General features: G+C 41.9%; 1 protein-coding gene and 1 long non-coding RNA gene across 3 annotated transcripts; one reads left to right on the forward strand and one right to left on the reverse strand.

The window, feature by feature from the left end:
* Positions 1–29,487: 29,487 nt before the first annotated feature.
* On the reverse strand, positions 29,488–112,794 carry SHB (SH2 domain containing adaptor protein B). Of its 2 annotated transcripts, XM_027816182.2 has the most exons (7): positions 111,895–112,794; positions 96,902–97,019; positions 71,999–72,214; positions 62,741–62,909; positions 54,723–54,842; positions 42,378–42,425; positions 29,488–32,200 (listed from the first exon to the last, which is right to left on the reverse strand). In XM_027816182.2, exons 1-7 carry the CDS (start codon positions 112,468–112,470, stop codon positions 32,017–32,019), a joined length of 1,431 nt encoding a protein of 476 aa, XP_027671983.2. In that variant the 5' UTR covers positions 112,471–112,794; the 3' UTR covers positions 29,488–32,016. The 2 variants fall into 2 exon arrangements, with proteins under 2 accessions (XP_027671983.2, XP_055555403.1); XM_055699428.1 differs by lacking the exon at positions 42,378–42,425 and having other exon boundaries at positions 111,895–112,791.
* Positions 62,513–71,984, forward strand: LOC129734746 (uncharacterized). Its single transcript, XR_008730291.1, has 3 exons — positions 62,513–62,625; positions 69,643–69,728; positions 70,514–71,984. It is a non-coding gene; the product is annotated as an uncharacterized LOC129734746 (long non-coding RNA).
* Positions 112,795–144,179: the final 31,385 nt, after the last annotated feature.

Here is a 144,179-nt window from a genome sequence, read left to right on the forward strand (position 1 = left end):
CTCCCTTTACTCTGAAAAAGATATGTCCTTTAACCTAGAAGGGTTTGCTAATTGGGGTTTCTCTTATATTATCATTCTATATGGTAAACTCACAGCACAGCAACTGTCAGGGTGGTGATTCATGACAGTGTCCTCATGAACAGCAAAGCTGTAATAAAACTGAACCCTGAACGCAGACATCTAACAATACCAGACCACTGGGAGAACTGTCTGTTGAGAAGGATCCTCAAAACTCCTGTTAACACAGCCTGAATTATCTAGAACACTATCTTTCCATACTTTAGTCTCTCAGGCACAAGTTCTGAAGGTCAGTTTCCTACAACATAAAAGCCAGACACATGTAAGATATTTATGTATACTTACATCCTGAGTTTTCATTCTTTTCCAATTATTAGCTTTTTATCCCACAAAAATTATGAAACAAATATATAGCATGTTCCCACATGCATGGTTTATAGTAGGGCACAGAAGGTACAGTGGAAACAAGGAAGCAACTGAAAAAACCTTAATTTGAAGCTGTATCTTGTACACCAACACTGACAGGGCCAGCCTGTGGATATTGTGTAGGCCAAGTCCTCCAGGACTCTTATAGCTTCCAGCAAAAAGTAGATGGGCTTGCTATTCGTATCAGCTGTTTTGCTCTATTTAGTCCAGATAACTCCCTTTTTTGGACATCATATCCCAGAATAAAAATGATGTTATTTAAGAATAAATATTTTCTGAAATTACATCTGTGCTGCCATGCTGCCCTGCTGCCCTGCTCCCCACCCCCACCTCCCCTTGCCCCGTACAATCCGGAATGGTAGACACTCTGTAATAACCAACTGAAAATAGTTTTCCATTAATAGCTGTGCCAGCTACTTTGCTCATTGACTCCTTTTAGTTAGCTGTTGTATTTAATATCAAAATGTTTCACCAGATCATGAAGATACTGCTAGTTAAAGAAATGTTGCTGTGCCTCAGTCTTGAACACAAATTACATGTAAGTGTGGAGTTAGTTAAGAAATTAGTTTGCATGGCTAGAATTTGGGACTTTAGAAACAGAGTAAAGACAACTTTTTGTCCTAACTTTAAAATACTGTCTTTTGAACATGAAGCTATCATGGATGGAATGACATATTTCACTTGTAAGAGAGAAACAGCAATATATTTATTGGTATAAAATGGAAATTTAGCAAAGTTTGATAATAAGCGTGACAGTATAACAGGATTTGATGGCAAGGTACACTTGATTATTTACTGCACGGAGGACAGGGTCACACAAAACTGCCAGGGAGATCCTCCCATTGAGTCATGAGGTTCAGAAAGGACCCCCTTGCACTCCAAACACCTTCTCAGAGGGAATTTTATGTGTGGCTAGGTCCAGACTCAGTCTCAGACTTGGTCAACAGTTTATATATAAAGAATTATATATGCACAATCAATCCTTAATACTACCTAGCTAAAATCTCAAGGTTTAGCATGCTATTAATTACTTACTGAGGATCTGTTGTGGCAAGGAATCTCTCAGCTTCGAGGAGTAACCTTGAGAGGCATCCCCACTCAAGGGGAGATCCTGGAGTGCATCCACTGCTGTGTAGGAGAGCTCAGTGGGCTCTGAGCTGTCTGCTACATTAAAATTACGTGGAAAATTGAACGCAAGACTTGACTCTTCAAATAGATACTGGGAGAGCAAAAAAAGCATATGATATTTTTCACTGTGTTTTATAGCTAAATATATTATTTTAGCAGGGATCAAAGACAATGCCACATGACATTTAACAGTCCTTAGTATTGATCTAAAAATCTTTGTAATGAATGACTCGTCAACAAATACCAACCTGGAAGAATACGAAATGCCAAATCTGGGAGACTGTTATAAATGGAGCCCTGAAAACTAATGACAATAAACACTGACATTGTTTGGAAACAAATTCATCCACTGCGAGTAAGATTGCTATTTTTATTAAAAAGGAAAATTTCAGTTTTAATAATGTTTCAGGTGCAGGAGATGATACCCTGAAACTCCTGATTTTTTTTATTTCTTTGTTAAGTATTTTTGGTGGATTTATTCTGTACTTTTCAGCCTGTGCTGAAGACATATTTGACTGGGTATTCTCCCAACCTGGCTTCTGAAGCATTTGAGTAACTCTCTGTATGACACAGAAAGTGTCTGAATATTCTACCTGTCTGTATTTCCTGGAGGAAACGTGATCCTCAAATCCTACAGAAAAGAATACCAGTAACAAAGGTGAACTAAAAAACTTCACCTTCCTCACCACCAGAAAGAGCTGACCCAGAGCAGCAAAGGCTACACCCCCCAGGACATGCTTCTGCTACAGAGGAAGCAGTGACCACTGAATCGTCAGGGTGGGCAATGGAGCCCAGGAAAGTCTCCTTGTGAAGGTTAAAAAAATTTCCCACATTTAGCCTAAGTTTCAGTGTATTGTAGTGCCCAGTCCTGCAATATTTTGATTTCAGGCAAAAAAATTATGCCCTTTATACTTTCACGGGAATTAGGAATGAAATAAAACCTCTTAAAACTGCATAGGATTCTGGTTTTGCTGGATTTCTTTCAGGCCTTAACCTATATTAGTCTTGACATTAGTGGCCATCCTTCTGAAGCACTGAATAATATTGAACAATTTATTCTAAGAAACATCTGTTTATTTCATGTTGCTACAAATATACTTCTACCTTTTTGGACAACATTACTAATGGAGATAATGATCACAGATGTTTCAAAAGGTGATGTTTTCTTAAGCATATTGTTGTGGAGCAGTGTGACCTGTTCTTCTCCCTTACAGTTTTACACATTTCAAGAACTAGCTTTCCCAGCAGCATGTCCTTATGCAGTGAAGTGCGTAGACATGGATCCACTCATCCCGAAGAGGCGTGATGTGACAACACAACTGGGAAAGAGTGAATTCATGGCAGTAAAGGGAAACAATTCAACAGACAACAGGCATTATAGGGAGTTTAAACAGTCATCTATTCTTTCTAATTCTTGTCTGACAGACTGAAAAGTTATTCTGTTGGCTTCCTTAGAACAATAAGAATTCCAGTGTGTATGACCATATTTGTAAAGTTGCTTTGAGTAGGACAAAGGAAAAGAGGAAGGGTACTGTGTGCATTTGTACTTGGCTAGAAAATTACCTTTTTCCAAAGGCTCTGTAGCGTATAATTATGACAATATCTTATTGCCATTTTATCAGTGAGAAAAATGCAGGAAACAGTAGGGAAAATGCTTATCCAATATTTACCCAGCAAGGCCAGACACAATAATGACATGTATCAGTCTTGTTGAAATTTTTTATAGTGGGCACCTTTCCAGGGCTACACCCTTCCCTTATCTCAAACCAAAAGATATCCTTAAGTACCAAACACTGAGATTTATAACAAAGCCACATTTCAGAACTGTCTCCTGACTCAGACAGCAAAATTATTTGCACATTTTCAACAGCGCAGCATCTATAACCACTTTCCCAGTGAGGTTTGGGGTGTGGTTTCCCAGAGAGGTTTGGCCTAGGGCCCAGAGCTCTTTTTTATTGGTTATATTTGAGAAGGGAACCTTTAGATGGCAGCAAGATGCCTTGGGAAAGGGAACCAGAGCAGGTATGGACAAATCTGAGCTGTACTAGAAGTCTGACAGTGGCTGTAGATGCTGCCTGCCTACTGAAGAGGTGGAGCTAAGCATACATCCCTGCCATCTCCAGCATCTGTTCCTGAGAAACACAGAAATAATAGCTATAGCCACAGATCTTGACATAACTTGTGCTAGATAAGGCTTGGACCATTTTGCATGGAGCCTACTCAGAAGTGAAATGAGGAAGGCAAAAAACTGGAGACTCCATTCCTCATCCCTTGCCTGTGAAGATAGTAGCATTGTGTGCTTTTACCTTTCTCATTCTCTTCCCCAACACACCAGGGGGGAGTAAGTGAGTTGCTGTGTGGGGCTCAGCTGTCTGCTGGTGTTAAACCATGAGATTGGTAAAGCACATCCCTGGGAAAAAAATGTGGGTTTGCCTCCTTCATTCCACGGGACAGTACTTGCTGCAGTGTGGCCTTACCCATGGGCCACAGTCCATTTCAGTGGTGTACCTGCTGCAGCGCAGACTCATGCATGGCCACAGACACATCAGAAAACATCTTTCTGTGTCCTATTGCTGCTTCCCCTCCTTCCCCAATAAGCAAAAAGTTTGTGGAAATATTTCTCCTTAAAACCAGATCTGTCATACATCAATTCTGAGCAAAGCACACCTTCATAACAGACAGGATTCTGTTTTCACTATTATAAACTCTCCACTTCAAAATGTATTTGACCAAAATATGTAGCTTCAATTCCAGAAGCAAGAACTTTGCAGCACATAATTAGGGTACAAAAAGTTGTAGGCATTTGCATAATTTTTAGCCACTTGAATGAAAAATTTGCAGCATTTTTGTTACACATCTGCTCAGATACTAGTGTAAATATGTGATCATAACAAGAAACACAGAAATATAGCTCTTTTGACTATGGCATGGTGTCTCCTTACAAAAGGTGTATAAACCTTCAAATTAATGATGTAGGAAACTAGAAGGAAAATTGGATGATCAAAACCACTGCTTAGGTGATAAGGCAGCAGCATTGTAGGAGTTTGATAGGTAGATGGACAGAATGGCAGAACTTTTAAGGTGTTTTGACATCTGCTAAATCATAGTTCCTATGTTCTCTCTATCCATAACTATCCATAGTTCTCTCCCATGCAAAATACAACTGTCTTCACAAGGAATTAACAATTTTTGGATGTGCCATAAAGATCAGGCACTTTACCAGAAGGCGACGGTCTTCTGCAGAAAGTACTGGTCTCATGGGCTGCCAATGCTGACTTCAGTCTGTCACTGAACTAGTGTATCTGATGAGATAGCTGCAGCACAGTCTCTAAATGTCATTAACATAGAGGAACAAGCCTGAAGCATGGATTCCAAGAATGTCCTCTTTCATTTCTAAAAGTTCCACTTCTCTGAACTGTTGAAGTCAGCTGTAAAGTTCCACCTCTATGCAGAAACAATTACCTCGCTGTTAAACCAAAAACCTTACAGCCATCAAGCCATTTGAATTAGATCTGAAATGATAGCACATACTCTGGAAACAGAACTTGCTTCCACTTAATTGGCACACACCATCCCTGTTATTTAAAAGCAAGGCTTTCTACTGCAGCACTGGTAAAAACAGACTGCCCATCCTGACTGTTGCATTTCTGCCACTGCTCTGTTGATTGAACTCCATTTATTTCATTCTGAAACCAGTGTTTCCTGTACTTTTCTAAAACTTACTCCTGCACAATTTTGGTTAAAAGCAGGAGCCAGTTATTTTTTTTCAAAGCTGTGCAGTTAATCGCACTGCAGTGCAATGGTAGTTGGAATGGCTAACTGCAGTTCTGAGGTCACACATGTATGAAGGGGATGTGGGAGGGAGGAAATGTTCTCAGTAAGAAATTAGGAAAAAGGCTGATCTGAATTGTAGTAGACCTAACTTTTAGCTTGAAGGTAATTAATGCTTATAAACACTCTGCCTGGTTTCAGAGGAAACGAATAGCTAACTTTTGCTTTTATATTCAGTGATGATAAGGATGATTCATTCTTGTCTGATGGACATTCTTCAAGGATGGTATAAGCAGGGCTGAGGCCATAGCCAACACTGGCATGAACACAACGATAAACACAGCCCAACACAATGCAATTCAACTCTCAAATGCCTGCTAGAAACACTATCCCAAATACATGCCTCCACTCTTGTATGCAACAGCCACTTTAAGGTTATCTGTTACATCAGAAAATTATCTCCAAACAACTGGCTCCTAAAAATGTTGTGAGCTGTGCTGGCTAGTCATGAAAAATCCTGATAAGGTAGAAGGCTCCTGAGGCTGGTTTATTGAAAGAATTTTTCTGCTACGGTTCATGTTTCTTGTCCTTGTGTTTACCAGTAGAAAGTATTCAAGACGAATGTCTAACACTAATCTTAGTTTCATTTCAGTGATAATAATATCAGCACACATAAACAGAATCCGTTAAAGCTGTTGTGGTTTAAACCTCAGCTAGCAACTAAGCACCACACAGCCACTTGCTCATTTCCCCCAGCAAAATGGGGGAATCAGGAGAGTAAACATGAGAAAACTTGTGGATTGAGATATAGACCGTTTAATAGGTAAAGCAAAAGCTGCTCACACAAACAAAGCAAAATGAGAAATTCATTCACTACTTCCCATCAGCAGCCATCTCCAGGAGAGCAGGGCTCCACCAAGTGTAACATTTACTTGGGAAGACAAAATGCCGTAACTCCAAACATTCCCCCTTCCTTCTTCTTTCCTCCAGCTTGTTATTCCTGAGCATGACATCATGTAGTGTGGAATATGCCTTTGGTCAGTTGGGGTCAGCTGTCCCAGCTGTGTCCCTTCCCAGCTTCTTGTACATCTCCAGTTTTCTCGCTGGTGTGGTGGAGTGAGAAACAGAAGATGCCTTGACTTAGTATAAGCACTGTTCAGCAATAACGAAAACATCCCTGAATTATCAACACTGTTTTCAGTGCATATCCAAAACATAGCCCCATATGAGATACTGGGAAGAAAATTAACACTATTCCAGTCAAAAGCAGCACATAACCCAAGCTTCTTCCTGAGTATGGCTTACTATTGGTATTGTGATTCTACTTACTACTAGAAAGGCCTGTTGTGAGTAACATTCCCTACTACCGGGAACGAGATTTCCTTCTAAGCCTTCCACAATTCTGGAAATTCCCTTTGTGAATTGCATTTTTCAAATAAATGTCAATTAATGTCTTCCGTAATACTAGTACCTTTGGACCAGTAGTGAATAACACCACCTGTAGATCTGACCAAACCAAATGAAAGGAAGAGAAGCATGTAATAGTGTGGCATTGTTTGTTAGGTTCAAGTTTTAAAACCAGTCGACATTTTGCAAACCTGTTCTCGGAAATGTCTAGGCTATGCTTGATTCATTGACAATCCTGGAGTAGTTTTGGCTTCGTTTGAAATTGGACTTTTGCTCTTGATTTTGGATTCCATTTACAATGGTTGCTGAAAAATGCAGTGCTGGTGGCTGCTGGAATGAAAAACCAAGCATCTTTAACCAACACAGTCCTAGTAGTCTCTGACAAAACTCATACCAGAATGCTTTTATGGCCAAATATTAGGAAATATTTTTTTTAAAGTATTCAGCATGTTTTAACTGAAGTAGAATATGTAGTAGTAGTCTACTAGACCAAACTTTATCATTATAGACTACATTATTTAAATGAAAGCTATATTCCTGTGGTATTCTATGCCAAAGTAGTCCTAATGTTCAAGATATTTAGTTTGCTTGTCCAAGAGGTTGTTACTGAAGTTTATGTTTACTCTTATTTCTCCTGTGACTGAAAATTTAGCTAAGTTCAGTTTCTAATTTTCTGTTTACCTTGCTAAAATCTCTACAGCACTTTGAGTAAGCTCAGCTTTCTCCAGTTCCTTATGGTAAGAAGAATCTTTGATGAAGTTTTAGAAATGACAGCACCGCAGATCAGGTTTGAATACCAAATCTTCTAGCATATTTCTGTATTTTAATTACCCATGCCTTCTGAAATGAGTTTCCTTCTGTTCCTTTCCTTAGTGGTCTTTCTGATGAATTTGCTATCTGGACTTTTGTTTTCAAAGAAACAGGATGTTCACCTTCTCACTTATCTCTGTTGCTAAGCTTTTAGCCCTACAGTATGAAAAAGAGCAGAAAACCCACAAAAGACACACCCTGCTGAGCCTTGGTCTGTCCCTATACCCAGGGAGGTGCCTGATGCCTGGCCTGGGGCTGTCCCGGGTGCCCCCTGTCCTGTGCTGCTCTGGGTTGAGGCAGTGGGACAGCCTGAGCTGGTGTGACAGTCCCTCTCCATCACCACTGGGGGTCCCACACTGCTCCCCACCCCAAGCAGCCTCTGACATAGCTGCATCTCTTAATGGTAATAAACCTGTAGCAGAGCAGTCATCGGTGTGGGCCATAAAAGGCCACTGGTTCTCCAAGGATTTTTGCAGAAGCTAATTTACAACACCTTTACAGCTCCAGAGTGAATAATGTCTCCCTCTAGACTATGTACCTAGGTTGGATGCACATCACTGAGCACAAGTTAGACTTGATCTTACTTCTTTCCCAAGTTCCAAAATAGCTTAGAATAGCGATGACTGTAGAAATAAGCTAAGAAAACACAGCAGCAAACTGTCTGAAAGCAGCAATCGCCTAAGTGATGTTACTAGCCTGGCAATAGGCTTGCTTTACTGCACAGTAGCACGGGATGAAGGTAGGAATTGTGAAAGGCAAGATGCTGACACCAGCACGGCTTGCTTAGAAGAATGAACAATATCTGAAACGATGAGCTTTTGCCTCAGAGTCAATGTGACCTGAAGACACAGTGAAAGCCAGCTCTTACCAGCTCAGAAGACCCTGTACCAATGATAAAACAATAGAAGATTTACCTTTCAAAATCCAGGCATTATGACCACAGCCAGAAATGCAATCAACCAGGATCCAGTGTAACACCCCCAAAACCTGCATGGGACATTGGTGTAGAGCAGTGAAGATCAGTGCACTAGGGACCATGAATTCACACCACCTGGACAGGACAAGCACGTACTGATCCTGCATGGGACAGGTACATACTAGTTATGTGAGCTTGTAGGAACTGATTACCTCACACCTTAACATGGATAATTTGATTGGTCTACACAAACTATATCATAATATAGATAAACCCTGCTTTCCTCTGTATCAGGGCCCTCCATGCATTAGGCTGGGACACCACTGTGCACATCACTAAAATGAGAGAATATATTCCCTTGGTAATTCTACGCTAAGCATCCTTGTCTCCCTCTCAGCTGGTGAAGAACTGACTTCTACAGAATAAACTGGGAGACTGCTTCACACATTTCACATTTCCAGAAGAGCGTGCACTACCTCATTCATGCTGTTTCTCATCTCAGTTCTTCTTCTTTTACATCCCTCTGGATGTGTACCTTGTATTTTAAATGAAATTATGTTGTACAGGTTATGTATGCTATTTGTCCGCTCTGGTTTTGTCTCTCTGTTCATGACTACAGCAAGGTTATTTCTCAGTCTCTGTATAATATGCAAGTACAGACATTCTGGCTCATTGGCAGCCTTCCCTGGCCAGTGATCATGTTCACTCACCCAGTTTGTCACTCACACACAGAGCTGAGATGTCATTTATTGTGTGTCTTTGCAGGGATGGGTGCTAGGTGGTACATCCACAAAACTAGCAACCCTCTTAACACATGGTAAAACATTTTATATATACTTGGAACAATTGTTTACAATTATGTTCAGTCACACTTAACTCTCACTGGTAGGATCATCTCCATTTAGAGGTACAGAGTTCTTTTTTTCCACAGGGTATGTTGGGGGGGGAGGGGGCTCTCTTAGTAGGGGGCTTTCTTTGCTGGGGCTGGATCTTCTAGTATGCTAATTAAGATGGTTCACACATAGATCAAGTAATTTTCTGTTAATGGTCTCATTAACCATTTGGTTCTCCTTGAGCTTATCTCTTTATGCCCCAGCTTGAAGTCTTTATCCATCCTTTTTCCCAAGGCCACCATCTGACAACTGTCTGTAACATCCTCTGTAATTCAGAATCTCTCCTGTTCTTCACTATAGACATTAATGTATTTTGTCTGAATTTTCAAGTTAAATATCAGACTGGGCTTCTATTAATCACATATCTGCAAGCTGGTCGACTACAATCATGCAAGATAATGACCATTCCCTTATTTCCTCTATGGGCCTATAAATAAGCAAAATTAGGAAAAGAGCAGTTAATCCACTGTAACAAAGTATTTTATGCAGTGACTAGTTTCCCATCTTATATACCTTCACAAAATAGCTCATACCTGTTGTAACCGTATGTAAATCTCAGCATTATTCAGTCAGAGTTTGTATCAATAGAAGGCTGAACCTCTGCCAGTCTGTTTTCTCCAGCAGCTGTAGAAATAAACTATTTCTGTCTGACCTGAACCCCCAAAACAGACATGTTCATTCACAACAATACTGGTGTGTGGACTCGAACTCTACAACTCGAGGGGAGTTATAAAGCAGGTACGTTTATTGCAGCGCTGGGTGCAAGGGGGATCGCTTCTCCGAACTTGCACACCGTTTCAACAAGCAGCTGGGTATTATTATACAAAGTCATGCATATACATAAGGTTTCCAAACATTCAGAATCTCCTCCCTCTGGCACCTCTTCAAGATGTACTTTTCACCTTCTTGGGCAGTTACCTGAAGTTCTTATTTATCTTTGCATACACTAGCAGTCTTTTTTTTTTTAGTTTCTGTTATTTTAAAACATCTGCCAGCTAAGGATGAGCCCTTCCTTATTGTTCACCCTAAACATGTCAAGGTAATATATGCTCACTGGGCTCATTTTAATCTGTATCAGCATGAACCCCGAGAAGGGGATCTACCCTCTTCGGGGTGGGGGCCATTGGAGTAGAAACTTGCTGATCTATTACTACCACAATTATTTTACCCTAATTTGTTTTCTTTTAGCAGCTATCACTTCCTCATCAGAAGGCTCCTTATTTACCTTCTTGTTGAGCTCATCTACACTGGTACTAACTGTCTCTTCTCGAATTGCTAAGTGCTAAGCTCCTGCCCTTCCCTTTCTCGAGTGTTAATGTTTCTGTTATTGATGCAGCTTCTGTCTGCAGCAGAGTTTTAGGTTTTTTCACTACATCGTTACAGAATCTCAGGTTTTAGGGCCAGAGTGGAGTAAGGTGCAGTGCATACTAACTTTCTGAAGAGAACCACAGGTGTCTTTCTAGAGAGGTTCTGGTTTTGATATGACAAAATATATAGAGCTCTTGATGCCTCCAGACAATGTGTCAAGCCTGGATAAGCCTATCATGGAATTCCATGGAAGAGAGTCTTCAATCCCCAAATGTACCATTAGGGGCTGATCCAAGCCCCATCAATGAGAAATTATTTGCATGAGATAAAGGTGACTCTCTTACTTCAGTCCTATTAAATATAATTTTATATAGTAAACTTTTGCATTGTCCTGGCTGAAACTTCCATCCAAACAGGATTTTGACAGGAATCATTAATTTCATAGAAAGCGTAAGCTTTATGGCTGCATTTTTTAAACAAATATTTGTATAAAAAAAAGTTTTCAGCCAAATTTTTTTAAGAGTTTTGAAGACCAACCTAAGGAAAACCATCTACTGTAGAGATTAAGATATGAGGCGAATTTCAGATGCAAAAAAATCACTCTCACCTCTTGCTCCTCCCCCCCTTCCCCCGACATTATGGTTATGTTGCTGCAACACAATGCACTGTCTCTGTCCTGCTCATGCTGATACCATCAGCCACATATTGGCACATAGATCAGCACTGCATCCTGCTTTGATGCACAGGAAAGCAACAAGAGTATCTGAGTGTTCCTGTGGCTAAAGAAAGTCTGCTAGATGGGATTCTTCAAAAGGTCTCACCCTTTCTCTCTTCTGTGACTGATCGTGTCACATGAGTGATGTACACAGAGGTTCACACTTTGAGGGAAAATAAATTTGAGAGATCTTCTGTTATGGTTAAAGGGAACTGCTGATAGAAATGTACTGCTGGAGTATGCTTTTACTCCCCCCACATATACACATTAATCCACATTTCTTCTTTCACCCGTGAGTGTCACAAGACCTTCATATTGTTTTCCAGACCCATTCACAATCTAACTCTGCATCTTACCCCACCCTTAAAACACAACAGGCTGCTTGGTAAGGTGGTACTGTTATTCCATGAATAGCCACAGAAAAGAGATGCTTTGAAGATATTCTTGGAGCAGTTTGCCATATACAAAAAGCTCAATGCATATTAAAAACCTTACCCATACCTGACTGTACCAGAGTTAGTGGTTAGAGGTGACATTGACACAGATCTGAGCTGCAGCAATTTAAACATCTATTCTTGGCAGGACTTCCTTCAGATCCCTTCAGCATGGCTTTGGATCAGCTTAGAGAAATAAGCAATGCACAGGAACAGCAACATAGTACTGATTTATCATTATAAAACTTCATTTATTAAACACAATGACTCTCAACTTTTCTTCATGTAATTTTCAGCAGTTTCTGTGCAAATTATTGTGGTGATTTGACCCTGGCTGGATGGCAGGAGCCCACCAAAGCTGCTCAGTCACTCCCCCTCCTCAGATGGACAGGGGAGAGAAAATACAATGACAGGCTTGTGAGTTAAGAACAGGGAGACATCACTCACCAATTACCACCATGGGCAAGACAGGCTTGGAGAAATTAATTTAATTTATTACCAATAAATCAGAGTAGGATATCAAGAAAATGAAAAAATAAATAAATCTTAAAACAGCTTCCCGCCACCCCTCCCTTCTTCCCAGGCTTAACTTCACTCCTGAATTCTGTTCTTCCTCCCCTTACAACGGTTCGGGGAGCCAGGCAATGGGGATTGCAGTCAGTTCATACGTTGCTCGTTCCTCCTCAGGGGGAGGAATCCACAGGCTCTTCCCCTGCTCCAGTGTGGGATCCCTCCCTGGGAGACAGCACGCCATGAAAGTCTCCAGTGTGGGTCCTTCCCACAGGTTGCAGTTCTTCATGAGCTGTGCCAGTGCTGGTTCTTTCCACAGGGTGCAGTCCTTCAGCAACAGCCTGCTCCAGCGTGGGTCCCCTACAGGGTCACATGTTCTGCCAGTAAACCTGCCTCAGTGTGGGCTCCTCTTTCCACGGGGTCCCAGGTCCTGCCAGGAGCCTGCTCCAGCGTTGGTTTCCCACCGGCTCACAGCTTTCTCTGGGCATCTGCTCTGGCATGGGGTCCTTCATGGGCCACAAGTGGGTATCTGCTCCACCATGGACCTCCATGGGCTGAGGGGCACAGCCTGCCTCACCGTGGGCTTCACCACGGGCTGCAGGGTAATCTCTGCTCTGGCACCTGGAGCACCTCCTCCCCTCCTTGCTCACTGACCTGGGTGTCTGCAGAGCTGCTGCTCTCACATAGTCTCACTCCTCTCTCCAGCTACAAGTTGCTGTTGTGCAGTGACTTCTGCCCCTTCTTAAATATGCTATCATAGAGGTGCTACCACCATTGCTGTTTGGCTTAGCTTTGGCCAGTGGCAGGCCTGTCTGGGAGCTGGCTGGCATTAGCTCTGTTGTACATGGGGGAAACTTTTGGTATCTTTTCACAGAAGCCACCCTTATACACCACCACCACCACCACCACACACACACACACACACTGCCAAAACCTTGCCATGTAAACCCAATACAGTTATGTGTAAGAAACTAATAGGCAAAATAACAACAAAAAATTCTGGAAACATTAACAGCTAGGTAGTAACATGATTTCTTTCTTAAAGTAACAAGTTGAAAACAATAAAAGACTCATTTTTACTGGCATGTGTGATTAAGTGATGATAAGAGTTATTGATGAATAAGGGTAGTATGGTTTGCAGTGACAATATTGAAGCTAGAGCCAATACAGTTTATACTGACTCCTGTGCTGTATGGGTTGGAGCCATGCAGTGGCTTGGAAAACTGGCAACAACATGACTGGCAAGTAGGAACAAAAGGAGTTTTAGGATGCTTACATTAGGAAAAATTATAAAAATTGGCTTTATGCTCTTCCTTTTGAGTAGGACGAGTATCCACTCACCAAAAAGCTAGCCTTAAGGAAGCGGACTGAACTCAAACCAAAGATAATTGGCTAGCTTGAATTAATATTGCTATGGGCCCTGATTCCACTTAAATGGAGCTGTTAGCCCACTAGGTGCATGCTTCTTTAGTACGTACTGGTACAGATGATTTACTTATGAACATATTCAGGTGTGGCTGCTAATCACTTGACATGCATGTGCCTGATGGTAAAATTCACAGATGGTAAAATTCCCTGGTCCGCTTGGCAAACTGATTGTGTTGGACCTCTCCCTTGAACACCCAAGGGGTGGTAGTATCTCCTTATTGGATTTGAAATGGTATTGGGCTTAGGGAAAGCTTTCCACTGCTGAGAGCAGATGGTCTTGACACAGTGGCAGGGCTTAATTGACAGTTTGGGGATACTCCTGTGCCCTCCAACATGCAATATGACAATGGCGTAGACTTTAAAAATAAAATTATCAAAGGATGGTATGAATGCCCTGGGGTCACCTGGGTATCCCAGCTGCCCTGTGGACCTCAAAGTAAATGGTAAGGTTGAGAAGTGGAATGGTCTTTTAAAATTAGACCAAAGGCAAAATTTATATACAAGAAAGCATGATAGTCTTACTTGAGATCATTTGATGCCTAAAAAACCATCACACACTCACTGGATACCCAGTGAAACGAGCTCATTTTCCAACTATCCAACCCCACAAAACCTTCAGAGACCCCGTTGCCAACTCATCATTTTTCTCAGGGTGACACTGTTCTTATTGGCCACTCTTCAGCAGGTAAAATATCTGTCACTTTACTCTCTCCCCAAGAAAAAGGCATATGGATAGCCATTTCCAAATGGGGACTCTCACTGTCACTGAGGCTTGGCTAATCTTCAAAACCAGGTAATCTCTTATCTCTTTCAGGTAACAAATTGTATCTGGGTGTATTCTTTGGCCTGGACAAGACTACAGTGCACAGAGGAATTCATAACCTTGCGATGATCATGACGTCTGTGGTACTGTGCTCATGCTTATTTGTGTCCTGTTTTTCCTTATGCCAAGAATGGAACAATAATGTGAATACAATTTCTCAAATAGGTGAAGTACAAGATTGTTGGCATTGCCTACGTCACCCTCAATCATTTTTTTGGGTGGTTAGCTGAACCTGTTTCTGAGTCATCGTGGTATCAACGTAAGTTGGCACACTTACTCTCCAACACTCCAAATTATCAACACCAATCTTCTAAAGCACATTCTTGTGATTGAGCCCCATGGTGCATTGACCCATCACAGTCCTTTCTAGCACCCAGCATGTGGCTTGAGACAACAGGACTTGTGAATTGAGCATGCTATAGTTATAGCAGTTATGAATTAACAGGATCCTGTGTCTGTGGAGTTTGCTTGCTGCACTGAATCCCTATTTTGCTGAGCTTTAGAACATGTTAATACAAACAATGGCCATGTGCTTGGCTTTGGCACTGATGCATTTACTGTGCTGTGGGGGCTGTCTTGTGGAGAGGATGAGAGAACACACCCCCCTCTTCTCATCTGAGGTGGATGTGGGTGGTTATATTGCACAGGCTCCCAAGGTCCTTGTTCACCCTTATGCGAGCTGTTTAATATTACTAACTAACATTGTTGGTTTTGTGGCAAAAATACCCAATTCTGGCTAGTCCTGGAGGCCCCATGTATCCTTGGCACAGACTACCTGAGTATAGTCTACTTCAGGACCCACAAGGGTACCAATGGGGTTTTGCTATAGCTACCATGAATACAGAGAAGATTAAACAGATGTCTATCTTGCCTGGCCTCTTGGAAGATCCCTCTGTTGTGGACTTACTATGGGTTCGTGAACAGCAGGTGCCAACCGCTGCCATGACAGTGCACCAGCAGTGATATTGCACCAGTTGAGATCCCCTGGTTCCCATCCATGAACTGATTCACCCACTGGAGAGCCACAGAGTGTCCAGAAAGACTCCGTCATCTTTTATATAGTCAGTACAAAAGTCTGATGGAGGGTGGAAGTTAACAGTAGACTATCGTGGCCTGAATGAAGTCACACCACTGCTGAGTGCTGCTGTACTTGATGTGCTAAAGCTCCAGTACAAACTGGAATAAAATGCAGACAAGTGAAATGCTACAAGTGATATTGCAAATGCATTTTTCTCAGTTCCTTTGGCACCAGAGTGCAACAGTGCTTTCATGTGAAAGAGTGTTCAATACACCAGGAATCAACTGCCCCAGTGGTGAAAGCACAGTCCTTACCATTTGTGATGGACTAACCCAAGCTGCACTGGAAAAGGGTGATCCCCCTGAATGTTTATCATACATTGATGACAACATCATGTGGGGCAACAGAGCAATGCAAAGTGGGAAGCAGTGTCTAAGGATTGGAGCCTGGGAATTAATGTCTAAGGAATTGAGTGGTGGGGTCTCTAGGGGCTGGTGAAGAAGCCAAGACACGTAGGTTCTTTTGGTGTTGAGAAAACTGTGTGGGCTAGCAATTAGAGCAGAGCAGAGGTAGTGAGCAGCAGGGCACCTGGGCTTCCCGGAAAGCAGCAGGATCTAGTGATTCCATCCCCAGCCTCTCCTCTCACAAGATGGGGATCTCCTCCCAGTCATGCCAGTGCTGATGGTCAAGGGTTATGTCTGCTTCCCTGGTGTTGCAGGTAGTTTTGCATCTACATCTTATAACTCAGCTGAACCTGGAGGTGTGAACAGCACTGCTGAACTCTGCCCCATGAGGAAGCTGTATCCCGAGGACAGAGACTCTGAGTGGGGTGATCCCCTAGTGTATCAGAGACCCCAGAGACCTAGAATGGTGCCAGTGGAAAATCTCCCTTCTCTCTTCCGGCACTCCCTGTCCAGGGGTTGTCACTACACAGCCCCCGAGTTGTGCCACATAGAGACATAAGGGCAGGGAACAGGATGATTTGGGGCTGTGGGAGACAGGACAGGGGGTCCATGAGAACAAGGGAAAAAGGACCACTGCCTGTGGAGGGGCTTCACTCCTGGAGGAGTTCCCTTACGCTCTGACCATGTATCAAACAGGGTCCCACCGTGGACCAAGCTGGGGGAAGCACAGTCCTCACAAGGTCGGGAAAGGTTGCATTCTCTCCAGTCACTTTCCTTGCAGCCCAGAAGTGTCCTGGCCCATCCCATCTGGGAGAGGATGCAGCCCTGCCATCTTCAGCCCTGGCAGGGTCCCAGGGTCTGCACTGTCTGACCGGCCCCATCAACACTACATGGGCTGGGAGAGGCCACAGCAAGCCAGGCTGCTCTGGTGAAGAAATAAATTAAAAGACAACATTTTCATCCTTGCATCAAAACATGCTTTTAAAAAAAAATCCAAAACTGAAGGCAAATTATTTGGCATTTAGCTTTGACCTTCTCCAATTTGTGGCAAAAAGAGGAGGAATGGGAAATTAAGATAAAGGAAAGAAAGGAGAAATGCAGCTGGAGTGCTTTTCAAAAAACCCCACAAAACCTGAAATGACCACAAACAGGCTAAACACAGCTTCTGCTTTCCTTGCTGCTGTTGAAATAACCAAAATGCTAGGACTCAGTAACAAGAAAACTCAATATGAAGAAAAAACTCTAGTATGATGAATGTTAAGTTAACATTAAGTTTAAATAAAGTAAGATAAAATTGCAATAGTCCCGCTATAATTTCTCTGGGCTTGGTTAAAGCATCGTTTCTTTAAAAGGAGAAAAACCTCGTTTTGCACATGAACCAGCCTGCATCTTCAGCCGCTGGGTGGCACAGGCTGTAAACTGAAGAAATGCAAACGGTGAAGGAGGGATGCACACAGGAGCAGGCAGCGGCCTCACATTGAAAAACAGTGTTACATATCTGCTATTAGAATTAGCAACCATATTTGATTATATTGAAACACATTTGATCTTATAGAGTTATTTTAATAGGAATATAAAATTATAAGGAATATAAAATTATAAGAAATATTTTAGTGGAGTTTGTGTTTGCACAACAACCGACAGCTACTATGAAATCCTCTGTACAGCCCTGTACCAAGGCCAAAAGAATAGGTCAGAATCACCTAGTAGGAATGATTAGAACTTAGATAACAGACTTAAGGTTCAAGATGATTGGATACAGTTTTTACGGGTAGACTAGGAGAATGCATTGAGATGTCAAAATGTAGAATTAATGGGAACTGGGGAGAGTCGACTGGAACAACGTGTAGATACCTGCCAAGAAACAGTTACCTTAAGTAAAAGGTAATTCCGGCAGGGGGAGATCGTGACCACCGACTCATGTACCACCTACCCAAATCGTACCCCAGACCCATTTCTAGATCTTTCTAATCTTTACTGTGCAGAATCGGATATGGGAGGAGAGTATGTTAATAATTTTTGGGAAATATTATGTTTATGCATGGATACCTAATGAATATGCATGAACAACTTCTATATATGGTGTATGATTTTGAAGCTCGGTGTGCATTCATCGTGAGAGGACTCGCTCACGCACCCAGCCGTTAATAAAGAAGTGTCTGCTTATCTACATCACATTGGTGTCGATAAGTTCTTCATTCCGAGATTTTGGTAACAACAGCAGCTCCGCAGCTTTGGTGATCCAGAATGACATCACAATGTGTGTTTTCAGGAAGCCTTTGGGCTTTGCAGAATCTTGAGAACTTTGCAGAATCTTGCGAAAATGAAGGGAACTAAAACTGCACCTAAGAACTCCACAAACCAGTCTGCAGCAGGTTCTGTCCTGCAGCTGAGATGGTTGTTCTGTGTGTTCCCGCTCTCTAGTAACACCTTCAGCACTGGAAGTTCATCCTGGAAATGACAACAATCAACCAAGCAAACAAAAAACCAATTCAGAATAAACAAGGAAAAAAGCAGTTGACCTTAATTTGCATGATTTCAGTTCAGTCTGATGCCACTGTAGAGACACTACTGTATAGACATTTATGTTAAAGTATCCTGTTAAGGGAAGGTTGCTGGCCTTATACAAATCTGTGCACGAAACTTAAGTCAAGCTGGCTCTCAAGTTATCAAAAACTGATGGATGAAAGTAATCAAGGAAGTCAATCTTGAGAAATAAAGAACAGATAATGCTAAGAACACCATTACATTAATTATGCAGAAAGACGTGAGAAAGTTCTGGCTGCAGGAGGAGACAAGCTGGTAAGGTGTTGCAGCCCACAGGAAATTAATTGAAAGTAGGACAAAGGTAACTGTGGCAGTGGGAGATCTCCACCTCCAACTCAGATAGTCCCCTTGAGAGAGGGCAAGCTTGGGTGGCATGTGTAGGTAGTAAAACCTTTAGCAGTGTCACCTGAGGCTGCACACTAGTCTGCATTAGAAGCGAGACATTTGTACCCAACCCTGTGTGTGAATGAAAATGAATATTTCATGTACTATGAATGTGCAAGTACTCTGCTGTGTATAATGTGTGGCATCAAGTAACTTGGTGAGCATGCTCAGAGGAAACATTCCCCCGTGCTCCCAGCACTGTAATAAAGAATATTTGCCTTCTAAAACTTCAGATCAGATCTTGGAGAGTTTTTCTTTGTGACCAACTTTACGGTATCAAGTCTTACATTTTATAAATATCCAAAGGTATGATTCCACTCTCATTTGCACAGAGCTGAACATGGAGAAATTGAAGCTAATGTAGTGAAATGAAAAAGGACAAGCACAGCTCAACAGGGACTCAATAGACACAAAAGGAGCCAAAATTCAAGTTTCAAGGTCAGCAGTTTTGTGCCGAGCCTCTCATCTGCTGAATGATTTCTTCTGCATTTGGAATTTAACCTGAAACAACCTTCGTGTACAAACACTGACAAAATATCATTAGCCATTTAATATAATTGCACAGCGAAGCTCTCTTTAAACAAGCAAACAAACAAGCAACCAAAGAAAATCCACCCAACCAAAACAACTTTTATCATTGTAATTCTGTTTTTCAATCTCATAAAATTAAACTTAGGAAATATTATAACAGTAAAAATAATACTGTACATAGTCCCTCCTGAGTAGCATTTCTCCCTTCCTAGTTTCCACCTCCCCAGAATCAGCAATATAAAAAAAAATAAAAGTCAAACAAATCAAACCCACCAATTTACTAGAATTGTTCTAGACTGAAGACACACAAAAATATTTTTTCTGGTGGCACCAGAAAAATTACAGTAATTTTCAGAAGACTTACCTGCAAACAGGAAGGAAGAACAAGCCAAGGTTGAAAGGATGCTTCTGCCCCCAGCTGCATGTTCGAGGGCTATTTCAAAGAAATGTATTATTCTTTACTGAAATGCAATCACATATCCAGGAAAGGCACCTCTACAAGTGACCTTTTTCAGGCTGCGATTACAACCCCATAAATAAATGAGAAGTGATTTCTGGGTTGGTGAAGTTGAACTGGAATCCAGCTCTAGAATTATAAGTTACAGCCTAGTAGATTCTGTGAGTTTAGATGGGCTCAAACCATTGAAAACAGAGAAGAAAAATAGCTGGCAGGAGAAGGGAAAAAAAATAGAGAACTGCTGAACTAGGTAAATGAGGACTAATGAGAACTGCCAGCACAGTGCTTTACTGCTCAGCAGAGTGCTCTCACCACTCATCCAGGGTTCCAACAGTGCGATGAAAATTGTGACATTTTCCTGCTCCCACAGGTGCCTTTTCAGACAGGATTCCCTGCTTTCATGGCGGAGGGCAGCCCTGCTACCCCACCATGGCAGAGGATTGCAGTGGTCAAGACGGACAGCGTGCACAGGTCTGTCGTACTTCTTGCTCTTTCACACCACTGTTTCTTCTACCTCTGCTACAGCAGCACATGATGTGTCCACATGTCACACTGCTGTGACAAGCAGCAAACCCAGGTGCCTTTTACCTCACTGTGTAGACACTGTTTCCTTCAGCTTTTCTCTGCCCTTCTGACTCTGGTTCTGATTTCTTTGACCACCCCAATTTGAGCAAGCACAGACTGTGCCAACTCTGCTAAATAATTCCTTTCTCACCACACAAAAAGGATAAGGATTAGGAACCAGCACAATTGGGAGGGCTGCAGTACTGAAATCTCTGACAGTGCACAAAGAACCCTTTGTTGAACATGGGTGGAAGATAGGGCATTGTGTTGAATTAAGAATGAGATTTCCCATCAGAAGTTCTTCCTTTCTGTTATGGCCTGATTAACTCTTCAAGTGCTACCAGGAAAGAAGTCGGGGAAGCACTAAGGCAAAATTGAAGTCTTTTGGGTTTAGAGTAAAAAAAACTCCTTGCCCTCTTCTCAAGGAACACATCCTTCAATACAGCCCGAATCCAGAAATTGCTTTGGACCACATTTTTGGGGGAGGCTCAATGTGGGATAGATTTCTTCCTTCCCTCTTTGCACAAACACAAGAATGCGAGCCTCAGATCTGTATAACGGTTTTCCTTTGGGGAAGCAAAGCTTAAATAAAACTTTAACTACATTCACCCCGTTTGCTTTTCCAAACAGGCTCAGATTTAGTGCAAAATATTTAATTCTGCAAATTAAGTGTAAATTTAGGTGTAAGTAAATAAATGTTTAATCCCATGTAGATAGGATGTAAGGCTCTTACAGAAAGGTGCTGTTGATCTGGCTAAGTACTACTTAGATGTTCTGTCTTCCAGTGTGTTGTTGTGGCTCCTCCAGAACTTCATATATATGTATGCTGGTACACTTTTAAAAGAAAAATATTATTTATTGCCTTGGCCTTGTTCATAAATCAGCATCTATTAAGGAGTGTTTTTTAAACTCAGGAAACTTGTGAATGTAGCAGGAATCCTTCAGAGCACAAAGCCTGAACACTCAGTAGAACAGTGGTGGTGTTCAGGCAACTAGAAGCATTTGCACGGCCCTCTTCATTCTGTAGTGATTAGCAGGAGCTGCATAAGTACTCTTAAAGCTGAAGTCAAGAGGAATTCCACACCTTACGGGTCTGAGCTTGGTAATTACATAGAGTTTTGCAGCCGAACGAGTGGACATCAACATCTCTCCCACACATAACAGTATAGTGCTATTTTGATCTGATGTCAGCATTCAGCTCAAATATTCAGAATCAATCATTCCAGTCTATGGGTGTTGCACAAACAGAAAACAGTAAGGGGAAGTCTAGGACAGACAACTAATTGCATAATAAATTATTGCAGTATTGAGCTTAGACACATCTGGAATACATTTGCCTTTGAAAAAAAAATCATGTATATGGCACCAACAATTTTCCTTCAGAAGAGAATATTCTTAGTTACTCCACTATAAGATGTAAGGATATTCTAGAACTGTGACAGTATCACAGTCCTGCCCTGTTCTTACTGTTTGGGATGTGGTCTCAAATTCAGATGGGGGTGGAAGGAGGTAGGCAGAAGATAAAAGATGCTTCATTCTCCACCTGCCATTATTCATGCAAATTTTTATTTCAGTTCCTTAGACTATGAATACTTTTTCAGATATTCTATGTATCATCATAAAAAATGAGGAAAAGGAGACATTTGTATGCAGTCATTTTAAGAACCAAATATTTGGGAATTAAAGAAACAAAGATGATCATACATATTGGGTTTAGGTAGCAAGGTTTTGGTAGAGCCTCTGCCTGGGACAGGAGGTAAAAAAACCAGGGCTGCTTAGATGTTAATGCCCACCTGTCACCCAACCCCAGGAGAGCAGGGGATTTTAGCAGGTGCTTCTTAGCTGTATAGCTCTTTCCTAAACTGCTTGAGCACCACACCCCAAAGACCCTTAATGCAGACAGCTGCCAGAGAAGGGTAAATGGGCTCTGCCCTGCTTCTGTAGAAGAGGTCCCCCTGCCTATGGGCCAGTCACTTTTTCCAACAGGGTGCAGAGCAGAAACTGTTCTATCTACTGCTCTTTGATCTGATGGGATTCAAGAGGACAGCACTGCTGGGATGGGGCCTAGTTCCTGCTCTCACATTTCCCTGTTTTGAACACACCCTCCTCCTGCCAGGGGTAGCTGATAGTTCTTTGCTTCATCCGTGGCTCCTCATGGGATTTTTTTGGGTGCTCAAATTGTGTTGAGCACACTAGTGGCTGCTATCAACACACATTACAATGCAGCCATGAAGCGAAGATTACGGTGCACAGTGTGTTGAACACGTTTAGAGCCACCCTTTTATGTGAAGTATGGAAAACAACGAGAGCAGTGGTGAGCAGCGGTGTCTGGTAGAAAGAAGCTCTGCTGTCCTCTTCCAGGGCATGAGAATAGCCAGTAAAACTTGAGCCCTCTCTCAGGGAAGGACACCATAACTGGCAGGTTCTATCTCCATCACTTTCACGTGGCCTCTACAGAAGCAGGGCCTAAGGCTGAAACAGGATGCAGGTGTGTTTTTCCAGACATGATTCTGAGTGAGCAAGTCAGCAAATCAGTCTCAGTCCAGTGGTAAAACAGCAGGTCTGTAGTGACATGGTAGGCCTGCAGTTAAGCCAGGAAGCCAAGGTCAGGATTAGCATGACAATCAAGGAGGTACAAAGGTGTAGATATTACAAAGCTGTGGTATGTAGCGCACGTGGGGGCCAGTAAAATCTCAGCTTAAAAGCAGCTTCCAAGTGAAAGAGGGGCATGCTCTCACTTTCAGCTTTCTTTGCTCCTATCAATTACAGAACATACCCTGGACTCTGAGAGTCAAACTTTTTAACCGAGCCTGTACTCAGCACCTTGAAATCAGAATAATTCAGTCGGTCATATGGTGACAGCATAGAATACAAATAAGGGAAGGGTCTGCTTAATTTGGTTAACAGAGGTGAAGAGCAGCCTAAATAGCAGCAAAGCTGGTGCAACTGATGGTTGGAGGATGTCTAAGGCATAACAACCATGACATTATTTTGTTTTCAGTTCTCAGAGAATTAAGGAATGTGGTTAGTAGAACTGCTACCTTGGACTTCTGGAGGGCAGACTCCGGCCTGGTTGACAGCTCCTTAGGAGGCAGTCCTGAAGGGCAAAGGAGAGCAGGCAGGCTAGACATTCTTCAAGAATGAACTCTTAAAGGAGCAGGAGCAGGCTGTCCCTAGGCACTGAAAGACGACCTGGTGGGGAAGACCAGCCTGGCTGAACAGTGAGCTTTGGCTGGAACTTGGGAAAAAAAGTTTATGACCTTGGGAAGAAGGGGCAGGCAATTCTGGAGGACTAAAGATGCTGTGTAGTTATGCAGGGGAGAAAATTAGAAGGGCCAAAGCCCAGCTAGGACTTAATTTGGTTACTGCGGTAAAAGACAATAAAAAATGCTTCTGTAACCACATCCGCTGAGCTGGAAAATGGTCAGGGAGCAGAATGATGTCATAATCCAACAGGAAACAGTTAGCAACCTGCTACACCACTTAGACACACAGAAGTCTATGGGCCAGATGATAATCCACACAAGGGTACTGAGGGAGCTGGTGAAAGTGCTCACCAAGCCACTTCCAATAATTTATCAGCAGTTCTGACTAACTGGGGAAGGTACCTGTTGACTGGAGGTTAGCAGATGTGATGCTTATCTATAAGGGCCAGGATCCAGGGAACTATAGGCGTGTCAGTCTGACCTCAGTGCTGGAGGTTATGAAGCAGATCATCTTGAGTGCCATCATTTGGTATGCACAGGACAACTAGGTCATCAGGTTCAGTCAGTGTAGGTTCACAAAAGGCAGGTCCTGCTTGACTAACCTGATGTTCTACGACAAGATGACCTGCTTAGTGGATGCGGGAAAGGCTGTGCATGTTGTTTACCTGGACTTTAGTAAAGCCTTTGACACTCTTTCCTACAGCATCCTCCTGGAGAAACTGGCTGCTCATGGCTTAGACAGGTGTGCTCTCTGCTAGATAAAAAACTGGCTGGATGGCTGGGCTGAAAGAGTTCTGGCGAATGGAGTCAAATCCAGATGGGGCCAGTTTTCTTTAATATCTTGGATCTTAGGATATTATCTTAAGATAATATCTTAATGGTCTGGATGAGGGGATTGAGTGCACCCTCAGTAAGTTTGCAGACGACACCAAGTTGGGAGGGAGTGTTGACCTGCCTGAGGGTAGAAAAGCTCTACAGCACAATATGGACAGGCTGCATTGATGGGCGGAGGCCAACTGTATGAGATTCAACAAGGCTAAGTGCTGCGTCCTGCACTTGCATCATAACCACCCCAAGCAATGCTACAGGCTGGAAAGATGCCCATCAGAAAAGGATCTGGGGGTGCTGATTGAAAAATGGCTGAATATGAGCAGGCTTTAATATCATCAGTGCTCCTTTGCCACACATTCCAGATTACATCATCTCCTGAGGTGATATGTAGGATATCTTGCACTTATCGACAATTTGGATAGGGCCCAGGGCTATTTCCTGTCTGCTTCCAGCTTCACTTGTTGGAAGTTTTGCTGTTGCTTGGGTCCCCACATAAACCAGTCTTGCTTACAGCACTGTTTATAGTGGTTTCACTAGTTGACTGTATCTGGGAATGTGCATTTTTCAGAATCCTACCATTGCAAGGGAATACTTGACAGTCCTTTTTGTTGGCAGCTTTGGGAAACATATTCTTTTCTACCACTTCACTGGATATATCGTCTTCATTCCACTCATTTTACCCCTAATAATTGTATTTCTGTAATGGACTTCAGACTTCTTGATGACACACTTTGCTTTCAGTAGGATTTTAATAACAGCTTAACATTTTTTCAAATATTTTTTCTTCTGTTTGACCCCAGAGTATGATGTCACCAGTGTACTGCTTGTATTCAAGCGCATTGCCCATCTCTAAGTTTTCTTGACCTAGTCCACAGCACATGGTGACACTGTGCATTCACCCCTGGGGTAGTTGATTCCAGGTGCACTGGATTGCTTCCAGGTGAAAGCAAACTGAAGTCTGTGCCCTTCCATTATGGGAATAGAGAAGAATGTTGGCTATATCACTGCTGGCACACCATTTTACTACTTCTGCCTCCAACTCTTACTGCAGCTAGAACATGTCTCTTAAACTAAACCCTGAAATTACTCCCCTATTCTTATCTACTTCCATGTAAAAAATTCAACCAAGTCCAGCCCAGGTCAAGTGCCACACTGCCCCAAAAAAACAAAGCTTGTTTTCAAACCCATGCTGTGACTGGCTCTGTGTAGTGCTCCACATGCCCCTCAAATGCTAAATGCTCCAAGCCCACTTGGACAAGCTGCTACCTGCTGCCACTTAAAACCAAATGGTAGTGATGAAGGTGGACAAGGCGCTGGTGGTACAAAAGGCATAAGTAAACACCCGCTCTCCATCAGACTGAGCAACAGAAGACAGGCTCTCCTAAAACCCCTACCACTCAATCTCCCCCACTGATCTTGTAGCACCAGAACACCGTCACTAGTTTCCAGTTATACCTTTCAGAGTTCCTGTGGTTAAATTAGAGAACAGTACAGGAGTGAGAGCTCCAGCCACCAGCAGCCTGAGGCGATGCAAAGCACCAGATTAAAAGTAGCAGCACCGTTCCTCTCCTTGTAGGCCAGGCACCCGGTCCCTGGGGTACCCCTCTTTTGTCTTCTCCCAGCTAAATCAGTGTCCCGGTTCTGGCTGGGAGTTAATTTTCTTCTTAGTAGCCAGTACAGTGCTGTGTTTTGGATTTAATATAAGAATAATGTTGATGGGACACTGATGTTTTAGTTATTGCTAAGTTGTGCTTACTCTAAGTCAAAGCCCTTTCAGTTTCCCATGCTCTGCCAGCGAGCAGGTGCACCAGAACCTGTGAGGAAGCACAGCCAGGACAGCTGACCTGAACTGGCCAAAGGCATATTCCATACTGTAGAAAGTTATGCTCAGTTTATAAACTGCAGGGAGTTGGCCAGGGCTGCCAATCGCTGCTCAGGGACTGGCTGGGCAGAGGTGGTGAGCAACTGCATTGTGCATCACTTGTGGGTCTTTTGTTTTTTTCTCCCTTGGGTTTTATCTCCCTTTCTCTCCCTCTCCTCTTCATTACAATTGTTATTGTTATAACTACTGTTATTATTATTATTACTAGTACCTTATTCCAATTGTTAAACTGTTCTTATTTCAACCCATGGGTTTCTGCTTCTCCTCCCCACCCCATGGGCAGGGCAGTGGGGGAGTGAGTGGCTGTATGGCTCTTAGTTGGATGGCTGGGGTTAAACCATGACAGCCAGCCTGATTCCTACTGCCAGCCCTCACACATCGTGTGTTCCAGCCCCCAGCCCATCCTAGAGGCCCTGCTGTAGACTTATTTCAGTTTGTTGGCAACTCTCCTGGTACCTGGAGGTACTCTAACCAGACACAGCATCCAGATGCAGCCTCCTCACCAGTGCTTTGTAGGGGAAATAATCACCTCGTCCCACCTGCTGGCTACACTTCCACTACACAGGCCTGACTGCAGTAGGTCTTCCTGACTGCAAACTCTGTTCAGCTCCCCGTTACACTTCTCCCACCTTCTTTCCAGTCTGCCTTTTGCGAGAGGTCAATATGTCCCAATGCAGGACTGCCCTTATGGAACTCCAGGAGGTTCATGCTGGCCCATTCCTTGTGCCAGTCGAGCTTACTCTGCATAACTATTTGCCTTGTTTATCAACTGCTAACAGTCATCTCCAAAACATGGACTGCCAGGTGGAGCCAGTCCTGGATGTCTGAGACACAGACATAGGAAAATAATTGAACTTACTCTTAAATAAACTCTTGGTCTACAAACCTTGTACACTTTGACCTTTAGCTGACAAGTAAACAATTCTTTTCTGGTGGAAAAATGGCTTGACTCAAAACAGGGGGGATGCTGATATCAATCCCACAAAATTAATTCTCTGAGTGGTGTGGTTGGCAGTAGGAACCTTGAGATTTTTCTGTGGCTTGATAGTGCTGCAGGCTATGCTGTAGTAATTGCATAAACCCCAGAAACAGAAGTCAATGACAGAAATGCAACATCAGTTTTACTTATAGGTAGGCACTGAGGGCCCTATGTGCTGCTCAGGTCAATACCAGGATGAAGGAATGCTCTGATAGTCTGGCATAGAACGCAACAATTTGTTTTTTCCTTTCTAATACTGCCAGTATCAACAATTAACCATTACCTGTATCTGATGCAACATCACAGCAACACCTGTCTCCAAACCAAACTTAGAAAGAAAATTGAGCCCTGCAAAGCTGCAATTTAGCTCTCTATGTCTTGGAACTGTCAGCAGCAGTAAATGCAATCCAGGGTCCCTGAAACACACTTGAGAAAGCGCGGCCAATGTTTGGTTTGATTTTGTCACTGAACTAACTGTAAGGTCCAGAGCACTGAGGTCGATGCAGCAACCATGAATTGTGGATACATGGTTCTCAGAGTAAACTCAAGGCCTGAGGCAGGCGATAACATGCTGCATAAAATAGGATTGCACATGGTCATCCCTTGCAACCTGTGTACATTCTTTTTCAGTGGGACTTCTTTTTGCTTCATTTCAGACCAACAACTTTGTTCAGCTGCTGCCATTTCCTCCCTTCCTTTCCTCTTCCCTTCTTACTGGGGACTCCAACAAGAAGTAATAAAAGGAAACAATTTGCAGTGTTATATGTGGGGTCACTGTAGATCATTAAAAAGGGAAGAATGTAAGAAAAATAGGAGACTCCACTGTTCATTCCCTTCTCCCCTTGCTCTCACCAGCAGTATAGACAGGTCTGTTTCATTTCTCTTTTGTTTTTTCCCCCAGTCCAAGGAGCTAGTGCAGCTGTTTGTTGGGAGGGGTTTATTTATTAATTAATTTAAACAAGTGTTAAGACTTTGCTCATTCTGTACGTTGGACCTGAGGACCACATGTATTAACTAACAGTAGCAGAGGACCAACTGAGTACCCTAGAGTGAAGGTTAGCAGTGCAGCACAGTAAATACGGATCAGAGTCTGGATGGAAGGTGGCATCTGCAGCCTCCACCAACATTATCACACAGTGTTTGTGTTGCCAATTTGAGCCATGACAGCAAAAGAAAGGTCAAATCCTGAACCTCATTGGGATGGCGAGTAGCAGCACATACATATTTCATCCTCCAAGCAGCAACCAGTTTTCCTCAGAGCATAGACTCAGGACATGTTCCCTAAGAAGCTGGAAATGTGTGGTTTGTACCTTCGCACTTAAGAGACCCCTGTACTTTGCATCCTGGCTCTAAAGACTTAATTTCAGGGTCAGAGAATAAACTATTATCAAGTACAGAACTCATGGTCATGACTGTACTTCCACAAACCTTCATGATTTTTTTGATTATGGAAGGAGCTGAGAGATGTAATCTGGTCACTAAAGCTCTCCTACACATCGTATGGATGTTCACAGCCTGGGGGGGTTCATCACTTTGTCAATAACTCATGAAAATAGAAGACTAAATAACACCTCTTATAAATTCTGCAAGAAGTGTTTCACCACTGTTACACTGTAAATAGCAATAACAGAATTCCTTGAGCACCTTAAGCAATTGGACAGCAATGTCATTCACACACACAACTGTGTTGTTTCAGCCCAACCCTTGCAAAGGTGCACATTGTCGAGAATTGCTCAGGGCAGAACCAAGCCATATGATTTTCCAGACTCCAAACCAGATTATAGCCTAATGGTAACTTTCACTGCACATTTAAGACACACAAACACAAGTTGTTCTGAAAGGCTGCCTCAGCAGTTAGCTGTTCAAGACAATCTGAGTACACATTGACAATTAGAGGAAGAAAAGGGAGAGGTTTAATTTTTTTTTAAAATAAACTTTTAATATGCTATATAGGCATGATCACTATGAGATCTTCCACCTATATGCAACACTACACACTGCAACACACTGCATTTTCACTATACATTAATAAGTCTGGGAAGAATATTCCTTCACTGGAAAAATATCATACAATCACTTAAATAAACAAGGACAACATTACAGTGCAAACAAAATCCTGGTTTTATTTATTCTGTAATTACTGAATACTTTCTAGAAGTCTTTTTAAAAAATAATCCCACAGAAAAAACCTTCCCACAGACAACCAAAATTTTCTGAGATTATTTCCTTTTGCTGAACCAAGAACCGTGATCTGACCCTTGAAGCTGTAATAATCTATATACACATTTGTATGATGCATATTGCCTGATTTGTAGGAAGCAAGTATTTTCCCAACGCACAATCTGCACACAGCAATAAAGTGGCACCTGTTGGCTTCAGTTGACTTTCAGTCAGGCTCATGACAAGAAAGATTCAGTAAAACAGTGATCCCCATAAACTAAAGACAATGTGCTTAAGAAAGCCTGGCAAGGCCTTGGTTAACGATGCTGTTGGTTTCTACTGGCAATTGCTGCTAGAGAAAGTAGAGGCTTACTTTTCCATTACAGAAGAAGAAAAACAGGCCATAGAACAGCAACAACAACGCCAGATTCTAAAAAATGCACTTCAACATGCAAAAGAAGAAATATACTATATTTCTGTCCCAAGGGCATGATGGAATTGCTGGAGCTCACATAGGCAGAGAATCAGACAACAGCAGATGCAATCTGATTCCTAATTTCTCTTGAGCTCTGCCACCTTCATGAACTCCTACTCTGGTGAGAGAAAAATATGCTAACTTAAAAATGCCTGTATGCTCTTGCCAAGTGGGTGATGTTCCCAAACGGGAAGTTTGGCTTCACTTGGAGAGGAATGTTGTCTCTTCATACTCCATTGTGCCACCCTTCTCTCAGAAAACCAGTATGAACCTATTCCAATGCAGCTTCAAATTCTGGGTGAGATAGTTTGACCTTCTATTGTTGCTGCACAGAATAACACTGAGCTCCTCACGTATGTGTGATCCACTTCTGTTTAAATTGTGTTAGATGGCATACAAAGAACAAGACAGGCTTAAAAGGAAGCAAAATGTTCATCACCAATGACATTCTATGGAACATCCTTGAGGTTCTTATCAGATTAGACAATACAATGCAGCACTAGTTTTACAGGCAGTAAGTGGTTATTCCGTTACAATTTTCAGATTTGCACTTCTTTCTAAGCATACATGAAATGGAATAGTAGTAGGTAAGAAAGCTGAATTAAATAACACACAATTTCACAGTCCTATTGCAGTCTGTAAAATACATAAACTGCATATAACCAGTTTGCTACTACAACAGCTGATGGGTTAATGCACAGCATTCTAGACATAGGTGAGAGATGGCAAAAAGTGAGGACTAGCAGGCTATTGATTCCCCAGTTCCAGTTTCTGCACAATTATATTTTTTTCACTTAACCCTTCCAATGAGCACAAAGAGCATGTAGAAAATCTCTCTCAAGTGGATGGGCACTGAGTTAGCAGGACTAAGGTACAGAGCAGCTTCTGCAGTGCTTCTGGCTGACAATGACTGAAATACAGCAGGAGGCTTCTGTTTGTGATGAAAATGAACACTGGGCAGAAGGTATATGTCAAATGACCATGTTTTAAGAATGTCTTCATACACCAGAAAAACAAATTCTACTCTGCTACATATGGCAGTCTCATTTATACAGCTGAAAAAGCCATCTTATGGAAAGGCGGTGTGACACACACTTGTTAGTTTGCTGCCTCAGTAGGACAATTGTTTGATCCAGATGAATGAGCAAGTGAAGAGTTTGCCTCCTAAAGCTTTATAAAAGCCTTTGACCACCCTCACGCATAAATACTAACCCACATATCAAAATAACTCATTCCAACTACTTAAAACATTATGGTGTAACTGCCCCAAACAGAATTAGCTGCCTGCATCCATGAATGAAACTTGCAAATGAAGACAGTAACCCTTAAGAGATTATTGTACCAAAAAAGGATAAAAATATACATCAAACTACTTTTTAATTATATCCCCTATTCATAAATAATTGACCATGATTTGCTCTCATAAAATTATTTTAAGACTGTGTGCCTAATAGGAGTTGAACATTTGACTACCCCAAGAAACTGCATTAAAAAAACCAAAACACACCAAGCTGAGTGACAGAGCCACAGGGACTTGCCACTAAGCAGCTCCTTCTCAGGTCCACCAAGAACACCCTAGGGTCCCTCAGAGTCAGGTTACCCTTTCACATGGAAAGGTTTCTCAGGGTAGCAAGAGAATTAAAGTTGCTGGTGTTTTACTGCTGAGAAGAACTTGTTGATTCTTCTCAAAACTTGGAGGAGGAACTTTTGTTGGGAAGTACTTTTAATTCACAGAGAAGCTCTGGGAATTAAATCTGTTCTCCTTGCACTAAAGTAAGATTTCTTTCTCTTATGTAGAAGTTCTAGAGGCAAGCTGCAGCATAAGAGTACCATACACAGTCCCATCCCCAACTCTGCAGAGTGCACACATTCTTAAGACTAAAGGCTGACACTTCCCATCACAGACTCAAGCACTGAATTCCAGCAATGAATTCTGTGCAACCCAGCTTACCTCTCACCTCCCATCCACAGGAAGGGGTGAGACTAGGTTATTAGAGGGTCCGCACAGCCACAGGGTAGAGCAGTGACAGGTGTTCTGCTCCTTTGATAGGCAGCTTTTTTGTGGTGTAGTAGTGGATGACTTCAGGAACACTGTCGAAGGGAGGGCTGTTCTGACCCAGGATGTATTTATCTTTGGTTTTCATCAGTTTCATGTGCATAAAACCTTGACTGCTCCTGTAAGAAAATCAAAGCGTTAGTTAATGCTTGTGCATAGGGAAGACAGAAGCAGCACAGCTTCTCCTTCATAACACAGAAACGTAGAACAAAATGCAAGCAGATCCTGGGTGGCCAAGATAGTGGCCAGACTGATAGACAGCAACTGCTAACTGCAAACCCCCCTGGACAGTCCAACACAAAGGCAGCCTAAGCTAGTATTTTGTTTTCATCACCTGTGCTGTCTGGACCCAGATGCAAGGCTATCTTACCCTGGAATTGATCCAGAGGTGTGTCAGAGGACAACCCCTTTCCTGTTCCTGCCCTTTCCCCCATGTTTTCCTGTGAACTTTTAATTTTCACTGCAAGCAATCATTACTTCTAGACCAAAAGGTATCATTGGGTTTGTCCTGTCAGAGGCCTGAGGCTCTCTTCACAGACACATAGGCAGGCCATAAGCCTCATTCAGGTGAGGCAAGACCTGCCCTGTTCTGTCTCATGGAGACCTCAGAACAGATCACAACCATCCCACCCCAGCAGCAACTTCCCAGAACACGGCTATATGGAGAACCCGGTGGCTTCAGCTGGGAAAACTTCCTCAGATGAGCCGATTCCTAAAATTAATGGCATAAAGACTTCCACCTGCCCCAAATGGAGAAAAGGCTGCTACCCTACAGCCTTTCTGCAGGCAGAAACCAGTACATGACGCCCACACCAGAAGCATTCAATGCCTAGATGACCTTCCAGCCTGCATGTATGCTGCCTTTTTGAGGGAAGGCTCATGATTACACAGGGAAGAGTGGCACGGTAACTGCCCTCTCTGCCCCTGACCAAAAGCAACCCATCCAACATAGTGGCACTCCAACAGGTAGCACCCATGCTGCCATGCAGTGCAGTAGGTGGCAGAGGTGACCCTACCTCTTCCCAGCAGTGACCCTTCAGTGTCTGCTGTCTTTAGCATGCCATACAGGTCATTTTAAGAGTGTAAAGTTTAGCCAGGACAAAACAAGAGCACAGGACAGCTCCGACACTCCAAGATGTTAAATAAGGCCTAGAGGATTTTTATCGCTTGCTTGATGTCCCACTCCCAACTATTCTAGCTTCAAACCATTGTTTCTTCCAAGTGTGTCCAGGGGACAAAGACAATAGTGTTAAAATGGGTTGGCCTATGCCAGCAAGGAAACCCAGTTTAAGATGACACAGAAAGCTATAGCAGGAAAACACACCATGCCATGTTAAAAGCAACTTCTCTAAAATCTGCAATTTTCTAGTCATCAGGTGCAGCATTCCCTCCAGAAGTGCTTGTGGCACAGTCAAGCTCATATCTTTCAGATGTATTCAACAACTGCCTGATGAAGTGATCCTTTCTGGTGAGCAGAAACCACTCCAGACGCTGCAATTATAGCTGTACACGCTTAAAAGCTTGCTTTAAATATCAATTTCTTAGCAGAAAAAAATATCTCTTGAATCATAATTGCTCTCTAAATTATTTCCTTTAAACAAAAGTGGCATCTTTAAATACTTCATTAAGAGGACAGATGTACTGCTCCCTTTCTTCAGTTTACTATGTATCTACTTTGCTACAAAATGCCTTGAAAGTGTGCAAATAAATTAATGCAATCACAGATGCATGCTAATTTCAGGGGTACAGTAAGAACTGTAGAACAACCTGCCAAATGCACTTTAATGCAGAATGGGCAAGGACACATGCCCTTTTTAAAACAGAAGGAAAATGCTTTTAATGTAAACAAATGCTACAATCCATGTATTCATGACAGACAGCTGTTGCTTCCCTAAGAAGGACCTATGTAGACACTTAGGTTTGGGTAGTACATAGTCATTAATCTTACAGTATATTAAGTCTACTGCTACCAGAATTCCACAAACAAACAAACAACATCTTCTCTATATCATGACAGGTCAGTGTTTTGGGAGGCCACACTGTTTGTGAAGGTGAGTAAAAAAGATCGTGACCTAGAAGTTGTGGATAGCAGCCTGATAGAATTTAACCAAGCCAAACAAAAAGCTTCTGCCCTTTGGGTCGGAATAAACCAAAGCAGCAGCGCAAGCTGGGGCATGACTGTCCAGAAAAGGAACTATGGTGGACAGGATACAGAACATGACTCAACAGTCTGCCCATAAAGGCTTACTGCAGTCTGGTTTGCGTAGCAGAAGTGTACCAGCTGCTGGAAGAAAGTGACTACTTCCCCTACAGAGCACCAGTGAGGTTGAAACTGTAACTGGCACCCCATAAAAAAGAGAAGCCAACACTGGAGCAAGTCCAGAGCAGGGGCACTAAGCATGGTCTGGGTGTGTGGGAGCACATGATGTTCAAGGACAAGCTGAGGGAACTGTGTTTGGAGATGAAAAGGTGAAATGGAGGGCGTCAGGTTGCAGTCATTCATTGCCTACATGGGAGAGTAACAGAGAAGTCAGAAGTTTCTCAGAGCCAAAAAGCACAAGCTACAACAAAGCGAGTTCCCACTGGACATAGGTAAAACCTTCTTCATGAGAGTAGTGCAGCCCTGGGACCAGGAGATCTCCATCCTCACAAGTTTTCCAAATTTGCCTGTACAAATCTCTCAGCAACCTGATGAGTGTGTCCTGCTTGGAGCAGGGGGTTGGACTAGATACCTCCAGAGGTCTACTCCCAGCTAAATCTCACTAGAAGGCTATGTATAACCTTTACCCTTTGTATATTTTCAGAAACCACTAAGTAGAACTTCTAGTTCAACAACAATTTTGATTTGAAAATTTTGTAAAAATCTACTATTAAGGAAAAAAGACCAAAAAGAATCAAAGAAATCTGTGAAATTAAATTTCAAGACTCCTAAGTAAAACTTTCCTGACATTGAAAATGTGAGTTCTATGCAATTATTTCACAAGAAAGCACAATAAAATCCACATCCATTTCTAGCTAGGTACGAAACACTATTAAGGGGAAGATCTGCAAAGGGTACAAGTTTTGACACCTGAGAGGTTCAAGAAAGTGAGAAGACAATCCAATGTGATGGCAGACAATACAAGATGGAGGCTGCATGGCAGATTTCTCACCTCCCACTGTTTGGATTTAGCCTTTGCCAACCAGCTAGCAGGGATGACATCACCTTGCAACCATCTATAGAAAAATCTTGCAGTTAATGGGGACAGGATTGTAGAGAAGCTATTATCCTGCAGGGAGATCCGTCCTAGTCTGGCACAAACACTGAGAAGCCAGCTGTCCTAACGGGGCAGGAGAGCAAGTACTGACTCCTGGAAACAGGGAACATGGTACTTTTCTGTGCATTTATGAATTTTAGAATCATAAAGTCTTCCTTTTTAATTTTGTTTTTATTTATTTTATTGCTGCCATCTTCAAGTTGCCAGCTCAGACCTAGGAAAGCAAAATCTGATTGCATGGAGAAAGGACGAAAACACTAGCATAATGGGCTTGCCAGATAAATATGGTGGAGACCATCCCCATCAATAAGCTAAGGCCATGGCCAACTGAGAGGCAGCTCCTTTGGGGTAAGTATCCTGTTCTATTCTATACTATTCACCGCTTTAGCTCCTTTTGGACCAGTGTTCTGGCTTGGCAGTCAGAGCTTCAGACCATTTACTTACAAACAACGGATTGTTTCTGCTGCTGGCTTTTTCCTGCATTGCAAAACAGCTGAAGTATGGCATGAACTAATAGTTCTGTGGTCATGTTGTTTCATGAAAGCACTGTCTCTGGCTCATAGCAATGCTGCGCAAGGCAGCTCCAGCAGCCCTTCTTATCAGAAGAATCTTGTCAATTTCTCTTCCTTTGATGACAGGTGTTTGAAAAGCAAGTTGCAACCACAGAGAGCTGCCCAGCAGGTAGTACAACTCATTAATGTATGCAAACTTTAACGCAGTTCACACCAATGCTGGATATCACTCTTTACCATAACAAAAATAATTTTTTGATCAAGAAGACTATGAAATACTACTAAGAAAATTGACCCTATAACAAAATCACCCACTCCTAAAAAGTAAGATATTTAACAATATATCACATAATTTTGCAGCTGCTGGTGCATACTGCTGGCAGCTAGCATGCACCTCTTAACACCTCTCACTTTTTCTGGCAATCGCTCAGTGAATTTTTCATTAAGAATATAGGGTAACACTTATACTAAATCAATTCCTTTCATGATAGCTGACTCAAAGACACTTGCACACAAAACTGATATGATTGGAGGCGGAAGGGTCACTCTCATCTTTCATAAACAGTAGCATGCAATCCAAATAGTTTGCATTTTGAGGACCAAACTTCCATTTCTGTTTCCTGACATTTCTTTCTTATTTCACAGCAATGGGGTGTCACCCCACATCCCTTCTCTTTTGGCAATTTGCATTACAATTTTAAAGGGCCATAGTCCTGCAATGTTATATTATTAACAAAGCAAACTGACTTGTGGGGTAGAAGGATTAAGCTCAATGTATGAAGGACTTCTCCTTGCATTCACTGCATCATCATTTTATCATCACAGCCCTCTGTGCCATTTGGCTTATTTAGCCATTGAAAGCTGACTGTCTATGCTTAACAAACTTGGAGATTTTATTTGCACATAGCTTTTCTATTAAAACCAACTACTAACCAGGATCTTTGTGGAACATCCCAAGTGATTCAACTGTCAACTGTCCATGTTCAGATGAAAACCTGTGAGGGTTATCTTAATTGAGTTACCAATAATCTTCAGTCACCCTCATTCTCAGTTATTTCCTCTGATTATTCAGTGACTTCTCTAACAGCCCCCAGTTAAGCACTAGCTCCCATTTTCTCTTCAAGGCAGTATATTGGAAAACTGGAAGGAAATAAATGGCCATCTAACCTAGCATTTTGACTATTGAAAAGCAGTTATTTCCCACATCCTACTCTTTCATGTCCCGCCTCCTCTGTACCTTCTCCCCTTCAGCAAATGTGGCGTTTCTTCAGCTTTTGGAGATACAGCAGGTCACAACCTAGAGCTCCTTTTTGCAGGTCTTCCCTTCAGTAGTGTTTTGTGGCTGGTTTGAAATGGAGGTAGATTTTATTGTGGTTTCTTGTGAAATAATTCCACAAAATTCACATTCCAGTCTATTTCTTCCTGTGCATTTCTATGGAGTTTTTTGGTTGTCCTAAAAAAAACCCTGAATTACTTTCATTAAGTAAAACCCAGTCTGAAAGGAAAGTCCCCAGAAATGGATTTCAGAGGTCATTTTGTGTAAATTCTGGGAAAGAGTGGAGGTGGCAACTGGAAGCTGTGTGAAATCACCCTTGAAGCTTTGCAATGTCAAGCATGCAAATTTTCTGTTCATAAAGAACTGAGAGGAGAGAATGTTCAGTTAATGAACTGATTTTACTGATTGCCAGTTTTTGCAGCCCATAGTTGTCACCATGTTGTTAATGATGGTCTGAGTTCTAATTTCTATCCCAACTACTTTTCTGGATGTCCAGAACTCTACGAATTGTGGATGAAAGCAAAGGTTACGTTTTCAAATACTTTCCTCCTTCCCTCCCTTCCTGCCTCCTTTTAGTTTCAAAAAAATATATTGTGAATCTGTTATCTGCCTTCCTTGTTCCAAGTAAACCAACAGAGCTGACACTAGTTGCAGCTAGAAATATCACACCAGACATTTCTCAACTGCTAGAATGAAGAACAAATTAAGTTGCAAGAAATCACCTCAGCACCTTGAAACCATACGTCCAGGTATATAGGATTTGAAACTGTTCACATCTACACTAAGGATCCTTCTGTGCTGCCTTTCCTTCCCCATTTGTTCTTGAAGTCTGTCTTAGTTTCCCCTTTTCTGGTATGCCTGAACTCATAGAGAATCAGTGCCTACCAGTTGTGGGCAAAGGCAGAATGCATCTACACTTATTTAACAGCAGTATTGCTGCTAGACCAATGTCTAGGATTACAGGGACACTGTTCAGAAAGGAACCTGGAAGTCGTACTCCTCCCTCTTCCTCCCTTCCTCTCCTCCAAACCCTTTTGATCTAATATGCAGAGATTACTGCAGTTTCAGGTAGCAATGAGGAAAAAGCCTCGTGGTTGAACCGGCTGTAAATCAGTTTCTGCTTAGTTAAGCACTGTTGGAGTCTACCTGAACAAGTACAAGCAGAACACATGCCTCATTGAAAGAGCTGAGAAATCGGTATTCCAACAGCAATAACTGTGAGAACCTGCCAGGCCCAAGGTTTTCAAAGAGCAGAACCTAAATGGCAATCCCAAATGCATATATGTGAGCACTAATGAAAGCCATTGAAGAGATGAGACATACACATTTTGCAAAAGAACATGCTAGGACCTGACCTAAGTCATATGATATAGTTACTATGTGAATCTGAATGTCACTGTGGTTTCTCAAATACAGCTATAATTATTTCCCAAATTTTTGTTCAACTGAGGGAGAACAGTCAAAAACCGGTGCCACTACAGACAACATTCACTCCTTCCTTTCCTACTGCAACCATTCCCATGAGTTTCAGAGTATTCCTAGTTGCTAAATCCTGCATGAAATTACTTTGGAACTCTCAAGGACAGCTGTTTACACATGATCAATACTTATATCTACTTGATAGTCACACCTTCTTTAAAACGTTTTCCAACACAAGCGTAAAACCAAGTGACTTTGAATTACAGCTTTCCCACACATTTTCCTTCAGTTTTCAAAACCCAATGAGGATGGGAAAGGAATTGTGTGGACAGCTCACCAGACTGTGCTTATTTTGATCTTATGCCTGGAGTGTGATACAGAAATGTTCAAGAAATATTAATTAGATATTAAATTTAGTATTTTTTTTCAGAAGTTGTTAATAGCTTTGTAACATAATTCATGTTCCCAATTAGAAAAATTGGCCAAGCCTTTTGAACAGTTTTTTCTGAACAAAGTGCTGTTTTATCAGAACACATTTTCTGCATTCATTCCAATAAAATGTCACTTGGACAAGGAAAAAAAGTAATAACTTTGCAGCAACATCAGAGAAAAAATGTTCTAGCAATGCAGTAAACACTGTTGTGTTGTTTTGTTTTTCCATTCTGAATTGCCTTTCCATTTCCAAGTTTTATTTTATATTATATGCTGTCACTCTGAGCAAAACCTATAATGTTTCATGCCAACATACAGCAACAAAGAAATAAATTAAAATATCTTCTGAAGAAGAAAAATTATCTCCCCTGCCAGATCAGTGATTACTTTGAAAAATCCTTTACTGGAGATATTCAGGGGCTGACCTGTCCACTGCTTCTCCTGTCTCAGCTCTGTGTTTTCAAGCACAGGATACAGAACACTGTCGTTCTACACCTAACAGCCACTATATCCATGGTACAGTACACAGTGTCTCTTCCCCTACTAGTAAGGGCTAGCAGTGTCCATCTGCCACAGTGTCCAACACATGAATACTGATCCATCGAGCCCAGGCTCTGTTCTCTATAACCCGTTCCCATGTGCTGATTTGAACACAGTAGGGGTATTTAGCTTGTTGGAATTCTGTAGAAGTGACAGAATCTTTGCTGTCTGCTAACAGCCAGGCCCTTATCATTACTGTTTAGGCCAGCAGCAGACTAGTAACACATTTGTAAATACTTTTATTCAACTGCTGATTTAGAGACCTATCAAAAATCCTGCTACCTCTTTATAACTACATTGGAAGCAAGGGGTTTTTTTATATATATAACAAGTTACTTTTGAAAAACATACTGCATGTTTTAAATCAGCTAAAAAGTACAAAGTTCAGCATGACCCAAAGACCCAAACTACCCAAAGTCTATGTTCTCAACTCTGGAAAACAGGACCACTTCTACAGATCAATCCTGCGTTTTCACCATGAGAAAAAAACTTTGCTTGCAGGCCCCTTTGCTATTCCGGGAAAACCTCATGCCGGTTTATGAGTCCACAGGATCAGGTTGTCAGTGGACATCAGCCTCTCTGAATGTGGTTCTGTTCTCCCTTCATGACAATGATTGTGCAGAAATTATCTGACAGAGCAGAAAGCAAAGCCCATTACTGTGCTTACTCACAGTTTGCCCATTTAGCTGACTTGTGAAATAGTCCTGATCTAAAATTAAGAATAGCCACATTTCTCAAAACTAGAATGTGAGTCAGGAAATGAAATGGTGCAGGCATGGTGCACACTGCTGCAAGAAGCCTTGGGAAGGGGAAATCCTGACTGAAATAATTAGCTATTAGAGCCCAACCAGTGGCTGGTCTTCACTGAGCATGACCGAAATGTAATACCCTATACTGAGATGTTGTTCTGTCGTTCATTAGGAAGGCACCTCTATGAGCTTCATTGATACACAGTGTTGGAGTCTACCTGACTCCAGTCATTGCGTAATACCTAAACCACACTTATAAGTGAGAGATGGCTCTCTTCTTCACTTTGCACATCTACTTCCACCGCTTTCACTGGCCTGCTTGCTAGTAAGTAACAGACCTAATATAAGGAGCTTGCAACTAGGTAGTTGCAAGTATGCAAAACCTAGTTGCGACAATGGCAGCCAGAGACTAGGTGCCCTGGCCACAACACAGTTGCCAGGAGCATGGTTGTCTGTTTTTTACCCAGTCTTATGCAATTAAAACTAGATTTAAGGAAAGAGTGGGAGGGTATGAGTAAGTCAAATACCTGCAGCCCTGAAGGAATACAATGTAGGTCTGCTGAAGGAAGTATGAAAGAATGCAGTGCTGTCCCTCAGGCCTTTGGGATCATTTTGTTCTGGGAAGGTAGACCACATTCCTTCCCTCTTCTGCTATGGAGAATTTAACCAATGCCAACAAAGAAGCCCAGCTCTCTGGATCAAAATCCATAGAAAAATGCTTTTTGCCTCAAACATTTGTCATCAACAATAACAATTCCTTTTTTCTAACTGAGATGAGCAACACACGAATCTGTACACCATAAAGACCTTTGATGCCCCCAGAGGTAGTCAATTCACATGCAATTAATTTTCCATGGGTAAGCTATGGTATCTCAAAATAACAGACACTGACATGAGCAACTTAAACTACCCTGATGAATATTTTATCTACAGATGCATTTTTATTTGGTAATGAAGCAATTTTGATGCTTATTTCATACATTTGGAACAGTCATCTTTGGAATTTAAATCAGACAACTCGTGGAAATTTCCCACGTGAGTTAAGCCTGTCTGGCCCTTTATAAAGTCCACAGAACACAGAAAGCTTTCTGCTACTGGAAAAGATGATCTTCAGAGATGTCTCCACTGTGCAATATTCAGTTATATTAAATTAAATTGAGTAAGTGCTACTATCCTTTAACTTTTCAAATACAGGTAATATTGGTGTAGATTCTCATTGCCAGACATTTCTGTGTTTTGGAAATCTAAAGTTAGCTTTTTGTTACTAGAGGAAAGAAAACCATAAACCCAAAAACCAGAGTAAGAGCTTTTTTTTTTAAAAAAAACAAAACAAAAAAACCAAAAAAACCCCAAGTTTGCTACAGGAAGCTAAAGAACAGACTTTCAATCACTGTCAACCTCAATACAGAATCAGGATGTCATTCTTCCTTTTCCTTGGACTCAGAAACTTGTGATATTTAACTGAAGAAAATGCTGGTGAAGGTTCCTGAAAAGCACAAACACACCTGAAAGACAATGGTGCATATGAATGCCTGGAGGATGCACACAACATTTTGACAGGAATAGATGCTGCAATTTTTGTCCAAATGATATCAAATGATTAATAAAATTGAATGTATTGTTAGTAGTTTGACTTTAAAACAATTAGAACAAATGAGGAGTTAAAGGTTAACTCAAGTTACAAGCAATTTTTAATGCCCTGCTAGATGCTTCATTAAACACCAGCAAGTTCTTTGCTTAAAAAAGGAAAGTACCACCACAAGATGAATGAGCTGACTGGAAGTTTACCACAAGAAGCACTAACTAGGGGAAAGGTAGTTCTGGCAGTTGACTCATTGACCACTGACTCAAGAAATACCCTAGACCCAAAAAGAAGTTGAGACTGAGCATGCAAACTAATTAACATGAGAAGTGAGAGAATTATTTGACAAACAGGAAACTGAGCACTAAGTAATGAAGGAATTATATAACGTGTAAGCAATGAAGACTGATGTCTTTGCTTGCTGAACTGTATAAATAGTGTAAAGTTTCGACAATTGGAGAGCTAGGCATTTGTGGGTGATCACCTAGCTCCCTACTTTGTGCAAACTAGAATAAAGGAATAGAAATACCTCAGCTCGATGTGTGAATTGGCGCTGCACACCAGGTAACGAACCCGCCTATGGGATGACACAAGAATGATCTTAGAGACACAGAGCTACACAATGACCAGAGCTTACCTCACCCCACAAAGGAATTCCACATCCCACTGACCTGCAAATCAGCTCTTTCTCTTTTCTATGACTAAGTAGAATCTTTTTGGCTAAACAACAACAATAATAAAGAAAACACAGGGTCATCTATCAAACAATGCAAACACAGATGACAAGTAACTCCTTAGATTTCAGTATTGACCAGTTAGATATCAGAACCCTAGCTTTAATGAACAAAAATGGAAAAAGGTGGTGCTTCTACACATTAAAAGAAGTGTCTTTTGCTCTTGTAGCACTTGGGTAGGCTTGGAACCGCGTTTTAGAAAAGTCCGTTTCAGCTGTCTAATTTTGTCCAGTTGTAGCCAGCATTCTGTCAGTCCCTTGATAACCTATTTCTACAAGGCAACTTCTTTTTAAAACTAAATTAAATATCTCTCTTTTTACTCCCTTATGTGATTGATTTATGCAGTTACACAGCAAACACCGTTTTATTATTTATCCCAACGTGCCAACGATTTTTGCACTTTTTACAGCAGGAGAGCTAGTTGTACAATGCCAGAAACTCAGTACTGGAGTTCACTGCCTTTTTCCAGTCAACCCTCATATATATAAACATACAAATAATTCACTCTCATGGCAGTTTGCTCTCAATACATATTAAAGAATTTGCCAGCAGATGACAAATTACTGTCATGTGCTCCACAAAACAAGAGGGCATAGCGAATTCATTCCTGTGTATGTGTGGATTTGTGCAAATTTAACTGTTCCACAGTATTTCCCCTAGATGTTCTTTCTCCCTCACAGATATGTCAACATGTGTGCCCCTTTATTTCGTGTAGTCACTGATGCGAGTATATAGACATTCTGTTTGCCTCTTACCTATCCCTATCACAGGCTGAGATATATCTGCTGACTATCCCATTTGCTATAAAAGCCAGCTGAAGACCATCTTTTCAAATTTTGTAGATCACGGATTTAAAAGCTTATATTTGTTCTATCCCTGTTGCTCATCCACTGCCTGATCCCAAGGAGTTCATCACATCTCTGCCCTCATCCTCCTGCTCATACAACATATCTGTGCCACGTCTGGCTTCTGGAGCTTTCTTGTGCCTGCCTACATACTAGATAGTAAACATGCAAAAGTATCAGTCCAAGGATACAACAGAAACAGCATGCTTCATGAGTTATTGGGGGAGGGTGAAAGAGCAGATCCAACCCCTGAAAAAACCCACCAGACTAGGGGTTTGCACTCACAAATTTTCCCACCAGTGAGTTTAGCATGTCCCCTGCTCACAGATTGCTGTGAAAAGCCCATATACTGCAAAAACACTGCAAAAGCAACACAGCTGCTGTTATTAAACACAGCTTCTCAGGCCTGCCACATCTGTATCAGCTAAACCCATGTAAAAAAGGAAAAAACCTACAGCCAGGATGCTTAGTCTAGTGGGAGGATACAGGCTACAGCCACCTGAGTGCTTTTCAAAAAAAAAAATCTGTTTAATGCAGAACACATTAACAAATGAAAGGTGACTGCAGCATTTCAATAAGGCTTCTGCAGCCTGTCATGATTTTCAATCGATGCATTTAAATAGTGAAACAATCTCTGCTCAAATTTATTACACTTAACAGCAAGACATCATGCTTGATTAGATAACCAAGAACAAATTCTATAATCACTTTAGGACTGTAGTTCAGTAGACTGTCAGAGCACCAGACTGGATGGCTTGTCACAGTAACCTCATAGCTTCATCTTCATCAGCACTCTCCCACGTTAGAAGTACAATCACAGCAGAGATTGACACCCATTTCTTCAGGTTGCTGCCTGAATTACCATTTCAACATAGCTGAATTGAGAAACAGGCCTTAGGGGGGCACCCAGAAGCAGCTCTAAAGTTCCTGAAGAAAATAGCTAATGAAGCTGGACTCTGGGAGATGCAAATCTAATGTATATCCTAGTTGTCCTGTTGTAACCAGTTTGGCTGGTGAACATTTGCCTTACACCAACAGATTTCACTTGGTTTACTGTGCTCAGCTCTCTTCTCTCATACATCAGAGTGCTTCCAGCCTCTCATGTGGAGGGTCCTAGCTTAAGACAATCCACCTGCTTTTACAAGTTTGACAACATTCTTTTTTGGTGGAGCTGGTTTACACATAACCAATTTAAATAAGGCCTTAAGGTTTCGTTCAGTCTGCCATGAGACCACACAGCTGATAAAGGACTTCATTCTCTACCCGGGCAATTCCCCTGTCTAATGAGCAGGGGTAATGTTCTTAGGAACAGCATAGGAAGAAAAGCAGAAAATCATAAGGAGATTTCAGAGGTGGGGAAGCTGAGAGATGTTATGGTTGAAATCCAGTAAATACTTTTGTTTCAGTTGTTCTTAGGAAGCCTCTGTTCTCTCTCTTGCTTCTGGCAAGGAATGCAGCCAAGGATGTGCTCTTGTGAATCACAGATGACTTAGCATTTGAACAGACACATCAACTCCAGAACACACAACAGTAGCAGTGGCACCAAACCCCAGCCCCCTCCATGTTGTTCCAACAAGACCAAAGAAAGCTATGTGCTTTAATGGAAATCAAACAGAACACAAGTTTGACCCACGCAAAGGGTTTTAGAACAACCTTGCTACATAAGTCTTTCACAGTCTGTGCAACAGCCCATGGGGAACCGATTGCCTCTGTTTTCCATTGCACTAGCAGATCTCCTGGTACTGACTGAAAACACCAAGCATGCAGATGCAAGGGAAAGACAGGCTTCAAGTAGAGAGGGACCTGGAAATACCTAAGGATACTAGCCCTTCAGTTCTGTGAGACAATAAAAGCCCCTGCTGCTCTGGTGCCTCTCTAGACTACTTAAGATCTGCGGTGTGGCACACAGTTGTTTCTAGCTGGGTAGTGTGAAGAGCCAAGGATAGGCATGCGTGGATCTGATATCATTTAAAATGGATTAGGCTGATATCATTTAAAATGGATTAGGCTGCACAGCACTATCTAGAGACCTTTAGTATTCCATGGGATAACAGGCAGCCTTGAGGCATTAATGAGATCATTCTAGCATGTCAATTCACAAGGTCAGAGCTCAGTCACAGCCTGCCTGTGTTAAGTCATGCTATATGGTTGTTGAATCAATGCACTGAAGAGGTGGGATTAAATTATGAGATGAAGGCATAAAGGAAGTGTCCGAATATACAAAGCCTGCTGGGGTGACTTAGAGGGTAGCCATGGTTACCTTTACTGGCTGAGTACCTGTTATGCCCGTGGACTTAGCAGCAAGGCAAACTCAGATTCACTGACCCATTTGGAGTGACAGAGCTATAGCTAGCAATATAGGTCCCAGTCCTTCCTGCAAAACATACCAACATGGGGCCGGCAATCAGGACACCCCTTAATTTCCAACATAAGGAAAATGCACTGACAAGAAGAGAGAATAAACAGTAAGGTGTGGAAAGTAACATGTTAACCAGCAAGCAGCTTATGCAGGGGAAAAAAAAAATCAAGTTACTATAATTGTACTGGAAGCATGGACAGTCACACAGTTTTTGGGAAACGAGCAGTATACCTCTAGTCAAAAGGCTTCTAAGAAGCAGATATCAAACACCTGGCAGCCACTCAAACAGGACACAAGGACTAGAACAGAACCATGACGTGTGGGGCTTGAGACTGTTGTCTATTATCACCAGCTTCAATCTGCATAGCAATGAATTTGGTGAAATCATGACAAGAAACAGTTAAAACTATAGTCAGCTTCAAAGCCAGTATTTGCCTATTAGCATGTGTCTGCCCTCCCTAACAAGAGGGTCACAGAGTGCTTCCTGAGATGTCATTACATGGAAACACAGGCCACAGAGTGTGTGCTAAGCAGAGACACTGTACAGATAATATCAGAGCAGGACATATGACAAGGACCTAGGGCAAGTTTCAGAAGAAGCAAGAAGCAGAGTCCAACCAGCATGGATATTCAGGAATTAGTTGCAGAGAAGGGCTGCTCATTTTTTCCACTGTAGCATCTATCAACTCCAGAGCTAAGATTCAAGAACTGTATCCTAATGCAGTTATTGTAGGTTAATGAAACAACTGACTAGGTTGCAAGTTTGTAACAATTACATGTGGCTGGTCAGACTTAATTTTGTGCTACAACTTTACTAACAAGCATCCCCGATAAGTACCCTGTGTCTTAGTAGTGTGCGACCAGATACTCCACAGCCAGTGCATTTTATTTTGCACATCATAAATGCACCAGTAAAATAAAACAGAAATTTGATGGTGAAAGGTTCTGTTCTGAACATTATTTGACTATGCACATTCAACAACCTTCAAAAACCTTCATCTTTTGTAGGTATCTGACACCTTACAGAAGGCCTCAAGTACCCCCAAGCCTGCCTGTTAAAGGAAAAGTGGGCAAAGCCTGTTTTTATACCATCCTACAATGTCAGTCCTGATGGATTGGTGCAGTAACATGTCAGGCTTTGTGCAGCAGATGTAGGACAAGCACACTATTACAAAGAGTCTCTTCCTCAGTGTCATCAAAAACACTGCAATGAGGCACCTATATACAACTCCAACCATGCTCTTACTAGCACCCCCAATGCCTGCAGCTCTTTGATGATTTTTTTAGAAGTGAAGTCTAGTTGCATAACCTTCTCACATCCTAGGTATCATAATGAAAATTAACTGCCTGCCAGTGACATCAGTAAGTCTACAACTGAATGTTTCAGGGACATTTTTCTGTAAACAGAAGTAATTTTACTTTCGCAGTGGGATCACCACCATGATCTATGCTGTATACATCCTCACTAAGATATGAGGAGGGGATGGCTGGTTGCTGTTGTGTCTATGGTTAATGCTGCCAACTACCCCAAGCACACCTTGTTTGAGCACTTCTATACAAACTATACATCTTTTCTGGTGAAAATGGGAGGTGAAACAGTGTGTGTATATAAATGTCACTCAAAGACGAAGCACTGGGTAGAGTACAAAGCTGCCTGTAGACTTAGCTTATTCACTGAAGTCAAACTATGAAAGAACACAGAGGCTTGAAATCTCTCAGGGGAAAACATAGGACTGCTTAAATTAGAAACTCATTGAGACACACTTCGGGAACAGAATAAAAAATATAGAATAGTTTGGGTTGGAAGGGATCTTTAAAGATCATCTAGTGAAACCCCTCTGCAATAAGCAGATATCGACTAGATCAGGTTTCTCAGAGTCCCATCCACCTTGTTATTGAACATTTCTAGGGATGGAGCATCTACCATAACTCTGGGTAACCTGTTCCCATGCTTCACCACCCTCATAAAAAAATGTCTTCCTTATATCTAATCTGAATCTCCCCCCTTCTAGTTTAAAACCATTACCCCTTGTCCTATTGGCAACAAGCCCCATTAAAAAGTCTGCCCCCACCGTACTTATAAGCGCCCTTATTTAAAGTACTGAAAGGCCATAATAAGGTCCCCCTGGAGCCCTCTCTTCTCCAGGCTGAACAACTCCAACTCTCTCAGCCCCTCCTCACATGAGAATTCTCTCTCTCTCTGCTCTCATGAGAATTCACCTGGAGTATTGCATCCAGCTCTGAAATTCTCAGTACAGGAAAGACGTGGACTTTTTGGTGTGGATCCAGACGAAGGGCCACAGAATTGAGCAGAGGGGCAGAATCACCTCCCTTGACCTGCTGGCCACGCTTCTTATGCAGCCCAGGATATGGTTGGCTTTCTGGGCTACAAGTGCACATTGCTGGCTCCTGTCCAGCTTTTCATCCGCCATTTCTTCTCCACAGAGCTGCTCCCTATCCTTTTATCCCCCAGCCTGTATTGATACTGGGAGTTGCCTTGACGCAGGTGCAGGACCTTGCACTTGGCCTTGTTGAACCTCAGGAGGTTCATATGGGTCCACTTCCTGAACTTGCCCACATCCCTCAAAGGCATTCCAACCCTCAGGCATGTCAACTGCACTACTCAGCTTGGTGTCATCTGCAAACCTTGCTGAGCGTGCACTCGATCCCATGGTCTACAGCACTGATGAAGATGTTAAATAGTACTGGTCCCAAAATAAACCCCTAAGAGACACCACTCATCACAGATCTTGATCTGGACAATAAGCTGTTGACCACTGCTCTCTGAAGGCAACCAGCCAGCCAATTCCTTATCCACCAAACAGTCCATCTATCAAATTCATGTCTCTCCAGTTTAGAAGGAAGGCTGTTATGGGGGACCACATCAAAGACCTTACAGAAGTCCAGATAGATTACATCAGTATCTCCTCTTATCCACTTACGTCATTCCGTTGAAGAAGGCCACCAGATTGGTCAGGTAAGACTTGCTCTTGGTGAAGCCATGCTGGCTGTCTTGAATTACCTCCCTGTCCTAAGTGTGCTGAGCATAGTTTCTAGGAAGATCTGTTCCATGGCCTTCCCAAGCACAGAGGTAAGGCTGATAGGTTGGTAGTTCTCAGGGTCCTCTTATCTATTCTTTTTAAAAATGGGTGCAATGTTTTCCTTTTTCCAGTTACAGAGACTTCGCCTGACTGCCATGACTCTTCAAATACTATGGGCAGTGGCTCTGCAACTACATCAGCCAATTCCCTCAGGACTCTAAGATGCACCTCATCAGTCCCATAGATGTATGTAAGTTCAGGTTCCTCAGGTGGTCATGAACCTGACCTTCTCTTACAGTGGGAGCAATTTTGCTCCCCTAGCCACTGCCTTGAGGTCCATTCACTCCAGAGGTATAGGAAGAAAGTTGCCAGTGAAGACGGAGCCAAAAAATATTACTGAGAGTATCTCAGCTTTCTTTTTATCCATTGTTAACAGTTTGCCAATTGTATTCATTGAAGAGTATGCTTTTTTTTGACCTTCCTTTTCTGGTTGGCATACCTATACAAGCTCTTATTATTATTATTTGCATCCTTTGCCAAGTTCAGCTCCAGTGGCACCTTGGCCTTCCTGACTCCATCCCTACACAACCAGGCAGTTTCTCTATACTGTTCCCAGGATACTTGCCCCTGCTTCCACTGCCTTTGTATTTCCTTCTTGCCCTTTCATTTGACCAGTAGGTCTTGACTCAGCCATGCCAGCCTCTTGCCTTCTTTTCCTAATTTCTTACACCTGGGGATTGAGAGCTCTTGTGCTATGTTGAAAGTATCCGTAAATATCTGTCAGCACCGTTGCGCTCCCTTGTCCCTAAGGGCAGTTTCACAGGGGGTTATACTGACTAAGTCATTGAACAGCTGGAATTTTGCTTTCCTGGTTCAGGGTCCTGACTTTACTCTTTGCCTGACCCATATCCCCCAGGACTGCAAGCTCCAACCTTTGTAGCCCAGGCTGCCTCCAAACTTGATGTCTGATTAGCTTACTTGCATTGGTGACCATCAGGTCCAGTGTCACATCCCCTCTAGTAGAGCTGTCTATTACCTGGCTTAAGAAGTTATCCTCAATGCACTCCAGGAGTCTCCTGGACTGCCTACAGCTCACCGTGCTACTTTTCCACATGATGTTGGGGTGGTTAAAGTCCCCCAGAAGGATGAGAGCCTGCACGCATGATGTCTCCTGTAGCTGGAGTATGAAGGCTTTGTCAATAGGCTCCCTTTGATTGGGTGGCCTATTGTAAATACCAACCACAAGGTTCCTTTTGTTGCCTCCGTTTCTAATTCCTACCCATAAGCTTTCAGCCTGCTCATGGCTGTTCTTCAAACAGGTCTTCACAATCTATCTATTTCTTGATCCAGAGGGCAACCCTTTTATCCCTCCTTCCTTCCTGTCCCTTCTGAACAGCCTGTAGCTATTGATAGACACAAGCCAGTCATGGGATTCATCCCACCAAGTTTCAGTAATGGCAACTAGGTCATAGCTTTTCAGTAGCACAGTGGCTTCCAATTCCTCCTGTTAGTTGCCCATGTTGCATGCATTGGTGTAGAGGCACTTCAGCTGAGCTGGCAGCCATGTCACCTTCCTAAAGGGAATACACTTTAATTCCTTTGAGGTATTTCACCAGTGTTCCCCTACCGGCTCCTGTTACCTCAGGAAACCCTGGTTCATCTCCATAAGACTTCAAGTGTGCTCCAGGGTACCCAGCATGTCTCGGAGCAACAGGGTGAGGGCCCTCACTAGCACCCCGTCCCTCTAACCTTTGCATGTCATCTTACAGATTGTCACAGGCAAGCTTTATATTATCCCCCTCCCCCTTCAAGTCTAGTTTAAAGCTCTACCAATAAGCGCCACTAGCTCATGAGCAAAAACCCTCTTCCCCCTTTGAGAAATGTGAATCCCACACAATGCCAGTAGGTCGAGTGCTGGTAGACCATCCCATCGTCAAAAACACCGATATCGTGGTGGTGATGTATTAATTCTCTGGCTCTGTCTGTTTCTTCCAATGTCACTGCCCGCAACTGGAAGGATAGAGGAAAAATACCTGTGCTACAGATTCACTTAACCATCCATTCCAAGGCCTTGAAGTCTCTTTTGATTGCCCTTGGACTACACATTGCAGGTTCATTGTCACCCACACGGAAAAGCAATCATGGGTAATAGTCCAAGGGTGATACCAGGCTAGGAAGTTTCCTAGTGATATCCTTAAGCTGGCCCCACAGAGGCAGAAGACTTCACTAAGAGGCAGGTCTGCCTGGCACATTGGACTCTCTATTCCCCTCAGAAGCGAGTCACCTACAACTATAACCCATCTTTTCTTCCTCATTGAGGTGGTCGTGACATGGGTGGAGGTAGGCCTTTCTGACCTTGACAACATTTCTTGTGTAGATGGACCATCATTTATATCACCCATTGACTGACCTTCCACATACAGAGCTTCATACCTGTTGCACAGAGGCACTTGGGAAGGCAAGGTAGGCAAGGAGGGGGCTGGCCTGCCACCCTGGGTGTGGGCTTGCCTCCATCCGGTCCTTTCCTTTTGGCTACTGCCTTTCACCTGGCAAGGGGAGATACAAGATCCCCTCCTTGATCTTGTTTTTTTTTCTGGTGGTTGTTTCTGCATCAGGAAGGGCAGACCGCGGTTCCACCAGCCTATCTCTTTCTTAAACTCCCGATGCTCTTTAACCTTTCTACTTCCTCACATCTTTCTGCCACCAGGCTGAACAGATTGTCTACTTGGTGATATCTCACACTGCTGTTCTCACTGCTACCATCCATTACTAGTGAAAGGCTCTGGCATGCCTTGCACTCACATTTCAACAAAAGATGAAGGAAGCAGGAGAATCCTGCAAGTCAAATAGTAACAGGGATGTAAGATTGCATGGTAATGAAATGAATGGATTTCTGGCTGACCTTAAGGTAAACTGGTACAAAATAACCTCATCACAGGCTGATGTGATGCCTCTAGGCAAGGGAATCAGCACACAAAATAGTATCCCATGTTTGGTACTTTGAAGGGCTAGCTTCTCACGGCTAAAAGTAGTCATAAACCAGGTTGTGAGGAAATCTGGCCAAAGATTATGAGTGAAACCTGAGAACTGTCCAAGAACTTAACTTTTTGAGCTTAAGGAACAAGATCTCCACAATTACCAAAACTCTTCAAAATCTTTGATTGGAAAACCATCTTAATTAAGGAAAGGATTAGAAAACAACAGTGAATTATATATTCAATGTCCTAAATAGGGGGAGAAGGGGAAAGAGAGCCTTATGGCAGTGAGCAAAAATCAGATGTGAACAGCAACATCAAACATAACTTTGTCAGTAGTTTGCAGATGGTAATGGTCAGTGAGATGGCACATAAACAGAAGCAGGTTTATAGCAAAGAAAGTGTGGTTAAATGACATGATTCTTTACTCAGCTAAATATTTTTGAGAGAAAACAGTGATTGCATTTGCAGGATGTCAGGAGACCTGCTGGAAAAAGAGGAAACTGATCACCAGCTAATAGATAGGACGTGAATTCTAACTACAATACCATGGGCTTAAGAGGATTATGTGAGCTTTGAAGGGGCCATAGGAGAACTGTCATCACCACAGGGAGGTGGTATACAGAATTAGACTGCGTCAAGAGGCTAGAGTCAGCACTAATTTTGATAAATGTATGGCAGAAGAACTGAAGAGTAGTGGAAGAATGTTAGGCTCCAAACCCCAGAGATTGATGGAGGTCAGTCATTTAGTTATCTTAACATAGAAGATGTCATGGGGAGACTTAAAATAAGTACCACCAAGAAATCTGGTTTAGAAAACTTTGGAATACAACATACAAAGACACTACAACATTCAAAAGGACATTAAGGGCCTGCATCCAGACGTCCAAAATTGCAAAATAAAAATTTAATTGTTACCTTCTCCTCTTGAAATTGTGCTCTGGTTGAATAACAAAAATCACTGTGCTGATGCAAGAACTAAGTGAAATATTTTTTTTTTAAAAAAAGTCTTATTCCAAAACTTGCAAGAATTTTACAGAAAATTTAAGCCTACACAGTATGTGTATGTGCTGAAGTATGTGCTATTAATGCTTCAGTGTTTGAAAATAGTTAGAGGATTACTGTATCAGAGAATACACAGATCAAATGGCAGAAGGGACAACAGGAGCTAAACAGCATTTCTAAAGTGGGTGTGTTCCAGCTCATGGCGGACAGACCTCTGTATTACACAGAGATCCCAACAATGGCAGCAAAGGAATCAAGATCTAAAAAACAGGCCTGCAAAATATTTTTCTTAAGCCCAAGAAGAGAATCTTAAAACTAGGTTAACAGATGCACTTCTTGTCAGCCCAAGGTGGGGATATAAAACCAGTCTGAAATTTACTCTTTAGACCATCAGGCTAAACCAGGGTAGAGTAGATGTGGTCCTTCATTTCTAATGAACTAACAGATGTAAAAAGGGTCAGGTTTGGTGCTGTCTGTGAAAGCGTTACCTTGTCATAATCAAATATCACCATCATCCCAGAAGTAAAAGTGTCTCCAGAACAGGCTTATGAAGAAACCATGTAAAAGCCAAACTGGCAGGGGTACCACTAGTAAAAAAGGCAGGTGGGCCTGGGTCCCAGACCTACTTGGAAGGGTAGGTTCCACATCAGACCCTATCTTGTAGGGAGGAGAAAAAGAAACAATTCTTTCTGCACTTGCACAGCCTATACCAAGGTCAAGAGGCTTCTTGTTTTTCTGCACGGAAAACCTGGAAACTCCTCCTGGAAATACAAGTGAGCTTATGTCCCTGGCTGTGGGGACTGAGGGTTAGACTAAGTGATCTTTAAAGGTCCCTTCCAACCCAAACCATTCTATGATGCTGTTCTATGGTATGTTGAAGTCAACATCTGTAACATAACCTGATCAGCCTAAGGTAGGTGAGGCAAGTGCAAAGCAGCACTAAGACTGGAACAATGCCCATTTCTTAATTCTGTAGATATTTTATTCTTGACTCTAGGCTTTTTACTTTCAAGAATTGGGGCAATACTGTTGTAGGTTAAACGTGGAAGAATGGTGAGGAGATAGGCAATGGACATCAGTACAGCTATAACCCAGATTCCGTGTAACGAAGCCTTCTGTGCTTTGTTAAGGCAATAGGGGTCATTATTCTACATCACAATAGATTGTTACTTATGTTGTCCTTCGTTAAGTCTTCCCAAACGTGTTATGTATCAAGCAGTCTCCCACAGCTAGCCATGCTCTTTTCATGTAATCACTTGCAAGGATGATTAGGTAATTATAACGTTTAATGTTCATGTGCAAACTCATGTAAATGCTTCAAAAACTCCCGCCCATTATTCTGTTCTAACTGTTTGTCTGTGGTGCCAAGGACCTCCCTGCTTGCTGCTTACCTCACTCAGGAAACTACTGGGGAATCCCCACTGGGATGATGAGGTAATAAACACTTCTGACCATCTTCATGCATATTTTATTTGTGTATCTCACCCTGCATGAGTCTGGACTGGCGTCACTGGCAGAGGCCAGCCTGGTGGTGCCACTGCCTGGACCAAACAGCTGTGTGGCTCTACTACAGTAAACACATGTTATGAAGCAAAAGGAATAAGATCCACAATACAGTTACTTACTCAACCTGAGGCAGAAGCATTTCAAATCAGAACCAGAAAAAAAATAAAACCAAGTTTGTTTAGTTAAATAGGCACCAAATGAAGACAAAAAAATCTCTCAACATCCCCCAACTGCAAGGTCCTAATTCAGTGACTGTCACTATACACCATGCAGACCGACAGTCTCAAACTCTCTGGGTGCCCTCCTGAGCTGAACCAGTGCAGCAATAGACTGGATCATTTTCTCTTCTTGCACCAGAGAAGTTATGGCTTATAAGTTACATTATTGTATTTTACTGACAAATACTTACTTCAGTGAAAGAGAATAGTCATGCTTGCTTGTTTGACTATTTCTTACAAGGTAGCTACACTCTTTACATAAACGTAACAGGTTTTCTGCATCTGTCCGACTGATTGCTCCATGATACCATCTAGGAAAAAGCAGAAAGATTAATACACACATATATGGCAACTCATACTCCTTTCACTACTTCACTTCTTTAAGGTATGAATAATGATTAATATCACATAGATATCTTGAAGATTGAACATATTACAGATAAAAAGCACAGTGCTTGCATTATCTGAAGTTAACTTTGCAGTTTGTGGAGGCCTGTAGTTTCTGTCAGCTGAAGGAAAAAACTTAGATCAGGAGAGCATGCAACATGATTAGTGTACACATTTATGAAAGAAATTCCCACTCAGAGCAACACTTTATAATCTCTACCTTTCAAGCAGTAGATATACAATATACACATTTACTGTTTCATTCCTGTGATATATCAGTATTTCAACTGATACACAAAAGAACAAAAAGAAAATAACATATGAAGAATATGAACAGTTAATAGTGGAAATTATTTGCTAAAATAAATATTTGGAAAAAGAAAAGTGATAAAGTGTGAAGATCTCTAACAAAGACACTTGTTCTAAACACAGCTGTGACAACTCAGAACACTTTTAAGTAAATCTCTGGTGATCTCTGAAGTGGGTGTGACCAGGGAAGAAAGGAAATGGAGAGAGGAGAGGTAGGTCCTTCACTAAACTGAGGACTGCAAACAAAGAACCTTCTCAGCACACGCCGCTCTATATCTGCACTTTCCCCAAGTTTCCCGAGCAATGTAATATGCTTGGCCCCGCACTGGATCAACTCCATCTCTGAGGAAGATTTCTCCCTTCCTGAAATTGCCAGATGCACGCTGAAGCATGATGAGACAAAAACCACTCCTGCCTAAGCAGAATCACACATACATCAGAAGTGCTCTCTGTATGGACCACAACTGTCTGACCAGGAATGGTCACTGGCCTTGTGCAAAAAAGTTTTGTTCTATTTGTTGTGATTTTATTTCTCTACTGAACTTACTCTAAGGGAGATGTTCCAACTAAAAGGTAAGTGAATAAAGACCAGACAGATCTCTTTGACAGATGTCATGCTCTTAACTACCTCGTGCTGATGTCAACTCCACCGTCAAATCAGATGAATGTGCTAAACAAAAGCTGGTGCTCAATTTAAAAGTTCATTATATGCCTGGTTATAATCAAAGTCTGCATTAGAGAAAGCTAAAAAGAGGGTTATACTATTATAGATTATAGACAGATAGAAAGGGAGGTACTGACAGCTCCATCATTTCACAAATAAAATTGAGGCACAGATGTGAATGTTTTCAGGCAGTGTTCTCCCTATCTCCCATTAGAAATTTACAGCTAAAGGATATTTCTCAACATGGAATTAAAGACTAGCTTGTCTTCTAAGTGTAAAGGAAGAATATTAACACTAGGTATAAATCAGAAAACTGATTTGGAAGAGTCTAGAAATTACTCAGCTTGATTTTTTTTCTTTTCTCCCCAAAGAGTCAAATAAAACAAACAAAAAAAGAGCAACCTATGTAAACCCAAGGAGATCCCTCTAAATATCAGAATCTAGGGTAATTTTTTCATATTTTACTCAGATCTGGTGTTCCCCAGTTGGCAGAGAGGTTCACGGGAAAAGAACGTTGGGCTGGTTTCAGGAAGAAAAACCTGCTTTTAAGAGTTGGAAGAAAACCAGCAAAGCATGAAGACAACTGCTGATGGGAGAACATCTGATTCAGAAGTGATGCCTGAGAGCTGTTTTGGCTACAGTTGCGAGTTAACAGAAGTATCCAGAAGTGTAATTGCTAGAGAATCATATACTCATGTAAATGGGACACTCAGATTGCTCCTGTTCCAGCTAATTAGAGAGATAAGCTTAGTGCTATAATCAGCGTAAAGTTCCCAACTAATTTGTTGTTTCAACTACATTGGGTCTGTGTGCCCTGGCTGTGTCTATTTTTTAAATGTCAGCTTGTAGGTATTTGTGCAGAAAGGTTGAATATTCAAATGTCAATGATATGATCACAAAATAGCAAAATGACAACTTGTGAAAGACACCAATGAAAAAATATGGGACTTGAAATCCTGAAGACATGCATACCTTCTAAGATACCCTGGAAAACACAGGCACACCATGAAAATCTCAAAGCAAAATTTAAATATAGCCATACATGTTGACCTTTATCAGGACTGAAAGCACCCTAATTGTGGTTTATAGAACATTCTTCCTGATTTCCCTTACTTTCTCAAAGGTCAGGTTTCAGCCACTAAGTGACCACAGCTCTGCTGAAGACACGACAGTTGCATCAATTATACAGCACGTATAACCAGTTATTACAGCTCATATATAATGCATAACACTACTCTGTTCTTGAATTGGTCAGAGGGAAACAAGAAGTCACCAGATCTTTTATACAAAGCTCGCAGGAATTCACATTCATTAAGACAACAGAAAAAGAACACGCTTTCTTCTTTTTGCTGTTACTGAGGAAATGGAACAAATTAATTCAATTCCCCATGGTCCACAAGTTATTGAGTTCAGACTCTTTAATCACAAACAACTTAAAGTATTTTCTTGATGTATTACCACACCTTGGTATTTCTGTCTGTTTGGGAAACTTCCTAACTTACCTATCCATTTGTCAACTTGCATACTTCCTTTCCTCTAGATCTTGTACTCCTTTTTACAAAAACAGATTCCATTTTAGTAGAGAAAGTTGGAATGGTTTGCCGTGTGCTGTGGAGAGGTTCTATGCTACTAAAACTTGAAGAGTTTGCACGATTACAAATAATCTAAGATACAAGAAATCTAAACTCTTCTGTTTTCTGACACATTATTGTTAACTGTGCATTCATTTCAGGTTTGATCCTGCATAATAAAGAACTAAAAAAAAATTAATGTGATTAACACCTGAATAATTAAAAGAAGCAAAACTAGCTCTGCAGTTTTCAGTTATTATCAAGTTCAGTTATACATAACTGCAGTTATACTAAGAGAGAAAGCTACACAACATATTTTAATCAATATTTATATTAGAAATGTTTATATTAGAAATGTTAATAAGTATTTAATATATTTAATCAGAAGTTAATTAACAGATGCTTAGCTTTCTGTAGTACTTTAAATGTATTTTTGGATGGAATGGTGGGCAGGAACTACCCAAATCTAAGGACCAAATTTTATAGTCAAATTTATAGCCTTTTAGTCATGTAGCTAACAGTATCAATGAGTGATTTCACAATAGTAGTTGCTACTTCATCTGTTGAATATAAGTATACAACCCATCAATGAGCAGAGCTTTAAAAAGAGCTTATTAGATGAAATGTGACACCACATATGATATTTTTCTCTGTTTCAAGATTAAGTTTCCAAATACTGCACATAAAAATAGAATGTCAAAGGAGAAGGAATTTCCGGAAACACCTTCTCTCAGACACAGTTGAAAGAGGGGATTCTCTCCTATTGAGTATCTGAAGTGCAAAAGAATTACTAATCCTCTCAGTACTGCTACCATTCAGGAAGAAAGTATTCTTACAAAGAGCGCACTCACATCTGTGCTAAATTATGCTGTCCCTCCCCTGTGAAAATAAATTCTGCATCTAACTTTGAATGACAGTGTCTGGAATGGGACTGCCTTCAGGGATTCAAGACAAAGCCTCTCATTTTACTGTGTGAATCAAATCCATTGGCTTCTCAGTACTCTCAAGTATCAGTGTAACCTGTGTAAATTGCTCCACAACAAGATTTTTTCGTTGTGTAACAAGTGATTCTGGCCCCTTCTCTGAGGGTAGATTGGAAGGGACCTTAAAGATCATCTGTTTCCAACCCCCTGCCATGGGCAGGAACAGCTTCCACTAGACCAGGTTGCTCAAAGCCACACGCAGCCTGGCCTCCAACACTCCCAGGGATGGGGCACCCACAACTTCACCGGGCAACCTGTGTCTCAACACCCTCACAGTAAAGAATTTCTCCCTAATATCTAATCTAAATCTACCCTCTTTCAGTGCAAAGCCATTACCCTTTGTCCTATTGTTATATGCCCTTGTAAAAGTCCCTCTCCAGCTTTCTTGTGGACCCCCTTTAGGCACTGGGGGTACTGCTACAAGGTCTCCCTGGAGCCTTCCCTTCTCCAGGCTGAACAACTCCTGTCTTCATAGGAGAGGTGCTGCAGCCCTCTGATCACCTCTGTGGCCCTCCTCTGGACTTGCTCCAATGGGTCCGTGTCCTTCTCATGTTGGGGCCTCCAGAGCTGAACGCAGTACTCCAGGTGGGGTCTTAGGAGAGCCGAGTAGAGGGGACAGAATCACCTCCTTCAACCTGCTGGTCATACTTGGTTTTATATAGCCCAGGATATGGCTGGCTTCTGGGCTGCAAGCATTTGTTGTTGCACCATGCTGAGCTTTTCTCCACCAGCGCCCCCGAGCCTTTCTTCCCAGGGCTGCTTTCAATCCATTCTCCACCCCGCCTGTACTGATACCGGGGGTTACCCCGATACAGGTGCAGGACCTTGCACTTGGCCTTGTTGAGGAACTTTGCGGGGTTTGCATGGGCTCGCCTCTCAAACCTATCAACATCCCTCTGGATGGCAACCCTTCCCAACAGCATGCTGATAACACCACTCAGCTTGGTGTTGTCAGCAAACTTGCTGAAGGTGCATTCAGTCCCAGTGACCATGTCACCAACAAAGATTTTACACACAAGCACAAGTCCCAATACTGACCCCTGCAGTACAGCACTCATCACTCATGTTCACTTGAACATCAAGCTATTGACTGCAACTCTTTGAGTGCAACTATTCAGCCCATTCCTCATCCATCAAGTAGTCCATCTATCAAATCCATGTCTCCCCAGTTTAGAGAAAAGGATGTTGTGCCAGCCAGTGTTGTTCAGGACAGCGTCAAACACTTTCCACAAGTCCAGGTAGGTGACAACTGTTCCTCTTCCCTTATCCACCAACACTAACCCTGCTGTAGAAGGCTAGCACATCTGTTAGGCACTACTTACCCACTGTGAAGCCATGTTGGCTGTCACCAATCACCTCCTTATTTTCCATGTGCCTTAGCATAGTTTCCAGGAGAATCTGCTCCATGACCTTGCTGAGCACAGAGGTGAGATGGACTGGCCTGTAATTTCCCAGGTCTTCCTGTCTTCTCTTTTTAAAAATGAGAGTTATGTTTCCACTTTTTCACTGGACTGTCATGACTTCTCAAATATGATGCATAGTGGCTTAGCCACTTCATCAGCTAATTCCCTCAGAACCACAGATGCATTCCATCAGGTCCCATGGACTTGTGCACCCTTCAGGTTCCTTAGAGGGTCTCAAATCAGTTTTCACTGAGACAAAAATGCTGTTGAGTACCTCAGCCTTCTTCATGTCCCAGGTAGCCAGGTCTCCCGTTTCCTTCCAGAGAGGGCCCAGCATTCTCCCTAGTCTTCCTTTTATCACCAATGTACCTACAGAAGCTTTTCTTGTTGCCATTGACATCCCTGGCCATATTTTATTCTATCAGGATTTTATCCTTCCTGACCTTATCCCTGGCTACTCAGATAATTTCTTTGTATTCCTCCCAGGCTGCCTGTGCTTTCTTCTGCCCCCATAGGCTTCCTTTTTGTGTTTCATTTTGTCACGGAGCTCCTTGTTCTTCCATGCAGGCCTGCTGGTGTTTTTGCTTGACTTCCTCTATGCTGGGATGCATCACTCCTGAGCTTGGAGGAGGTGACCCTTGAATATTAATCAGTTTTCTTGGGCCCCTCTTCCCTCCAGGACTTCATCCCATAGTACTCTACCAAGCATATCCCTGAAGAAGCCAAAGTCTACTCTCCTGAAATCCAGGATATGAGCTTGGTATGCACCCTCCTCGCTGCCTTAAGGATCCTGAACTCCATTACTTCATGGTCACTGCAGCCAAGACTGCCCTTGAGCTTCACGTTTCCCAGCATCACCTCCTTCTTGGTGAGAACAAGGTCCAGCATGGCACCTCTCCTCATTGGCTCCTCTAATCACTTGGAGAAGGAAGTTATAAACAACACATTCCAAGATCTTCCTGGATTGCTTATGTCCTGCTGTGTTGTCCCTCCAATAGATAGCCAGGTGGTTGAAGTCCCCCAGAAGGGCCAGGGCTTGTGAACGTGAGGCTGCACTTACCTCTCTGTAAAAAGCCTCATCTGCTTGGTCTTCCTGGTCAGGTGGCCTGTAGCAAACCCCCACTATAATGTCACTTGTCCCTGCCCTGCTTTTAATCTTGACCCATAAGCTCTCAGTCAGCTCCTCATCCAACCCCAGGTGGAGCTCCATGCACTCCAGATGGGCATGGACACAGAGAGTGACACCTGTCCTTGTCTCCCCTACCTCTGCTTCCTAAACGGCTTGTATCCTCCCATTCCAGTCATAAGAGTCATCCCACCATGCCTCCATGCTGCCAATAAGATTGTAGCCCTACAGGCATGCACATCTCTCAACTCTTCTTGTTTAACCCCCACTACATGCATTTGCATACAGGCATTTAAGTTTATGCACGCACACCCACACCCACCTCCTCTGAAGCTGACTTACTGGCTGGGGCAGCTGGAATTCCTTTGTGTTGCTCCTCAGGTACCTTCAATCCTTCTCAAAGCTCTCAGAATTTCCTGCTGGCACCAGCCTCAAGCTGGCAGGAGAGGGATGGACTGAGACTCCCCTCTACTGGCAACTTCAGTTTAAAGGCCTCTTCACCAGCTTGACAAGCCTATGACTGAAGATGCTCTTCCCCTTCTCCAACAGACAGGCCTCATCACCCTCCAGCAGATCAGCTTTCTCAAAGCGAGTCCCACTGTCTAAGTAGCCAAACCCTTGGCTGTAGCACCAGTCCTGTAACCATTTGTTCATTCACCAGACCTGACTGGCTCTTTTAAACCCCTTCCCTTTGACCAGGAAGACTGATGAAATAACTCCCTGCGCTCCCGAGTCCCTCATCACTGCTCCCAGGGCTCTGTCAGCCTCATACAAGTCTGGTACCCCTCAACTGCTCCTGGTGGGATCACTGATGCCCATGTGAAACAGCAGCAGTGGGTAATAGTGGACTGGATGAGGCTTGGCAGCTTCTGCGACACCCCTGACGCGCCCCTGCTCAGCAGCACAGCTCTGGAGAGTGCGTTGGGTCAGCAGGTGGGCGCCTCCGCACCTCAGAGGAGAGTTGCCCACTACTGTCACCCATCACCTGCCCGTGGCTGTGCTAGCTGTCACACGTGGAGCAGCCTGGGCCACCCGGCTCTGCTCCAGCGACTGCTGATGCAGCAGGTCTTTCCTCTTCAGCCTGCGGAGCGGTGAAGCGGTTCTGCCAGTGCACCTCGGGTTGCGGGGAAGCCCCTTCCTCCCGCGGCATCGCTGGCCCCCTCCCTCCCGCGCCTGCCGGTGGGCGAGTTTTCGGCGGTCTGGCCGCGGGCGGGGGGCCCGCTGCAGGCTGTGCTTGGCACCGGCCATCGCACTCCTCCTCGGCTCCCGGAGTTACGAGTCCTCTCCCCTTCCCACAGGCGATCCCCGCCCGGGCACGCCGCTCGCAGGCCCGCCCGGCCCTGCCCTGCGCCGGGGAAAGGCCCGGGCACGTCCCGCTGCCCGAGGCTGCGCCGCCGCCTCCCCCGCGCCGCTCCCTCTGGGCAGAGGCAGCGGCCGCCGCCGGGATGCGCGGCGCAGACCCCCAGCCGCCGCCTCCGCTCCCGGCCAGCGCCCCCCGCCGGGCCCGGTTGCCCCCGAGGGCCGTCGCCGGCCCCGCCCGCCGCCGTGCGAGCTGCCGGCCGCGCTCCCCGGCTCAAGGAACCGCCGTGCGCTGCGCTCCCCGCTCCGCTGCGGAACGCGCCTGCGCTGCAGCTGAAGGCCAGGGCGACGGGTAAGCACCGAGACGGGGAAAGCTGAGGAGGGAGAGCTGGACTGCAGGGTCTGGGGCACTTGCTCCTGTAAGTGGGAAGGGAAAGAACTAGAGAGCCATTACCGTGCTTACTTACATCTGCTTTTCCAGTTGAACAGTTGGATCTATTCTCTCTCCCAGGATCCCGCAAAACTCTGGGCTGCCATGTTTGATGGGTTTAAAGCCTCCTCCAGGTGCTCTTAACTGCCTGCGCTGGTCATTTGAGGGAGGCGATGCTTGGCGTTTCTCACTTCCATTAAACTGGGCTGCAAGATACACAATAATTACCTCTCCAAGCAAGCTTAAAAAGAAACGAATTAGCTTTAGCACTTAAGAGAGGTTTCATGCTTCCCAGGGGCACCCGCTAGCATCAAGTAGTAGTAATTTATTTATTAAGATGTAGCGATTTATCTGCAAAGTTATATGTATCACGTAAAGGTGTTTCTAACTAGGCAAAATATGGTCCCTAAAACTTTTGCTTTTGCAGTAATAGATTACATAGTCTTCTAAACCTTAGCAAAATAAGAACTAGTTATTGTAACATTTGATACTTTCCTCCCCAAAAGATGATACTGAAACAAGTAACAGTAACAGAGATGGGCTTTCAGTCACATGCCGTAATTTCAGTAACAAACAAGTGAGGAACATCAAGAATCCAGCTTGCCTCAGTTTATGTGTAATCATCCTAACAGTAATCCAGGTACAAATCCAGACAGCTAACACACATCTATCCACATCAGAAACAGAGGCAAGCAGCAGTGAATTCAAAGTGTATCCACTTACACAATGCTGGCATAGCACTTTTGTCTTGAAACATTAGGGGTAGAAAACGAGGAAAAGGGAAAATGGCATTTGTTACTTTCTCACATTAACTACGTTATTCTAAGAAAAGCAATACAACTTATTTTGCAAAGCTGTAATTTCTTAAAGCACTGCAACATCTGTAGCAAAGCATCCTCATTCTACACCTACTACACTTACAGATTCTACATATCTATAATCTGAAAAAATTAAAGGACACAATATTGCCAGAAACAGTGAAAGGAGCTACCCACACAATATTCCTGACTCTCACTGCCTTCTTTGATGGTTTGCTTCTTCATCAAAAACTAACACTCACAGCTGCAGATGGATTACTGTTTTAAAATCATCTAGGGGGATACCAGGTAGAAAAAACTTCACTATGTCAGGAGGCAAACATCACAATGCGCACAAACACAGAGCACAATCAGCTCCTCTGTGAGTTTCAACAGCAGTATCAGAGAAAAATGCCACAAGGACAGTCAAAGGGACTCCCTACAACAGCATGTTGTAGATCTCATGCATTTAACCCCCCACTTCTAACACACAGACACTTAGGCACGTTGCTGTTAATATTGTTTTGAGGCAATGCTAAACAACAGAGAGACCTGTAATGTTTAAAAAGGTAATGCATACAGAACAGAGATGTGTTGGGTGTGGAAAATGTTTTGCAGTGTTGTTGGGTTTTTTTTTTGGAGGGGAGGGTTATTTTTATATGCTTTCTTCATGGGGCTTAGGACACTTCCAAATTCCCCCTCTACTCAAGGAAAGGAGGCACAAATTATTGTAAAACTGGGCAAATGTATTCAATCATATTCTGAAATATGTATGGCAGAAATATGCTGGTTATTTCTTAAAATGGAAACTTAGATTTAACCTCATTAATATTCAGGATATTATATATAATTATATTGTATTTCAGGATAATAAAAGCTGATTAGCATAACAAGGAGAAACATTGCATGTGTGTACTTGCCAGTGACTCATATGAACAGCACTTATTTCAACTGTAAGAAAAACACCTGGATGTAATTTTGATAAACAATTTTTTACTTTAAAAGAGAAAAAAATGTAAGTATCTATAATGAAAAACAAGAAAGAATTTGAAAAACAGAGAATGTTAGTTAAACATTACAAATATTTAACAGGACATGGCCTTGGGAGAAGGAATAGACACCATAAATAAATCAAGCTAGGAAGTAACAAGATAAGCTCAAGGAGAACCAAACGGTTAATGAGACCAAACAGCAAATTACTTGAACTATATGTGAACTCTCATAACTAGCATACTAAAAGTTCCACCCTCAAGCAAAGAAAGCCCCCTACTAACAAAGCCTCCTCCCCACAGAACATGTGAGGTGAAAAAAAAAAAGAATGCTTTACCTTTAAATGGAGACAGGGCTTGATAGAACCAATGACAATTGAGTGTGACTGAACATAAGTGTAAACAATTGTACACACTGTATAAAATGTTCTACCATGTGTTAAGAGGGGTGCTTGGTTTGTGGATTTGCCACCCAGCATCCATATCTGCACAGATGTGCAATAAATAAATATTTTGACTCTGTGGGTGGATCAGCTTTTGCACACTGGGTCAAGAATGCAAATTTGAGATAACAATTTGGGAACTCTGAAAACTGGCAACCTTAACATCTGTTTCTGACCAAGTAACATCTGTCAGACACCAAAAATTCAGTTCACAAAACATATGAAACTCTGTTGTGATTGTAAACAGCAGTAGCTTCACAATACGATGGTTAGAAGTAGGATCTGTTGTCCAAAAATAGCACAAAATTTAATTTCAGATGCTTTTGAATGTTGCCTTTGCCTGAAAAGCTCTGAATTGTCTTTGGACTCCTGCCTTTCTGTTTGTTTGTTTGGTTGTTTTTTTTGTTTTTTGTTAAATTGGCAGGCAGAAACAGTCTGAAAGGGATATCCAGATAGATTGAACTGGTAAGTGTGATATCCAGTCAGGCACCAACCCACACATGCAATGTTGTTCCCAGGACTGAGTTTTGATTGCTGTAAGTCATATCTTAACTAAAGCTGTAGTGTATATATAGTGAAGGTTCAGAAGCTCTATTCCATGCAGCTGGGAGCATAAAGTTTTTTATTACTATGTTACCTGTGTTTACATAGCCATTACAGTTATGGATGTGATGATGCATACCTGACCCTTCCTCACTCTGTGTAACCTCTCTTCCTCTGCCCTGTAGCTGGTGCTATACCCAGCTTTAATTCCCCCAGGGTCCTATGCACCAGCTTTCTGTGCAACACCAGCTGCAGTCACAGACGTGACCAGGTTTGGCATCCTCCTTCAAGAAGTCTATGACCTGTGCTGAGAACCACTTCCTCTTCAGAACAGAGGCCCACTTATTTTTTAAAGCAATACTAAGATCTCTACATGCATTTGCTTTACCCAAAGGTTTGCTATCCGCACATGACAGCCTGGAAAGGCTTGATTTCTCACACACTCACATGGGAGCTAGTGTCAGCCTGACATTCCCGAATGGGCTTTCCAGTGTTGCCATCTCCTTTTCCAGCCAGACTTAGGTATCAGAAACCTACTTTGTTCCTGTTACTTTGCCAATCTCAGCCCTTCTGGGCAAGCCAGTTTGCCCAGCTCCAGCAGCAGGCCTAACAAGACCTGCTTGCTTCCCATAAAAGCCATCAAAAATACATTTCAGCCTCCAATGAAACAAAACCAATTTTGTTTGTGAAAGAACTCAAGATGCAGACAGTCAAAATGGTGCACTTCAGCTCTGCTAGACAAGTCCCTGAGGAAGGCTAGGCACAGCTTGCTCCACAATGTCAGCATGACAGCAATCCCAGCCCTATGCTTAGGAGCCACAGTGCAGACACGTTCCCCTCAACCTGAGCAGACTTCATAGCTTGTGCACAATTTCAGTCTGGCACATCTCAGTTTCCAGGCTGGAGATAAACAGGGTTTATCCATGCTTCAGCAATGAATCTTAAAATCATGGCAGAGGAAAAAAACGTTTTCTCAAAAGATTTGCACAAGTAATTAACTTCATTATAATTCTAGTGTTGCTTGCCATTTTGGTTTGTTTACTAGGTCTAGCACCTGACAAATAAAAAATATTTGCTGCATAAGTCTCTTTGTGTCTGCAGATCACAAATGTTTGTTGTTCCCTTCAGAGGAACTTCTCAAAATAGGAACATTTTAGCAGAGGGTCTTTTCAGGTTCACCACAACTCCAAGTAGTTGGGGGATGGTAGTTGTGGGTCTGTAAAGTGGGACTTGCCCATTGCTAGAATTTCTAATACCACTTAGACCAACATTGTGCTCTTAAGAGAAATCCACTTCAGCTAAGAACTAAAAATAAAGCTCACCTGGTCTAGCTACATTAGCTAGATACATTATGGAACCACAGTATACACTAAGTCAGAAAAACGCACACCTCAGCAGAAGGTTAATACTTCTCCACTGCAAACTTCCTACTGTTTCAAACTTAGAAGTTGGACCTCCTTCCTTATTTTAAACACTTAAAATTCCTGGGAGTTAGGTTAAGTATAGACACATCAGATGAGACAGCAGCTTGAATCTATGCTTGCAGCCAAACCTTACATACTAGTTTGTAACAAATAACCAGGTACCTAAGACATACTAAGTTACAATGAATGACAGATGCAATCACAAAATCTAATTTACCTCAAGAAAATATTTGCTCTCTTAGCATTTAAAAGAGAACTCTGCATGCTGAACCCATAAGGAATTCAAACATATCACAATACTTCTTATTTAAACTTGTTTTTAGTCTATTACTTTTGTAAAGCAATATTTTAATTTAGTGTGCTGTCATAAGTACTAACTGTATAATGCCTAGAATAATATTTACACATAGGCAAATCATAAAACGTCATATTGGATGGATTGTGCTTTATTAATTTACAGTTACATACAGACAAACAAAACTACAGATGAAGAAAAAAATTAGATAAAACTAAGATTACAGTTTTTTAAATAATCACTCAAAAAACCCTATAGCTATTTCAGAGTTTACCTGACAAAGAGCAAAAAAGTGGGAATGAAGATGATTACAGAGCTCCAAGTCTTGAGCTCCATAATGAGTTGTGCAAAAAAAGGTATGCAGTAGAAATGCAGCAAGGTAGCTTGCATATGCAGCTTTCTTCTCTGGATTCAATGAATTACAAATCAGCCATTTCATATCATATGCACGATACATGAAGAATAAGATCTAAGTTTTCCATATGCACTCATATGACTCCTAAGACAATAACTTCTAAGGCTAATAATCCCATTTCTGTGGCTGCTGTATTATTAGTTCAGAAATCTGTAAAGTGTTACCTCACTGACCACGGACTGGTACTGGTCCCACAGCTTGTATCTCAGTGTTGCTGAACAATGAAGTTTCTGGTTTAGGTATTTTGCATACTTTGAAAGAAAAACTACTTCCGGGTAGCACATAATCACTAACCTTGTGTGGGAAGCTCCCAATAACTCTGATATTACTCTTAGCTTTTGGAAAATTATCAAAACTACTATGTAAGGAAATACTCAACTCAGATTCCCTGTGTTACACTAAGCCACAGAAATAAGCTGCAGAGAGATTAAAAGCCCTAAAGTATTCCACCTTTGAAGATCTAAGTGTCACCTGCTCAAGTATTTGTTTCTGCCTGCTCTTTTACGCAGTCCAAGGGCTTTACTTACCCTCTCACCTTCAAACAAAATATTCTTTGCTCAAAAGTAGCTCTAATCCCAAGCTGCCCAAGAACACAAGCAAGAATGGCTAAACACACCTCTGGCCAAGCAAACACTGGGCAGGTTAGCAAAAAAATAACTGGAAGTCTTTCAGCTAACACAGTCAGCAAGAATTAACTGTTTAGCTTCCTTGCAGGAGCTCTTCAACAGCAACCTGTAATCATTGTAGCCCAGACATTCCCATGGCATGTGGCCTAGCCCAGAGGGCTATAAGGATGGGGATGAGTGAGGAAGCACATCAACCTCCCTTGAGGGCAAAAATGCACCCACAGCTAATAGGAGAGAGTCTTGGGTGATAGAGAGCACGTGTTTGAAGGTGGGAGAAGTCCCAAAGAGATATAAGAAGGTAACAGAGTGGCAGCTGGCGTCAGGTAGAAGGATGAATGAGAAAATCTAGACATAGAAGCAGTTCTGTAGGACAAAAGAAGGGGAAAAAGTAGACTACATAAGAAGGACAGATGGGCAAGAAACAGACATGGTGGCACGGGGGAAACAGTGGAAACCCCTCCAGAATGGAGAATAGAGAAACTCCCTGGAAAAAACGCAGAAGGCAGCCTAAGACCCACTGTGTTCTGCTCTGCGGAGCCCCTGCATGTGCTGCGGGTAGCTTGTGGATCCTTTCGGGTAGCCAATACCCTACTACAACAGATTTGCTGTGGACCACACTGCTGTGTAGTAAGCCTCACCGGTCACAAGATGGAGGCTGCACATAGGCTGTAGGGAAAGGTAACACTACTGCCACCACAGGGACACATTAAAAGACATGAAATACGTACTGAACTGGGGCAGACATCAATGCCATAGCACAAAGCCAAAGCAGAAGGCTTTACACACGTGCCAGACTGATATTCAGCACCTGCAAAACAGCCATTGTGGCACTGGAAAACTAGTGATAGATGTCTCCATTAATTAGCCTATCTTGACATGCAATAGATATCCCAAACCATAGCCAGGATCTCACAGCCAGGCAATCTCCCAGCACAAGTCTTCCAAACTTTTTAATTGGTCCAGCAAAAGGGATGAGTCAGCTTAGGCAAGCCTGAATCAAAGCCTGTTTCCATGAGGCAGAGCTCAGCAACAGAACTGTTTATCCTGCTAGAAACCACACAAGCAGGTTAGACTTTTGTGTTGGAGTTCATGCTCTTTAGGGAAATAAACTATTTTACCTGCACAACATCCAGCAGAACTGGATCCTGGTTTAGATCCAGCCTCAAAAGAACTATCAGCATATGCTTAATGGAAAAGTGACTAAGCCTGGAAGTCTGCAAGATTGTTAACAGCTCACATGCCAGAGCAAATCATAATCATAGGAAGTAGAAATCAGTTTTCTCTAACCTCCTCTTCTGTTCCATAAGAGCCCAACAAGAGGAAAGGGGATGCTGAGCAAGAAGGGTTTTTTTAAGCAGCTATTTCAGGTTTATCCATGTGTCTTTTGCTCCCACTCACATTTCACAGGATGGATACTGCAGACATCAGCTTGACTTGGAAACAAACTCAAATCAACTACAACCTGAAGATATAAGAACGAGTGAAACACAGAGGTAATATCACTCTCACAACACATTGCCACTGCTCTCACTGTGCTAGAAAATAAACACATTTAGTTTGCCCATGTCCACCTACCTATTAGGTGATCAGGTCAGAAACACCCAAGAAGGGTATTGTCACAACAAACTCTGTTTACAGAACAGTAGCCCTGCATAGCTGTGGAGAGAAGTCACTTCTTATTTCTGTAATGTGGCAATATCATGGCACACAGAATTGCAAAATCAGAATAATTCAGGTGGAAATGGGCGGTGGGAGGTGTCTATGTGATCAGATCAGATTGCTCAGAACTTTATCCAGTCATCCCTTTACACAGGATGAAAAAAAATAATCTAAAGATGGATGTCATAGCACCATCAAAGGTAGCTGGCTGCAACAAGGCTTTTACCATCCCATGCCAGGTTAACTTCAATACATAGTTCCCACACCTTGCCCCGGCACAGCCACCAATCCCCCACAAGTTTTCAAAAGTTTATCTACTATCCATGCTGTTTCTTCAGCCTCTTCAGGCCAGTCCACCCTGCTTCTTGCCTCTGCTGCGTCCCTTCCATGTCTCTCCTACATCTCGGGCACTCTCTTTCCTCCCTCTGCTTCTTCCAGGTCTCTCTTCATTTCAAGCTCCTCTTCATACGGTCCTTAAAGCTATTTAACTACTCAGCAGGAACCAGATACAGCTGTACACTATCCATGTCAGCCAACACACCGCCCCTAAAGCAAGCCTACAGCTGTATATTATCAATGTTAATTAACCCACCTTCATTCCTCTACAATTCTTCTACAGATGGACACTGCAAGAGCCCCCGGACAGTTGGTTCCAATGCATAACTATCCTTGCAGAGGAAAAAAGTTTTCCCCAGACCAAGACAGAACCACTCCTGATTTAACTTATATCTCATCTTCCCATCACATACCTGCTCATTTGTGAAGAACCTGGCTCCACCATCTTGAAGATCTCATAGGCAATGGAAACTTGCTATTACATCACTCTAAAGCTTTCTAGCTTTCTCTTCTCCAGGCTAAGCAAGCCCAGTTCTCTCAGTTGTCTCCTCAGCAGTCATTCCTGCAGTTTCCTGTCATTTTGATGACACTCTGCTGACTTCAGTGTTTATCAACTTGCATCAGAATACTGGACACAGCATTACACATGTTGTCCAACATATGTAAAGTAAGGAGGAACAGTCACTCTGCTTGATCTACTGGCTATGCTCCTATTCACACAGGCAAGGATGTCGCTAGCCTTCATCAGTGCTGGGCAATGCTGCTAGCCACATTTAGTCCATTTTCCCCTTAAGCCCCTTCTATCAAAGCTGTAACCCAGTAAGCCAACCAGTCCTTGGTCCATATCATTGCATGGGGCTTGATCTTGTCCTGGTTGGATTTTGTCAGCTTCTTGTGAGCCCATTTCTCCAGCCTGTTCAGGTGTCTCTGAATGGCAGCTCTGCACTGCCCACCAGCTCCCTCACCCATCTGCCCCCTGCCACTTGATATCATTCCAGACTTCACAAGGTGCATTTCCTCTCCTCCTTCTCTGCCTTACTGATAAGGATGCTGAACAGCAAGGGTTCAAGAACAAATCCCCTGAGAAATCACACACAGTTCCCCCTTCAGAATCACAGCCTGACTGAATGAAGCCCTGCTCAGCCATTTCCACAAAGCAACAGAAAGGAATAAAAAGAGTGGTGTAACCAACACCAAGCACAGACATTCAGGGACAGAAAAGAGTTTGTGTCGAATCTCCCTGACTGACAGGTTCTGATGTGGGCGAACTTCAGCAGTTCAAAAGGATTAATCCAAGAACAAGTTCTACATATCCATAGAAATGTGTTCAATTATAATGCAAATATTCCACTCATTACCGAGTAGAAGCATGTTACTTCATGCATGTTACAGACACTTTTTGTCCTTCACCTGTAAGAATTGCCCCACAATTTAAGGACCTTGCAATGCAACACCCTTATCATAAAGCCACTCAACACAGCCTACATCTCATACATTAAAACGGGGGTAGAGGCAAGGAGTGGGAAGAAGATAAGTTTTGCTAACATGAACTCAGTGCTCAGATGGGTGACAACAGGTCAGCTGAAGCACCAAAAAAATTCCCCATTTCTGCAGGAGGTAAAGTTTTGAGACTACCCACATTTGCTTTTCAGAGATTTATCAACCCCACACATACCCCAAAGAGCTGAAACACTTGAGTTCTCCTAAAGGCAAGTACATATACTATGCTGTGAGAGAGAATTTCCTGATTGGGATCTAGGAATCGTACCTGCTAGAGCTGGGATGGTGACTTTGTTCCACTCCCATGGCTGATCATACTCATCTGCAGGCCTGTCATCATCCTGTGGCAATTTGCTTTCTCGTAAATGGTGACTCACCACGCTTTCAGAATCAGATTCCACAGCACTGCCTTCTGGTTCGTAGGGTATGTCATAAAGCTGCATGTTTTTCTGATGGGACTTCACGCCTTCCTGCTTCGCAAACTCTGTTGGCAAGAAAGAAAATTGCTTCAGTATCACTACTAACCATGCCTTATCATTATAGTCAATAGTTTTAGAGCAGTCAGCTTCCAACCATTCCTTAATAGACACATAATTATGCGGATGGCAAGCTTGTACAAGACTTCTAAATTCTACCTCTACATTTGGTAATTGACTAGAAGCAAAAGTTTGCTCCAGCTGACAACCACAGTGCAACCTCATGCCTCCACCAACATTCCCCATCTTGTGCTGAGCCAGACTACAGGAAACACACAATCCCTGTCAGCCTGTATAAAGCACACTTACAAGTAACTGCACATAAATCCCCAAGAATGCTAAAACTTGTGCATGCAGTTAACTCTTAAAGAGGAGCTCATTCAGAAGTGCAATCTGAAGATACAAAGATCACAAAAAATATATATCCTACAGTATAATTACATATGCTGATAAAAAAATTATCTGGAGTTACCTCTACAGAATATCAGTAGAAAATGAGCTACAACTACAGAAAGAACACCAAATAAAAGCATTGGCAACTAAAGCTTAGCTCACATTCTACTAAGGAAAATTTTCTTTAACTTAACACTGAACTTACCAAACAATAACTATGTTGAAGCTTCACAGAAAGAAACAGTGTACTGCTCTCCTGAATACAGCAAACCAAAACCTAGGCTTTGTTAGAAGAAAGACAGCTAGCAAATCAGGAGCAAGCTGCCTTCACCCTTGGCACCAGTGAGGCACCCTCCCAGTAGGTGGGTCCTACTGTGTCCAGTCTGCATGCTCTCTGCCAAGGAATGTGCAAGGAGTGAGCTAGTTCGTAAAATGAGAAAGGAGACAGTGCAGAGCTACCAAGATAGCAGGCTCCTTGGGCCTATGGTTTTAGTTAGTCTGATGAGGGAAAGACCAAGGGGGGTGTAATAGCAGCTCCCAGCTGCCTGAAGAGGGGTCAGAGTGAAACGCTTCTTGGGCAGTGTCAGAAGGTGCAATAAAAAGAAAGACATAAGAGGTAGCTTGAGACATCCAAGTGCGACGCTGGGGGAAAATTTTTTCCATGATGTGTAGTGCAGCCCTACAATAGGTCACCAGATAGGTTGTGGGAGGTGGCTCCATTCTTCAGAGTTTGAAGAGCCTTGGCTGATAAAGCCAGGGTCGCTCCATTTACTGATACCAAAGTGGATGGAGTGGGTGATAGATCAGATAGCTGTGTTGCCATTCAGGAGAACCTGGAGATGCTGGAAAATTGCAGACTAACTGGCTGGAAAGCAACTCAGCAGAGAAGGACTCTGGGGTCCTGATCAACAGCAAGTTGAACATGAGTCAGCATTGCACCCTCACGGTAAAGAGGGCCAATACTAACCTGGACTGCATTAGGAGGAGTATTGAAAGCAGGTCAAGGGAGGTGGTTCTTCCCCTGTACTCAGCACTGGTGAGGCCACATCTGGACTGCTAGGTCCATGTCTTACCTCCCCAGCACAAGACACACATAGATGTACTGGAGCAAGTCCAGCAAAGGGGCATGAAGCTGATAATGGGACTGGAGCATTTTTCAGATGAGAAGAAGCTGAGAGAGCTGGGACTGGTCAACCTGGAGAAGATAAGTATCAGGGGGAACCTTATTCCAGCATATAAATACCTGATGGAAGAGACTGAAGATGGAGCCAGACTTTTCTTGGTAGTGCCCAGTGACAGGACAAGAGGCAATAGGCACAAATCAAAACACATGAAATTCTATCTGAACACAAGAAAACACATTTTTACTGTGATAATGGTCAAACATTGAAACAGCTTGCCCAGAAAGGCTGTGAAGTCTCCATCTGCAGAGATACTCAAGACCTGACTGGACACAGTCATGGGCAAACTGTTCTAGTTCACCCTGCTTGCTTGAACAGGGTTTTTTATTACATGATATCAAGAGGTCCTTCCTAACCTCAGCCATTCAGTGATTACCTTGACCACCACAAGGACAAAATTTCATTAACTGTAGCAAATTGAGAAGTTACTTAAAATAAACAAAAAACCCCAACCAAAAAATCTTGGGGATAAGGGAGAGAACTTCTTAACCTACAAATGAAGTAAAGATTTAAAGCAGTTCCCTCCATCATTATAAGAAAAGTGATTAATCAATTCATCTATCAGCAAGAACATTATACTGAAGTAATTGCTCAAAACTATTTCAAAAGTACTATGAAATGTCTACAGTGTGACTGTGTCCTTATTGTTTGGAAAAAAAATTGTGTTTATATACTACAAATACCGTAAACTTGAAGAAACATACACCAAAACCAACGATGTAAATACAAACAAGGTAGGTCACAACAATTCTTAGTTATGAATGATAATCACTTTACTACTTTTCTATACAAGCAAAGCAAAACCTAGAAAAGGATATCTTAAAGGGCAGCTTATTTGAAAAAAGTGTTTAAACCTTTCCAATTAAAACACAGACTCCGTCAGCTACCTTTTGAAAAGGATTTTGCTTAAGGAAAGATGCTGTATTGAGAAAAACTTGTATTAGAAAGACTACACAGCTGGTAGTCTTTCTCCTGGATCAAAAAGATAAACAGCTTATTCCTCCTAAAGTCAGAAATATGGTCTGTCTTTCAGTACTGTAAAGCCAGCCATTACTATACCAGGAAGCGTGCATTTCTGATGAACAGAAGCCATGATTTTACCAAATCAAAGACTTAAAAAAACCCTACAAAAACCCAACCAAAAAACTAACAAAAAAAAGCCCAACCAAAACAACCCACCACCCAGAAAAAAAGCACAAAACCACAAGCCCAAAATACACATACCAAATCAAACAATTCCTTTTAAGTGCCAAACACGGCTACACCGCTGGCTTCTGGTGTGCCATTATATTTCTATACAGGTATCCATGATAATTTTTTTTTTTTTTTTTTTTTTTTTACTTACTGTACCAGAGCATCAGACCACACTGGAAAGATTACCTGTAAATAGAAGGTGGCATGCTACAGATATATGGTTCATGCTTACAGATGACAACTAGAAAAATTACAAATATTTGATCCTAAAGCAGAACAGTTTCTCTAGGAAAAACTAAAACCAAGGGAGAGTGCAGAAATGAAAGAAGAAGAATATATATACATGCATACATAAAAATATATGCCTGTATACACATACACACATGCTTATGTGCAGCCTCTTTTATAAAGATTCCTACAAATTTGCTTGGGAGTCCATCTTTTAATTAATATATTGAAAGAGTATTCATAAAGAAAAGTAATTTTACTAAAAGTTAAATGAGAAGCAGTTCCTTTCAGTAACAGACAGCAAAGTTGAATCTGTAACACAAGAAGTATTAGCATTATACACACCGATAGCTCAGTGCAGACTTGATATTTAAGAATTAAGTAGTTGAAGACAATAGAACATTTGTGATTAAGCATTTGTCATGGCTGTCACGCAATCTCTAATAATGACAGCTTTAAGTGCCAAAATAGTTACTGGAATGACCAGGAAGTCCAAAACTGTGCTAATTTCACTTTTTTTATCTGTTTTTTTTCAGGAACGCTAATTTTGTCCTTTGAACTTTTAGTGCTGATAAAGAAAATTACATTTTTATAGAATTACGCTCTTTGAGATAATTGGCTACTAGAAGAAGAAACAACTGAAGTTTTGAAAGAACTTATTTCACTAGCAGGCTGGAAGACCCCCACAAATTATTCTTATCCTTGCAAGTTAGCAGTTATCACAGAATTAGGCTCCAGGAGTCTGGACTCCTGTGTAAATTAATCTGATCAGCAAAGTACAGAAACTGAAACATCTGGGAACACAAGATGATGAGATTATAAGACTGAACTTGATTGTTCAGTGAACAATTCCGACAAACAGTCACATATGGAACAAAGCTCCACTGCACAAGTAGATAAGCTCATGGTAATCTTTCCAGCAGCCACACTAGACCTCTTCATAGTCTTAAATTCAAGAGTATTACTCATAGATGCACCATTTTCCTGAGGTGAGTTTGGAAAGAATTAGGGGAAATATCAAACAAACAGAACAGCTACAAAGCCAACAAAAGGAAACTTTGAGGACAGTACTACTTGTTTACAGAATGCAATAGGTAGGCTTGTACATTTTTCTTTCCTAGAGGATGCAACAGACAACAAAACAACCAGTTTCTTCTACAATGTACAGATGCCAATAGATATTTCCTTCACTTCATACTAAACCATACAGTAACAAGAGGTCAAACAACGTAGTTGCACTCTTTAAATAGAAGTTATGATAACATAAAAACCACTCTGTTCTCCCAAATCAAGCACAATTGTAAGTATCACCAGGCAGTAATAAACTCAACATGATTTTACAGCCCCTTTGCAACATTTCTTTGAATGAAATGTGATAAAAACAAAATGTAGGAGTCCTGCAACAGTTGTGTAAAGAATGTGAGATGCAGAAAGACTCCATGAAGTAAAGCATTTGTAAGAAAGCTTTTGTTTTCCTGTGTGGTGAAAAACAATGAGCTTGAACTAAAGACTCTGTTGGGCTGGCTGGGAAGTAAAGCCAGCTTCCTGTATCATAGTAGCAACATATCTTGCTTGCCTACATCTAATACGCAGAAAGATTCTTAGCCTGCAAGAGACAAAGCATGAAGTTATATAAATCCCCCAACTTTTTTTCCAGCCTCTACTGTTCTACTGGCAAAGCTTCTAAATATTTTACATGCAAAGACTTCACAGCATCAGTGGCAACACAGGCATATAAGCTTCCTTACTGTCATACTGACAGTAAACAGTAATTTATGCATGCCCCACTGAAAAATAGAGATATTTATAAAGTAATTAGGTACAGACACATTAACTTACAGACTAATCAACTGCAGTACAATAAAGCTGGTTTTGACTTACGAGTAAGTCACATTCCAAGGTGTACTGACCCACACATTCCAGGTGTTACGCTGATAAAACAGACCCATCTCCACTCCAGCTACAGATTTCACGCCTGGTGGAGGATTTCCTGCCATCTCAGGTGCCTTCTCCACCACCAAAGACCTATCCTGGTGAGCTAAATCTAACTATGAAGGTAACATGCTGAAAACAGTATTGTATTGCCATGTAAAGCCAGCTTTTGAAAAGCTAGCATTGAAACTGACTTTCAAGCAAAGTACAAGGGCTATCAAAACCCTTTGTACCTGACAAGCCTAAAAGCAGAACTTGGGACAGATGACAGAATTCTACTGCTGGGACTTTATGCAGAACATTTAGTTGCACCCATCTGCATTCAACAGTACAGAGCTCAACGCAGATTTTAAACTGGTCATACTGGCAGATAAAGCTTCACCCTGTTTCCTAAAGCATGGGACAAAACACTTGGCAATACTCTTAACCTCAACAAATGGCTGCTAATAGAAGTCCTTGAATGAAAGTACGATGGTTTTTCAAGGTCATTTGTGCATGCACTTAACTTTGTTCAGATACATAGCTACTCGAAGGAAGTCCAGCAGATTGTTCCTTCGTTTATTTAACACACCAACATGTATACACTGTGTTGGAAAGGAGTTGTACAGAGCACACCTGTCAGCTTTAAGAATTTCTGCCTCCCCATCTCTGGATTCAGAGCACAGGCCTCCTCCAGATGGTTGCTTCACTTATGCCCTCTTCTCAGGAGTCAGCATTTAAACAGCTTCAGTCCTAGTGACCTGGATTTAGTTTCCGGCTAACCACATAAAAAATGCAACTTCCTGTCAACTACATGACATACAAGACTATAACCAACCTGGAGTGAATACCACTACGATATTATTCTTACCTAGTATGTTCACATCACTGATGCCTACTAGATAATTCCAGCTGCCTAGATCTTAGCAGTCTTAAATCGAAGCACCTTTATCTGGAAATCACAGGTCTTTGTGATGTTGAGTTTAAGGCACACAAATTAAACTTTCAAACATCCAGATCTTTCGGATGATAACTAAAGCAAGCAAGAAAACAACGATCCTGTGCTAGAGTCCACTGGTTGCATCTTGTTCTGTATAACCAAAATGCCCCACAGGGAGAGTGGGTGTTTCATCAGTTAGGGAATAGGCTAACCTGTCTTCAACTAGGATAGTCAGAGCAGAGTTATGAGAAGCACAATTTTTGAAATGTGGATTTAAACATTTTATATTCAAGAGCCTCAGAATGGCAGTCCACAAAGTGTTTGGAGGACCTGCTGCAGCACATTGGCTTTCTATAGATAAGCCCACATAACTAGAAGAGCACCATACAGAGAGAGAGAGAAAGAGAAGAAAAAAAATAAAAAAGATACCTGAGAACATAATCCAAGAACAAGCTTGTTTGTGGACAACAGTCACTTGTATTCCTTGTATTTTGACCTGTCACTGAAAACCTGAAGTTATCAGTGGGAGTAGAAAGAAACTTGGAAAGCCTCCAGCTCACGTTGAGAGGTACTGGTGAATACCTGGTGCATCTCCCCAGACATTATCCTGCCAGCCTGGTCATCTATAGCAGATGAAGGACACATCAGAGCCAGGTCTGAACACAGAAAGCCAAGTCTCACCTGGAGTTCTTTCACTTTATCAAAGAACAGGTCTTGCTGAATGGGCCCAAACCTCTACTCTCCACATGCTCTGCTCTTGAGGTTTCCGATGGAAAGCCACTGAACCAAGCATGTAACTGCATTAAAGGGCAGTGAGCTGTTTGCACCAGGTGTACAGGTAAGCTGCGCATCAACCAATTGCCAGTTTGCCAATGGTACAAGACAGGTGCTAAAGCAGAGATCACAGGAACATTTGCTCCCACTGAATCCATTTCCTCCCCCTCTCCATAAACAGGTCAGAAATACTTAGCCAGCTGCTTACTTATTCCAAGCGTCCAACCCATGTTTCTTTTCACACTCATCTTGGCTAGATAATCTGAAAACATTTAAGAACTCATGCTGTAGAATTCTCATTGCACTAGTGCGAAGTCTATTCATCACAAAAGCTAAGTTTTACCTCTGCTCAAATTTTGCCTCAGGCCATCAGAAGTCAAACTGCTTCCTGCTCTGCTTCCAGGTCTAGCTGAATACCTCTAACTGCTGGGACACAAGAGAACACCAGTAACATTCGAATAGCAGGGGAGGCTGTTTTACTTTGAGACTGCAGCAACTGCTTCCCAATGCTCATGATTCCAGATTTTGCTGCAGGAAAAGTTGGACATGGGAAGACCTCTCCTCATTTTTCTTTCTGAACAGAAGCCAAGTGGCTCAGAAGTGAGACAGTTTCCAGGAACGAACAACAGACATTTGCTCCGTTGCCTTGTTGTGAGAGCTTGGCATAACCTATTGACGTGAAAAGCAATGTCTTGAAACAGACTGCATCATGACAGAAATCCTACTGAAATCCAAGTATGACTCACTACCCCAGAAAGAAGCATTCAAAGTGATTTTACATTCCAACAATCCTGATACAGAAAGCCTATTAAGCCAGACAGAACAAGGGCATGGGGGGAGAAGGCCCTTTACAATAAGTATCAGTAGGTCAGCAACAAAAAAACCTTAACATAGAAGGTATGTACTGAAATGAAACAAACAAGCAAACATACCCTGCCCAAGACAACAGGAAATACATGTGTTCCTTCAGGGGTGGGGAGGGGCAGGGAAGAGGAGCGGTGAGTGTTGGTGGAGTCAAGGGGGGCTGATAAAGAAAAACTAAAATAGAACTCATGGGAAAAAACCCTAAATGCTGGTGGATTGGAAGAATAGTAGTATTGCTTCCAAAGGACATGAAAACTGTCCTTGGAGATGTATTTCTTTTATGGCAGATAAATATATATAACAAATAAATAATAATAATAATAAAAATATTCTTCAGTTTCCTGAAGGCAGAAGTTTATTTTACAAAGCCTTCCCCCTCCACACCTAACTTTCTGTTAAATAAGCAGTGACTGAACATTATAAATGCCATCTTAAAATTCATAATGTCTACAGACTTTACTCCTTGAATGGTGCTTTGATGCTGCTTAGCTACTTACTCCTTACACACTTCTCAGAAAGATACAGGATTAGGAATGTTCTTTTTAGGGGAGGGGGAAAAAGTATGAAAAACACCTCCACAAGATTCTGTGCATTTACTGCTGCTTGGCCAATAGCTGACTCCAGATGTTGCTATAGCCAGCTGCATCATAATACTATACCTATGGTTTGCTTGTAGATTTTCTTGACTTTTCTGATCAGAAACACTGACCTTTGGGATTCAAGGATCATTGTTCCATGGACTAAATGGAACAATACAAGTAGCAACAATGCAAAACAGAGATTTTGGCTCATTCAAAATCTGTGATTCTCATTCCATACTCTGAAGCTTCTGAGCTGTGTAGAAGAGGATTCATTCCTTGTGGTAAGTGGGAATAGAAGCCCTCTTGAAAACAGAGTGCAACGCAAGTAATTTCATGTACACCTGTTATCACAATGGTTCTCACAACCCCATGACACAGTGTCCCAAAAAATTTGTTCTATGATTAGCATGAACAGAATCTATTCTCTTTGAAAGGCATTTTACCACTAAAGTGGTGGCTGTTTTAAACAAGCTAACACTCTCTAGTGTCAGGAAAAAAGAAGCTTGCAGCAAACATGAGTGCTATTTCCTGGAGTTAGATCTGTTTTGCTACTCATGGTTGCTACTGATGTTCACAATGCCCTTGCCAGCTCTCTTCAGGCACACAATCTCACCCTTTCATTGGAATCACCTGGAGAAGGGAAAGGAGTAGAAGAAGAATCCATTCATAATGTAAATGCCATCCAACACCAACATCAAGAAATAAGACCTTTTCTTGAATCTCGTCTGTTTGTGTCTCTGCTTCCTGAAAGTTTAGTCAAAAGCACTGAATGAGATAAGTACCTATCAAAAAGATTTTTAGTGAGTAGAGGTATTTATCTATATTTCGTTTAAGATTATATTGGAATGGATATCTAGATGTGAGGAAAAGTGTGTTTATTAAAACCAAGACAAAATATGTAACTATTTCGCTGATAGCTGGAGGTTTAAGTTCAATGAAAACTAGAAAGGAGTTATGTCCTCTGCATATAATTAACTTTGAACATTGTCTTATTTGGGATGGGGGAGGGGGCAGAGAAGAAGAGGAAGTGGATAGAGGCCTCCCTCCAGACTTAATTGTCCTGTGATACATAGCAGGGAAGAAGTTGCCTACAGGAATAACATACACGGTAGACTGAGGCAGTAGACTCACATAGCCAGAAGAGCTGCCATATCTGATTTAACAAAGCCACATGAGATGTCCTCTTAGCCTGATGAGATAGGCTTGTATCCCTTTTAGCCACCTGATAGCATTCCCCATAGAGTACAAGGCAGGGAGAAGGACTGTTGCTTAAAAGCTCCTAGGATAGATTTCTTCAATAGTCATGATGGCTACATGGTGAAAAGCAACACTGAAATGTGGACTGTATACGTGTTTCTAGAGAAACATCTAGCCTGTGAATGATTGTGTCACTATGATTAAAAAACAAAATAAAACTGAGAGCTCAAAACATAGCCTGAAGCTTCCTTGATGACTAATATCCATTATTTTATCTTTGTTAGTAATTTTTCAGGAAACACCATAAAAACAAAGAAAGTCAAAGTTTTGGAAGTAGTATCTGCATTATCTACAAGAGAACTTTCCTTCCGACCAGGATTCCAGCAAGAGCAGACGCTATCAGCAATCTGTTTCCTCTTTTGGCAGGACTTAAAAGCCACACAACATCTGCATATCAAACCACCTGTTTTTTTCCTGTTCACTGCAAGGAGCAGCCACAGGGATTATTTACCACAAAGATCATTTGCAATTTTGCAAATAGCAAGTTGCAGCCATAGTGATTATTTGCAATTTTTCTCACTTTGACTTACTTTCCCAAGAAAAGTGTCCTGGTTGCAATCTTTCTGTTCTGTTACTCAAGTTGAGCTAGTGGTACAATCTAGGAACTCTGATCAGTACCTAAAGCACCTAATGAAGAAGAACCACCATCTGTTGGACATGAAAGCCTTCAGATACAACTCCAAATATTAGAATGGGAGATACAGTAAGCTCAAATTGAGCACAGTCCTGCACATGCACTTGCTATATGCAAGGATTATTAATGTAGACATTAAAGATGGTCTACTTTTGCTGTTCAGCTCTGGAGACAAAATGGTTTAATTTAGAATTCCGCCTCCACATGAGTAGACCAAGAAAGCTGCTCAGTTGTCATCACATCCAGCCACAGATTTTTGTTTTTCACAATCCAAGGCCTCGCATGCAGAAAAAGACAGCTAACTTGCTAGCACAGAAAAAGTGACAGGGTTATGGACATTCAAATTACCAGGAAAATGAAAATCATCCCCTTTGCCCTATAATCCCTTTACTCGAGTTAGCTCAGCACTTGATCAACAGAAGGAACAACCCATCATTTGTAAGACTTCAAATGCTCTATACTGAGCTGACCATCTGCTAATATTCAGTACCTTGCACTTATCTGCAGATTTATCTTTAGTTATACTACTCAGGCAAACCCTGACTAGATGTCAATTCTTAGCTGAAAGCTCACTTACAGAATGATATGTTAGTGATGCTAGTGATGCAGTATTGTTCTTTTCCCCTTGGACAACACTTCTGTATAATAGTACAGAATGTGAAACTGTATTTGAATACATGCAGCTATTGATAAAATGCTCTACAGTCTACAGTCTTTAGCTATGCTACAGTCTATCATGTCACCACCAGCAAGTAAATCTGGTTAGCATTCAGCAGAGCATCATTAAGAACAGACCTTACTGTTAACGACAGCAAACCACAGTCATGCAAACACCATAAATCAGTTCTCTTTTTCCCTTCTTGCAACAGAAGCATCAAAAATCATGAAGAATAACATCTGGTATTTTCCAATTAGGTCAAGTCAGAAAACTTTGTATTATAAAAATCCATTTAGCCATGACTGATGTGTACAACTGAGTCAACACTTTCTGGTAATTTTTCCAGTTACACTTTTATTTTCCAATATGCATCTCTAAACTAACCAATGTGCATAGAAACATTTTCAATGCACAAAACCACACCCAAAGAACAATTGTTGAAAGCAGCATTTTTTTCTGGTTATTTTGTTCTTTGTTTTTAAAGAAAGATACAGAAAAGATTTTTACAAAAAGTGATCAGGAGAGGCTATTGATAAGCTCCATATTCTACCACGATGCCAATTTTTCTCAGTGACAGTGCATCTCAGCCAAAGGAAAGGGCAATAATAACCGTTGCTCAGCTTAACATACAAAAGGAATAGTATATCTGAAAGATAACACTTTTTTTCCTTTGTCTCTCTCTTTCCTTTTTATTTCAATTGAGACAGTAGCACAGACACCTTCTAGCCCACCTCAGGCTGCATTACAGCCATAACAGCTGCTGCAAGACTTGCTTAGGAAAAGCTCAAGAGAGCTCAGCTATGCCATCACTCTTTTCCGCTTTGCGGCCCACCCCAGAGAAGTGCAACTGTTTGACAGACCATAAGACCTACAACAGCACAAAAGCTATAAAACCCACTGCTTCTTTACATAGCTTTTTGAATTACCCACTCCACAGAAAATGAATACAGAACTCAAAGCAAGCCCAGAGTTCCTCCAGGCAAGCCTCACTTCCCTCCAGTTTGCCTGGTTTGTTGCTAATTGCTAGTCTGACCTACAACAGCATCAATTTTGCATGCCTACATCCTGCTTCATAAAACCAACCTGTATGCAAACTTTCTCACTCAAGCCACCAACACATGAAACTGAACAAGGCAGAACCAAGAGCAAGCTCAGATGAAGATTTAGTATTTCCATCCTTTTTGCACATATTGATGTTGCTCAAGAAATTCAGTCACAGTAGCATGACATGATCCAGCAGCAAGCAGAAACACACTACAGGTTTCCTACATCTTGGGTAGGGATGCCAGAAAGAAATGCATACATCATCACATGAAGACACACCAAAACCAGATGAGGCTTCCCTGACCCCATCCAGAAAGCCCAGGCTGTTCCCGCAGGCAATAGCCTCTCATTATTTCAAAAAACAGAATGGTAATGAACAGCTGAGTTTGCATAGGTATTTGAGCTCCTCCAAAAGAACACTTTCAAGCAGAGTTCTTCATAGCCAGAAACCAGAGAAGCTGTATATTGTTGCCAGCCTACACAAAATGCACATAGCACGAAAGAAGTGTTTCTGACCACTTCCCACTGAAATTTTAAGCTAATTTTATGACACTGCTGTAAAGCCACATTTAAATGTTGGTAAACTGATGTGGCCGGTGATCAGTCTCTGTGGCAAGCAGACACAGAACTGGCTGAATCTTCAACTCTCATTTACTTCTACAGGTAAGAAAAGCCTCCTCTGGTTTGGGTTACAAAACCAAAAGCATGCAGGAGAAACTATAGCTACCACATTACAGCTGATGTCAGAAACAGACTCTATTTATTTAAGGATTCACTCATGTTTTATCACTAGAGACTTTCAGATTTCGGATGCAAAACCAGCAGGCAAAAGGGTGCAAAATCAGCAAGCTAAGCACAACAAAGATGACAAAATATCACAACTGAAAGGGTATCTTGTTCCTTCCGAGAAGTATCATGTTTACATCATCACATGCTTAACTAATACTTCCTGTACCATTGTCTTCGAGCTTACTTTTCTGTACAGTATAGAGAAAAAAACCAAAGTGATTGCAACAAGAGAGAATATAAAGAAATGATTGAGAAAGTAATTCTGAGAAAAAAAATCTTCACTAGTTAAAAAAAAAGAAAAAAAGAAAAAAAAGGATGCCTAGCAGAACCTTTGACCTGAGCAGAGCTAGCTGCAGAAAGGGTACAAATTCCTTCTGACTCCATAGCACATGATATAATGTCCATTATTATTTTTTTTTTAATAAATCCAGATAAGGGTAGAAATATGTATTCCTAGGGTTGTAATCCTAATACTAACTTCATTATGAAAATGTTGATGTTATATGTTTTCACACAGGCTTCAAAAACTTCCTTTGGCTAAAATCCTCTTTGCAAAAGAACAACAGGAAAAAGAAGAGGAAAACAAAGCATAACTTTGAAGAAAAGGCATATGAATGCAATGTGGGGCTTTTGTCTCACTTTTTGTCCCAAGTGCTGCCAGTCTCATTTTTCCTTTTAGCATCACTGTTCCAGCTCCAATTAACAAACCCCTGTAAATCTCCTCAGCAACAGTCCACACCTCTCCTGAGCTGCTGACTCTTCATGTAAGAAATTCTCTCAATTCTGCTTTTGAGCAATGTTGCAGAAGAACAATAGAACTGTGAACAGTTTGCGAAGATAGAGAGCTGAACTGAAAAGTCAGCAAGATGTACCACTGATGTCCCCCCACCCAATAAAGTAACACTCCTCAGTCACAGCCAACAGTAAGCTTAGAGCTCTCCCTTCCTTTTCCATGCAGACCGCAGTGGCATCAGTCACCTCCACTTCCATCCCACTTCCAGCTGGAAGGCACCCAGAATTCCTGCTAACAGTGTCCAGGTATGCACATACAGACCCAGTCTATCCTGCATGCCCATCTGTACAGCCTCTGCTCCTTCATCCTAAGAAAGGATAGTGAACAGCTCTCAGGAATCACACTCTCTGCTGCAAAAACATGCTTTCAGCATGCATATCCCCCATTCAGTGTTACCTTCAGAAAGCTGGGATAGTTATGGGTGAGGCACTGCTCAAGCTATGTTTCAACAAGTTGCTTCTTTATGCCCCACAACCACATTTGGTCTTTCCAGCGATAATATTTAAAAAGATCCATACTGGGAACACACCGACATGGTGGCAAAGCTGGAAATGGCCTGAGATCAAACAAACATGGTTTCCTACAAGCTAGCCTGGGGTATCCTGATTCTCACAGCCATTCCTCACTTTCACAGAACAGCGACAGATTAGCTGCAGGATCACAGGATAAGTTCAGTTAAACAAGATCTCAGGAAGTCATCTTGTTCACTCTCTTCCTCAAAGCAGGGTCAGCTATGAGGTCAGACGAGGTTAGTCAGGTTCTGATTCCTCAGTCAAAAAAAATTTCAAAGACGGAGACTACACAATCTGACTGGGCAACCTCCACCATTTGACTGTCCTCACAGGAATTTGTTTTCATTACATTCAGTTGGAGCCCCCCATTTCAGTTCATGTTTACTGCCTCTCACCTTTTCCAGGCAAGGAAAGGACAGATGTAACAGTCATGAAATCAGAAGGAGTCACAGTCTAGAGAACTCTGCTTTCACGAGGAAATGCAAAACAATTCCATTTTTAGTTTACTTCATCCAGTTTAAGGGTTTACACAACTCACACAAAACTGTACAGGACAGGGAGAAGCTTCCTTCGCTGCTATAGGCCCCCATGCACGCACAGGCATCTTCTGCATAAAGAATCCTTTGCAGCAAGCTGACATTCATCTTTTCTATCCCACTGGATGGCCAACACAATGAGACATCTTCAAATACCTGGTACTAGGGAATAGGGTTGGGGGGAGGGAGACTAAAATGACCTTGAATAGAGCAGCAGCAAGTTGCTTAATCCAGCAAGATATGAAATAAGAAAACAAGAACCTCTTTCATCTTTGTAGTTTGAAGATTTCCAGTGAATTCAGGCTTCACTGAATTCTTCTTGTTCTAGAGCCACATTTTTTGTATTTCTCAAGAGACAACTGCTACAGTTCTAAAATGACAGATCCTCTTGGACCACACAGACCTCAGTGCTCCTCAAACTGCTACCAGTAGTATCCCTGTCTTGCAGGACTGGTAGTTCACATTCAATATTAAAAGGATTACTGTTCTTAAGAAAAGAAGCCCCAAAACTTGAAACTTGCCTGGGGCTGAGGGGGATGGGGTAGAAGGAAGAACTGTAGTAAGTGGCAGGATAAACAGACACAGAACTGAAGCAACATGTTGAGAAACTTCAATACAATCTTCTAAGCCAAAGGTGATACTGCATTCAAACTGCATACAGGACCAAGGAATAAGCACCATCGGACATGACAGATGTTGCTTGTATTAGGAAAGCATATAGGCTTTGCCTAAGTAATCCTCTTGATCAAAGTGGTTTGAAACTATTGCTTCTTTATCAACATGACACAGGGAGTCTTCCAAACTGTAAAGAAAATTTTGATAGTGCTTTGAGCTCAATGGTTTCTTTCCCAATCATCCAAGCACACACTCCTTCACTTCGCTTTTTGTGGAAGAAAATAGCCAGATTCATCTGATGCTGAGCAAGTAAATCACATGAATGAAGTTAAGTTCCTTCTACATGCACACTTAGTCAGTCTATTATGATGCTGACCTACCTTTCCAAAGTTCTGAACATCTTGTTCCCCTTATTTTGGGCATAAGTTGTGTCTTAATGAGAAAAAATTTCAAGAAACTGAAAACCCCCTCAATTTATATTCAAGCTTGTGATTGAAGATTCACCGTTCAGTTAATTTCCACACTACGTCAAACTATACAAGAAAGATGAGGGTGTTGAAATGGGGGTGGAGGGGAGAAGATAGTTCCCTCTTGGTTTAAAATCATTCTGGACAGTATGTTTGTATACTGAAACTAAGGGAAAAAATCTGTGCATGCAACTGATGCATTGAGTGGCAAGACACGGGGTCTTTTTCTTTCTAACTCCTATTCCAGAACAAGATCGGGGGATAGTTACTTTTTCAGGAAAAGGCTAATTTTACAATTATCCAGCTGTACTGTACAGAGTAGAGAAGAAGAGTTAGGTCTTTTATTTTCATGTATTTGTAAGCTGGCATGCACCATCCAGAGCAGCAAGCACCACCATAGTAATAAATATTAAAGAGAATGCCTTAAATTACTTTAGAGGAGGAGACAGATTTAAATGTAGACAAATGCTACTTATTTTATGCACAGTTGGTTTTCCATCCCCAGTTACACATCCATATATAGCAACCACAGCACACCCAGTCCCTCCCAACATGAGAAATAAGACTCTATACATTCTGGCTTTATCTCCTCACACTCACTGATGGAGTGCTCCATGAAGACAGAAAGAGGAGTACTGATCATCAAGGCAACTGGACAAGGATCTAAAGTGATAGTTTTGCAGCACATGTAAGATCCATTGCTTTGCTCAGAAAGAAGGTAAGGACTTGTGTTAAAGCAGATCCAGCACTATTTCAAACACGCCTCAATCCATGCACATCAGACCTAACGCAAAAGAAGTTGTCCTCTTCTATAACTGTCCTTAGACCACTTCTTTCCTTTAAATCATTGCTAATTGAAATCCAAATTTCTAATGAAGAAACAACTTGAAACAGATACTGCAGCCCAGGAGGTTTCTAACTAACATTACATCTAGCATATTTTAAAGGAGCACAGCTGTTCAGAACGTATCTTCATACTTCTACTGGGCTGCACAGAACTCTGCATTACAATCAGGCTTGCAGCAGGTGAGGGCCAAGCTCTATAAACGTATGCAGTAACAGTAGCACTGTGCTCCACATGATGGGTATGCCAAGGACACATCAGACACCACCTTCTTATTGAACTCTAGGAAAAGCTCCCCAAGATTTCCAGTGCAGCCCCCTTTAGAAAACTCCCAACACATAAATAAAACCATCTTGTTACCAGTCACAAGCTTACTTCTGTGTGCTATTGAACTTCTTCAGATCTCACCTAGTGGCTTTTCCACATTGCAAATGATGAGAGCACAGACACATCAAATTTCAAGAGTGAAGAGGTGCCTTGCACTTTTCCCTACTTTTTTTTAAGAAAAAGAAACCCCACCCTTAAAATTTGTTCTGCTAGAATGACCAGCATGTAGTCTTATTCTCGCTATATGGCAACAGAAAAATGAACATAAGAGTTTTTGTTCTCAGTACCACAGAAGCTGGATTGATGATGGATATTTTCATTTTCAGCTGATTAGAAAATGGGTAGCTAGTGTTAGATCCTCAAATGGAATCTAGAATTGGAGCACACAAAAATGTGGGAACAAGAGAACAAGCTTAAGACTTTTGAAAACTATGCCAGCTTAGTGGGCACACGGTTTCTTCCCTGTTGGCTACAGCTGTTTGCCATGTTCAAATACAACCAGATAACAAGTTTTAAACAAAGCCACTACAGTGTTTAAAGATCATAGACTGTCTTTCTAGGCTCAGTGAACTTCACTAGGCCAGAAACATTCTTCCTAAAGATCCCATGTTATATGTGATAATCTATGTGGCCTAATATTTATCAAAGGAATTTTATCGTTACTCATTTTACACTATTTGCAGTGGTAAACTCGGCACCAACAAGCAACATGCCAGAGGCCCTGGTAAAGGATTTTACAAGAACTGACTCACTACCAATGTGCTGTAGTGACTATTCAGATTAAGTTACATGTCTGAACAAAAAAAGGCCTCTCCAGTTACAAGGGAAACTGACAGTCAAGACCTTTTCAAGTAGGTGCAGGTTCATGGGAATGCTGTTTTCCCCGCACTCCCAGCATTTCTGTGATAGCTTGCGGCAAGACAGAGCTACTGCTCCCAGCATGTCCGTGGGGAGCTCCAGCTAAGGCAGGTGCACTGCTTTTGCTAGGCTGCCTATCATACATTGGTGATCCCATTCTGATTCAAGCACAGACTCTTACTGCAGTCCCTAGGAAGAAGCAGAAATGCCTTCATACACTGAAGGCATTTGAAAGTATTTGCTCTTCTCACACTGCCTGAATTTAGAGAGAAGGCTCAGTTTTCCGCATCCACGGGGAGGTAAAGCACCAAACCCCTAGGTGTAAGGCAATTAAACTTGCTCACTGCTGTTCTACTTCACTGCCAGGATGATGTATATAGAGACAGGATGATAAATACATGAAAAAAGAAGAAAGGAAGGAGAATGTTAATGTTGTAAGCCTGTGAACAAAGCTATGAATTTTTCTTTGGAATTCTCTCTATTATCGCCCTTATTTAACCTCAAAAAAGCTCCTGTTGGCAGAATACTTGCATTTGTTAAGGCCCCTCTGAATGAAGGTTCAGCTCTGCCACAACAAGCACTTCCCTTAGTTTATGTTCACCTTTACTGATAATGCAGTTGTGCCATCACCCAGGTTGATGAACGCATTTAACACCACAGGCAAGACAACAGGTATCTCTATGCCATGATCCAAATTCTCTATAGCATCCCCAGAAATAATTTCCAGCTCCTTAGGTCCAGCACCCAGAAACTTCTGTACCAGTCACCCACGCCTGGAGCATGCACATGAGCTCATCTGTTCGGCCTGCCCCACACAGACTAGGCTTGTATGGGGAAGGACATGTTCTTTTCAGATTTAACTACATCCAGGAGACTTGAATTCAGCTTTCCATTTATGGCCAGAAACCCTCTAGTAATTTACTTGGATATTGCAGCCCTCAAGTAGTACCGGCAGCACGCTGCCATGTTGATTTGGGACTGACTGCATGTACACTGAGCATTTCCCTTGATACTGTGGGTCAGCACATCCCACCTATAAAAGCTAACATGGCCAGTTTCCAGGACAACTGTGTGACTAGTCTCCTGTGAGAAATGGATCAATAACACAACTGAATTCCTGCTTCCTCAAACACCTGCCTTTGACTGTCTGGAAGGAGACATTTTTAATACCCTGGGCAGCTTCTAAAGTTATGCCAAATGGAAGAGAGATATGGTGTGTATTTTATCAATAGTGCTATAACAGCTTTCTGAAATCTGTTCACAACACAGCATTTGCTCCATGAGGAATACCACAGCATGTTACATCTCAGGGAAAGTAACTGTTTTCAGAAATGTTACCCATTCGAGGTCTACAGAATTCTGAAATACAAGAAGAAGGGCTTCCCCCTGTCTACCGTATCCTTGAGACAGATGCATGACACAGAGGCCAGAACCCCATGCAGGGGCTGATGTCCCTGGCACAGTGTTAAGTGATACCTAAAAAAGCAAAGGAAAAGCATGGTGTACATTCAAACTTCCAGGCAGGACACAGACCTGAGGCACTTCTAGGCCTCAAGGAACTTTGAGAACTCTAAGACTTTGATGTACTGTATGCTTACCTCTACTTTCAAACCATAGTCCTAACTCAAGGGCCTAGCCTGCCCCAACTGTCCTTCACTACTCATTCTAGAGCACAGAAAATACAACTCCTGATCTGGAAAAGGCTGAATTGTTTTTGCCAACACATATCCCACAAAGTAGCATGCCCTTCAGATAATGCTTTTTACTTCCCCTCTCACCACCCCCATTTTTGATAATGTGGTTCCAAACCAGTTTGAAATTTGACCTGACCTTAATTTTACTGTGTTCAAGTAAGCTGATTTTTATATTATAGCATATATCATGCTAGGTATCATGTACTCCAAAAATTATGAGTTGGAAGTAAGGGGCTCTTTTCAAAGCCAAGCAGCAAGTTAAGAAAGGCAACAGATGCAGTCTGTTATTTCATTCTTGTAGCCAGTATTCTTTATCATACCTTAAAAGGATACAGTTCTTTGTGCAACAACTTGGCTGGCGGCCTCTGAGTGATGATCCAAAAATTGGATCCTCCTCCAAAGCTGAGTTTTAGATACACATCCAGCATGCATATGGCTGTGGTATAGACTGCCTTGATTTGGCGTTTGATTGTAAATTTTTCATGCAGTGCGAGGACTTGACTTAATTCCTTCTGAAAGGCAGAGATACCTGGAAGAGCTGTGTCAACACACACAGTTGTCAGGAGAAAATAGAAAGGCTCTATCCCTTCCAGGTCACAGGGTATGGCTGGGATGGGGCCTTACAACATTGAGAGGATTTTAAAAGGAAAAAAAAATAAAATCACATTTTTCCCTGGCATAGCCATATCCATGTACTGAGGGCACATTTCCTCCTCTCAGGTAAGGGATTACCACAGAAAACAAACAAAACCCTCTCCAGTATTTGGCATCCAGTGCAGGCTGCTAGGAGTAAGTACTCAGGGAGTACCTAACTTCCTTTTCTCTAGCATTCCCTGAGAAGAATGGATGACAGAACAGCGTGGATGTTAGAGGCACCACCACTGTGGCCTGATAGTATCTCAACCATTCACTTCTGTTTAAATGCAGCATCTCCAGCCACTGGTCCTTTGGGAAACTCCCTCAAGCACGAAGTACCTCCTACACCTGATCCAAGCAATGATGCTTGGTTACAGGCTTGGTAAGGCAGCACAGGTCTGTTCCTGTGACAGGCCGCATGTTACTCAGCAGCTAGGGACTGACACATGGGGAAAAATAAGAATTGGAAGCTTGAATAAGAAAGTAGTGGAAACACCATATTTACAACACATTTGGATATACAATCTAGCCCTTGCAAGGGAGCGATGCGATTTATACTGCTGTTCCAAGAAAGAACAGAGTCCTTTCAGCTCCTAGACAGCCCAGATGTAACTAAGCACATGGGGTTGCAGCTTTACAAGAACCCCAGCCACAATAATGTTATCTTGCATTGTTTCTTCTTTACTCCTCTCTTTGCCTCCAGTCCTTCCTCATTTATTTCATGCTAGTATATAGTTATCCAGGCAGTATGAGCCATGACAATATCTTCTTAGCCGATTACTTCTTTCTCTCTGGTCCACCTGCTTCTCAGGACCCTTAGAAATCAGCACCTTCTTAGCCATCTCTACTTGTTTTCATGCATGCCTGCAAGCACAACAGCAGCCAGGCCAGGATCTCACTCCATGTGCAGTCCAGGATACAGTGTATCAGATACTAAGATCACAGAGAAATTCCTTCTTACACCAAACATGCACTAGGACATTCAACCCCCAAACAAGTTGGGGATGAGGCAAATATGCAACACTGTTCCTGTGGCTGTGAGTTACAGCCAGCCAAGCTGTGAGTTACAGCACACCAGAAACTGTATTCCCAGGGATTTTCTCTGAACCTCTGCCATGGATTTCCTGAATCCAGGAGAGACACTTATGAATAGGAGCACAGGTCAGCAGATATGTTTGGCTGTCAGGGGATGACAATTTATAAACATGCATTTCTTCTCAACATGCTCTACCCTAGCCTCAGCTGAAGCCTTTCCTCAAAAAGCCTTTCCAAACATTGGCATAAATGTTGTTTTCCTTCACTCAACATAACCACAAATCTGGGAAGACAGTATTTTTTGGAGACACTATCAGCAGGAGAAACTTCCAAGCCTGATTAAACCCAATTCTAACTACAGACAGCATGGAATCAGACAGACTAGTCAATAATTTATTGAAATCATCAGCTTCAAGGTTTTTTGTTTGGTTGTTTTTTTAATTAAACATCAGCTGAGAACCAACTGCATCACAACTGTGAGCCCACAGAGCTTTCAGGGAGGAATAGTAAGTTTTGGATGAATGTATTAGTTATTTCAGGTATCATAAATTTCTATTCAGGTGTATGCTTACCTTCTCAAATTATATTACATGGACATTTGCTTTTGCCTCATCTTCTACTATGTCAAGGAGCATGCAGCAAGAACAGAAAGTTTAGACTCCTATTTCAAACTAACCCTTCCACTTTCCACCTGGTTTCCACAGTTGATCAAGAGTTAGGGTAAACAAGGAGTAAATAATAAAAAGCTGTTTGTTTTCTGTCTCTCCTGAAGTGCATTCTGCTGGACTATGCAGATTCCCCCTCTCTCTGATTAACCTGTGCTAAATACAGTCAGGAGAACTTCACCAGATTAGTTAGACTAAACAGATAGCCATATAACATTCTTTTTGACACAGTCTCCCGTAACATCCTCATACATAAACTCAGGAACTGTGGACTAGATGAGCAGAGAGTGAGGTGGGTTGAGAACTGACTGAATAGCAGAGCTCAGAGGGTTGTGATCGACAATGTAGAATCTAGTTGGAGGCCTGTAGCTGGTGGTATTCCTCAGGGGTCAGTACTCGGTCCAGTCTTGTTCAACTTACTCATCAATGAACTGGATGAAGGGACAGAGTGTACCCTCAACAAGTTTGCTGATGATACAAAACTAGGAGTGGCTGATGTGCCAGAAGTCTGCACTGCCATTCAGTGAGACCTGGACAGGCCAGGGTGGAACCTAATGAAGTTCAATAAAGGCAAGTGTAAGGTCCTGCACCTAAAGAGGAAAAACCCCATGCACCAGTACAGGCTGGGGGCTGACCTGGAAGGCAGCTCTGCAGAGAAGGACCTGCGAGTCCTGGTGGACAGCAAGCTGCCCATGGGCCAGCAGTGTGCCCTTGTGGTCAGGAAGGCCAATGGGATCCTGGAGTGCATTACAGTGTGGGCAGCAGGTCAACAGAGGTTATTTTCCCCCTCTACTCTGCCCTGGTGAGGCCACATCTGGAGTGCTGTGTCCAGCTCTGGGCTCCCCAGTTCAAGAGAGACAGGGAACTACTGGGGAGGGTCCAGCAGAGGGCTGTGAAGATGACGAGGGGACTGAAGCATCTCCCTAATGAGAAAAGGGTGAGAGAGCTGGGCCTGTTTAGCCTGGAGAAGATCAAGAGGGGATCTTATCAATATCTACATATATCTTAAGGGTGATTGTCAAGAGGATGGGGCCAGGATCTTTTCAGTGGTGCCCAGCGACAGGACAAGGGGCAACGGGCACAAAATGCAACACAGAAAGTTCCTTCTAAATACGAGCATGGACTTCTTTACCTCAAGGGTGACAGAGCATTGGAACAAGCTGCCCAGAGGGGTTGTAAAGTCTCCTTCTCTGGAGACATTCAAAACCTGCGTGGACTTGACTCTGTGCAACCTGTTCTTGGTGAACCTGCTTTAGGTGGGTGTTGGACTAGATGATCTCTAGAGGTCTCTTCTAACCCTGACCATTCTGTGATTCTGTTCATCAAACAGCACAGCTAAAACAAACAAACAAAGCAGTAAACATTTTGAGGCCAACAAATCTGCAGTCTAAAAGTCTTCTAAATAGTATTAGGTACATAATAGAAATATGTCACTTGGGTGACATAAACTGAATCTTTAAAAACTCTCCAAAAAGATGCCTTTGGATTTTCATCTGCCAATTAAAATGCAAAAGCAACATTTGTGCAATAAAAAACTCAAACATAAAACCACATGCTTGAACATAGTGGAATATAATCTGACCTCACTGAAGGTTATGGGAAGACCTTCTCAGTTTCTACCGGCATCAGGATAAGATGACTGGAAACCAAATATCCCCATCTCAAAACAATAAATATCTTCAGGGAGTTATCAAACATATTCTATTGGCTCAATCAAATGCATAGTCAGAAAAATTGCTATATCGTTACACCCAATTAAACCTCATTTCCAAAAGTGCCTTTAGCATCTTTGAAAGCTCCTCATATTTGCTTTATGTCTGCTCTGTATGTTGTTATAACAGCTTATCAGCTGCACCAAACACCAGTTTGTCAAAAGGGTGTCTTGCAGTTGCAAGGGTACACAAATTCACTGTCTCTTACTTTAGCTAAGCCATCCCATATTGAACACTAAATGATCTCATTTATTATGGCTAATCTGGAAAAGGACATAGAATAAGCTACTGTTCTAAACACAGAAAGAAATCAAAGCACTGTTAACTTAATAGTTAAAACTAGAAACTCTCATCACTGATGTATAAAGAGTAAGAACATACTGGGACTAATTTGTTTTTCTGAGAAATTACTCAACTAGAAGGAATAGATTTACACCAATGAGAAATAAAAGCTTCCAGCCCCCCCTACAAGATACTGAAAACTTCCAAACAATGTAGTCTACATGTCATTTCCTGTGTCTCTCTTCAGAAATGCTATTTAAGAAAAGAAAAATAGGAACACTTGCATGAAAAAAGGATCTTTGCATCCAACAGCCTCATCTTCCCCCACTGATTAATCTTTCCTGAGGGCCCAAAACAGGAGCTGCCAATAGAAAAGGAAAGCATACAATCAGCTTAACTGGGCACAAGAGTGACTTTTATCTCATAATGAGAAAAAGAGGACCTGCTGTACAAATCCAAGAAATACACAGCTGATCTGCACAAAGATGTGTGTTGACTGAGTCAAACCATCATGAATTAAAAACATATGGCCCCATGCCCCAGGAAAGTTTACAGACTGCACAGCCAACAAGTAGTAAATGAAAGCAGATAATATGATGAAACGACATGGACAATACAGTCGCATAGTGTCAGGACAAGGGTTTCAAACAGTCCAAACTCCTACAACAATGCCACTGTTAACCACCTCCCTGCATGACAGAAAATGACAGACACTACCAAGAATAGCAGTTAAAGGCTCATGGACATCCTGAAGTATCTCATTTTGACCATTGGTACAAAAACCGTAAGAAATGAGGAAGGAAGAAAGGAAGGAAGGAAGCTACACAAAGATGTAGCTTTGCAGCCCTTCTCCAACAGAGGGAAGACCAAGAAGTCTGAATCTGATTGAGGTAAAAAAGCCATAAGTAAATTGATCAACTGTTGTTCAGTGAACTAACACGATGTCATGCTTTGGCCATCCATTCTACTTACGTAGACGACAGCCTTGACATTGCCAAGCTGAGCAATACACACTCCAACACCCACTGCTCACATTTTCACCCACATGACCATACAATCTATATTCAATAGTGAGGTCCAGAGCAGCATTTTTAGATATCAAGGCATGTGCAGGCACATGAAAATTCTCCACAGCATTTACTGTTGACTACCTAAGCATCTTCAGAAACATGGTTTTGCATGCCAAAGGACATTTTTCTTTCATAGCTGCTGTAATATCCATGTGAACTGCTATGCAATGAAAGCTCACATGTGTACCTGTCTTTTCTTACCAGTCATTATTCTCTGAGCTTCATATGGTTCCATATAGCCAGTGTTCTCCCCTTTTCCCATTCTGTTCAATTCACTTTTGGCATCAAATGGATCTGAGTAGTCATCAGCTATTAATACCTGAAAGACAGGAAAGTAACTGTTACTAGAATTTCTAGTCTGTTGTGCAAACCAGAAGGTAGTAACAACTTATCAGCTAAAAAATACCCAAAACAGTTTCACACAGCTGCATCCTATGCCATCTTCACAGTGCAGTTTGAGTTCAGAGGACAAATACACAATTGCCACAAACCAGTTAGTAAATGTTGCTGAAACAGAAGTGTGCTCCCGATCATACCAGAAACCTCAAAAAGGCAAACTCTAAGTGAAAAGATTTCTGACTAGCACAAGATATGCAATAATTGGGATGGACAAATTAGAAAGATCCAATCAGTCAGCACATGCAATCCATTGCAATTCTTATCAGAGAAGTTTGCTAATATTCAGCAAAAAAAAGCACACTTTCACTTACACTTACTTCAGTGCCTCTGCTTTTTAGGTGTATCAGCCACAACTGAAAGTATTATATTTTTTTCAAAGAAATACTCAAAGGCTACTCTTTTCACTGCACCAATAAGCAGCTTTGCAATTTTAGTTCCGAGCTGAAAAGAAACAAGAAACAAAACAAGTTTCTTGTTTAAACTTAGTTCCTTGACCCATTTGTGCCATTCTTTCTCTTGAAGAGAGATTATATTTGCCCTGTATTTTGTGAACCAAGACAAAAGGCAGCAAAAAGAAATTATGTCAGAAGAACAAGTTTCCTTCATCCATCATGAGATCAGAAATACCTGAAAGTTATAAAACGTCTCTTCTTACCCTACGTTACCACATTTCCTGGATCCTGGCAAAATCATTCTATGCTGTGTAAACCCTGCTGCTTATATAGGCTTTTTAATCAGCTCATTAAAATAACAGGAATAATTTCTCCCTGTTATTGGAGGGGTAGAGTTAATCCTGGTTTCTAGAAGCTGACAAGGGGACCAGGGCAAACGAAAAAGTCCTCACAGGATAATTACTGCAGAGCACAGATGTGATGTAGGACAGGCAAAAGAACCTGAAGTAGAGAAAGAAGAGGCAGGCACCAGCAGCAGAATCCCCACAGGAAAATAAAATAAATCAGGGGGGAAAGGACCACAGGAGATCACCCTGTCCAACCCCTCACTCAAAGCAGGGCAAGCCTAAAGGGTTCTGCCCTGAAGGCCTATTCCCTTTAAGGGAGATTTTTCAATCAAGACTCTGTCTCACCAGTTATTTACATTTTTAAGACCAGCACCACTACCACTGACAGCAGACTGCTATTCCAACAGCTTCAATCTTTTCAACAAATAGCCAGGAATATGTTGTCAGCTATTAGACTGCATCTGCACCTGCTTCTGTCGCCTGCTGTCAGAATACCCCACCAGACAGAGCAAAAAACAGGACACACAAGGATGAGCGGCATTCCTCAGGGGTCCATACTGGGACTTGTGCTGTTCAATGTCTTTGTCAATGACATGGACAGTGGGATTGAGTGCACCGTCAGCAAGTTTGCTGACAACACCAAGCTGAGTGGTGCAGTTGACACACTGGAGGGAAGGGACATCATCCAGAGGGATGTTGATAGGCTTGAGAGGCGAGCCCATGCAAACCCCACAAAGTTCCTCAACAAGGCCAAGTGCAAGGTCCTGCACCTGTATCGGGGTAACCCCCGGTATCAGTACAGGCGGGGTGGAGAATGGATTGAAAGCAGCCCTGGGAAGAAAGGCTCGGGGGCGCTGGTGGAGAAAAGCTCAGCATGGTGCAACAACAAATGCTTGCAGCCCAGAAGCCAGCCATATCCTGGGCTATATAAAACCAAGTATGACCAGCAGGTTGAAGGAGGTGATTCTGTCCCCTCTACTCGGCTCTCCTAAGACCCCACCTGGAGTACTGCGTTCAGCTCTGGAGGCCCCAACATGAGAAGGACACGGACCCATTGGAGCAAGTCCAGAGGAGGGCCACAGAGGTGATCAGAGGGCTGCAGCACCTCTCCTATGAAGACAGGAGTTGTTCAGCCTGGAGAAGGGAAGGCTCCAGGGAGACCTTGTAGCAGTACCCCCAGTGCCTAAAGGAGGTCCACAAGAAAGCTGGAGAGGGACTTTTACAAGGGCATATAACAATAGGACAAAGGGTAATGGCTTTGCACTGAAAGAGGGTAGATTTAGATTAGATATTAGGGAGAAATTCTTTACTGTGAGGGTGTTGAGACACAGGTTGCCCGGTGAAGTTGTGGGTGCCCCATCTCTGGGAGTGTTGGAGGCCAGGCTGCGTGTGGCTTTGAGCAACCTGGTCTAGTGGAAGCTGTTCCTGCCCATGGCAGGGGGTTGGAAACAGATGATCTTTAAGGTCCTTTAAATTCAAACCATTCTATGATTCTTTCATTTCCAGATTAAACACCTGCACAAATGCCATGGAGTAACACTGTATTAGAAAAAGGCAGAGATCTTTAAGATTAGAGTATAAAACATCTAACACACTTCAGAGTCACTGCTCAGGCCCTGCAACACTACCACACTGAATTTTATACAGATTTGTATTTTGCTTACCAAAAAAAACCCAAAACAAAACAAACTAGTTAACCAGAAAGCCACCACCACATTCCTTGGCATAAGCTTGCAACAGTCATAAGCACATCCCTAAGAAAGGACATCTTAGAACATATATTTGTTATCACCGAAAACACAGACGTGTCAGAGCAAGATTTAGCCGTCTTATAGTCACAGGTTAACAGGTGGGATACCAAAGTATCTGAGATTGATGTTTCAATTATAAATTTATCATATACATTTATCATGTTTTCCTCCACTCAAAGTTTGAAGCAATCAAAATTTTCTGTTTGACCGGAAACCACCAGAATGACATGAATAATAAGAGGGAGGAAAAAACAATTTTTTCTTTCACTTAGTATCTGAACTTACTGCCATATTATTGCAAAAACCAGTTAATCCAATGGAAAAGAAGTCCCCTCACTCATGACATATGCACAAGCAGCAAGGCAAGTGACAGCAGCTGCACCCACTTAAACTGCAACCACTTATTCAGCAGTAATTTCTCCTAGTCAAAAGACAAGTTTATCTCCAGAAGTGCTATAGTTGACATGCCATCCATTTAGCCTTCTGATGAAATCCTGTCAAAAGCTGCTGGATGGTAGTATGGGCTCTGTGCTGCTCTCCTATTACAAACGTTGACAAATAACATGTGCCAATTCTTAGTGTAACCATACTAAACCATAAAACAGCAGTAACAGTTATTAGATTTTTCTTCTTTATTCGCAAAAAATACACTATGAGGAAATTGATACATACAAAAAGCTGTTAAATGACAAAAATTAATACTGGTTAGCTTTAATCATGATAGTAACATATTCAAGACCTTACTGTACTGAACATGAACAGAAAGACTAAAGCAACTAACTTGTTATTCAGAGGTCTAACAAAGTAAAAGCTGCTTGCTAACATGGAAATTTAAAAAAATAATCTAAAATGGCCAAACCCCACATTAATTCATTACTGTATTATTACTATTATTACATTTTGCTATCTGTAAATCTGTAACAGGTCATACTGAGGCTGGAAACACATCCACTACAGTACTCCCTGAAGTGAAAATCTCCCCTAGCTTGGACAGTGGGTGTAAATTCCTCCCCTTCAGACAAGTAATAGTGTCACAAGTACTATGAGACTCTATACAGCTTGCCATAACGATGTTTTTAATCAGGTCACCTATCAAATTTGTCAGATTGGCCAAACCTGCTCCCCCAAATGGCCACCCCCAAAAAACCCCAGCCAAAACAAACCAACAAAACCCAAACAAAGGCCCCCCAACAAATCCCAACCCTACTTTTCAGCACTAAGGAGGCAGAAAGAGAAGTCTAATTCAACTTCCTGTATTTCCTTATTAAAAGAAGCTTTACAGCTCCCCATGTGACTGTTACTGTTTCCGTATATATTAAAATTTATTGATTGTCAGCCTAGCTATAGGGGCTGGCCAGTGCCAACATTTTATTTCTTCTATACTTGCTAACAGCTGTAAGTTCCTCACTTCTAGGAAGTCTCAAGGTTTTCTACTTCTTTCAAAAATAAGCCTTCAAAAAGAAGCCTTCATTCAAAAAGGCTTGAAAAACCTCAAATGAGTATGCCTGTTAGTTCTATTACAGCATACCTACTGTAAATGTCTAAACTTCTTTTCACAATCCCAGTATAGAAGATTATTTTTCCTGTTCTTGGAGATCTCAGCCAGAAAAAGCATTTCTACTCTGCAACTCTTTGTGTTATCTCCCCAGAAATTACTTTTACATTGGCAAGGTCATCTTCCAAGCCTATATGCAGTAGGTGAGACAAAATACAGAAAGTCTTTTGATGAATTACAAGGTTCTGAGTACAGGAGTTTTCTAGTCATGGTACACACATAATAAACAAAAGATTTGCTTCATGCCAGAAGGTATGAATATATTGTCCTCACACCCCCTCATGCCATCGTCCCAAAGCATAAGCTTGCCAATGTTACACGCAAGTTCTACTCACAAGCCTATGAGTATCCCAGATACATCCCTTGCATGTGCAGTGGGGCTCTTTAGATCATGATCTTAGTCACCTCCATGACACGTGGGAAAGATCTGATGTAAGAGTACCATGCTGTCACCTCTCCCCCATGGGCATGCAGGAATAGGCCTTCTGTGTGGTAATGAAAGCGCCTCCATGTTTAGCAGGGCTCTTTGGTGCCAGACAGGCATGTCTGTGTTGTGGTTTTTTCTCCCAGCAACCACCTTTCAGACACTGTCCAGCAAACTGGTCTCTATCAACCCTTTGTCTTCTGTGGCCCAGAGGCCAAGGCCAGCACAGAAGATGCTAGGTTAGGGCCTGCATGCAGTGCCCCTCCCACATCTTGGGTTAAGTACACTTCCCAAGACAAATGGCTAAACTTGTTCAACTGGCCTCCAAATTGGTCTTTCATGTTAGTGACTGACAAACAGAGGACAGGAAGGAGAAGGGAATGGATGCCATCCATTGTCTACCAGTGCATCCCCCCCTGAAGTCTCAATTCACCAGGCAACACTGTATCTAATGCTCTACCAGCCATGTCTGCCTTAGACACAATCAGAGGAGTGGCAACGTGCTGAGGTTGTGCAGCTGCAGGCTAGAAAGGGCATTTACACACAGGGTCTGACCTTCGGAGCAGGACAGAGTTACTTTGCCTCTCCTTTCTGCCAAATCCAGCCACCTTTCACTTTGTTCTTCCTGTCAAAATGAATCATAGCTATCAGGGAATCCCCAGAAGGCCTCAGACAGCCATTCAGATTCCAAAGTCAAGTCTCAATTGCCTGCATTTGTCAGAGCTATTGTTAAAGACCTGTGGCTTATCTCTTAACAGAATGCAAGATTATCAGAGTGGACTGTGAGCTCCTACAAATACTGAATCCCGTTCTACACAAGCCCATCCTATGGCACCCAATAGGCACATGATACTATTTTCTGTCATGTAGATCAAATAATAGTATCTTGAGGCATAAGTAACTTCAAGTAAAAGAAACTCCAAAACATAAATAGAAGTGTACTGATCAAATGTAAGCAAAACTTCTATTTGAGGTTCCACAATCAGAGAGATCAAGAAGGATTTAGGGAACACTCACAGTTCTCCCTAGCAGGTTGTCTGCTAAAGTTTAAAAGCAAAAGAAAAGGAGTATGGCTCAGTTACCAGCCAGGTTGACAAATTCAAAACCATAGCTCTAGCTAAAATGTCAGTTAGCAGATACAATATCAAAAAACAACGATCACTCCCCTCCAAAAATTAAATACAAGCTGAGATTCTGGTTTACTCTTCTAATACACATTAACTAGTGTGCAAGCTTCACTATTGATGCATAGTCTTTGTCCTTCTGCAGTCTTAGAAATGTAGTAATATATGTAGGTCTTAAATGATATTAAATACAAGTTTAAATGTATTTGCATATGCAAAAACATGTTTTGCATATGCAGCCATATGAAGAAAACAAAGAATATACCTAAATGCATAATTTTGCAGATATCACTGACTAAAACACACATTTTAAAGAGAGCAAACAAGAAAGAAATAATGAGAACTTACAACACTGAAATAAACTGAGTCTTTAGGGATAACCCTTCTTTGAAATGAAAGGAAATACAAAAGATCCATCCTTGAAACAGCAACTTCAGCACAGAACCATTTGTTATCTGACTGATTTAGTGGCTATTGTGAGTAAGGACACACTATTCTGGAAGAACATAAGAGGAACTATAACTAATATGAAGCAAAAAAACCAAAAGGCCTCTCCTGCTAGCCAAACCTTTGGGAGACTTATTATGCAAGACTTCTTTAGGGGGAGATTTGTTATTAACTATTATATATTATAAATATATTAATAATACATACTTAAGTTAGAAAAAAACAAGCAGACTGTATATTCCTCTGTTGGCTTTTGGGCCCAGCAATTAAGTCCATGATAAGAACATGTGACTGTCAGCAGAGACACAGAAGACTAGCACTTAGAAACTGAATTTGTGTCAGAGAACACCAAGGTGAACAGATTAACACAATATAGTGAAAATTCCTTATGCTTTCTGAGAATTTATAGTCACAAAATACCAGTCACTAGCTACAGTAGAAGTCACTCTATAACAAGTGTTTTTGTTTTGTTTTGATTTTTTACAACTTTTGACAAATACCAAATTCCTCTCCTTGTCCATGAGTGATTTCCAGGTGTCACAACACAAACATGCCCTAGGCAGATATTTCATTAAAAATAGTATTTTCATTTAATGCTCAAACACTAAGCATCAGACAGGTCTACGATTATGAAGCCTAGACAAAGCTCAGCCTGCGTTCAGAAGGACTGCGGAGTTGGTCTGAATTTGTGTTCTAAATGAATAAAGATTTGCACTTATGCTTTCTTCTATGAAGCACTGAATCAAAAAACTTCTTGGGTAATCATCCCCACAACCTCAGTACTACTGTTTTTTCAAAATTGAGTTCACAGCCTTGGAAAACCTGCAAATACAGTGATCTGTACATGTCTTAATTCCCAAGAGGATCAGCAGAGGGATCAGGAAGAGTAAAAGAAGGATTTTTAATATCCTGCTAATGAGCCATAATTTAGGTCATGATTCTAGAGGACTAACTCTATAGGTGGAGCTGTGTATAAAGCCTTCTACTCCTAAATCTGAGTGTTGGAAAGACCTGCATCAGCTCTGCCCCTGGGAGAAATCATAGTCCTCATTCATAGCTTTGATTTCCAGAGAGGAACACATTCCTTGTCTAAAAATGTAACTGAAGCACAAATTGGGAAAGGGAGCTCCTAAATTTCTGACACAGATGTGGACTGGTAGCAGTGTTGGGGCAAAATAATAAAAAAGCCAGTGTTTTATAACAGGGTTTCAAGAGCTACTCCCCCATACACAAGGCTTGGTTTTCAGAGAAGGTAAATTGCTCTTTGCAGTTTCTACCAGTCCACACACCCACAGTGACAGACCCCACTGCTAACAAGCCCATATATAAACAATTCTTGGCTCTCCATTTCTCTCCTCTATGTCCTTGATACCCCATGCAGTAATTGCAGTTCCCAGCTATTCCAGGTGTGTCCCTACTTCACATAGGGCAATGCAGGTCACCCAGACAGTGCTGCTGAAAGTTTAAAAACAGAGCTCAACCTGCTTTCCTCTCAGTAAGGAAAGGGCCCTTCCCTGACCCATCCACTCAACTATATTATATTTGAAAGTACACCTTCCAGCACCTGCCAATATATCCAAGATTTATGGAAGGAAGGACATAGCAGTTAATAGGTATTTTTTCCTTCAGAAAACCAGGTTAAAAAAAAGAAAAAGTCCAACAAAAAAAATTTTCTATCCTATGCACTGCCATTAGCAGATTATGTTTTGTAAAACCATTTTTTCACTTCACACACAATGCAAAACTACTTCAAAACCACACCTTATGTCTGTTTCCTTGTCAATGGACTGTTTTACATTACCATTTACAGAAACAATGACATATCCAGGAAGATCTCCACCACAGTCCCTTTCCTATCTATCATCAGATTTCACCATATGCTGTTCCAACTGCCAGGTGTCTTTCATATTACTTTCTCCACCACAGTGCCTAGCATACTGTTAGTCAAAGATACAATCACATTAACATCAGGCAGCAAAGGAATGAAAAGTCAAACCATACTCCTTGCCACAGAGCAGCACTCTGCAGGAATGTCTGAAAATCAGATGCTATAACCAGCCACTGGTAGGCAAGGATATACACAAAAGTGCTCAGAGACACAAGTATCTCTTCCATACCAAACAGTGTCCGTGAGCTTGGGGAGCAAAGAAGCTTATAAAAAAAATACAGAATAAGCATTTCTTCAGTAATCCAAGCAAATATAATGGCAAACTGGCTACCGCAAGATAAGATTGCAAACCATAAGTTTACTAGTGAACTTGATGGTTAAAAATAAAAACACAGATTCACCTTCTCCCTTTCTAGGTCCATTCTCTTCATTAATCAGGTTAAAAGCCATTTACAGAAGTTCCAATTTACGTTCTTACTGTGCCTAATATCTCACTTAGAGTTAAAATACCCTTTAAATCACAATAAACTGCATAACTTTATTCTGTCTATAGAGTGTATCACTTCCGTATATACATTACATTAGCACAGTCCTAATGCTAATAGTTTGCTTGCAAGTTTACTTTAAGTTGGGTGTGTAAAAAACTCTGTAATACAGACTTCTTTCCTTATCTGAACAGTTTCGAAGGAAAGGATGCAGACATAATCTGTACTATAACGCAGTAGTAAGGAAGTTGGATTTATGGTGGCCCATAATGGTGTTGAAAAATAATTGTTTAATGTTGTTTTAGTTATGTTTGGTGTCTCAGTACTTCTGTATTCACATATCATCTTAAGTAATCCAGCTCTTGCGCACACCCATGTGAAAATTCAGCAGACAATCTACAGAAGAAAGCACAATTCATTCCTTCTTGCTGATCCACATCGATATTCAGCCCTGCTTTAGTATCCTCAGAATATCACTCTCTCCCATGGACTCACCCAGCCACACCCAACTGTACACACATGCACTTGATCTGAACAAAGCCCTATTCATTTCTTCATGCTTTTTCAGATGGTATGCTTGTATGCTTGAGAGACTATTGTCAGACTAACACCACATGCACTTAACTGCACAGGTTCATCTGCAGAACTAGGAAAAGCACTCCAGATTGTCTGAGCTGTGTCTTAGATCCTGCACTACTGTCCTTGCCGAAATTCTCGACACTAACCCAAGTCTGTTGGCAACGCTCAGGCTCCAAGGCAGTTTTTGAGCAACAGAATAACATTAAGACTTAGATTCTGTGAGATCACTGAGGGCAATTAAACCACTCTTTTACTCAAAGCACGTGTGATACGAAAGCTAGACCAGGTGGTTCAATGTCTGGCCCACACAAGTTTTGAAAGTCTCCAAAGAACGAAGGCCCACAACCTCTTTCTCAGCAACATAACTTTTAAAGTATATTTTATATTTTTATCATATTTTTAATATGTTTGTATATATTATTATATAAATGTATATATTACGTATGTATATATACATATATATAATGTAAATTTCAGAATTTCATAAATAATTTCAATATATGTAACAAGAAAACCTAAATTTACTTAAATAAAACTGGTAGACTAAAGCATCAGTTTGAGATCAGACAGATGTGTAGACCAGAGGATGTGATTAAGTGGGCATTTGGATTCCATTCACAGATATTACAGTTCCCATAAAGATGGAACACATCCAAGTGCTGCACTAATAGACTGGTCTGGACTCAGCTCAATAATTTACAAAAATCCTCCTACAGGCAATACGTTGTATCCACCATGCAGTTTTCACTTGTATTTGAAGTCAGCACCTGCAAGGCAATACATCTGCTGTTGGTATTTTGACTCTTTTCACCTGCCTTCTTTTGCCACCCATGCAAACTCCAACACTGCATTCATTTTTAGGTTGATTTTTTTTCTTTCACTATCCAATTGAGCTTTATCTAACATTTAGCCATATGCAGGTTGTTACTACCTTTTCAGTTAAAACAATAAACCTCGGCCTTGTCTCCTCCATTCATTAGCTTTATCAGACTGAAGGCTTTAATTAGTATTGCTGGCTGAACATAAAAACACAGTGACAAAAAAAAAGTGTAATCATAGGGACATATCTCACTACTGCTTTATTTGTTCCTCTAATACTTCTGGTAAGCTAATCTGTTTACAGATGCAAATTTCACTTTTACAAGGAAAGCTCCATGGTCTTCATATGCGAAATAGCAATCTACCGATATTGCAAGAGCGTGAATTGCATCTACAGCATGCAGCTTATGCAGCTTTTTCTTCTGTCTCCATGAAGTTGTCAGCGACTGGAATCAGGTCAAACTCATCACTACTGAATAAGTAAAGACATGTAAAAGCAATGGAATACTTCCAATTTCTCCCACATCTGGCTTTTTTGAGTATAGATATCCTTCTATGCATATATGAGGATATATCCTTATAGCAATCAACAGAAAAATTAAGTGGTGAACTTAAGCAAAAGAAGTAACAGGTAATTCAACTAAGAAATGCACAAAGCAAGCTTTTAATGGGCATGCTAATGCTAGGACCTGGAAGACTACTGCATGCAGTGACATCCTTCCACAGGCATCCCTGCAGCCCATCTGATTATCAAAGATTAAGCACCAACCTGCTGAATGGCAGTAGGGCCACATGGCTCCTCTTTCTGCACCAGAAAGCTGAAGAGAGGAGAGAAACAGGTGCACCCTTCCGCCAGTTCAGAGATGCCCAGCTGTGTAGCCCTTGCTAAAAGATTTTAACTGTATACAGATACTTACAATGTTGCATAGAGCCTAAGCACTTTTATGCAAGACCTTAGAAGTTCAAACAGCATTTCCAGTCTATTGCAATGTCAGAAAGGTACTTGTTTCTTACATAATGGGGGGGAAAGCTTGCAAGGCAAACAGCTTTAATCTTCGTGCTTAGCTAGCAGCCAGATTTCTGTACCACACGCTTCTGTGGTGGATCCCATGGAAACAAGGATATTTTTTTTCCTTATATAAGTGCAGAATTCACACATAGATATTGTTTTCAGTCCTTTGTAAATCAAGTCAGCAACTACACTGCCCTGAACAATTTCCTGCCTGATTGCCACTGCCACACAAAGTTTACATGCTTTTGCACTGGATCAGCTCTGCATATACAGAACTGAGCTACCTTCTACAGCATCAGATTATGTCCTGTCCTGTGGAAATGGATCTAGCAACTTGCAGTGTCTTTGGCATTCAACATCCAGAACTGCTGCACAGTTCTGCCTCCACTGCACAAAGGGAGTTCAAAATGCTGCTTATTATGAAATTATCATATTTTAAAGGACAAGTATGCTACAATCCCAGCTTCTAAATCCTAAAAACTTTCTGCAATGGAGTATATGCTGCAGCTGATCTTGGAATAGCATTCCAGGTTCTTCAGCTTCAGGGCCAGGCAGAGAACTGTTTAGGTTCAAAAAACTGTAATAGGTGAGAAAATGTGCAACGTATCTTTTCACACAGCCATTTTCCCCTCAGCTATTATTGCTTTCATGGATTTACACATATTACACAATGCGAGATAGAAGTCACTCAGAAAGACTTCAACTCATTCTTTCAGATCCCCAGTTCACCAAGTGGTTTGTCAGTTGTGTTGATGTTAAGCCAAATCTCACATTTATTCTCACACAAGTACAGTAGCTGCCAGGTTGCTCTGGCATACAGCCACATGTTGTTCCAGTTTGCCTACACTCATTCACCACAGGAGAGCTAAGAAGTTAACATCTCCCAGGCCAGCATTAAAAATGGAAGCCAGTAATTTCTTATGTTGTTCTGGCTTGCCTACACTCATTCGTCTGCCACAGGAGAGCTAAGCAGTTAACATCCCACAGGCAAGCACTAAAGGTGGAAGCCAGTAACCTCTTATCCTCCATACTAGAGGTACTGAGGTGCTTCTGCCATGAATTAAAACACAGCCAACTCTCCCTTTTTGAAGATAAGTATCACTGTTAAAGCCCTAAAACCTGCCTGATTGTACTACTTAAATAAAAAAATCCACCCACCAATTTGAATTCAAAGACATCTGACAATGATGACTCTCTCCATTGTAGAGGTTAGTCACCTCACTATTGAGGGTACATGGCAATTTGGGTTTGTCTGCTTCAGCTTTAGGTGGTACTTCTACCTTCAGACATCAAAGCTTCCTGAAACCCAGGTACATTACATCTTGTGGTTACTTTTACAGTCTATGCCTGGAATCTTGCAGAATACAATCATGCCTGCCATTGCTTTTAATCTCCATCTCCTTTACTCTCTGCATCAGCTAGTCTGCCATTTTTTTTTTCCCTGAGAATTTTGACTAATCAGTCTGTTGTTATTCATATTTTGCCACTTGTCCTTTAAAAGTAACCACACCAAACAAACACCTTTTTTCCATTCTAGTAAGTCTTTCAAGCTTAACACACAACTGACCTCTTCAGCCAACTCTTTACTGATGACTGATCACAAAGTTTATAAAATTGCTCATTGAATTTGTGGAAAACCATACTTCTCAGTTAACACAAAGGAAAACAGCAGTCTATCTTGGTATATGAAAAAGAAAAAACCCACAGGTGCTGGAATGGAACACAAGCATTTAGCCAACACTATTGGATCATTAAACACTAACGTTCTTGTACAATGACAGACCTATACAGCAAACTAAATCTTTTTTCATTCCTGAGGTACTTGCTAGCTTAAGCTATGCTACTCACAGATTCTGTCTGCCCCCCGACTCCAATGTTTTTAGCATTCCGATCAACAATTCTGAATGTCAGATCTCTGTTTTTTGATACCATCCCCTCTACTATATCCTTCTTACAGAAGGTTATTTCCACTTGTTTATTTGCCACTAAACTAGACACACAGAGTTAACCAAATTCCTCATTTTTTCTCCTCAGTGAATAATGACAGGAGAGGAGAAGTTCCCTGCCTGCCCACTACGACCACTGCTTACCATGTTCACCTGTCAGGCTTTACCTTTCAGGGCTGTGAAATAAGAGATAAATTGCATTTCTGAGAAGAAATAACACAATTGAACAAAAGACAAGCTATGTAGCTCCTCAAAATCAAACTCTGTTGTAGGTGAGGGCAGGCACACTTACCTTTTGAGGTGCAGAGATAACTTTATGTTGCAGACATGTTAAGATTTCCTGATTGTCACATATAGTGCTTGCTCAAAACCAGAAAGAATGTGACTATGACATGAGTGTTCTGTACCTTCTAAAAAAAAGTTGTAGGCTGCTCATTCAAAACAATTTTAGAACCTGCAACAAGGCCTTGGGAGCAGCACACAGATTTATGACAACACAAGGTAGCAGGTTACCTAGCAACAGATTTAGTTTCTACTTAAAAAATGGCTTCAGTCGGTTGAAAATTGAAAGACAATGTTAAAAAAAAAAAACAACAAAAAACACAACAAAAAAAGGGAAAAGAATAGCAGCTGCATTTGGAAGCATTTTGCCCCAAGCAATTACTTTCTCTGAAGTGTGAAGGTGAGGAAAGTATTTGCCTAAGAGCAGATACATGGTATCAACACAAGCAATTGAAAGAACACTGAATATACTGTAACATAGTGAGATTCTAATCAATCACTTCCACAAAAGAAGTTGTTTCCAGTCAGGAACGACACCTAAAATGACAGACACTGTAATAAATTCTAGACTTTTAATCTTGTATCATCACCATCACAAGCTGATTTATTTGGAATTCCACCTAGACAGGATATAATTTATCAAGTTGTCATGGAAATGTGTCACTGCTCAATGCAATCATGTTACATATTTAAACATGTACATACACATCATTTAAACTGATAACATTCAGTACATACTAAGAATTCCTGGGATGTGACTTTACACTGAAGTTATAAATGCCAATATACAAAGTGGAAAAATACTAATTTCCAATATATGAAAAACCTAAACTATACTCACAGGACCAACAGAGGCAGGTGGATATGTGCTGTGCTTACAAAATAATTAATGCTGCTTCTCTCTGCAAAGCTTCCCAGCTGTAACCCAAGTTGCTGACCCCAGCACTTTCCAGTGCTGTGTCTACACTATTTTGTTAATATCTGCGTAGAATGACCAGTTAGAGAGAGGCAAACATTTGCAACTGAGCCAGTAGCTACAGAGTTTGCTTCAAGTACCTGCCAGCTGAAAACACAGTTATGGAAGTTGTGATGCCGTTCTAACACAGGACTTCGAACTACTTCACCTTTGACACTGAACTAGGTGGCAAAAAGAAGTTATTACTGAATGCATGACAAATTGTCTCCTTTGGGATGGCATTAGGTTTGTTGTGGGGTTTTTTGTGTGTGTGGGTTTTTTTGTTTGGTTGGTTGGTTTTTGTTTTTAATTTTATATACATGAGTGCTCCAGACCACATGCAATGGGGCTGAGGCTGCAACTTTGGGTTGCAAGCACCGGGCTTCTCAAGCAACTCTAGGGTTCCCCAAGGACCCCCTCAAAGACCCTCATTCTGTTCTGCAGCAGGATGCCAGCCCAAAAGCCTTGACACCAGTCATGATGTTGTCAGTGCACCATGCCCCAGAGCAGAGCTAGGCACGCCTGCAAACCTGCCCCGTCACCCAACAGGAGGTGAATTTGAAAGCCCAGAGGACAGGGCACCACCACTTCATGTGCCAGCCTTGCATATGCCCTGCCTGCCCTGAGATATAAAAAAGGGTCAGGCCACCCAGTGAAGAAGAGTGGAGAGCAGCGGTGGCTCCAGGTGCATTCCAAGGGGAGCTAGTCCCCTCACCAAAACCCCTTCCAGGGGCTGACATCGCCCCTGCCCTACTACCTAGTCTATGGGGGCGGGAGAACAACACTTACTTTATCTTTCACAGCAGCGGGGACAGAGGTTGCCAGCTGCTCAGAGCCCTTGTTGAGCTTCTTGCCATCGCTGCCACCGACGCCCTCAACCTTGATGAGCCGGTGCTTGGGCGAGACGTACTTCACGTCGGGCGGCGTGGCCGGGCGGCGCTCGCTGTGGCTGCGGAAGAGGTGCGGGGAGCCGGCCGCGCAGGGGGCGGGGGGCGCGGCGCGGCACGACGCCGAGGAGAAAGCCTTGGGGGCCGCCTCGCCCAGCTCCTCGGGCACGGCGTAGTCCGGGCGGCACATGGCACGCAGCCTGCACAGGGACGAGCCGGGCCCGCTGTAGGGGTCCTCGAAGTCCCGGTCTTTCTGGGCGCGGTAGGCGCGGAGCAGGTCGCTGGCCTCGTCGCGCAGGCGTCGCCGCGGGAAGCTGGGCGAGGTGTGGTGGCGAAGGTGGAGGTGAGGCGGCCCGTCAGGGCGGGGCGCGCCGCCAGCACCGTTGCGTTTCTCTCGGTAGTCGGGCCGCGGCGGCTGCGGGGGACTCTTGGTCTTGTTGTTGCCGAGGCTGAAGTACTTGTTCAGCCATTTGGCCATCGTCTCTCCCGGCCGCGGCCCCTCAGCGCCGAGCGCTGCCCACGGCGCCCCGCAGCTCAGCCGCGCCGGCCGCCGCCGCCCACATGGAGAAGCAGGGCGGCGGGGCGGGCTGGCACCCCCGCGCACACGCCGCCCCTCCGCAGCCCGCGACTGGAGGGGCCTCGCTCGGGCTCCCGACCTGCCAGCGGGACGGGACGGATCCCGGCCCGAGACCGGCGCTCGCCGTAGCTCCGCGCCCTCCCCCGCGGCTCCGGCGCTCTCGCGAGCGCAGCGGCAGCTCCCCCGCGCTGGCGGCGCGGCGCGGCCTGACCTCAGCACGTACCGGGGAGGCGGGGGATGCGCTGCACCAGGCCTGGCCGCCGGGGCCCGCCCACCGCCCGCGCCCGGCACAGGCAGCGGCGGCGGGGCCGGGCCAGGTGCCGGTGGGCGGTGGCTGCGCGGCGCGCCCCGCCCTGGCCGGAACGGGGGGCGGGGAGCCCGGGCCGGGGCTCGCTGCTGTCTGTCGGTAATCCCCGGGAGGGGCCGGAGGCGCAACCACCTCCGGGGAGCGGGAGAGTGTCGGTACGGCCTCTTCTTCCTCGCCCGGCGGTAGAAGGGACGCGGCGGGGCGTGCCAGGCCCTGCTGGGCCGCCGCTGCAGCGGGGGGGGGACCCGCCGCGGCCTCTGCGCCCGTGAAGGAGCGGGAGCGCGGGGCTGCCGCCGTGAGGGGGCCCGGGCGCGGTGCCTTGCCTGGCCGGCCCGAGGCTCGGGAGACTCTCTCTGCCCTCCGGCCGGGACGCCTGCAGCCCCGGGGGGCCGGTACCTGTGTGTCCCCCTTCCCCCCAGCAGGGTAGGGGGTCTGAGACTGCGCCCGGTGGCCCCTGTCAAAGGGCACCAAGCCCAGGGGCTCACTAGGGCTGATGCTAAGCAAGCAGGATATTGTGTATTTTGTTGTCAGGTCCTTTCCCAGGTGTGTTCCTGGGTAAGGGCTACAGTGAATCAAATACAGAGATGATGCCTGTGTGAGTCACGCTGCTCAACCTGCATACTGGCAGAAGGATTTGTCATCTTCTGGGCTGCCATGGTTGTGACGAGTTAGTATTTCTCATTTTATCTCTCTTCATCTGCCCAAAGGTAAACAACAACTATAGTAGGTTTTCCCAAGTTTTTTCTGTCCATCTGTGATAGTCTCACCTGACTCTTGAGTCCTCATCCCAGTGCTGATTTGGTCTGGCCTTAGATAAGGCTGGAGGCCCTGAACGGATGCAGAGGCCCTGAATGGATGAGGAGGCATTGAATGGATGCTGAAGTAGGCATAGGAACATCTTTAGGCCCACCTGTGGCCCCTGCCACAGGAAAGACATTAAGCAGCCAAGGTGGTAGCTTGGCCTATGGTGCTTCATTTGTGCATCCTGATCTGGGATAGGAGGGCTGTGTTGCGGTTTTGTTCTGTGTACGCTGCACATGTGGAATTCAGCCTCAACTGAAGAATGGAGAAGGTCTCACAATTACATCTTCGGGTGTCTTCCACCAATTAGAATTCAGACACATCGATACAAGCAATTAAAAGTTGTTTTTTCTTTTCCTTTCAGGATATTTTTCTTTATCCCTTCAATTCAAACCATTCCAACTTTATAGATCTGGTAAACTGTGTCATAAGTTGGAATGGTTGGATTGAAGGGATATTTGAATGGATTCAAACCATTCCAACTTGTGACACAGTTTTCCAGATCTATACTTTCACGTAAAGCACCAGCTTCCTCTTGCTTTATCAAGCCCATAAATGCAGAGAGATGAGCAAGGTGGGGACCTGCAGCTCAGGAGTTCTGTTCTTTTCATACAGGTCAAAGCTCTGTAAAAAAACACCCCAGTTTCATTAGGAGTCGTGGACTTGTTCTTAACATGAACAGCAGAGGTCCTAACATGCTTTCTGCACAGAAGGGTAGCCTGAAATTAGAATTCAGATGTAAGCCCCTTCTGAAGATGGGAAAGGCAGTGTTGTGCAGTGTTTAGAGAGTGGTGTGAAGATGTCAGGAGCTAGTCACATTTTGGTCTGCTGCTTTTAATAATTTGAGAGTTGGACCTCTTCTTATCTTCTCTTTTTATATTCAGAAGAGGGGAGGGCTGAGAAGAGGAAACCTTTTATTTACTTCTCATTACAAATCACCTGTGTAGTGCTCTGTTGCACTTTGGCAAACACCTACATAGTGCCCAACATCAGTCATGCCTGTAGTATATTTTACACACCCACCCACAGTCATGAAATCTGAGGGTAGAATAGAGTTATCTTCACAAATCAGTTTACTTCATGAGTTAAAGACAGGCTGGATTTTCACGTAAAGTTTTTATCTGGTTTATGGACCATTTTAACCTTGCTCTTGGCTGCACATTCTCTATAAGAAGCTTCATTCCTTCATTTGAATGCAAATGAATATTCCTCAGTTTTGCAAGGAATGCCTTGCAAAACTTTGCAAGGAATGCAAACTGCTTGGGTTTGGTCATTATCATGCGGCTTGCTCAAGGTAAGCGTGTCTGGCCTGTATGCTTTAGTGACCTCCTGAGAACTGAGCTCCTCCACTATGAACACAAGGTTCAATTGCAATTCCTTCCTGGCAGGACTTCCTGCAGCATTGCCATCAACTTCTGTGGAAAGGAGCATTGCACGTTCCCTTCACTGGCTGAGGCAACTGGAAGTGTTTCTGTTTTTACATCCTTGGTGCTGTTCTCCTATCTCTGCTTGGCATATTCATCCTGTCCAACTTCAGATTTTTCAGAGCAACTTCTCAGCCTGAGCTTGGGAAGTGTCCTGTTTCTTGACTGCCCGTACCAGGGTCTTTCAGCGGGTTGCAAGACTCCCAGGAGTTGCTGTTTCTAGGACTGGCATGTTCTAGGCCCTTTATACAAGGGTGAGTTTTTGCCCTGAAGCAAGATGACTTTCAATTTCTTTAAAACTGAAAGGATCTCATTACCCAGAAATCTAGCAGTGGCTTAATTCCTGTTCTGCCAGTGTTTCCACCGAGAACTTGGCTCCAGCATGGAGGTGTGGGAGGTGCTGGAAGGCCCCAGGAGTATGCCAAATTCAGACAATACTGTCCCACTCTCCCTTGTGGCTTAAAGTGGAGCTACATTTTCTCCACTGTGTTGACAGGCAGCTTGGAGTGACAGGTGATCAAAATGAAGCCAATGTAGGGCAGCTTCTCTAATAATTCAGAGATTCTTTTAATTTACCTACCATAATATCTCAGCAAAGTGGGAGGATAGGAAAGATGGGGATAGTAGATAGCCCCAGGAAAAGCCAAACCTGAATAATACCTGTGAATGAAATAGAAGAATCAGCAGGACAGGAATAGCAGAGAAGTAAGATTACTGTTTCTGTTGCCTGTGAGGCATGCCAATCTCAGAGTTTGTTTTTGTCTGCAGGGACCACAGCACTCTTGGATGTGCACAGGCCTCTTTCCAAACACATTCTGCTCTTGCAGGGTATATCTGCACCTGCAGTGCTCCTAGTCCCTGCTCTGAGTTGTTTTCACATGGCTTTTTTGAGGAACATGGCTTCATCTTTTCAGAGCTTTGAGTGGAGTTATGAGTTCTGGTTGGTTGGTTTCTGGCATAATTTTTTGCCAAACATAGGAATGGAGGGGTAGCGGTGAAGGAGAACTTTCTTAAAACTTCTTTGTGAAATAATGAACCCGGAAATTTTATGATCTGAACATCTGCTTCTGCTTGGCTCTGCATCTCTTGAAGTAGAAGTGCCAGGAGAGGCTTTGCAATTTGTTCCAACTTAGAGAATGAGTAACAAAGAGATTCTTATCTCCACTGAGACCGCATGAAGAGCTGGCATTTGATACATGTGTATTATGTACACAAGTCATTCATTGTGCTGACTCAGTATGCACACTCCTAATCACATCAATTAAATAATGAAGTTAAGTAGCAACCACTCTAGAATTTACAAGACATTTGTTTCCTCTCATGCTTCTAGTTTCCATGTGTAGTAAGTGTCGCAGTACATGCAGTATATTTCAAGTCAAGATATAGAAGAAAAAGTAGCAAGTAACATACAAAGCAAAGAACTTTCTGGATTAATATAACACTCAAGCAGTGCTGCCATATCTAAATTTACAGTTATCCTACAAGAAAACAAATCCAACATTTTTAGTATTGATCAGCTGTTCACATTGAAATATCCACAAAAAAAGCTGGAAAGGAAGAAAATCCTGGTTATTATGGCTTTGGGCTAGGCAAAAAATAACAAGCATTCAGCACATTAAAAACTGCCTTCATGAAACAGAGAAATGTTCTCTTTCTTGATATGCTTCTTTCTTGGTGACTTATGCTGAATAATTCAGAAAGGGTGTGTAGCATCAGTAATGCATTTGGATTCATCATATTCGTGCATATTGCATCATATTCAGGTAATGATTACAGATCAGTTTATTGCCCACAGGTTATCAAATTTCTGAGTGTTTTTTCCTTGTTGTGTATGTGTATGACTAAATGCAGGATTGCTAGGAAGATCTGATTTTTCTACTTTCCCAAATGACACCTTCCAGCAACAAGTTCATTCCTGAGTAAGGAGAAGTGCTCATACTCTAATAATTTTTTAGTTATTTAAGTCCAACCAATTTGTCCCATATTTTCATGCTGCAGGAAAAGAGAAACAGATAATACTCCTCTTTGATTTTACCTTTGTGATGATCTCTTTCCCGCCAAAAACCAGTATGGTTCACATTCAGTCATTTTTAGTTTTCCTGTATTACATGTCCTATTCAAAATCAGATTTGGAAGGGTTTTGTCATTAGTTGATGCACTGTAGCATTTGCAGCTTCACAGAGCCAGATGAAATTAGAATATAGGCTTTTTGTAAGCATCCCACTCGTCATTTGCTTGCACCTTTAGATGCCTCTCTTTCTGGAAATCTCTGACTCAGGTAACCAATATGGGCTGCACCATAGGGCAGTCTGAAATCAGAATTGTGTTCTTCAATCCCAGCTACCCATTCTGATAATGATGTGACTGCAGCAGCACAGGGTTCTTCATGGGTTTCAAAATCTTGCTGGAACTTCAATTCATCCTGAACTCAGCTGGGTAAGTGGGAGCTTTGTCACTTTAATGCAAGCACTTTTCCTTGCTTTGTGCTGTAATCTGCAATGATTTCAGAATTTCTGACTGCTTCTCTGCTCTGAGTTCCATTGCAACACACAGACTCCTGGAAGTAATGGGACCTTCTGCACAGTGATGAAAAGTTAGGCACTGGTACAGGGGCCCGGAGAAGAAATGGAATCTCCATTGTTAGAAATTCAGACCTCAAATGGAGACGGCCCTGAACATGCAGGTTTATACTGGCTCAGCTTTGAGCAGGACAGCGGTTCAGAGATTTCTAGAGGTTCTGTTCAACTTAAATTGTTCTGTGCTTCTATGAAGCTGCTCTCTTATCCATCTTCTTCTTAGTTCTTGTGCTCCTGTGCTGCATAAGGCAGGACATGGCCTGTCCCAAAGTCTGCACTGGCACAACAGGATGATTTTCCAGGTGGATATGCCTGATGGCTACCCTACCGAAATGTCACTATTCATCCTAAACTGAAAGCTGTTGTACTACTTGTAGCCTGCCACTACAGGGACAAACATATTCTTTTGGGGATCCTCAGCAGAATGATGATGACACGAAATTGTAGTTATAATTAAAGCTTTTATTTTAACGTACTTTTATGATCAGTACAGTATAGAATTTTATGATCACAATAGCACATTATTTTTGTGATTGGACTCAGTGTAGCACAATTTTATAGGTAGCATAGCATGAATTTTGTAATAAGCATGCCTTAACTTACATTTTCTGGTCACCTGGACTTTCTGCAGATCGGGTCAAATCTTAATACTTGGCTTGCATTATCAATTTAACAGTTGTAATATTAGACTCAATCATTAGAGGAAGCAGACAACAGTGGAGGTGTCCCTACCCACTGGGGGATCATGGGTTTTTCCATCCAGCAGGAGTTCCAGTCCAAGTCCCACTTAGGTCTTATAACTGCTTGATTTTATAGACCATACTTTGTGTGCTGCTGTGCTTCATATTTTTGTGATGTGGTCATCACAACCTGTTTGGCTGGGTGCCTGCACCTTCAGGGCCATAACAAGGGAAGAATGTTGCCTGGTGCCCAGGACATGTGACAGAGACAGAGAATAGCTGTTTTTCTTATATAATGGTGTTAGTTATGCTAACCATATTACCAGGTGTCAGGAGCAGAGGGTACCAGTGGCACTACTTGATAGTCTTCCCACTGTGTTTTGCTTTGCAGTTGACTGTGTCAGTACTTCTCACTCTACCTAGCTTTCCTGGATCCTCTGGGAAAGGAGATCCTCTTAAGATACCCTCAAACTCTTCCCTATCTGTAGGTAACCTACATTTAAGTTGTCAGCATGTTTAGCCAGCTCAGTGTTCAGACTCTCTTCCAAGTAATTATAAGTTAACAAACCACAGCAGTTCTAGCGTGGATCCCACAGGCTTGCTGCTGTTAGCATCTTTCAGAGGTGAGAGCTGGTCATTTATGCTTTCTCCTAGTTTTCCATCTCTTAACCAGTTTTTACTACATCACAGGACTTTAACTGCTGTTCTTTTGTTACTTCACTCCCTTAATAGTCTTCTGTGAGAAACAGTACCAGCAGCCTTTTGAAAGCCTAACTAAATCCTATCTTCAATTTATTAATTATCTGTCACTTTAATTTTTCTTGAGAATTTTAACAGTGTCTAGGCAGAGCTTCACTTTCCAAACTTGTTTTTTACATTGATCCATTGATCTGTACATGTGTGCACTGAGTGATGCATTTCAGGATTTAAAGATACTTAGTTGTTCCCGATCATACTGTTTTAAAAAGAGACTTAACAAAATTATTTTATTTCCAGTCTCGGGGTAAGGCTCTGAAGACTTCTTTCTACAACATATTCAGCATCTCAGAAAAAGCACCAACTACACCGAACAGTAAAGTTCACCAGCTCCTGGTGTCCCTTTCTCCTTATAGGCTTATAAGCCCAGGGGAAAATTTTTAAGTGGTCTAGGAACCTTAAGATCTTCCAGCGTTTTCTAAAATGAGCTAGGTTGGGAGCACATTCCAAAGTTTACACATATATTTCTGAACATATTCGTGATTTGTCTTTTTTTTTTTTTTACTTATTATTTCTTGATAGAACTTGCATAAAACAGATTTCACGATTGCATGGCAAAAGAAGATTAACTTCAAAATTGAAATTCAAAACATTGAGGAACATGTCACCCAGCATAAAAAATTAACATCTGAAAGGTGTTTTTTCTAAGTATGGATTAGGAAAGAGAAGTGAACAATATGAAAGTTCTCATGTGAACTACATATCTGGATTTTGGAGAAGTGATAAGAGTAGGGGATGGTTAGCATTAAAGAGGAAAAAATACTTGCTAAAAATATAGTCTCTCCACTTATATTAAAGACGATAAAGCAGAACTGGAGCCTTCAGTAGAATAATATAAAACAAGATATATGGAACTTGGAGTTAAGAACAGTAGCTCATTGTATGAAACTGCACAAACTGAGACAAACAACATGGGTCACAACAGGTTTTGTGTTTGCCATGCAAGTACAAAAAAGTGCAACCAGTGTCTGTTGTGCTGTATCATTATCAAAGGCTTCCTTCAGCAGAGCAGGGACCAGCACAGCAACAGAAATCAAATCAAAGTTTGGTACTGTTCTGCACAGGAGTGGGGCAGCAGAAGCAGTGCAAGGCTCTTTTCAGATCTCAGTAACAAAGGCCAAACAAAAAAATGGTGTGATAAAATAGCCATTTTAATAAGATAGCATGAAAACAGGAATATAGATAGTGAGTCAGTCTTATGTCCCTTCAGATGCTTGGAGCTCCTCTTTCATGCAGCATTGGACAGACTCCAGATGGGTTTTTCCATGGCACCCTGTGCACATCTTGTCCGTGGAGAAGTTCCTTCCCCCTCACATAGCATGATGCCTTTTATCTTGTGTAAAAAACAAAACCATAGATTCAACAGAGAGTGAAATTTTTGATAAAGCACAGGGAAAGATGCAAAAACAGTTCACAGCGTTAGGAAATTAATTTCACTCAAGCAGACCTTTGATCATCAGCAACTGCTGACCTCCCCAGATAGGATGATAGAAAGCTGTGCAACAACACAGAGTAACTTTGGGATCAGATGAATTTTAAAACTTGGTTTTAGTTGATTCACTGAAGATTAGTCAGTTGCTCGGTACTGTTTGCTGATTATTAGTGATGTGAAATACAATAAAGGCAGAATAGGCATATTCAGACTGTAATAGGTTGGTCTGTGTTTTTTACCAAAACTCTCAATCCTTCATGTGCTGGCCATGCTACCTCTACCTGAACATTGACTGTATCGAGCCTTAGGACATCAGGAATCATGGTCAATCAGTGGAGATACCATTACATCACAGGGAGGATTAGAATGGAAATAACAAATTAGGAAGGAATTGGCTATTCTGTTCATGAAATGTCTGGATGGAAAATTCCCATTTAGAAAATGGGTGTTTTCTAATTTGACTTGGAATTATGTCTTCTAAAAAGTCCATTGGGCTGTGAAGAAAACAGAAAGTTCTCAGTAAAGCAGCTTTGGTACCATCTGCAAGACTACATGGCTGTCTTGTGCATCCTGAGGGCAGTGGTACTGTTGCATTGCTTTAGGTCCATTGTTCAAGAAGCATCATTTAAAAATCATTAAAGTGAAATTCCAGAGCCTTCTGAAAACAAAAAAAGGAATTAAGAAATTTTTTTTCCCCATGTTCTGATCTTATTCCTAATTTTTGTGGGCTAAATAAATTTGTTAATGAGGAAACACCTCTTGTTTAAAGGGTTCCACATTACATTGTTAGACTTGTGGAAGTGGCAGTTCGGAAACTCACAAACAGCTTCCAGATTTATTGAAAAGATTTAAAATAAAAACCCCCACTCCTTTTAACCCTTGTTCACATCAGTCTTATGACTACTACTACTAACTACTTTTCTGATATGATAACGAAGAAGAAATAGTAGTTTACAGGAATCAGTCTCTGTACTCTCCAAGAAAAATATCAGAATAATTCCTCTTCATAACTTGTTAATGGATGATTTATCACTGGTCAGAGATTGGAAGTGAACATTTATGCAAAATGAGCTTCTCAGCAATGAATTAGAACAGAAACATATGAAGTTCTGCACAGTAAGAAACATTTAATCTGCCTTGATCATTTGCAAGGAATTGAGATGGAGCTCAAATCCAGAGATTCCAGGAAATTAACACATCTACCCATAAGCATGTATGTTCCTCTAAATGGCTGAAGAAGATATGGTAGCACAGTAAGTTCAGCCTCAGCAGCTGGGCAAGTGATCATATACAGATGCTTCTGAAATACGTAGAGTGGCAGCTACTGGGACAAGAGATATAAGAAATTTCATAATCTTGTTTTCAGAGCTGGTCTGTAGAGGATGGGGCTTTGCTCCCTCTGTGAAAGAAGAAATGAAGCTGATATTGAATATCAGCTCACAACCTACAATCCATCCAGCTGGTGCAGTAATAGAGCCTGATTTCTATGGATACACAAAGCATGATTCTGTAATTAAAAGCTGAATTATAACACCTGCATGTAAACTGTTGAATTAAGTTTCTGTATGCAACTTTTATTTTAACATTTCCCAAATCTACAATGCAAACTGAGTACTCTATTATGTTATTGGCTATGTTTTAACATTGACCTTCTTCAAGCAGAAGAATGAATGACTTTCAGAGGTCCTGTCCTACCTCATTTTCCTGAAGTTTTGGTTACCACAGAAAGAGGAACTACAGTTTCTTCAGTTTGAGTTTTTAGATTAGCCATGTATCTACCTTTATGTCTCTGTTGGAAGATGGGCCTGCAGATTCTGCTGTGGATTTCCTGCTTGTTGTGGATCTAAGGAAGAAGATACTGTTCCAGCTAATCCAGATCAAGTGTTGCTTCATGCCTGTGAGAGTCAGCAGCAGCCATTTGCAATGCATATATCTGGCCCAGTGCACTTCTGTGCAGTAAGCAGCTCTTCTAGCACTTCTACAATTCCTGACTTCCCCAATTCACAGCTCTTCCATCATGTGCTGAATGTTCAGCAGGAACACAAACCATATTTGTAGGTCCTGATTGTACTGTGTTGAAAAAAAGGACCTTGCTGTTCAACACCAACATTTTCCCACACTGAGATTTAGTAGGGTATTTTTTTACTTCAGCTTGTACAGAAGAGGAGAATGATCTGTAACCAAACAGTACCAAAGTGTTTCACAATAATTAAGCTCCTACAAGGTAAACATGCATGCAGCCATTGCAAAGGCCTGAAATTCTGCCTCTAAAGAAGGAAATGGTTCAGTGACTTGCACATTGGCATATGCTGCAGGGCAACCAAGGCGGCTCTGATTCTTTAATAAATGACTCCTATGCCTTGAGTCACTTGTCCTCCTATCAGACATTTCATTCCATTGGACTCAATGCAAGGTTAATTGCTGCCTTATACCTAGTGTCTGCTGGCTTTCACATGTCCAAACTTGGCCATGTTACATAACAGGAGATTCTGCAATGGCCTTGCATCCAGACAGAGATTTGCATTTTAACATGCTTGGAAACCATAGAAGGAGCTTTAAACAGAATCAGATTGTTCAAATGTAGTCAAATGGCAGAATTCTCAGTTAAGGTAATGTAACTCATCCAAATAATATAATTAAAATGCCAAAGGTCATTTTATGCACAGTTATTACAGTCTTTGCACTGTCCTCTTGAAGCCCTCAGAGTTCAGCAAGTTTTTAAAGAATATTTGTAGTCTGACCATGGAGAGACTAGTGGCCACTAATTAATCACTGCAGACTTCATAACAACCTGTAGTGCTCACTGCACATGCACTCATCTTGGGCAAAGAAACCTTTTTTTTTTTTCTGAGAAAAAATGTTGGTGATTCTCTATTATCTCCCTTTAAAATATTCACTGAAAATTCAAATGGAGGATGTCTAGGTATGTCAGCTGGTGACTGTGGTCACTTTTAATAGGCAATGTTGAAGTGCAGTGGCTTTTTAAATATAAAAGATCTTTTTGAAAATGTTTTATACTTTTTCCCTGAACAAAGGCAAATGATACTTCGAAAGAATTCAGATGATTTTCTTCTTCAACGAGTCAACATGAAGGATAGAATTACAGAATTATAGAATAGTTCGGGTTGCAACGGACCTTGAAAGGTGATCTAGTTCAACCCCTCATGCAATGAGAAGGAACATCTTCAACTAGATCAAGTTGCTCAGAGCTCCATCCAACCTGACCATTTCTGAAATGGACAAAAGCAAAACCACAGTATTTGCAAAAATTTCCTGAGGTTGATATTTCATTAAATAGGCCAATCATTTAGAAAATACTATGTAATGAAACAGTAAGTAATAAGTATTATGTGATTTATTATGTTACAGTTTTGGCAAAATTCCAGCTGTCAGTGCTAACAGGCATTTGTGCTACCTATGAGACATAAGGCTCTATGGAGAGAAATCAGTAGGAGATGGGAATCTACATGCACACTGCAGCTCTTAAGCAGCAAATACTTAACCTGTTCTTGCTTTCTCAAATAACCATCATGCAAACCCAATATGCTCAGCTCTCCTACCCGTTGCTTTTAAAGGGGGCAAATCTGGATATGCATTTCCTATGGAAGTTGGCAGACCTAATGTATTTTATCAGCTGGCACTCTTTCCTGTATAGTAATGCTCAGCTGAGCTTTTGAAACCTATGTACAGTCCACCCCTGGCCTTTGTGTCACCATGTTACCAAAGATCTTAAAAGGTGTAGGTTCTCTTTGAGACTGGGAAAGACAGAAGATAATGTTCAGAGCCAAGGCTGATGCTGCTGTGAAAATGGTTGCCCATTTAAGAGCTCCAGAAGTAGGTTGTTCAAGATCTGGGAACATAGTGACTCTTGATAGTGAAAGTGCTTCCACATGCACATGCATGTTCTCTTCTTATACTTTGACCTCTGCTGACTCTTCTCCCTACTTTGCAACCTGTGATTAAGACTGATTTAGTGCTGTGAACAGGGGCAAGGTGCTTTTCAGTTATTGAGGAATCAGTTTTCCATGTGTGTGGCAATTATCCACCACCAGTAAGAACACAGCAGTTTCTGACACAGAGGAAATGTGGCAGCTCTGGATAAGTAATAGCTTGGAGACCTACCCACTTTGCATTAGTATCACATACATCCACCAGTATTAAGTCAAAAAAAGGCCTGTCCTAGCCCATGAAGGAAGTGAAAGATTTCTTAGTCACAGTGAAGAAAAGCACCACCTGAGGCAGTCACTGGGAAAAGAGAATGTCTCTTGTCCATTCTGATCTTCTCCAGGATTCAAATGCTGCAGAAATCCCAGAAAGCAGGTTGTCTTGGCTGTCACTTTTCATTGCTGGTTGTCAGAATTTGGTTTCATGTTAAGCAAGAACTGTTTTCCTTTTCTGTCAGTGACAGACAGATCCTGACGAAGTGACTCAAGTTTGCTACTAGTGAAGCAGATAAGGATGTAATGTGAATGGGACCAGGGGATTGTGGTAAGTCACATCAGCTAAGGGCCTGGCTTTAACTTATGCTTTGGCTACCTGAGGAATTTTGAACTCAATTAGTTTCTAGGTAGGTCTTTTACAGAATATACCTTTACACAGCCTGGCATACCTGACCAGCAGATTTCAATTGCAGATATTCAAGTGCGTATATTGAAGTGCTTAATCCAGGTTTGCCATTTGGTACTGTCTTTAAAGAAAATAAAATTGTAAATATATCCATAAAATATCATTCCTAACCCTAAAATGAATTCTATTTCAGGTTCCTCCATTTCTCTAACCAAAAAGGGTGTCCTGGCTGCATGCCATTCACTCAAACCAGAGTGCATCACTGGTCAGAGAAGCTGCAGCAGGCCAAGATGTAGCAGGTGGGAGAAAACAAGAACAAGTGGACAAGGTGGTAGATCTGCTGTACTCTAGCATCAGGGTCGAACAGCATGGCTAAAGGGAAGGCATGGTTTGCATCCACACTGCATCTTTCTGATCCTTAACAAGACTTCTACTTACAGGCCACTGGAAAGCTGACTGACTACATGACCAGTAGCACAGCAGTAGTGACTGGGCTTGTGAATCTGCTATGCTGTCTGCCACAAAGGAGATTTTGACAGAATTATAGGGTGGGGCTCGATTCTGGACCCCCTGGAAGTTACTGGCACAGACTTCACTACAGTGACTCCTGGAAAAAGCATCTTATGTGTGAGTCTGCAATGGCTGAATACAGCTTTGAGGGACAACTCATGCCACCAAAATGAACAGGGAAGAACAGATATATTTATGTTTTAAGACCACAATAACGTTTCATTATTGGGGGTACTAGAACTTAATATCCTTTGGATTTCTGATCCTGAATCCAGATAGTTATTATCTGAGAGTTACAGGGGTCTGTTTCATAAACTTGTTTGACTTAAAGCATTCAATAGTGATTATGTCTTTAATTGGCATTAATTTTCCACTGATGGTAATGGAGCCTGAATATTTATGTTTTCATTGGATGCAAAAACCAAAGAAAATTTTGTCTTATTGTAAGCTCATGTATTTGTTTGCTGCTCTTCCAAACTGATGTGTGGTATCAAGGGAGGAATGATCCTTACATAGTTAAAAACCTACAACAGCATACATGTTGCTGCAATCAAAATACTTTAATTGCTTTCTTTCTAGTAATAAAAGAATGGTGGAAAACCAGAATTTTCCTTTCACAGGAGGCACTGCAATTTCCTAGTTGCATTATTGTGTGAATCACAGTGAAAAGCCAAAACAGACCAGAAATATCAGAGCTGAAGAGCAGGTTATTTATTTTGCAGTACACACAAATAAATAGTAGATTAAGTAAGTAGATTCCACCTCAGGTTGTTGGTATAAAAATTACTGGGTTTTAAACATGATAATAGTAATTGGAAGAAAAATACAGATACTGCAAAATCTACTCTAAAGCCATATGGATAGTCAGTAACTTCCGTTTAAATGCCCTCAGAGACCATGGTGTAACCTGGTTTACACTCACATCTGACCCTACTGCATATTTGGAAGCCCTATGCCACCCTTTCCCCAAGCATAGAATAGGAAATATTCAAGACTTCAAGAAAATTTCTAGAGCTATGGCAAGCCCTGAATAGTACGTCTAAAAGTTTGGGCTATCTGTAAAGTGTCTATGAATATAATTTTCATACAAGGTAATCACCAGCTTCTTATTCTTTAGCTTATTTAAATCTCAGTTGTGAGTATTTGGTGCCTAATTTGCTTTGCCCATTTCCTTCACATTGGTACATACTCTTCTGTGGGTTTGGACAGAATAAAACTGTCATAAACCAGTGAAATTAGTATCATTCTACAGTTCTTGATCCTATTAGAAATACAGCTTTTGCTAAGCCGTTGGTGATCCTATTTTCATTTAAATGAAGACATTTGACCCAGACTGCTCCATGTTTGTCCAAAGACATTGTTCATATTAATACATTAATTTTGCTGACAGGAAGAGAACTATCAGTAGGTTCTGCTAGCGCAGTTGTATTTCAGGGTGAGATTGACTAACAAATCTGCCACATCTCAGACAAATGTGGAAATGCATTCTTCTAGGCATGAAATTTCTACTGAAATACTTTTGGACTTGATCTTGACCAAGGCTTGGAATTGCTGAACACTTGGAGATAACTTGTGCTGGCCATGCAGGGAAATTTCACTTTCATCTGCAGTAGGCAAGACTTTTGACCTGAGAGACAAGGTCCTGCAAGTTTTATTTTGACAAGGTCCTCCAGGTTTCATTCCATCTCTCAGAGGCACAGCACAGAGCTGGAGATTACTGGATTTTGGAAAAAGAGGAATGAGGTCTATGCTCCTACCCCGAACAAGCATTTGTGACAGGGAGCTACTGTACCGTGTCAGCTCACAGGTCACCTAGATACCCAGGCAGAGTCCTACAGCAACTGTGAGGAGGCATGAAAAGGACCATAGTTCCCCAGCTTGAGCGTAGACATCTCCTCAGCCTTCATTTTTCCACAGCTGTTGCTTTTGGTCTGTAATCACAGTGGGGTCAACAGAGTTGGAGATTTAGTGAGGAATTCAGTGGAATACTTTGAACCTTAACTCAGCCTTTCTTGTCTGTCTCCTGGCAGCTGTGTCCCAGGGAAGGTAGAGACCATTTCTGTCACTAGTCTTGGGAAGGGGAATGGAAATCTCCATGTTTGACAGTCTACCTAGTAGTTACATCAAGCCTGTCCATCGTTTCTCCAAAAGTGAAAATGTCTGGTAGTAGCACATTTCTCAGGAACATGTGTCCACTGGGTCCATTACTGGACAATGTAAAGACAAAAGGTAATGTTGACATTTATAAATACCGTAGACTTGAATTCCACCCTTAGTGATACGGGCAGAGCTGTGAGAACTGTACCGCCAATCTGTTGGAGGATTTTCAGGCTGGTTGGAGCATCAATACAAGTAAGTTTCTGATGGCTCAAGCATAAAGGTACTTCCTTAAGCAGAGCTAGTGTAATATCCAGGTCATTGCCATTATCATAAATGTAAGGGATAACTCATTTTCCTCAAAGGAAATTGAAAGTGTTCAGTGTGCTGGCACACATTCACCATCTTGTCATTGCAATTTTTGCATGACAGGCTACCCTTAACAGAAACTTGGACATCTAAGGAATAGACAACTTGCTAGATGGAATGCATCTGCATGGAGGGCAGAGTTTTTGTAGGTCTGCAGTCTACTCCCTCTATCTGAGTACTTTGCAGAATGTCTTGGCACTTACACTTTGGATAGACATCAAAGCTAAATGCCACACCTTAGTCCCACTTTGGTCCAGAGCTCATAGCGTGATTTTAATCTTTCCTTAGGGACTATGACAGGTGATCCCCATGGTCTAGCATCTAGGTTATTTACTGCATTTAAACTAGTACCAGAATCTAGCATCTAGATTATTTTAGAGACACAAATAACTGCTCCACCTTAGAGGTGCACAGGCTAGCAGGAGAATTCAGACTAACTGAAATAATTAACTTTTTTCTTTTTTCTTTTATTTTTTTTTCTCCAGCTACCCACAGAGTGGATTGTAGCAGTGCCTAAATTAGGCATTTGGCGTTTACAAAACTGCTAAAGACCTCAGTTCTGGTGGAGCTGTGTGTGCTGGAAAAGACCAGGGTAGAAGAAACAAGACTCAATCTGAGGATAAAAGCATTAAAAGCCTTTGATGTTTGCTGTAAAAATAGTCACTACCATTTAGGTAGAGCACTTTCACATCCTGTAGAGTATCCACAGGTCAGAGAAAGGAACAAATTCACCTCACTTCCATTGAGGTTTTCCCTTGCATACTGTCATTCATGAAGAGCAAATTTCACTTTTAAACTAGAAGTTATCTCAGTGGAAAATTGCTTCAAATGAGCTCATGAGTACTTTTCCCCTTAGCTATTGACTACTTCATATTGCAGACACTCTGTACACGCTACTGCCACACTCTCTAATCCAAAATGCAATCTCCCCTATTTATTCTTTGTCTTTTGTTCTGTCAGTCAACAAGCAGGCTCTGCAAGCTGGTTGCATACACTTGAACTTCAGCACCACAAGGGCAGCCTCTTTCTTTGTGTACCCAGATAAAGGTGTGAGATGGACTTAGGATGAACGGGTACACATACCTAAGGCCTTCCTGCTTTTGGTAGGTTTCTTTTCATCTCCTTTCAGCCCCTGCTAGAGATCAATGAGTTTCAACCTTAATAAAAAAATAAATTTAATATCTTGATTGATGTTAGTTTCTTGCAATTTGGATTTTTAAGGGAACTCACCTTTGTAATACGCCAGGCATTTGGCTACAAACAGTAAAGACAGAAGATAATGTGGTTCAAGCAAAGTTTTTGTTGCAACTTTTGAAATGAATTATGCTTTCCAGGCTATGAAGAGGAAGGGAATTCTGTGAACGAATTCTGTGAATTCATAGCATGAAAAAGGCAGATTTCTATCAAGAATTCTTCATCTTTCCTTTTTTTTTCTGCCAGTACTTGTCTAGCTGTGTTGTGAGCAAAGATTTCTGCAGCTCACAAAATCTGAGATTTTTTTTTTTTCCTGTTTTGCCAAAAGACATGACCAGGCAACTAGATACTTGTTCTTTTCTTTAAATCATCAGGTTGTTTATTTTTATGAATTTCTCAGCTAGGATGTTAGTTTGGCAAAGAGGTGATCAACATCCAAATGTCTGGAGCAAAGGTTCTTTTTTACCTTGGTATGGATGGCCTTTGGCTCCAGTGATTGCTTGGTAGAACAGGGAGTTCTCATTGCTTCCAGATGAAAAGCTCAGCTGTTATGAGTCACCTTGTCACACATCTGGGAGTAAGCCATTTGTTTTTTAATGGGCTTTGTGCTTTTCTTTGAAATCCACTGTGGTGAGTCAGGCAGGCAAGCTTGGGAGTGTCTCAGGATTCAGAAGAGTCCAGCAGAACCCTTTTGACCCTCCTTTTTCCTTAATCTGGACAAGTTCCTGCATGGCAAATCAAAGATTTTGTTCATATCCTTAAGTATTTAGTTTCTTTCCAAGAGCAGGTATTTCCTGTGGCTACAGGCATTAGACTCTCAGCTGATACTATGTGTGTGTGTGTACATATACATACACATATATATATGTATGTATGTGTAAATATATATGTATATGTATATGTGTACACAGACATACATATATAAAAATACATACACACTATTCTATACATCACCTTCATTAAAGCTACACCAATTACTTTTGCTCAAAACTGGGCGGGTAACATACTACTGTTGAGTGTTGATTATGTGCAAATGTAGCTGTGACACTGATTTTCACTAATCAAGGATAATCCTTCGGGCCTCAGCTATTTAGGACCACAGATATGGTCCTGGCCTCTCTCTTATTCACAGAAACCTCCCAAGGAAAACTCTAGATCAAAGCAACAGAATGAGGAAAGACATTACCAAGGCATTTTTACCATGATCACTAAGTCCTCTCTTGGCTATCGATCATGAATGACAGGTGCTAATCAAAAAAATCTAGGCTACTCCAGCCCAAGGGACCATGGGCCAATTTATTTGCATTGATTTTGGATTCACACTGCATTTTTCCTTTTTAACCATGTGGTTTTTCTCCTGTACCATCAGAGGCAGTCATTAGCTTTCACCATCATCCTCATGCACTACAAAGATTTGCACTAGATAGCGACAGCTCCTGTGAGGATCTGTACCAACAATGTGGAATAGAAAACAAATACGCTGGAGAAAGCCCATCTGTCACCCACACTGGGGACTGCAGGAATTGTGAAATCGTTCTTTAGTGCATCGTGTGGAATCACAGGAACATGCAGAACAGTTTCTCCCCCACAGGAAATCTCTTAATGGATTAAGCTGTCACATTTTTTTGATTGCATGGGGTTGGGTGAATAAAGCTGCCAGGTCTGAGCATTCTAATTTCTCAAACTTTGCTAGTCCTATGAGTCATGTTGCACCAAAGATTCAAAGAAATGGAACTAGATCCAGGTAAACAGAGGACAAATACTCTGCTGCTGCCATTGCCTCCATATGGGAGTGGAAAGTAATCAGGAATTTAATGGGTGTATTCTCCAATGACTTCAGAGGATACCATTCCTCTTCCTTCTCCCATGCTTTTCACTGTCCCCACTTTGGTGTTTTCCAGTGAAGGCTGTCATCAGTCCAAGTTTCCTCTCCTCTCCTCCAACAGAGTTCTCCTACACAATGCAACAGGAATAGGAATTTCTGTTTTTAACTCCATTGTGACAAAGAATTATGTTGTGTCTCAGTATTAGAAAAATACAAAAGACAGTAAGAAGACTGCTGCTGGATTGAACCAGAAGTCTCTGGAGCTTAGAGAATGAGCCACTGCTGAATTGCCGAGGCCATTTTTGAGTCCTGAAACTCCCTGTCTGTTTGAGCTGGTTTGGAATTTCGAGATGGGGAAGACAGCATCTGTCCTGGAATAAGCCTCTCACCACACAGCAAAGTGGCTGCTCAGCATGAGAAACAGTATTAACTGTGCATGATCTGCATGTCAAGGCCCAACCTGAGAGAACCCTCCTGTCATTCAAGAAAGTCTGTTGTTGGGTTTCTCTCCATCTCTCATCCAGGGGTGTTCTGGATTGGCCACTTCATTCCTCAAGCATTTTCATTATTACCCTGTTTAAAGATGAGTAATTTTCACAGAGGGAACTGCTCGGACAGTACAGCATTGACAAAATAGTCTGAGGTCTGCACAGCATTTCAGGTTCCTTGAGCACTCTACCTGACATAAGACAATGCAACAGCAAAGAAAGCATATTTTCCCAGCCAGCTCCAGGGAATAAATAACTTGCCTGACAATCTTCTCAAGCATCTTACTCAGGAAACTTAACTCCATGATTAATAAGTTTAATGGATGTGGCATACCATCCTGATAAAACACGTGCCCAGTGCCTCGTATGTCAAACATCTTCCAGGGAGAAGGTTTCAGAGTGTAAAGTGAAAACAGGTTGTGATTTTGAAAGGGAAAGGGCTCACCCCATGTTTGTTTAGAGATGATTTGATCCATTAAGCCAGTCTGGACCCATAAGAAAAAGCTTACATAAGACCATAATTACCTGAGATCAGAAGGTCTAAATACAGACTTTGCTAGGGCAAAACCTAAATTGGCTGAGAAATTTGCAACTAGCTATGTTTAAAGACTTCACTGTGCTGCAAAAAATAGCTACCCCGGTGCTATTTCCAGCTAGAAATGTGGCCTTAGTTCTGCTGTACTGAAAGTCAAACATTACATCTTTCACAAAGAGAAAACTCTTTACTCTTTGTATCAAAGTGCAGAAATACCCAAAGTATCACTCATAGGTATAAGTGGCCGGACCAATGCAGATGGATGCATATATGTCCTGGCACAGGTGCCTCAGCATAGTTTCTAAACCCCAAACACTCAAATAAGTTCTGATACCATTGTAATCCTTATAAAACACAAGCAAAAGTTTACTACCAGAGTTGTCAGTAGGTGTAAACTAGGGCACATCTTATTTCAGAGTGATACTGAGTGTCCCAGGCATTGTGAAACCATAAGGTTAACTACACAGGCTGTCTTACAGTCCCTTTGTAAGATTTCTGGGGAACACAGAGCATCTTCTCTAGAAATCAGTTTTGCTGTAACTCAGTTTACCTGCAGTGCCTACAGAGCAAAGCCAAGATCAGGTCCATGTCTAAGCCCTGTCCCTGTCCCCAGGGCTATTTTGCATTTCTTCAGATCCCAGGCAGAGCCAAAGCCAAACTAGTAACAGTGGGAAGGACTGTGTGCGTCTCAGTTATGAGTAAGAACCTGAGCTAAGATAATGAGGGTGGAGTAAATGCCTGTAGCGTAAATGCCATCTGTTCCCACCTCTGCATAACACTCCCTGTGCAGCTCTGAGCACTTTGCTTCTCTCTTCACTGTTTTCCCTCTGTAAAATGGGATTATTATTTGTATCCCTAGAATGCTGCAAGTACACATTTGTTAAGGTGTGGAAGGTATTTGCTTGCTGCAGTGACAGGAAATGTACATAATCAAGTGCTGCTGCCATTAGTGTTTCATTGTGTGTTCAAGAATATGTATTTACGTCATTAGCTCAGTGAAAGTAAACATTATGAAATGTGTACTGGCAATGTTTCTGAGAAGTGATTTTGGTTACTAATGGAGTAGAATTAACAAATGCCACTGCAACTGTATCTATGTGTCATGTTATTATAAGAAACTGTGGCAGTTCTGGCACATCCCTTCTGCTTTTCACAGTAAAAGAGGCATGTGAAAGGTTTCAATACTTGTTATTTTGTAATCACAAGATTGCGCCCGAATAACCGAATCCATGTCCTGGTGCAAAGCTTGTGGAGGGGACTGAGTTTAAGGATTAGGAGCAAAATTACAAAAGAATCTGAATAGAAGCTGCAGATAGGTTTCATTTTTTAAAGTTACTTTGAAATGTGTTTTCATCAACTACAGAGAGGCATGCATGGATTTATTCACATACTTGGTTGTTTTTTTTTTTTTTTAATTCATATTTAGGGGTTTTTTGTACATTGATTCATACAGCTTGTCCAGATCACCAGTACCAAAAGGACAACAATATTCAAGGACTTAATTACACTTCATAAAGCCTATCTTTGTAGGTACAACCAAAAGCAAAAGTCACAGATTTACGTTCCCTTCACCCCAATTACAAATTACTCCATGGAAGATTTCAATACAAGCTGAAGCAACCCATCTCGTCCAGACTACAAAGCCAATGAGCAACACAGACTCCATGGCTAACAAAAACTGGACTGCCAAAATTGTGATGGCACTTGTGATTTCACTCAAAATTTCACTCATCCCGGGTTGGTAAAAAGCAACAAACTGCCCTCATTATACCAGATACGGGACTGACAGAAAAGGAAGCTTCCTAGGAATTTTTTCTTAGTAGTGGCTTTCCTGCCAGTTGCACCAGAGAAGGGAGTCTTTTGAAGTTGGGAAGTTTTGGTTCTACCTTCAGGTGTCAGTAGTCTTTCCACTGGAAAAGAAAAGCACTGAGATAGAATACTAGCAGAAAATAGCTCATCTTGATACTTGAGAAACTTGCTTAGATATATTAAAAAAAAATCAGACAAGGTAAAGACAGCAATAGCTGTAGTACTTGCATTTCAGTAAAATATGTAACATTTTCTTAATGATCGAAGTGGTTTTGATTAAAATAATATTTTCAAATGGAAGACTTATTCTAGGCTTTATTATGCTATGATCAAAATTTCAAACCTAAAAGGACTTTTCCCAAATGAACCTGTCCTGGAAAGGGGCTTTTTTTAGCCAAAGATGTGAAACTCTCTCAAATAAAAGCAAATTAATTAATAAGTCTAGATAATTTAGCTCAGGTATAGGGCTGAGCTTGTCTCTGGTTCTCTTGCTATGATCTAAGCAAAGCTTCAAAATATCTGTGAGACAGAGCAACACTCAATTTATCAACTTTTATTTATGTGCACAATGGGCCTGTTTTGGAGACCCAGAAATTACTTTCCATATCACAAAGAAAACTGATCTCTGTAACTGTCCTAAAGACTAGAGCAGAAAGTGAATATGTACATGAAAGTTGAAGAGGTAGAAAGATGAGTGGAGTTGAGTAGGCTATTTTAATTGCAGGAGCATGTAACCTGTTGGAACTACCTTCCCATACCTCTGCTAACACCTTCCTCCTTGATGCTTTTGCTAAGACTGGTTTCTTTTTCTTTGCTTTCTTTTTAGAGACTGTTTCAAATGAGCATTACTTCAGAGAGAAGCTCATTGTGTTATATGGGGGTTCTCAGGCTAGAAGCTCACAGTCTGGGGCCTTCTGGCCCTTTAATCTTGTAATCTGTTTACTGCTGGCTATGAGGGTATTTTAGATACTCTAAAATTCTCACCTTTTGCTTGTCTCTTTCGCAGTACTTATTGTAAATAAGTATTACCAGTACTTATTTTCTCCAAAAAAAGAATACATCATTTCCCCATACTTCAGAACCAAATGGCAGGTCAGGAGGAAGATGTCCTATCATGTGGGGTCCTACAGGACTGAATCAGGGATAGCGTAGGACTCCATGTACTGTACTGTGTAATAGGCAATGGGTGTTGAGGAGCTCTGTCTTGTACAATTCAGCATCCTAACCTGTTTCTCTTGCTGCTGTGGGTGAGGAGGACTGGGGATCCTGACAGCCTGTAGTATTTCTGCAGGTCATACTGCTAGACCTGAGAACCTGCGGTGGTCTGGGGTACTGATCATGTAGCCAAGGGGTTTGCCATAGAGCTTGCAATTTTTCTCTGTCCTGAGCCTCTGAAAAGAGGTTGGATCTGGCACCAGATAGGTTTCCTAACCTTGAAGTACATGCAGTACTCTGATTAGGAGGTCTGTGGATAATACCTGTGACATTTAAAATGTATCCTCTTCAATCTCTGGTGCTCAGTTTTGTGCTCTTTGGGAGAGCTGCATTTAGAAGGGGCCAAGAAACAGGACTAACTCTGTCTGACAGAGGATCCAGTGCAAGGCATAAAATGCGTGAGGCAAAACTGCACTTCAAAGTGAAGTGGAGTTCCAACACAGGTGTGCTCACCAATGTGATCCCTGGTCTTGGGTAGATGTGGGCATCCACAGTAAAGGCAGGGAATGAACCCTTCTCTGGCACTTATGAATGCTTGCAGTGGGTATAACCAGCAGAGTTTGAGCAGCAGGGGCTGCAGCAATGGCCCCTGTGGGAGGAGGCCAGCGCTGCTCTGTGCTGGTCAGAGCCTGTTCCAGCAGGCTCCACAATCTACAAAACAGATGCACAGTGCACCAAAACTGAGCCAGAGGAGTTTACGGCACATCTGCAGCACTTACTTAAGAAAGGGTGGTAAACACTGAGAAAACAATGCTAGATCTAGCAAGAGGGACACATGGGAGGTGACAGAAGGGACACACTAGAGCAGAAAGGATGCTGAGGAATGGGGCAAGACACAAGAGGCAATGCCAGGGCAGGAGGGACAACTGAAGGGAGGCAGGAACCAGATGGATGCCAGGGCAGGAAGGACAGCAGAGCAGGAGAAACCCTGAAGGGCAACCAGCTGCCTGAGCAGGGCAGCACCAGAACTAACTGCCCTGAGCAGAACTGGAGCCAAACTGGCTGACCCGAGCTAGGCAGGAGACAACTGAGCAGGACAGAGGGAGGTGAAGGAGGAGGTATAACTGTGGCCAGTGAAGAAGTCCACTCTGGTCCAATTGAGTAGGAGTTGCAGTGCTGACCCCAGCACTCTATGCCACTTGTTACCACACTGAGGGGACTGAGTGCAGTGTGTGGCAAGGGGATCAGGGATACCAGGAAAGTGGGGAGAAGTGTCTGGAGGGGAGCTAAGGTGTGTTTCTCTATGAGTGTGATTGTTTGGTTTTATTTTTTCAATATCAGAATCAGTAATAAAAAGTTTATTAGTTGGCAAAAAATGATATTGATTAAAATGTTCTGGCTCTGACTCCTAGCTGGTTTTTTAGCCCACAACAGAGCTAACTTGTTTATGGACATCCCCACGTCCCTCAAATCCTTCCAGTGAGGGAATATGTTAGGGATTCTTCCTTCCTTCCTCCCTCCCTCCCTTCCTTCCTTCCTTTCTTTCTTACTTTCTTCCTTCCTTTCTGCCATCCTTCCTTTCTTTCTCCTTTTTTTCCCCTTGCTTCCTCCTTTCCTCGTTCTTGCTTCCTGTGAAAACATGAATTTTGCCCCAAAGAGATGATATTTTCATTCAACATGATCAGCCGCTCCGATGCTCCAATGAAATAATTCTCTTTATTCAGACTCCTTGCTTGATTAAGACCTCACCTAGCATTAACAGACTATCAGACTCTCTCCGTACTGCTTTAGTAATTACACAAACCTGTGTTTTGAAGGACATTTGATTCCTGGAAAGGTGAAGATCTGCATTGTTCAAAGTCAGTTCCCTCCAACATGGACTGGCACTACAAAGGGATTATTCTTAAACCACAAAACCTAGAAGTGTACTATTTACTATACCAACTGTCTGGAATCCTTCCCATCTGTCATTCTGCCTGTGGGCATGGTTTCTGCTTCATGTCTCAAGAGTATGTGAAGCGACCCAGAATGTGTTCAGGAAATTCTGCATGCCTTATAGGGCTAGCAGGAATTCCTTCCATGACCTTGTAGTCAGATATTTCATGTCCTGAAGTGTGTGCTGGATTGCACTAACGTTTGCTTTCATGTGTACTGCTCTAGTGAACTGCCACTAAATTAGCTGACCCTGCCCTAAACCTTCCCCCAGACCTCTTGGTCTAAAGAACTGCGCTAAACTCACATATCCAGAGCAAGTCCTAGTATCCCTGCAGGCCAGCAGGGGTACCTCTTTCCTTTCTTCTTCTGATAGTTCTTGCAAAAGTGGTCTCTCATCTTACTTTCTTTGGCAGGACTCCAAAGACAACACAAAGCTAGGAGATACAGTCCCCTGTAGGAAAGCAATCTCTGTGAACTTCAGGCAGCCACTGACATCACCCTGCTGTCAGTTTCAGGATAGGCATAGTTTCAGCAGTGAGGACTGGGTCAAGGAATAGAAAGTGAGACCATCAACTGACTTTTCCCAGCCCAGTGCCACTGAGTATGTCTCCTCACACACATTCCTACATTTATTTCAGTGATGTACGACAGGAGCAAAGCTGCATCCCAACAAACTGAACATGATGCCAGGGACTTGTAGACTGGAATGCTTGAGCAATGATGTGGCCTGATGCTGTGCCCAGCTGGGGAAGAGAAAGACTTTATGCCAAAGCTGTCCCTACTGCTTCCTCCACGTGCCTTCATATTCAACTGTTTAGACAAGTAAGAGTCAATTCCTTGATTAGAGAGACGTTCAGGGCTGGGGTGGAGGATTGGGTTGACCTTTTTCAGAACTGCACTCAAGAGCTGCAGAGAAAGCCAGGATGGAGAGAGTAGGCATATGAGAGAAGTGCTGTGTGTACCAGAGTGGGCAGGCAAGCACAGACTGGGGAAAGTGGGGACAGACAGGAAGGCCAGCCCTGGCAGGTCCTGCTACTTCCCTAGAAGACATCAACAGATTCCCTGTGCCCTTCAAAAGCCCACTTTCTGTAGCAGCCCTTCAGGAATTACAAACAAGACCAGGTTATCACAAGTCGTAACAGGAAATAGAACTAGCACAGGCTGAGTCTAAAGACTGAGGGGGCAAAAAGTCTTTTACAGGTACCCTTATGTCCTTCTAGCTTTATATTTCACTATTAAGGTGTTATTCTGATCCATAAGTGTACAAGAAAAAGGAAGGAGAAATTATTTTTAATACTGAGATTCAGGATTTAGAGAGAAAAATCATACTTTTTATTAAATTAAGCAATCACCCTAGCTGTTGCTAATTGCTAAGGATCAGACTGTCGAATCTGTTTTATATGGGTAAATAAGAGGTATTACATATAGCATTCGGTGTAGATTAATGTCAGAATAAAGCCTACTTTTTGTCTATGCCACATTTTCAAGAAAACTGGGAGAAATATGCTGATTATACGCATGCATATGAATGAATATCTATTTTGGAAAATCTAACTCATTGACAGATGATTTGCAGAACTTTCTGGGGAGCAGTAATATACCAGCAGATCTTACTACATACCTGCAACTGTCATTGTTTTCATCTTTAAAACATACAGTATAACTTGTTTTAGTTCCCTTAACTATCATAACTTTAAGCATGAGCAATTACTGAAATCTGTTGGCTAATCACACTCTCTAAAAGATAATCATAGTTCTACAGAGATATAATCCCAATAGAAAACCACAACAGTGCCTATCATTAGGAGATAAGAAATAACATTGTTTGAAGGCCAGAATGATGATGAGAAATGTCATTGTTAATGTGTATGATGGGTAGAAAAAGTTCACCATAATCATCCCAAATTCTACCACTCCCTGGTGTGCTCCAGGATGATACTAGATAGAACAGGCTGTAGGTGGGAACAATAATTTCTTTGAACAAAATGTCAAAAAATTGCTGAAAGGAAAAGTAATTGAGTAGAGTTTGCTCCCTCTTTCTTTCCTTTTCTGTGTGGTATTGAAGTCTGAGCTTTCACACACTTGAAGTCAGACAACAGGCAGCCACTGAAAAGAACAAAGATAATGTGCGAGGTTTCGCAGCAATTAACTTTTGTCATTTGTTGAAAGAGTTATGTGAAATGAAAATCCACTAGAACAAGAAGTAGGATTTTAAAGTTTATTATAACAGTTTCTAGGCAAAAATAAAGTGTTCAAACAATTCCTAAATAATTCTGCAACTTAATGTCAAAGTTGAAGTTAACATGGTAATAGCACTTCTTTTTATTGCAGGATACTTAACATTCTCCTCCAGTTGTATGTATACATAAGGACATATATATCTGTATGTGCACATTCGTATGTGTACAAATATGTACACAGACACCTATTTACACAGGTGAAAACTTGGAAGTAGTTATTCATCTCCCGCAGTGCTGATGTTGGGCAGTTGAAGGTGAAATTAAAAGCAATTGTGGAGGAGAGAGGCCAGAAAGGCCTAAATGTATCGATACCAACTAAGACATTAAAAATCTTGTCATGGACAACATCAACCTACACCATAAAAATTATCATATTTATGTATGTATGTACATATGCATATCTATAGATGTATGCATAAAAGACTCTAAAATGCAATCAGTATTATATCTGATATTTTTATTACTATTATTTCCATAGTAAATGCATTTGGAAGTGTAGCATTTTTGAACTTCCAGCATGGAGTCACTTGTGGCTGAGAAGCTTACCACTGTGATAAGCCTTTGACTTACACTTGTTCTCCTTTCAGCTGCCCCGACTTTCTTTACCCTGTGGAAATAAAAGAGTGAAACTGCAGGTACTGATTACCACTTTGTCCCTGCAAATGTAAATCACAGAACCATTCAACTGAAATATGGTAATTGTATTTTTATCAAGGTATAGTTATTTTTATGTTTGGACCATTTAGAATTTGGACATAGTCTTCTAGGTTTACAGAGCTTAAACTGAAATAGTACCTAACAATTTTATAATCTGATCACTTGCATATCAAATACCCCAAAATTTCACCCAATTTTCCTTGTTCTGAATTCAGAAAAGAAAAAAAAAAAAGACTTCTAATTCATGAAGAAACTGATCACTCTGAGTGAATTATTAAATTCAGTCTTGGTTCATGCATTTATTTCACATTTACAAAACATATATATATACTGTATAAACTAACAATGTACTACTATGTTCAGTTCAGTGACTTATACCAGCTGAATATGTGGCTATCAATATTGAATTCTGTGTTAAAATATAACTAAAGAAGTAATAATTTAAGCAGAGCTCACTGCAATCAACACAATTCCTTTGTCCATTTATTCAGGTTTTTCAGTCCCCTTCACACAGTACAGCACTGCTTGGAAATATGCAAGATATTTTAATGTTCCTAAGAAGACAGAAAAGGATGTAACTCCAAATATCCATTTTGGAATTTACTGGGAGCTGTTTTGATAACTTGCTAATTGCAGAAAGTACATTCTTCTGACCTTTTTATTCCAAGCTGCTGGCAGTAATTGCACGGATGTAAAAATTACTGAATTACATTATAGAATTTGCTATGGAACACTTCACTCTTGGTGAAGAATTATAAAATCATAGAATATCTCATCTTGGAAGGGTTCCATAAGAATCATTAAGTCCAACTTCCTGCTCCTCACAGGACTACCTAAAATTAAATGATATGACTAACAGCATTGGCCAGACACTCCTTGAACTCTAACAGGCTTGGTGTTGTGACCGCTTCACTGGGGAGCCTGTTCCAGTGATTGACCACCCTCTCAGTGAAGAACCTTTTCCTAATGTCCAGTCTGAACTTACCATGGTGCAGCTTCATTCCATTTACTCCTGTTCTGTTACCGGTCACCAGAAACAGGAGGTCAGCACCTACCCGTCCATTACCATCTTGGTCGCCCTCCTCTGGACACACTCTAGTAGTGTGATGTCCTTATACTGAGGCACATAAAACTACACACAGTACTCGAGATGAGGCCACACCAGTGCGGCACAGAGTGGTACAGTCACCTCAGTCAGCCGGCCAGCTGTGCTGTGCTTGATGCACCCCAGGACACAGATGGCCCTTTTGGCTGCCGGGCACACTGTTGACTCATATTCAACTCACCACCAATGCTAACCCCCAGATCTCTTTCCACAGGGCCGCTCTTCAGCTTCTTGTCACCCAGTTTGTACACATAAGTATCACATACCATATGATACCATGGTCAACAATAAGAGCTGGGGGAAGAAGAAGGGATGAGAAACATTCATAGTTATGGTGTTTGTCTTCCCAAGTAACGGTTACATATGATGAAGCTCTGCTTTCCTGTTCCTGGCTGAACATCTGCCTGCTGATGGGAAGCAGTGAATGAATTTTTTTTTTTTGGTTTGTTTGTGTGCGTGGCTTTTGCTTTACCTGTTAAACTGTCTTTCTCTCAACCCACAAGTTTTCTCACTTGTACCCTTCTAATTCTCTTCCCCATCGCACTGGGGAGCAAGTGTCAGCAAGCAGCTGGTGGCATGGGTCTTAGTTGCTGGCTAAGATTAAACCACAACATCGTGACATTTGAAGTCTGATTGAAAAATAACTTTAGGTTCAGTAAATACTACACTTTGAAATCTGGATTGCCTTTAATGACTGATAAAGCCTGAACTAGGCATTTCATAATTTCATCCAAGGTTTCAGTAGGTTTTTTGGCTTCCTGCATTGACCAGATTCTTATTCAGTCTGGAAACCCTCATCATGCTGAGTAGATTTTTCACGGTCAAGCCTATCAGACAAGATATGATCTCTTTGGCATGTTACATGAGAACTTTCTTTAGAAGTAAAAAACTCTGCATATTGTAACCTTTCTGTTTTTCTACTCATGTGGTCTCTAGCAAAAAAGACCACCGTGGCAGCAGACACCACTGCAGAAACCATTAAAGCCTAATTTCCAGAATTGCTATGTGGTGGGTTGTCCCCAGCCAGTAGCTAAACTGCCACCCAGTAACTCACTCCCCACCCCCCAGCAAATGGGACAATGGGGGAAGAGAGTAGGAAAGGCAAAAGGGAGAAAAAAGCCTCATGAGTCAAGATAAGGACAGTTTAATAAGTTAATATGTTTAATAAGTTTAATAAGTTAATAAGTGAAGGAAGAAAACCTCCAAATCTGAAGTGATGCAAAAGCAACCACTTACCACCTCCCACCAGCAGACTAATGCTCTGCCAGTCTCACAGAAAAAGCTGCCTTGGAAAAACTACCCCCCAGTTTTATTGCTAAGCATGATATCATATGGAATATCTCTCTCATCACTTGGGGTCAACTGTACTGGCTCTGTCCCCTTCCAACCTCTTGCCCACCCCTGGCCTACTCTCTGGGCAGAGTGAGAAACAGAGAAGGCCTCCATGCTGTGCAAGCCCTGTTTGTCAATAACTAAAACATCAGGGTGTTATGAATACTGTTTTGGTCACAAATCTAAAACACAGTACCACACACCACTATGAAGAAAATTAATTCCATCCCAGCCAGATGCGTGTTTGTTTTCCTTGACACGCCTGCATTTCTTCATGCTTGTAATGTCTTTTCTGACCGCCAGAGCACTATGTGAAGTGTCACTTGCACATCTTAGGGACTGATCATTGCCTTTATGTTTCCAATGGATATTTGGAACAGTCCAGAATGTGTGGAAAAAACTACTGAAGGTCCTTCTTAAACCAGCACACAATGTGAAATCTATCAGCTGAATGCTGCTTGAAAGAGGAAACTGCTCCTTGAGACTTAGAATTAACTTACTTCTTTTATTATCATTATATGTTTGTGTCTTTCCTTGCTTTCTTTATGACAATTACCTCTTTTTACCTCCGGATTCCCCAAATGAAGTTTGTTTGACAGTTTGGAGCTGTTCTTGGATTGTCTAGAAGCGTTGGTTTGGAACCTTTGCCTTCTTTGTTCAGGCTAACACTAAGAGAGTATGAATGTTTCTCATTCCTGTGTCTGGCAGGTTGTAGATCTCCTCTTTACACAAAAGCTGTGTATCCAGCCAGCTGCCTTCGACATCATCTCAGAAGTAGAGTCTTTCACCAGAGGCAAGAATTTCTTTGGCTGGTTGAGCTGCTGTGTCACCCTGCAAGATCAGATGTTCCTTCCTCTCTCAGCTGTCTATGCTCCTCGACCAGCAGACATACTTTACCTGTGTTCCTATAGCAGCAAAGCGGCAAATTTGTACCGGCAAAGCCTTAACACTTACCCACTTAGTTTCTCTTTTGTGATGAATGTGTCCTTGCAGAAAGAGCAATGTCTTTATTTTCCACACAGGCAACATTTTCAAGATCTAATAATTATTTGAGTAGTTATCATTTATTCTATATTTTATTAATTATGAATAATCAATACAGATTATTATGTGATTATAAACATGATGTTTGTATTTATAAAATAATTGTTGAATAACTTATAAAACTAGAACTATCTTTATTTTAATCACATTATTTATTTTTTGAAATTAACACTTAACACTAATTATTGATTTTACCAATAAATCAATAAGACCAAGCCAGTACATATTAATTAATTATATAATTATTATATTTTTGAAGTATTCATTAATAATGTTTTATATAGACAATATTTCCCATATAAACATATAAGCACATTTCCATAAGCTAAAAGGTAATTCCATTTGATATTAAAAAAGTAGTATCTGGCAGAAATGTCAAGCTATTCTAAATTTTTTTTGCTTTTAGACAGTGTGTTTCCAAAGGGGAAGCAGAGATCACACAGCAGAGAATCTTCTTACATGCAGAAACATCATAAATAAGCTCATAAATCATCAGCTCATTAGTGATGTCTCTATAGAATGCCCAATGCCTCCAGCGCTGATGTTTCTCCTCCTCTTTCTTAACCCATTTCTCCTTTTACCACCTTTCGTTTTTCCCTCTGTGTGCCCTGAACACCTCCGTTACTTCACCCTGCAGGGCACGAATTGTGTAGGTTTAATGCTGTGGCCCTGACGGAGCCGCGGGCTGTGGCGAGCCTGGCGGAGGGCCCAGAGTCTGGGAGACTTCGCCTGGGTGACACGTGTCAGCCCAGGCCCTTGCCTTTCATCCTTGG

Source organism: Falco cherrug, chromosome Z, assembly GCF_023634085.1.
Source record: "Falco cherrug isolate bFalChe1 chromosome Z, bFalChe1.pri, whole genome shotgun sequence".
Classification (NCBI taxonomy): domain Eukaryota; kingdom Metazoa; phylum Chordata; class Aves; order Falconiformes; family Falconidae; genus Falco; species Falco cherrug.

Coding starts and splice junctions, on each gene's coding strand:
- SHB (XM_027816182.2), bottom strand. CDS start 112,470: ATGGCCAAATGGCTGAACAAGTACTTCAGCCTCGGCAACAACAAGACC. Junction 62,910..71,998: donor CACCATCCCAGCTCTAGCAG/GTACGATTCCTA, acceptor TGTATCTTGCAG/CCCAGTTTAATGGAAGTGAG. Junction 32,201..42,377: donor AATTCACACATCGAGCTGAG/GTATTTCTATTC, acceptor ATTTTCTTACAG/GAGCAGTCAAGGTTTTATGC.